Source organism: Salarias fasciatus, chromosome 13 (genome assembly GCF_902148845.1).
Source record: "Salarias fasciatus chromosome 13, fSalaFa1.1, whole genome shotgun sequence".
NCBI classification, from domain to species: Eukaryota; Metazoa; Chordata; class Actinopteri; order Blenniiformes; family Blenniidae; genus Salarias; species Salarias fasciatus.
The window spans coordinates 13,219,477-13,361,680 of record NC_043757.1 but is presented as its reverse complement, the minus strand read 5'-3'; the positions used below and the strand labels follow the sequence as shown (position 1 = coordinate 13,361,680).

The following is a 142,204-nucleotide window of genomic DNA, read 5'->3' as shown; positions in this document are numbered from 1 at the left end:
AAGGTTTTGCAACTAATTACAGAAATAAAGAAAGTTTGTTCCCTTTAATTAGAGAGGCCACAGAAAAAGAAGTGTTGAGGGGATGTGACAAGTTGAAAAATGACAGAAATAGAAACACCTAACTTTGAGGAAAATGACAACTGGAGCAAACTACGAAAGTGTGAGTAATGTCACATTTCCACTTGAAGCCCTGCAGTCACACCGCAAGAGGCTGACAGCTGCCTGCGACCACTGACACGCATTGTGCTCCACGACAGTCCAGTTAGCCTCGGTAAGGTCGTCTGCGCGGGGTGTCAAGCTGTACGTCACATCCACAGCCCATCCATCTGCTCTGATTGCAGCCTCTCCCCACAGGTCACTCAGAATCAGTGACGACTGGGAGAAATGTCTCAAAAAAAAACAAAAAACATACAACATCCCACTTCAAATTACAAAATAAACTCTATTTTACAATTTTAGATTTCCCCCTTCTATCAGATGCACACATCATTTCATATACACTGTTGGATTTGTTAAAAATAAAAATGAAAAAGTGTCCCAGTGCTCCCCCCATGACTGCCTACATTCAGTCACATCATCAAACTCCTCTACAGCTTTTGCTTGACTGAGAGACAGATGACAGCGGGAATAACACACTGGGCTTTTCAGTAATCCCCATATGCTTCTGTAGGTGTCTCAAATTTTAAATTACAAGTTTTATTTGTTCTCATAGCAATTAGTGATTCTGTCTGCTTTTCAGTGTTAATGTGGTGAATGTTCTTATTTTATACTGTATATAGCAGCTCTGCAAAAACATAAACAGAAGTGTGTTTTTTTTTACTGTATGTGTCAAAAGGGATCTTGGCCTTGAAATCATACAGCATGCAGCATCTTTTTCTGCGCTAGCAATTAGATTTTGTGATTTATTTCACACTAATATGTCATGACAAGTTGTTGTGCAGCTTTTTAATTGACCATCTCCATTTGCTCGCTTTCCCATCAACCCTGACTCGAGCAGTTACTGTATTGGGGGAGTTGTGAGAATAAACATCTAAATGACTCGGTCAAACTGATCGTGAATACATTGTTTTGATGAATATTTTACACAATGAGGATGCAAAGCGGAGAGAGTGGGTGGGTATAAAACAGAGGTATTGAAGACAGAAAGGAAAAGCAAGATTACACAGCCAATTATTTAATCTCTATTGTTGCTTGCTACTAATGATAATTAGGTATAGCACACAGTATTTACAAATTCATAGACATGGGTACAAACAAACTGTATTAACACAGCAGTATGTATCTTCTAATCAACAATTAACGGCGCAGCGAAACACTGTTTGCTTATCACATAATTCATATTGCTACACAATGTACCAGTAACAAACTCCGCTGGCTGATGAAAACAACATGCTCTTTACAGCCTTATGCAATATAGCCAAATGAAATTGCAGTAAATCTTTGTTTGAGTAATTATTAAAGTTTGTTAATTCTTTACTTTAATAATATTCTCTCGAGCCTTTGTCTCAGAGATATATTTCCGCTGTAGAAAGCTCCATCTTGTGAGGCCTTGGCTCTTTATTTTTTTTGGTTTATATAGCATGCAAGAAGGCAGGGATAGATGATATGTGCAGAGGCATTAATCATAAGCATGTGTTTGCAGAATGTTCTTGTCCCGCAGGCCGCTATGCCCACTTTGTTTTGGCTTCTTAGTCGCGGACAAGCAGCGCTGCAACAAAGCAAGGGCGGCATTGCTGCAAAAGTCGGCAACCAGCTACCAGCTAGGTACATGTACATTCAAACGCTAACAGATACATAAATGCACGCTCTCTGTCTGCATGCATGCACGAGTGTGTGGATTTGTGTACAAGCTGCTGCATTTTCCTTGCACAATATTTCCCATTTTAGGTGAAACTAAAATAAGAAATTCAGTAAAACTGAATAGTGTTTTTTTTACTGTGACGCCACGTTGGCATGAGTCGCAGAGATCCCACTCTCTGTCACCTTGCAGCAGTTAACCCGGGTTAACTTTGACATCCTCAGAGTGTTCGAACCCCAGGGGACCATATTTGTGGTTTCTAACTGATCTCTTACATGTGGCACTGCTGCTGCCTCTCAGCAAGACGGACCCATGATCAATACACTGATGATATCTTGCTGGTTTCACTGCTCCAGTTACCTCTCAGATTTCACAGAGAGAGACAGGTGGAAAAAAAAAAAAAAAAAAAAAAAAAACCATTCCACAAGGCTAAGTAATATTATCAACGATAAAACTCATTTTGGCCCTTTAATGCAGCATGTTAGGGAGTGTGCTCCATTTACCAGTGAGCGCCGTGAACAGTATAATCCCGTGTGTGGTTGATATTGTTTAATAAACATGATGTCTTAAAAGACAAGCTGCGCCGTAACGCTGGAGTTTTACACTTCACTGAGGAGCGAGTTAACTGCTGATATCAGCCGGGTTACCCACGAGCAGGGCGCGGTTTCTGAGGAAGGGGGGATGTTAGCAACAACTGCTGAGGGGAGGCAAGGACATAAAAAAAGCAATATTAAAACGACTTTTACAGCCTACTTCCAACTTCATGTTTCAATGAAGAAATCTTTCTAGTAAATGTAGGCAAAATAAAATACAAGCCCATATTGAGTGTTTCATGTGGCTTTTGCTACAGAATTACAGTTTTCACTTCAGAAGTTTCTGCTGTTTACAATGATAGCTTTCATTTCCAGAATAAATACAAGATTCGATTAGCATGTGCTACTTAGTGTGAGATAAACGCCGATGGGAGAGTGAGTTTACAGAGAATTATGTGAGTTTTCTGCTGTCCACGAGAGATGACAGCTCTACTTTTGGTTAAATACATTTTTGATGTGTTTTGTCTGGTTTGCTGGTGAAGAAACATTAAACACCCAGCAGAGATACACACCACCTAGAGTAAAATATATTAACCAGAAATTAGTAGCTTGTTAGTTATTTACAAGAAATCAAATTTTTAACATATTTAAATTCACAAACCAAGAATTTTTTCAATTCAGACATCTGTGTAATCATTTTTTTACCGTGCATGGGTGGAGTATGGGTGGGTGAATAAGTGAAGTTCATGTCCAAATTTACAAAGATATCACACCAGGATTAACTTTGACAAACATACTGTCACTGAAATACTTGATTACGACAGTTACAGTGTTGAGCTACATCTCTGCTGTTTATAACAACCCCATACAAGTGGACCCGAACTGAAAATTCAGTGAGTTCAGATAATTTATTACCTTCTTCAATAGAAGTCAATGCACTGAAGGAGTAGTAGCTCTAACATGAATCAAGGCCTCTATAGATTTAGTACAATGTCTGATGCAGCTGTATGATTGGTTCCATTAAATTAAAGGAACTTTCACAGGTGAAATAAGAAACATGCAGCATTTGGAGTGTAAAAATAAGCCATAACGCATATATTCCTATTATCTGGTAATCTTAATAAACAAGTTAAAGTCAAAGTCTTGATGAAGGATTGGAAGCTTTTGCACAGTGCTCACACACACACACACACACACACACACACACACACACACACACACACACACACAAAAGTATAAAAGTATTAATAACGTTAAAACCGTTTAAAGTCTCATCCGCAATGTGGCCTCACTGACTTTACAACCTATAATTATAATGTTATGTTTAATTCTGTCTATTTATAGTGGGTTGACACTGCTGCTACTGACTCAACAGCCACTAGATGTTCTGGGGGGGGGGGAGCTGGGCGACCATCAGGCTCCCACCTACCCTCGACTTCAGATCTGTGTTCCATCTGCAATGCATGTGGAGACAAAAGTGGCAGTTTATTAGTAAATTTGTATTTTGAAGTTGAGCTGTTAATATAAAAATAAACAAGCTATATGTACCCAGATGACAATTTGCTCCGGTTCATTCCTCAGTGACTTAAAATATTATTTGTCATGAGAATAGCACTGAAATATTTATTGGCATAATTAGTACTGGCTTGGGTTACCATCGAGTCATATAATATATTAAAATATAATTACAGAACAGGCTTGAGTAGAACGGAAACATGAGGAAACTCAAATGTGTGCTATTGATCAGAATAGGTTGTTTGGGTTCTCTTTAAAAAAAAAAAAATGAAGTATTGTCTTACACTAAATAAAAAATAAAAAAGTCGCAGTCAGCACTTCCTTTGAGCAACTGAATGGTACGAATCAGAACCCAGTAATGTAGTGCAAATCATTGCAATATCAACATGCACAATATGCATATCACAAAAGACTGAAAGGTGTGAATTATGTTTACAGACATTCTTTCATTTAAAATGATAGCTTTCAGTAGAAAGAAAAGTGTGATTCATCCTGAATGATTAAAACATCATAAAAATCATAAAAATCAACTGTCAGATCTAATTATTTCGCATCTGGCTGCCAGGTCAAAAGCAGTGTAGGTGAGAACTGCAGATAGATATCTAATCGTAAAAACATGCAAACAAAAAATAGGAGCAAGTCACAGCTTGTACAAAATGGCCAAATATTTATAATGAGATGGTAAAATATCTCACTTTTGACTTGAATATATTGTCGCTATTTTATCATAAATAAACTATGGATTTTTGACATTTGCAAATGCATTTATTTTCCAGTCTTAGCTCAGTTTATCTCGCATCACTCTCACTCTTGCTCTGTTAAAGTTTTTTTTTCTTTTTCTCGTCATAAATTTGTTGAAACTCTAACAAACTTTGTGTTGCCAGCACTGGCAGCACTATATGAAGTAGTCAATACTGAGGCACTCTGACTGCCAGTATTAAAAATGTCCAAATACCAAATATCCCCAGCCTCTGGAGGACATTGATTCAAAGTGTGGTATCACTGCAAAATGAAAATTAAAATAAAAATAAAATGTTCTTGTTGGAAATTACCATTTTACCCAAGTGGGTTCACAACTCAGGAACAAAAAATTAGTTTTTTTGTAAAAAATTAATATAATGGAAGCCGGATAGAAAACCTGTCTTGAATAAGATCTTTCACTGTCATAATCCCGACTATAACAACTAAATAACGCAGTGCAGAGTGTGGAACAAGTCCCTGGGTTGTTGGGGTCACAGGGAGTGGATTCAGGTCAGCTCAAAGGATTATCCCACCCTCCGCAACTCATAACCCTTTTATGTTGCTTTGTTTGTTTACTTCACTAAGATATTCTGCACTCATCCCTTCACCTTTCTGGTTCATGTGTCACTCTCAGGGGAGTAATGGCTAAAGATCGCCGTGTTATTTCCCTGAGGTGGTGTATCTTAGGTGAAAAAAAAAAGAAGAGATAAAGTAGTAAAAACAGAGGGAGAGTGGTGGTAAGCAGAAAAGCATTTGTAACTCAGACACCAATCATGTTTTTTCTTTTTTTGTGTGTGTGCAAAGGTTGAATTTTATTCAATAACTCCTGTAAGGCCCATCGACTTCTCATCTTCAGCTCTCGTTTTACAGAATCAAAAACTCTCCTTTACTTTAATTTTAACAGCCCAACTCATCCCCAATTCTTAAGACATCAAGATAATACGCCTCATTGAGGGAGCGGAAAATTGACAACTCAAACAACTTAAAATGAAGAACTCTGCTCTGCGCTGTGCAGTGAAGTCACTGGCGGTGGTTAGCGCCGAGATTTCAGATTTCTGTCTGCGAGCGGAGGTGGGATGCACGTGTGATCGGGGTGTCGCCCTGCGAACACAGTGTGAAAAACATTGGGAAAAGATAAATTAGCATTACGGCCTCACAGGACCTTTTACATGCACATCCACACCTTGCTGTCTCGCTCCTCACACATGCTTCTCTTACATCATTAGCTTCCATGATTTCCCTTGATTTTCCCTTGATTCTCTGTAGGAGAGCACGCACAGAAACATCGCATGTACAAATCTGAGCTAACTAAGATAAAGGAACAACAAAAAATCTGTATACAGTAAGTAATATGAGTGTTCTAGGCCAGTGGTAAAAGTGGCATATCAAAGAAAACCGGAAGAAGACCACAGAATAGGCACATCTGGAGATATGATCAGGGTTTTTATCTGGAGATTTCCAGAGAAAGTGTGTGTGCACTGGTGTTTGGCTTCACTGTAATGTTTTGTAAAATTGGAGAGCCGACAAGAGGTTCACAGACTTTCTTAGACGTCTCAGGACCTTCAGGGTTAAACGAATACAAAGCAGCGATCGAGGCGATTAGATAAACTAACATCAAAAGTGAGTTTAGTATGAGGTGATTTTACTAACCAGAGTTGAGTCACAAATGCATTTCCCACACTGGAGTTGTTACGATGAGTGAAGAAAATCATTTAAAACTCGCTGTCCCCCTCAGGCAGGATTCTCAAGACAGCGCAGAACGAAGCAGAAAAATGCTATTTTAAGTCTGCGGTACAGTCAGGTGAGCCGGTATAATGTGTGGACGCACAGCAGAGCAGAGGCCCAGTGAGTCTCGGGCTCCTCCTGTCCCCACGACGCCTGCTGGCTCCCAGGGGCCCGTGGAGGCATAATCAGTCATTAACTGGTGCAGACCGAGCTTCGGCTCGGAGTGCTGTGTCCCTGGGAGGATCAATAGGCCAGGGTAATTAAAGAGCTGGCCGGGGAGGGAGGGAGGTGGCAGGGGGAGGAGGAGGGGGGACATGTTGCCAGTAAATCCACCGCAGCGACACGATGCCTGTAGCCAGAATGACTACAGCACTGACACTGAGAATGTCACCGAGGGAGCGTGACTGACCACACACAAAGGAATCGAGCACACGCACACAAACACGACAAGCACATCGCAGACAACGGCAGGACCTGCAGACGAGACTCAAAACGCAAGCCAGTGCACTTATGAAGAATAACGCAACAGGGGAAAAGCATGCATGATGAGACTGTTGTGCAATTACTTGACTAGAATTTGGTGGAGATTTCTATTATCATGCGGTGTAAATTGGCATGGATGATAGTAATTACTGTGATTTAGAGTTTTGCGTTGTGCCTAAACACCAGAGGATTAATTGTGTCTTCTTGTGTATCCAAGTGGAGAAGCAAGTCTATTGAGCTGTCAGGACACATGGTGATTTAATTTCTCTAAGCTGCTTTTAGTGTGAGTAATGTTTTATTATGGAAAAGGTAGCGGCAAGGTAAGCTGTATGAGCATGAGCCATATTGGTGCTCTGTGTTCAAAATGATGTTGCTTGGATGTAAAAGTCCCATCAAGCGAGGAGACACTGACTGCAGAAAATCCTGCTTTATAAAGACTAATGTGGACATTGTTGTTTCACCGCTGATTTGCAGAGGTTTTTCCTTCCAGAGTATAGTTGCACTCTGTGCCCTAAATCCCCCAGCATTTGCAAGCTTGACCGGCTCTTCTAATCTGATGCATTACTGATCCTCACTCCGTTCTAATATGGACAAGGAGGTTCCGTGTTGTTGTCAACGCTCTCAGATTTAAAAGTCTTTCGAATCCAGCTCAATTGTCTTAATGTAATACGTAGCATGTAATACGCAATGCAAAACAAGCACTGAGACGAGTGAAGCACACGGCGCTACACATGTAGCTCCGGGCCCTCTGACACTAAGCTTCACGCATGCTGATGAATAATTAACACTTACATCTGGAGATGTAATTGTGACTCTGACAAGGCCATTAACAGAAAGGCTTCAATGTCCAACGTGACAGCGTAAAGATATAATTCAAACCATCCATATGTAACAGTGGAACTGTAAACAAATCACAATAAATGCAGTACAAAAGATGTGTTTATTGTCAGCGGCCCATTATCTGAGATCTGATTCACAGAGACGTCCATCCAATCAGCTTTCAAAAACCCTGAAGGTCATCTGAGTCTGATTCCCAAGGTGTTTTCAGCCTCCTCAGAGTTTTTCAAGCCATTTGTATAAAACATAATCCACTCTGTAAATAGAAACCAACAAGAAAAAAAAAACCTATTAAATAAATCTCAGCCAGTGGAACTTCTCCTACTCATTTCTGGCGCTTTAACACAAAGACCGAGAAGAGCACACAGAACTTTTTTTTTTTTTCCCCGTTTGGATTCAGTGATGTTTGCCACAGTGTGTGTGTGCCTGCCTTGTTCCCTGATTCTTCATTGTTATTTTTGAAACAAGTCAATATTAACACAGCATTCAGCTTTTCTTGGAGAAAAAAAAAAACCCTGAAACTCCTGCACATGTGTGGCTGTCACAGACGTCCCGCAACACTTAAAAGCTGTGAAAGATTAATTCAGAGTTTACAGCATTTGTACCACCTGCTGCTGTTTGATCATCGGCTGCCACATGCGCGTCGCACGGCGGGTCTCGTCGCCGGCGCCGCCGCGGAGCGAGCAGATCACCAGCGCAGCCAGATGGAGAGCAGCCAGAGGCGGAGAGCGGGGCCGGGGCGGCCTGCAGACAGAGGGCCGTCACAATAAGTGAACTGAGAAGTCTTAAGGACGGCCTGTTTTATAGCATAATGGAAATGGCTTTGATATTGATCACCTTTATGAGGCCCATTCAGCAGGCAATATCCTGCGGATTCACTTTACACTCGTTCCTAGAATTAGCTGCGTATATTCACCTGACGACTAATTTATTATGATGATTCCCACGCTGAGATTTGACTTTTCGTTCATGGGCCACTTTGTGACGTCTCCATCTCCAATTTCCACTACAAACACAAAGCTTAAGGATATGTGTTTGATGCATGTGGTTCAAATACGGTACGTCTGTAAGACCTGCTTTGATCTGAACTTATCGTCTTAGTCAAATATCTCTTGCGATGGTCAGAGCGACTGTACTGTGTGTGTGTGAGAGAGAAAGTTGGCAGTTTTTTTGTAAAACAATACTTTCTTTCCTTTGAGTAGACTCAGCTTTCCTGTCAAGCTGTCACCGGCCCCCCATGTGAGTGCTTCACTCAATACCCAAATGTGAGGACCTATCGATTGGGAAGCTTTCAGTTCCTAATGGGACTCTTTATTAGTGCCACATTAAAAGTACTTACACTGGAGATATTCTTGGTGTTGAAATCTCAGAGCTCTGATACAGGTGTGTGTCCACTGTACATGTATATACAAACATGCACGACAATAAGATCTTATATAGTGCATGTCATCTGTGCAAAGGTTGTACTGTGCTTTATACAGTCGTATCATCTGAATTCTCCTTATTTCCCAGACGTGCACACACTTTGTTTCCAGCAAAGCAAATCTTGCACCACTTTTTTGACATGTGTCACACCTATTGTCACACAACAGTCAGAAGTAGCTGAAATGTTTTAATGCCCTGCTTTAAAGCATGGTTGATCTGCTGTGAGATAAATAGTCATCACATCACTTTTTCATTTATATTTCACTTCTCATACTAAATATTTGGAATCAAGCTTGCAGTGCTACAAGATTATACCTTCCACCTGCTGTTGAGAACATTTCTAAAGTTGTTATAAAGTTAAATTGCATAGCTTGTTAAAACTACCTTCAAAAAAATCAGTTGAGTGAAAATGATCTAAGCTGTCCTGTGATAACCTGACTTCATGAGACTTTTCAAGACCCTGAGACTGACCCTTGAGCTCCATCGGGCTGTAACTCGCTGCTTTCTCTGAGTCCGCGGATCGTTCAATTTATTGATCCGACCAGTGTCCTTTTCTACCAAGATATACAGGAAAACTTCGCTCAGTCTAGTAAGGAGGTATTAAACAGAAACGGAGGCTGGAGTGGGAGCAGGCTATTGATTTTGTGGACAGTGACTCTGATCACTTTGAACAGCCTGGGATCGACAAACCGTCCCCCAGGCGGCGCGAAGCCTTGATCCGAAGGAGAGGAAATCAGCCGATGGGCGTGTCCATCCGCAACAAACATTCCACAACTCAACAAAAACAAGAGAGGGTATTAACTGTGATGCCCATCGATCGGTCAACACTGCGCGCAGTCAAAGAGACAAGCTGGCCCGTTCGATTTGTCTCCACACAAACGCAGGGCAATTGTGGGGAACTGTGAGCGAAAAGGACAGAACGGGTCAACAGGACATTTTCAGTTAGAGCACATGATTAGGATGAGTGTCACATACACGAAGAACTGTGTGTATGGGAATAAAGTGAAGGCAGGGAATGAAAGACAAGAACTCGGGGGTCCATCAGGGATCAGTCCCAGTATTGTCATTAACATGTGAGGTGCAGGTTTCCCTCTGGCTTTGCTCCCCGCTACGCACCAGGGGCCGTTCGTTTCCAGACTGATGCCTGAGCCGGGGAGACATGTATTTTACAGAGCTTACGAGCAGCTTTCTTCCAGCCACGTCTGGCAGAATCTCACAGGTAGGGGGTCAGCTTAAACAACAGAGAAACAAGTCTGTCGCCGGGCTGTGCTACTTTCCGAGGCTCAGCGCCCCGCTGGCTGGACGCACAGTGGACAGATTTAAAGCCGTGAGTGATATTTATTTCTTCTTGTTTTCGACAAAAAGCAGTAATAAAGTACAAAAAGACAACTGCAAGCAGAGTCAGTTTGGTACCAGCCAGACGCAGGGAATTCAAGGTGCCTTACAAGAATCAAGAAAACAAATCATTAAACTTGAGAGGAACATTCAGACAAATTGCAGTTGTAGGAAAATGAATCAACACGAAGCATCACAGGAACTGTGTAAGGCAATTAAGACGCAAACGTAAAGTATATGCAACAGATGCAAATGATCCAAGCAGTTGGTTCCATATTTCACAGGTAACAGGAGTTTTCAGTCCTGGCTGAAATACGTGACCAGTTCGAGCCTGTTTCAGATATTCTGGAAACAGGTGGAGGGCAGAGAAACTAAAGGCTGCTTCAGCCTGTTTGGCTGGAGGATCATTGAATCAGATGACAAGTTAGTGCTTTATGGACAAGTGAAATTTCAAAAAAAGAAAGTGTGTTGGGGGAAATAATATATGCAATGTAAGATGATAAACAATCTGTGATGTTTTCCTAGACACGAAGACATCGCCGCAGTCTTACTATGAGAGAATCTTGCTTTTGAAAATCCAAGCTGCCTTTTTTTTTTTTTAGATTCGACGAACCAAAATAGATTCATTACCCGGAGTTTCTCAGTGAGCAACTACTTTTTTTTTTCCTTTGACTTTTCTAATGGGTTTTACTTTAAGAACATGTTTATAATGACCTGAGTGATAACTCAGAAAGAAGCAGTGAGTCAAGCGTAAGCATATATTTATAGCCATCAGAACCCCGTGTGGTTGTTGGCTGCATGGAGCGACATCCAATCAGCACCCTCACTCCAGTTGCTGCCGTTGATTTTCAGAGCACATTCCCCTTTTATGATTGTTGTTTCATAACTTTTTGTCTATAAAAAGCCAGTGTTTATTGTTTGAGACAGCAGGATGCGTTTCTTCAAATATGTTGGAGTTCTTGGCTTGTTGTAATATGACAATAAATAACTTGAGTCAGTCAGAAATAGGAATATAAATGATGCTGTTATAATGTATTCACACCAATGGAAGTTTGGTGAACATATACAGTATATCTCGTGAATTTCAGTGTAGCCAGGGCTGTTTTCCATCTCACAGCACTGTTCCTCAGCTCGCGCTGAGTAGAAAACAGAGTCAACATTTGCTTGTGTAAAACCAATATATGCAGGAGTTGTGTTTTAATTACTTCTTAGTTACCACACAAACAAACGCAAGAATACAGTATTCTCTCACACACAGATTTATTTATCAGTCTCTGCTTCTTTCGTTTTCAGTTTGCATCGGCACTCCTGTCCTGTTCAAACTTCGATTGATTAATTGAGCACTCGTGACTGATGTCTCCAAACGCATTTCGTGAAATATTTGGGTGAAGCTAATGACACTTTGACATGAAGCCAATCTTTAGAGCAGACAACGTGATTGAAATTTATTGCCTGTTGAATGGCTGTAATTTCACAGCTGGTCAGAATACGCCAGTTGATACAAGCACTGGGCATTTCCTAAACCTGCAATTAAGCCCAGAGCACATAAATCACGGCGGGAACATGGACAACGGACAGAGGCTTTCTAATCACAGGCAGAAATCAATTTTTATTAAAATGGGACATGCATGAGTGGCAGATCACATCTTTTGCTGTTGGAAATCGTATTTATTAATGAGACATGGGGATTTCTAAACTTTATGAGCTTTAGAAAAAGAATGGAGAGCCATTTTGTCCCCTCATAATGACACGGAAACATGGGGGACCAGCTCATTATCTGTCCATCACAAACAGTGACCGGACTGAGGGCCATCAGCTGGACTTTGACAAGTCTTCAGGACGTGGTATTTTGAAACATTGCCCTTAATAGTGGCAGCACATGCTGCTGAACAATGATTCAATACTGTAAAATTAACATACACAATAAAATAATATACTAATATTGTAGTATATTGTTCAGTATTGACAGATTATTTCAATAACTACAACAAATCATGACCGCAACCTTTCAAAATGCCCTTTCAAAACACTGAAACACACTTCATGTGTATGTGCACGCACATGCACACACACACGACAAGAAACACAAAGTGCTAATTCTTTTCACACAAAGTCATTATTCCAAGTGTAATTTAAGACAACCCTTTGTAACGTGCCAATTAAGGGAAATGGAGAGATTTTCACATTAGAGTAATGTAGAATTGCTGACGGGTCGCTGGATTTCTTGTGTGAAGGAGAAGAGGTCTGTGAGCAGATTAACAAAGCAATCACATTTTATCTTCCAGAGACACGCAGAGAACGGCGGCGGTCAGGTTGCTTTTAAATCACCAAGTCAATTACCTTGTCCATATGGGACAGCGGTGATTTGGATATTAAAGATGGGTGGGGTTGAGAGGACGGGGGCTGGATCAAAAGGGGTTTCCCCAGCGATCCGGTGCCCCTAAAGGCTGTACTTATGAACACCTGACTGACTCCGATTCGGGGCTGCGCTCACTATGATAGTCCTGGCAGCAAAATCAGGTTCAGATGAGACGGAAGATGGAGCACCTGGTCCAAGAACAACTGCTGACATCTCCGGGGATTTACGTAATAGGAGTCAGATTCACATCTAAAGTCAGAGTTGTGTCTGGTGGCTTGATAACACCTGTGTTTATTGATTTGACACAGTGGCATGTGAAAATATAATAAGGCAAACTTGTATGCGACAGGAATTTCCTGTCTCATAAAAAAGAGTAACTGTTTTTCCACTGACTTCCAGAAACACATGTAGTCAGTTTAAGTGCTTTTTGGACACATCTTCACAGCTAAATGTAAAAATATAGCTTAATTGTTATTCATGATAATATTCTGAGGTTGATGTTGATATATGATATACTTGATATGATATAGTTTCAGGAAATAAAAGCAATTTGATTAGATAAAAAAAAAACAAATAGGTGAAATTATTTGAAATAACTATCAGTTATGATTTTTCTTTATGTATTTAAAATGTCAAATACAGTTGAAATAAATCATGCTGTCACTGAAGCCCAGAGTAAAAGTGTTTTTATTTAACCAGTGTACCATGACATTTTTTTTTGTAACGACACTCTTCGTTGCTCCTGTCATTTTATCAGTGACCACTAGGAGTCACAATCAGCATGAATATGATTCATCTGAACACTTGTACAATGAGTTATGGGAGGAGTTGTACAAGTTGCTTTCATCTTTAACAACACTGGCTTACAGTGAGGATAATTCCAGTTTCCAGGTCTTTATTTAGATGTTCTGCTTACATGGGTTTTCTCCAGATACTAGGACTGGAACTAAATATTAAACTCATGAAACTATTTTAAAAACGATACAAGGCAGTACAAGATACTCACAGTACAAAAAATAAAATGGAAGAAAATTGCGTGATGAAGATAACTAATTTGATGAAAAGCAATTTGACAGCAAAAGTTGGTTTTGCTCTACAAATTAAAAAGGAGTAAAATCTTATCTCACTTTTTTTTTTTTTGTTTTTTTTTTTTGACAGATATGACAATGCCATGAAAAAGTTTAGTCTTAGTGCTTTCATATTTTTAGTTCAAATTAAGGCAGGCCAAAAAATCTGGCCTTATAGTTTAGTCTCTTTATGTGAACAAACAACCAAACATTTTTTCCATCTTCCTCCATTCTCCTCTTTAAAATATAAAAGTTGAGTGTTACTTTATATTTTGAGGGTAACTTTTGGCTATTGTATCATTTTTGTGTTCAAGCACAGGGAATGTTCTTATTCTTACCTGGGCAGTATTTGTCAGAATCACACACACTCACATATCATTGCCATGTACTCTCACTGAAATGTGCATCAGTCGAGCATCTACATTACAGATTCAGTCTGAGGATTAACATATGCAGTAAGAACATGCAACTTAGCTGCCCAAAGTGCCTGTGAACTTTACATGCTGATGGAGTCAGTGTGGTTGCTCGTGCTTACGTGGAGCGACTGTGGCTTGGTAGAGTGGTAGAGTTACCCATGCTGCACTCAACATAACCATCTCAACATTTGACAGAGAATCATTTAAAGCAGAGGAAATACACAGTATGCAGCTTTTTCTCTGGAGGGAGATGTCTCGTTGATTCAAGAGGTCAAAGGAGAGTGGCCAGATTGGTTGGAAACGAGAAGAAAAGGCAAAACTGGCTCAAAAACCATGAGATAAGAAATGAGAAGAACATCGCAGAAAGCACAACATTTTGAGCCTGGAAGTACATCCAAAAATCTTCAAAGAGATCCACTGCAGTCAGGTGTGAACAAGAAACTGAGGGTAGAATCAGAATTTAGCATAAACAACATGAATACATGCATCCATAATCCATATATCAGCAGGTGTGGCAGCTGATGGAGGCTGTTCGTGCTCGGGGTGATTGACTTTGCACTCTCTGAGACCTTGACTACAAAGTAAATGTGTGTGAAACTGGACAGCCTGAGTATGATTCCTGACAATGTCCTGTTTGACCACAGTGTACGTCTTTCTGATGAATACTTGCAACATTTCAAAGCACCCCAGACCACCATATGTTGTTTTCTTGAACATGAGAAGTTTGTTCATGTAGGACTTACAAAGATGAAGTCATGGAATGAATAATTCACGTCAAGTGCAACAGTTTTTCCAGCAGACGTGTGAGCCTGTCATATTTCGAACAATCAGACACAATTCAAAGGAATATCTCCATCCAAATGTTGAATGTGTTACATTTAAAAATTGATACCAGATAAATGAGTCTAACGTGCATCAGAAATGTTATCACATATGTTCCTGTGTAGAGAGACACCACGGTAACTGTAGTACGAATAGAAAGGTTTTCATTTATTTTTTTTTTCTGTGCATCAGAAACAAATTATGTAGATCTTAGAATTAAATATATGCAGAACAAATTTATACCAACTGGAGTCCAGTGACACAGCCTATATATATTCATCTAATGACAGGAGGCCGAACAGATTTCAAATTAATTGATTCAGTTGTATAAAAGGAAAGTGGTTGACATAAATCTCATTTAAAATGACCTTTAAGATTTTTTTTACATAATAGTCTGTTTTCTTCTTATAGACACTCTGACAAGGTCTTACTGACAGGATATGGTCAGGTTTAAAAACTTCCCATCACCGTTTGACTCCCAGTGTAAATACTACATTATGCTCTCTGCCACGAGCTCCTGTTTTATTTATGATGTTTGTAATTTACTTTTTTGTCATGCCTTAAAGCAGGTCATCTGGTCAGACCGATCCAGTGAGGTCCCAGACAGCAGTGGATAATCCAAGTGATCAAAGGGTCTTAATGCTATATGAGGGTTTTATAAAGGTCAGCCGCAGATCTGCCATTTCTTATAAGTCCTGTGCTCTCCTCTGGCCTGCCAGCCATTAAAGGTCACATCATACTACTCTCCCGCAGACAAAAAGATGGCAAATGGGTTCGGTGTGGATGGGACCATTCTTCATCTAACAGGAGTCACAGGAGCGGACACTTCTATTCCACGACATGCTGTCAGACCAGATCCACAGCGAGCTCTCCCAACGCACCGACTTCTGCAGATATAAAGGTTTGTCCTACAGCCACTGAGATGATTAAAGCCTCTTCAGTTCCTCTACGGTATTCCTTTTGTAGTTTCACTAAATGATACAAAGCTGCAGCAATGCCTTTAAATCTTTGAGTTCATTTTTTTTTCCTCGCTATAATAACAATAAGCGAAGCCGGTTTCGGTTTTGCATACCTGCCAAATAGAAATTAATTAGCACGTCATGCCTATCGTGTTCTGCGCCAGTTATCTCAGTTTGCTTCATTTCAGTTCTCGAGATCGTCTGTGACTGACAACAAATCTCTTGAGAGAAAATTATGTTTTTGTCACAATTTTCCCAAACAATGTCAAATCTAAACCAAAACGCTCCTTTTCAACCTCCCCTTACTTTGGAGCTTTGTAGAAACTTAAAAATCATGTGCATAAATATATAGGGAAGCGTGTGTGTGTGTGAGACTGTGTGTGTGTCCCACACGCCCTTTATTGTGAGTCTCAACAGAAAATAAGGCAATTAGGACTGTTTGTATTTGTGAATGATTAAAAGATTTCCATCGTCGTTTTAAGCCATGCTCTTTATTATAAGTGCATGCACTGTCAGTACTGAGTGTATATATACATTAAAGTGAGAAATTAAAATGAAGTTAATGAGGAAATATTTTGCCAAAACATTTGAGTGCACAGTGCGGAACATAGCATCCGATTTTTCTGAATGCATCACATTTTGACATTTTCATTCTACTGATCAGGCTGGGGAGAAAAATGAAGCTAATTAAAGCATAAAATGGATTTAATTAATCTGCTGTGGCTTGTGGCAAAGCATTGAGAAGGTTCAGTCGACCAAATACAGCTTAGGTATGGGGTGATGTATTTGTGTTTGTCCAGCTCTGCAAATACGGGCAAACTGACCTTCCCAGTAACTGTTATATATGCAGCCATTTTCTTCCTTTTCTTGTGAGGCGCTGGAAAAATATAAGGGAATCTGTCATTTAAATTGCTCTTTTAGTGCCACAAACAGTGAAATAATACATACATGCTTCTGAAAGGCCTTACAGGAGAATAATTAAATTCAAATGATCAATTGCCTGAGTTCAGTACACATTATATATTAAGTGCATTTCCGTTAATATTTCCGACGGGAATTTATTTTTAGACGTTCTTGGTTGTTTGTAGCACATGTGCAGAGACATGTCGTGGAGTCATCCAGTAGAAACTTACATATGGCAGGATGCGAGCGCCTGATCTGGGTGCATGAGCATAAATGGTAAAAATTAAGGTTCTCGAGTCAACAAGAAAGTAAAGCTTTGACTGTTCTCTTGCAAACAAAGGATCCTAACCATCTCTAAATATCTCGGCAGCAGTGAATCATACTTGAATATGATCAGTGAAAGTGACTATTGTGGATTAAATTCTGCCCCATAAGTGTGAACCTTGGGCATTGAATGCACTGCAGTATGTTGAGAGGAAAATAAAGTTTAGAATAAAACCTAGTGTGAGAGTTGTTGCCTGATCATGCCCTGTGGCTGTATTGTGTCTGGTGCATTTCAGACTGTCAGCCAAGAAAAGTATCAATGCATTTGTGAAAAATCGCTGGAGCTTTTTTTTTTCTCTGCACAGTCATCCCTAAAAAACAGAAAGCCTGTTCATGATGTTCTGATATTCATTTGTGTTACACAGATTTCTGAAAATGGATTTAAATGAATTTCCTTCCTCCTCCACTGTCTGGTTATCGGTGAGTAGCTGTACATTTTGCCATCAAAAGAAGAATGCTTGTGGTGCAGAGTTTAATGGAAGTGTTATGAAGTGCAGTGTACTTACATCTACATGGCTACAACCACGACTGTGGCATCGGCTTCTGGTTAACGCATCGCCTCTTCTGCTCAATTATTTTTTTCACAAAGGGGATAAAATCTATCTCCTTCTCACAATGATTAATGCTGCTTCACCAGCAGGCTGGACAAAACGCATCAAATTATTGTGTTTTAAGGTAAAGGCTTCCAATATGAGTGAAAGTCACTCCAAACTCGAAGAAGTTGTCCTCTAAAGTTGTTCTTCCTGAGGAATTTCACAGTCGAAGATTTTGTTGTCAAGGCCGTTGGAATCGGTAAAGAGTGAAATGCCTGGTTGGAGGTGTGCCAGTAGATCTCTTACACTGATGGTTGTTCATTAAAGCTTCCGTCTGTTTTCTGTACTGTTTGATCCTTCTCAGGGTTATGAATTACTTGTGTGAAGAAATCAAAGTATGAAGCCAGAAACCCACACATTCACAGACAGTTCACACAAACTCTATACAGAGAGCCCGCCCTAAAGTCCAGGACATTGTCACTTTGAGACCAGAGTGAAAACCATTTGGTATTATCTCTTATTTTACAGTGTTATTGAAGCTGTTCTTCTTTGAATTAGCATTACATGCAGTTCTAAAAGTCTTTCATAAAGCAAATATCAGTGATGTTTTATGCTTATCTAACAGTAACAAGAACTAAGACATGCTGGAGAAAAAAAAGCGTTCCACTCCCCGAGGGAAACCCCCCCCCCCCCCCCCCGATTTAATCGCAAATCATATCCTGCATGAATGGTTACATTTCGACGGTCCTCGGCTGTTAAAAACAAATGATGGGAACTTCCAATGAAACACTAAGAGATGATAGAAACCTTGCTCGAGGCAACTCGTGGCAGGAAAGCAAATAGACAAGTATCTAAACAAGGACGCTTGACCTTCTTTGCTCTAATAAAGTCCTAATAAGTGAACGTGCTGGCATGGCCATACCTGCAGTCACAGAACTTCAAAGCTCCCCCGTCCAGCTGAGGATTTCAGCAGGATGTGATTATTAAGTCACTGACAGATGCAGCTTGATAATTGTCATCAGTGAATAAAGGAAGTTGAGGAGTGGCATTAATGAATCATTCTGCCTTATTCACAAATGTATCTCATTTTCTCTTTTGCATTATCATAAAAATGACTTGAGAGAATTTTAATCAAGTATAAGATGCATTCCCCCCGTGGCTTCTGCCAGTCGCTTCCGTTCTCTCTGTTTGCACATTCAGACTCTGAGTAATGTCCACATGTGGCAGCTTGACAGGCCTCGTCTGATCCAACACAGATACGATCCCAGTGGATTGGAGCATCACACAGTTAAGAGTGCTCTCCTGAAAAAGCAGATCAAGAGTGACACTTAAGATTAAATCTGTCCATCTATATGTGCATGGTCTGGTAATAAACACAAGTAAGAATAGTCCGATGTGCAATTTGTTCACTTCTCTACTTACATCCAAGTCCTCTACCCACGTCTGCACATAATCAAAGCTTTTGAAGCATCTCTATGTTTTCAGTAAATTGCTGTGAGAATGTAAGTATTCGGTCTGTGATTGGTGCTCATTTAGCTTAAAAGCAAAATAAATGGAATGTCCAGTGTTTGAAAAAAGCTGCATAATGTCAGCAGCTCAAAGGCCATGTTTCCATAAGGCATCACGGTGAAAAGTGACATGTTAGAGAGAGAAAAAGTGAGGGTTGTCAGCAGCAGATGTGAAGGGTAAAGTGAAAAACGTGTCCTCCGTGGTCATGCAATCCCAATCTATCATGTGTTTGTCATAGTTCTTCTCACGCCCAATTGTGGAGAATGCCACAGTCATGAAAGTCTCGCATGACAGTCAGACTGAATGTCTGTTGATTACCCACCACATGCACTCACCCCAATCCACGGGACAGCGCTATTAAAGAGCAAATCAGGAACCGGAAAAGGATAATGCTTGTGTGTTGATAACTGACACCTTGAGTCGTGCATATTGCTTCGGTCCTGGAGGCATTAGCAAAATCAGTGGAATCTGCAGAACTGGGAGGTGGAATAAACGCTGCTGCCACCGTGACTGAAAGGCATTAAGGACATTTTAATACAAAGAGCCGTGCTGTAGCGATAGGAGGTGTAAATAAACCAGCAATCGGGATGCATTACCTTCCACCTGAGTGGCTATGATACATGCTTGTGATGGATTGTGTTTGTTAAATGGAAAACCAGCTGCATGTGTCATTTCGAAGTCATGCCCTCACCAGACAGCCTCATTGTCCTTTGTGAAAACATTTCCTGGATTTATTTACAGGGATGTTTTCATCCACAACACTGACTTGTTCCATTTTTGCAAATTACTCCAGAAAAAAAAAAAAAGGCCTCGCCCTCCTCTTTGATGTCAGTGTCTCTTAAATGAATCTTATAATGATGAAAATTGGTGCGCTGCAGCTACTGGTACACTTCACCGTGCAGTACGGTGAACTTTAAATTTGAGTCTTATGTAGTTTTAAAGCCTGTAATCTGTAATCACGGCCATAATACTGCAGCAATGTCCTTTGTAGAGAGCAGCAGGGCTCCAGGTGTTCTGTAGCTCAATTGGTGTTTGTGCAGAAGTCACAGCGGCAGACGGTGTTTGCCGCAACACATTTTTCCTGGAAAACCGTCTCTGGCTTCCCGGCATCCGCCGCAGCGTCGAAGAGAGACGCACCTCTTCGGATTTCCTGCTGAAATTCAATGTGGCAGCTTCAGTTTCCAGAGAGCCAAGTTATGGCTTTGCAGTTGAGATTATGAGGTAACCAGCACCACAGACAGGAGGTAGAGACCACATGAAACTAAACACCGCACGCTGCGAATGTACATGAAAAGGCAGCGCATGGATGTCCTCGTGGAAAAGAGAGACAGGAAAAAAAAAGAAAAAAGAAAAAAAAAAACCACATGCACATTTGAAACCGCAGCAGCAAACAAAGATGCTGCTCACACACGTGCACACGCACTAAAAAGTCTCACAGACACGTTCACAATCACAGCTCCACCGAGCTCAAAAGCATTTATTATTAATAGAGGAAATCATAGGAGGCTTTTAATTGGAGATGCTCTCGTGGGTGTCTCAGAGGTAAGCGGGGTGCTGTCACTGTCGATCTGCAAACTTCCTCAGCTCGGAGAAAAACGGCGGGATGTCGCACTTTCATGTGCACCTCCTGTTGACTATGAAGGATGTAATTTGAAGCCATCCTTCTCCTCTCACCACAGCTTCTGATTAGCAGCCCTGACTCCCGAGCCGGAGCATACTAATTCAGGATGAGCATTCTGGGAATCACCATTAGTGACAGGTATAGAGAGTAAACGGCGAGCGATGCAAATGAAGGGATGGTATAACCTTGGCTGTCAGTCACCAAAATTAAATAAAAAAAAATTCTGTGCAGCTGCTAATAATACCTCGCTAGAGGGAAGAAAGCGGAGGAATGAAGAAGAAGAAAGACACAGGCAAGGGAAGTACAGAAAGGATAAATGAAAGCAGGGGGAAATCAAAGCCGGCTGGACTGAGTACATTTGAGGCTGTGATCATGGCAGGCGTTCACACAGTCGGTATGAAATTAACTCAGACACTGATGGGAGTTAATGACAGGAAGGTGCCAAGACGCTCCTCGTCCTCTGTGGCACGTTGCTTTCTCCTGACACCCGTCCACCTCCTCGGGACAATGTTGTGCCCTCCCGTGTTTTTCCATGAAGGCGAGCTGCACCTGACCATCATTACGCCAACTGTTCACACAAGTGCTCTGACAAAGTGCTGTGTTTTGTTTTAATCAGGCCTCCTGGACTCTTTTTTTAACATTTCCTCAAATCCGCCTGTATTTGGGAATCTGAACCCAGTGTGCTACGACCTGCTGGTCGATCAAACTGTTTAGTTCTGCCACGAGGATCTCAAAGTCCCTATTGTTTGTCATATATCGACCCACTTTGCCTGACAGCTCACAAATCAGAGCCTTCAGTCTATGTGCTCTGTGTGTGTACATGCATGTGTCTATGTGTTCTTACACACCCTGCAGCGCCACCTTACCTTATGGAGCTCCCCAAGAGGATCTCAGGGCCTTACCTCATTTGCACTCGTCACAGCGACTTGGGACCGGGCTGACAGGCTCATTTTCCCCACTCTGCATGAAGCAGCACAGCAGCGATGCCCAGGAACAACCAGACACCCAGAGTGGTTTTATAATTAGCTGCTTGCTCTCTGCCACTAACACACGGGGAGCAGGAGCCTCCCCTCTGAGTGTATGTGGTCGTCAGGCACTCAACACGTGCAAGCTACCGCTGGCGATATACAGTGCGTGGCGGCGTATGTTGACTGAGGTCACAATATCACACTGGAAGGAGGTGAGAGAAAAGGCAGGCAGAGTCGGAAACGTGCGTTGATGGCGCTCGCCATCTCCATTGCTCAGCGGGTGAGATTTGTGCCCGAGGGTGGTGACTGATTGCTTTGATGTGAAATGATTGTGCTTTAAGTGGCTCTGAGGTGCACGGACCACAGGCATGGCCCCGGCCTCGTCGTCACATGGTCAGCCAGGCTTGGGTTAGCGCACGCTGTATCCCACGGGCTCCCCAGGAGTCCAAAGGGCCGCAGGCAGAGGTAGCTGTTGGTACATACAGTACGCGCTATGAGGAGTGAGAACCCAGTTACTGTCAGCTGCAGTCGAGGCAGCGTCTCCTGACAGAAGGACCTGGCCGTGGCAAGCAGGTGAAAATGAAATGGGGAGAAAAAGGTCTCCTTGATGTGGGTTAGCAAATTGCTTTCCCCTGATCCCAAAGAGAAATATCCTTTCAATAAATACAGAAAAATAAATCTTCGAGGCTGCCGGTAGACCTGAGTTGTACTAGAAATGAATTGCTCTCCAAGCTTCAGAAGTGAGGTGTTTTCCTTTTTTAGACACTGAGTTTAGTTTCTTCTGTCACACCTGTTTATGTTGCATTCATAAAAACAAGTTCATAAATGTAATGAAGACACATCAGATTATAATGCGGTGTCTCAACTCATTCTGTTTTCACACCTCAGTGTGCCTCTGCCCGCCTTCACAGGACAGAAAGCATCTGCTGTTCAGTCATTCTCACGCAGCAGATAGCGCAGCCACCGAGTGTAGAGGTGGAAATGGAGCGATCAATTAGATTTTAACAAATGACTTTCTTTATATTACCCAGCAGCTGTTAAATCAGTCAACCTTAGCAAACTCCCCTCTCTGAGGGGACGTAGGAGAGGGCTTGTCTACACAGTGTGCTACATCATTTCAAACTGCAGAGAAAGTCAGCCGTGGCCCCGGGCAGGACTGTGCTATGTGTAGCGTGGCTGTGGACAGAGACGGAGGGACGGAGGACGGAGGATGGCGCTGGGTCAGCTGGACCCCTGGGTACCCTGATGGAGACGATGCAGGGACGGAGGGCCAGGAGACGGGCTGCATATGGAGGTCCAAAGTTACCCGAGGCAAAGGCCAGCTTGGACCGTTTGTCCATTACCTCTGCTTTTAAATATAAAAATAACTAGAACTGCAAGCAGTGCTCATAGGGGGCCAAGCCTCCGGCGCAACTCGGACCCCACATTTCGCAGAACCTGCAGAAGCTCTCCAGGAGGGACACCGGGCTTGCATACCAACCAAGGACCTCAAGTTTGGTGGTGCCAGCATTCATTATGACCAAGATATGCAAAAGTTTGTGTTCAGCAAACCACCTACCAAAGTTTAGTCAAGCGTCATTTGCGCATATTTTCACGGAGCAAAATTCTTTTGATAACTTTAGGTCAGAACAAGCTGAAGACTGTATCTGCCAAGTTTTGTGCGGATCGGACAAAACCCCAAGAACGAGTTCGAAAAAGTATATTTTTCAGTTGTTGCCATTTAGCGATAAAAAATCATGGTGTTAATGGGCATGGCTTAGCCCAAGTCATTAAGTTCTACTCAGGGAACCAGGGGATATAAGTATTTGGAATGTGCGATATATGGCGTGGGAGTTATAGCCCAAAACGTGTTTGCATGGCTTATAGCGCCACCTGCTGGCCGATTAATTCCATTTTTTGTGTAGTCCATCGCATTAAGCTTCTGGACCATCCCACCCAATTGCATCCCACTCCCATGTACGGTTGGGGCTGCAGCAGGACAATATTAATAAGCCACGCCCACTTTGACCAATCACGATTATCTTCAAGATATTGCCTTAGGAGTGAATTCGGGTTATACCTACCACGTTTCGTAAAAATCGGTCATGCTGTTTCGGAGATATAAATTTCCCATCTTTACAGCGCCACCTAGTGGCCAGTGCTCGCATTATTGGGTTCATCCACCCACAGTCACATGGCAACCAAGGATCTGAAGTTTGGTGGCACTAGCATTTATTATGACCAAGATCTGCTAAACTTTATGTTCAGCTAGCTAGCTACTGAAGTTTAGTCCAGACCAGCTTGCGCATATTTTGACGTAGCAAAATTCTTTTGATAACGTAAGGTCAGACCCTTCTGAAGATTTTATGTGCTGCTTTTCACGCGGATCGGACAAAGCCCCGAGACGGAGTTCGCAAAAGTATGTTTTTCAGTTTTTGCGATCTAGCGAAAAAAAATTATAGGCGGAAATGGGCGTGGCCTAGCCCACGTGATTCAGCTCTACTCAGGGAATCTGAGGATATAAGTTTTTTGAATGTGCGACACACGGGGTGGGAGTTACAGACCAAAACACGTTTATGTGGCCTATAGCGCCACCTAGTGGTGGACTCATTTGATTTTTTGCGTATGCCGTCGGACCATGGTTTGGGACCAAGCCACCAAATTGCACCGCCCTCCCATGTACGGTTTGGGCTGCAGCGTGACTTTTACATACGGAAAAATAAAAAAAAAAAAAAAAAAAAAGAAAAATAAAAATCCTTTCAATTACAATAGGGTTCCCAGCCTGGCTGGCCTGGGAACGCGTATGCGATGCATACGCGCTCCCTGGCCATCCGTGGCTTGGCCCCCTAAAAATTCCTATCTATAACGGTTTCTGCTACACACCAGCTTACTCACAGACACAACCTCCCTTCACAACGGACTGACATTTTTTCAGTCCTACCGGGCAGCTCAGTCTTTAAGGACACGCGCACAACTCAGCGAGTCAGCTCCCTAAATGATGCAGTTTTATGATGAAGTGCTACTAATGGCTCAGCAGAACGTCTTAAAAGGCCACTTAAAAGCTAGCAGGCCCATAAACCGCACGACACACAGCAGTGGGATCTGACCACACAAAGCTCAGTGGAGCTGTGCGTGTGTGTGTGTGTGTGTGTGTGGGTGGGTGTGTGTGTGTTTGCATGCATAGGCAAGGTATTACTATTGGTGAGAAGACCTGAATCTCTTTGTACAATTTCATTATGAAGTCTTGTCTTCCTTGTAGCAGCAAAACCAGGTCACAGTGACGAAGGTCATTAAAATTAAAGATTAAAATCTGTGTACAGCATCAGTGAATATGTGCTTCAAGTTTGTTATACCACAAAAATTCTGTCATTACCATCCAGCCAGTTTTAATTGATTAAAAAAAAGGCAAAGGTTTATGTGATTGGGTGTCCAAATCATTAAATGAAAGAGAAGTCTTTAAAAGCTGCTGAATCCTACATGAGGCATCAACAAAAACAGCCACTAGCTAAAAAATGAATTTGCAACCCAGGTTTCATCTATGATCTTTGTTGCCGTTCAGCCCACATGGCGTCGCGGATCCCTCCTGTTACTTCCAATAGCTCTTCTGGGGGGACCCGAAACAATTCCCACTCCAAATGAAAAAAGTAATCTGTCAAGCAGGCCCAGACCAACCCCGGGGCCTCCTCGCAGTTGGGCTTTGCCAGGTAAATATCTAAACGGAGGCTCCTGTCAGTAGCTGCTCAACTTCGATTCTCTCAGGATGAGGCTGAACTCCTCGCTCCGTCATGAGGAGCGAGGCCGTCCGTCCTGCAGAGAAAACTCATTTCGGCTGCTTGTATTTGCGATTCTTTCGGTCATAACCCAAAGTTCACGACCAGAGGGTGAGGGGTGGGGATGCAGACTGACCGGTAAACAGAGAGCTTTGCTTTGCAGCTCAGCTTCTTCTTCACCACAGCGGCCCGATGCAGCAGCTACATCAGTGCAGCTGCCTGGTGAAGCAGCGGCTGATCTCATGATCGAGGATCTGTTTATTGGAGGTGGAAAATAACGAGTCAGCTATAGGCTATAGTTAACCCTCTACAGGGTCTTTAAATCAGTCCATTCAGACACATGAGGTTCTTTATCTTGTCCAAGCACACTTCGTCGTGGGGAACTTTGCTGATCATGGCACCGGAGCACAAAACGTTCTGTCACCTCAGACACAGCCCCCGCTTGAAAATGAGATATATTATCTTTCTGCAAGAACAAGTACCAGTGATGCCATCTTTATATGCTTTTAATCCAAGCATTGCTATTTTTTTCATAACAATCCGAAAAAAAAAAAAAAAGAAAAAACTAATACAGTGTTCCAGATGAATGCCCTGTGCGTGCGTGCGTGCGTGCGTGCGTGCGTGCGTGCGTGCGTGCGGTCACCTTTGAATTCACCTACAGCATATTTTTGCAATAGCTGCCCGAGAAATTAATTCTCACCTTGGATACAGGAACTCATGACATATTCTGACTCCTGAAGCCTGTGTCTAAAGATAAAGGATTCTATTCACAGTGGAAAAAAGGCAAAAGGACAGAAAAACCACAGCACTTAGAAAACATTTTTTCTTTTTTTTTTTTGTTGCAATTTGGAGCTGTAGTCAATAGTTAAATCAGTAGAAAAGAACTACATCTTTCCAATTGCTCATCACTTCACAGGCACTGTAATCACTGAGCACAATGGAGGAGAAAGCCTCCACTTATGGAAAGTACTCTGTAATGGCAGAGAGGCTGGTGAAGTCTACCATTTAGTCGTGATAAGATGGTTGCCATGTTAACCCTTACGAAGTTGAGATTTTTAAAATACATAAATAAAACTCATAAAGTTTGAAGGAGACAATCTTTATTATTTTTTTTCCTTATGTTGTTGCATTTATGGGATTCTTCCAAGAAGGGAAGAAAAAGAGCAAAGATAGCGCCTTTTCCCCCTCTATTGATCCATATTGTTTAATTTTTCAATTTGCCTGAGATGGGTGACAATCAGATTTACCTTAAATATGTGACACATTTTTCCTTTTTTTTTTTTTTTTTTTTTTATTAGCATTTTTCAATTGTAGGTTTGAGTCCATAACTACTTGGACTATGCTCACTTAAGAAATAGTAATGCATTTTTTTCCTAAGGCAGTTGACCTTTTGCAGCCTCTATAATCACTATGAATTCACTTCATCTTTTTTCAGCTGAGCTGCAAACATACCAGAAACTTCAACAAGAAATGATTTGTAATCTTTTCAATTCAGTTTTTGATTTGTAATCTTCAACCAAAATTCATCTGTTACAAGTGCATTTTCAAGACACTTAAGCTACTTCCTATTAAGTTTAAAACGGAGTACTGTGGCGAACCTTTTCAGGCTTGAAAGAAAGAATACTTCTCCTGTGTGTGTGTGTGTGTGTGGGGGGGGGGGGGGGGGGGGGGGTGGCAGTGACAGCACAAACAACGATGAGAGCTTGAAGCTTTGGAAAAAAATGTATCTTTGCTTAAAAATGAACAAATAATATGATCACAGATCAATGAAAAGCATTAATTTTAAAGTTTCTGTAAATTCTGAAGAAGGCTCAGCTGATTGGTTGGCAATAAAAAACAAACTCATCACTAAGAATTTCCTACAAGTACTGTATTCAAAGTTATGCATAATTATAATGCCGCATAAAATTATTATTATCAATAACAAATTATTATTGCCACTAAGGAATAGCGAGGATGGACCCTGTTCTTGTGTAAACATGCCCCTCCTGCCAGATAGTTTATGGTTTGTTTATTTTTTTTCTACAGGAGGGAGATCAAATCTATCACCCCGCATAGTTATCAAATGGAACTGAAGAGCAGACCAGACCACCGACACCATTAACTCTAAACTCAGGAGCAGCTCTCTTCCTCTCCGTACTGCTCCAGCTTTGGCCCAAACCATCCTCTAAACACTGCAAACTTCCTATCTTCTGGAGAAACCTCCTCTGGCCTGAATTACTTTAGTACTCCTGACAGCCACGTGAAAAGATATTCACTAGAAGTAAAACCTTTCATATATCTTTCCACAGCTTTGATGTTGCTATTGGCAACCCTAAATAAACACCTTTATTAGACCTGCGAGTTACTGACAGTCTGCATGTTGCCGGTTTGCCTCAATTGTTCTGTCTCCACTTCATTTTGTTCTCTTTCATGAAGCTTTTTCCTTAAAGAATGGGTGTTTTTGCTGAAAATCGATCACCGGCCTGCATGTTTCCAGTTGAAAACACTGGACCTCTGTAGTGATGATTAGCTCACACAGACCAAAATACCTGTGTGCCGCAGTAATCTGCAGATTGATACCAAAATATCAATACTTTACATATGTGTGTGTTTCTGAATCACATCAGAATACTGGCATTTACTGTGCATTATATATTTTTTCCCCATGAATGTGTTTGTGGAACATTTGATTCACATCTGTGTATCAGTGTTCCAATGGTTCAAATGTTATTATTATCTGACACATTAACTCTCTGTACTACACATGTATGTAAAGACCATAAATGTCTGACTGATGATTTAATTCACAGATGGAAAACCTTTGTTGGAGCCCTTAGTTTATTTATTTATTTATTTTTTTAACATTCAAGTATACCTACCAATACATTCTTCAAAAGGTACATTTTAATGCCATTTTGTTTTATTTCACAATGGATTTTAATTGCATATTTATCATCTCGGCACGATCAACGGAGTTCAGAGAACTCCTCTCTCTTATCGCAGAAGCTCAGATTTGCCTTATATTTACCTAAAAATAATGTCACTTTTCAGTTTGAATACATTCGTCTATCAGTCATTAAAGATTCTGGTATAAGCAAGCCTTTGTTGTGTAAAGTTCTATTAAACACACTGCTTTACAGCTAGATGTGAAGCATTTCGAACATGTCGAAAATATGAGCGATTCTCTTCGTTTGTGTTTTGTGGTTTTGTGACTTGAAATGTGGCAAAAACAAACAAACTTAGCTGGAGTTTTTATTAGGAAAACAATGAGTGGTGAAGTGAAATATTCATCCTAAGCTTTCCAAAATGTTAAAATTCATAGTTAGCTTGTAACAGATTGGATTCTGTCTGCACACGGTAGTCGTCACGGAAAGAGAACAGGTGAACAACAAACACGGCCGCTCTGACTCACACTGATAAAGAAAAATGTAATTTTGTTTCTGATGAGAATAGCTCTGCAAATTAATTTCCACAGCAATTAATCTTGATGCCTCGCCTATAAGATGCATTCTGCTCTTTGGAAGCGGTGATAAAATGGAAAATAATTGAATTGATTAATTTATATTTTTGTAGTGACCAAGCTGTAATCGTATTCGCTTTTTAATGGAGTTTTTTCCCATTATGAGCAGGGCTGTGATGTCTGTGCCGCTCAGAAGCCTGCGCACTCCGGGATGTTTAATAAATACACCATTATTGTGCTTTATTCCATAGGTGAAACTCAAGTATTGCCTCTCATGTCCGAAGTGCCCTTCGTACCCCTCCTCCATTCTGCCACCGGTCCCCGAGCCCCGTCACCCCACAGAGGAGCGTTTCTTAATTAAACCTTTATTTATCTACTTGATTGATATATAAGAGAGGACAGGGTTAAGTCTCTATCTCATATTGGGGACTTGAGTAGCCTCAGCCGAGGGACCGGGTCCTCATAATCTGAACATCGGGCTCCCCGAGAGCTGCGGTTTGCATAAGGTCTGTAAGCTCGAGGCCTAATAATAAAAAGATGAGACTGCGAGTTGTCCTGTGGTGGGACGAGAACTGAAATGAGTTCTGTAAAACAGAGGAGGAAATGAGGAGAGCTCAGAGGAACTGAAGGCAGGATGAACAACAAAAAAGAGCCATTCACACCTGATAGAGTCTCATATTTGTACCTTTTGGGTGAATTAATGCAAAAATGCATCTGCCTGAGGCTGAATCACACTACCATCAGACACTGTAGTCAAGAAAATCAAGTCCCATTACTTTGGACATTTTATTTCAGTGGCTGGGGGCAGAAAGCAATTACACTAACAGCACTGAAGAGCAAATCTTTTGAAGGTGAACAACACTGAATTTTAATATTGGAATTCAGGTTCATTACTCGGGAGCTGGTATATGGGGCGTTTTTGTCCTTTAGAACTTTAGCACTGCAATAAAATATGCATCAAACGTCACCGCTCATTGGCTCGCATTGGTTCACAGGATTAAGCAAAAAGTCACTCAGCAGCAAATCCATACGCTCCCTGCTTTACTAAATTTCATCCTCATTTATTTTTCTGTGACCAGTGTGGCTCTCAGCGACGGCTCACAGCTTTTTCTTTTAAAGAGGCTTCAGGTGAATAACAAAGTTCAGCCGATAGATCTGGAAAATTTTTACAAAAATCTTTAAAAATGTTTTTTAGCACCTTACTGAAACTGAGTGAGGTGAGAGCAATAGTCCTGTGTAAAAGGTAAAACTAAGTTATCATAACCTGGTTTTCTCTCTCTAACTCAATATCCTACACCTGCTTTAGAATGAATCTTCAATGTATAGATTTAAGGGTCTGAATAACACTTTGATTTTTAATAATTAAAAAAAAAAATGCTTGTCTTTTTGGGTTGTGAGTGTATCACCATAAGAAAACAGTTGAATTATCTATTATCCATCCCCGCTCTGGCTCCATCCCCCACAAGAACACTTGTGCAGCACATGCAGCATCACGGCCGCCTCCTGTGGTGAAGACTCCTGATGGTGTCTTTGTCATAAATTGCTAATTGCCCTGAGAGATACATTAATAGAGAGCTAATGCACATCGTTCAGGTCACAGTGTTCCAGACCGCCACCTTATCATGCTTATCACATTGGTTTTCTGCATTAGCAGAGTGAGCTCTGTCAATACTGTGGCAGGTTGACAGTCATGTTGCAGAACATCTCTTCCCGTATTCTCTGGAAAGAGATTCATTTTAAGAGTCACTCATCGAGTGTCTGAGTCATTTGAGCCAGCTGCAGATGTGCATTCCCACACTGACTCCAAAGAGTCATTCGAGTCATTTGTGTCAGGAGCGCATGTGCATTTCCTCAATGACTCAAAAGCTCAAGTAATTTGAACCACTGCATGCTCACCAGTTGCACCCAGCCCAGGCCGTGGCTCATCATGCTCAAGCCACAGATTTGGGGGGTGGATTCACACCTGTTGGGTTTTTTTCCAACACCGTCACTCAGAACCTATATGAGCGCAGCTGTAGACTTTCTGACAAACCTGTCAGAAAATGATTTCAGCTCAATATTTTTGTGGAATTTGGGCTTTAGCTAGCACTGAAGCAGTTACTTCTGTAATATGGGTCAATGGTTGCTAAACATTGCTAAACAAAAGCCTATGCCATCAATTAACTAAACTACAAGAACACAGGAAAACACAACTACCAATAACAACATCAGAATGTCAAAATAGACCACAAAAGCAAAGTTTGAATCTTGAATGTCCCAGGCCTGTTTGTAAAGATTCACAGGTCAGTGTACAAAGTACTTTCATATACGAGGTTTAAAAAACTGGAGCTGTTAATGCTGTCTGGCCTGACATGATTAAAACAAAATGTGTTTAAACAGATGGTGCTGTGTACATAACACCATTTCCAAACCCTTATGAGAAGGGATGAGAGCGAGATCAATGAAGTCAAGTCAAATGTTTCAGTTTTGGTCTACGTTTTTGAAAGAACATAAAGATAATAATGAAATTAAGCTCACATACCACTATAAACTACTATAAACTTTGAAACTCCAGCACTATGATTTTCAATATGCATTTTTAGAACAGAGTCAAAGCAAACGTGTCTCGTGGAAATTATTTTTATTCTGCTAGATTAAATGTAAGCACAAGTCAATGAGTTGTGATGATCATTGGATTTTCATACACTAAGCTGGAAAAAAAGGGAAAATTTGGTGAAAGAGAGAGAACTTCCATTCTACTTACATGTATGTGATATTTACCCAAAATAATCACAAGGTTTATCATATCAGAATCTTTTTCATCCAGGATATCCATAAAATAATTCTCATTATAGGTAAAAGGAGAAATGTTGTCAAGGTATAATGAGACTGCGTGGTGAATATGAGACCAAAAGGTGTTAACATAAAGACACCTGCAAAACAAGTGATCAAAGTTTTTAGCCTCAGACAAACAAAAGCTGAAGGATCCACATCAAATTTAAACTTTCTGGAAGATCCATCCTCAATACTGCTCAGTTGTTGCTCACTAATCATCTGACGGAGTAATGGCGGACAAAACGAAACCTATAAGGAAATCAGGCCAGCCGGAGCGCGCATTACGTCACATCATCTCAAATTCTCCCCAAAAAAGTTCTGGTGCCGGACCGGCACTGCAACTTTCAAGTGACAATTTAGCGCTGTTAGAGGTACTTGTAATGAATATGTCAGGGCACATTGTACACATCATTGAATGTTTGTAACATATTTGTAGTGGAAAATAAGTATTTTTGAAGTTGAAAAACTCCTTAATGCACCTTTAAAGGTAGATCAATATGATCTTTAACAGAACATGAATTACATTTCCCCCAATTTTTCTGTTTAAAGTCAAACTAATAATTCTGTGATCATATTTTCTATCCAACAGATCGACATTGCCAACCTTTAAGCCAGTTGTGATCTGCGGAGGCAATGAGTGTTGTTTTCTTCTAGGATCAGCCTCTCTAAAAATCTGGGAGGGCATGTCCCGCCTCAGGTTGAATAATGTGATATATTTGTATAAATGCAGTTGGAGCAGCACAAGAGTGACATGTTGCCTGTCTTCTTCTTTGCAGCGAGTCAGTCAGCTGTAGCAGCATGACTCAGCGAATGAGTTCGTGGACGTCATGACTCCTGAGTCACCATCAGTAAAGTGACTCACAGGTTTTGAATGATTCGTTCATGATCAGACATCACTAGCAAAGAGGACAGAGCAGCAGTGCAAGTATAGACCCTGGATAGACTGCCAGCCCATTAGAGGACTTACACCGACCACCAGACATGCTCAACAGTTACAGGCAGTCTGGAATCACCAAGTTACTAACAGGAATGTTTTGAATTTATGAAGCTGACATACCTTGAGAAATCACCATACACACAGGTAAAACATGCAAATAACCACACAGGGAGTTCCAGCCTTTGTAACCAACGTGTCACCCAGTAATAAACTTTTATCTGTTTTCTGTTGCTATTTATCCAGGTTTGACAGTGGGACAGAAAAGCAATATGAAAGTTCAGAAAGAAAGATCCAAAACCAGGACTGCAGACTTGAATTAGGAAGGCCTTGCTTTTTAACAAACAGCACAGTGAACTCAAAATGTATCACATATATTTGCAAATATATAAATGTTGGAATGTTGGATTTCTTTTCGAGCTCTGAATTCCATTTTTTCATGCCACAGGCCCCAACACAACACAGACATGTAAAAATTGCAGTGTATTCATTTCAAATAAAAAATGAAAAGTACAACTTGCAAAATTACTGAGGACAGAATGCTTCCGGCATTGTAAACGTTATTTTTTTCATAATTTTTTGGGTATTCTTTGTGTCGTGTAAAATCTCACAATGAAGTTCATGCTGCTATTCCAACACTCTGAAAGGGACCCGTCTTGCTATTTGACCACCTATCTGCAGTTTCACACTCTCTTCTGTCCATATGTGGTCTTGAACTCCTGCAGCCAGCCTCTGAGGCTCTCCTTTTCTCCTCCGTAATCTACATAACCCAGGGAAGTATCATCCATTATTCTCCATCCAACAGCTCCAAAGAAAAGAGGCTACAGTCACTGGTATCCAGACATGAAGCCTTTCAGCAGCCAAATCTTTGCCTCCGGCATGCTTTCAGGAACAGAAATGTTCTATGGCAGTGGAACAAAACTACTTTTTAACTTTCTACTCCCACCACTTAATAAAAACAGATGTTTCAAATCCCTTGCTTCCAACCTGGGTGCTCAATGCTTCTGAAAGAATAGTCTGCTTTTTGAAAAAAACCAAAACACCCATATCACCATCCCATTGGAGAACCAGAAAGAAAACTATTACTTGGAGTTAAGAGACTTTATTAATTTTGCTATGTGGTAACTTTACTAAAGGTAGACTTCCACCCCAAACTACTTTTATTTTTGCAGGTCAACTGGAGAATTTCAGTGGGATATACTGGATTATCGTTTTGATTATCCCATTAAAATTGGTATGTCTGTGTGCACCTTGCTCTAAGTAATAATTTTTATTTGCTCTAAGTATTAAGTTTTATTTAAACATTTTTCAACATCCACCATATGGATGAGGTGTCTCAACGTCACATTTTCCTGTAGCTTCATCTTCCCTCAGCTGCTATAACATGGCTCCTGTGACTTCTTGCACCTTTATCAATTTCCCTCCACACTTGGATACTAAGTTTATCCCTCAACCTTTATTTAAACTGTTAAAAAAAAAATTTAAACAAAAAACCTTGTTAACTGTCATTGCATTTTAACGGTTCTCTCACAACCTTCACGTTGACATTTTTTGCTGCGGCCCAAATAATTAAATTTTGGTTCACAGTCACAGCTGCTCTGTTAAAATTCCAACATGCAGCATGTTTCAGTGAGCATGAAGACAGACAATGTTATGGTTACGTGGCTTTGCCTTTGTGCCGCTTGTCAAACTGTGTCTTCCTCTTGTCACCATTGCATCCTCCTTTAGTAAATGCAGAAGTTTGATTTATTCGACACAATTTTCGGGGAACTTTTTTCCAGTGTTCAAATTCCATTTCAGTGACTTACTGACTGAAGAGCGTAAAGTGGTTGTGTGAAGTTATCTGAGAAATTAACAGTGAATCGGCTCCAGCGTTGCCCACAGGTTGTTGGTCATCACCAAGACTACGACTAGACCTGAAAGCGAGCCAGTGGAGGCTAACGGTGATGCAATTGCTTTCGCACATCAATGACTGGAGTCCGTCAGTCCATCTTGAACGGTTTGACCCAGAGTCATTTTGATCTTGCTGCACCTTACTTGTTTGCAAATCTCAGCTAAACCTGAAAACAACAGTTTGAGACCCACAGGCAGACGCCGAACTAGTTTTGACTGGTTTGTGCTGCACAAGTTGTTTGCAGCCGCAATACATCAGAACTTTTAGTTAAAGTAGGCCTCCTACTCCAGCTTATATTGTTACTATATGAGTAATGATTGTGGGCTAAAACAATAGGGGCAACTGAGTGGTACTGCAGAGCCAGTGACTCATTACACACTGCAGTCATACAGCTCATTATCAAAGTAATAGCTGTTATTATTATACCTAAGACTGAAGGTTTTCATAGTTAAATAGGCTGATGAGTCAGGTCTCGCACAATACATACTATGCGTGATGTTACATTTACATGTCACTGAGGGGCATGACACAGATCTGACTGACATTTTCAATAGAAAACACTGTATGTGCTTTGTACTCCTTTACCATTTCAAATCATATCAGAAGCTATTGGCGCAGAGGAGAAATGTGGCAAAGCAGCATCTGTGTTTCTATTGGTGGGAGAATCTATTGGTCTATTGGTGTCTGAGAGCAGCTCGTCAAATTATCAAATAAGGTTTAGTTTAGTTTAGTTTTGCTTCAACTACTGCTTGATCTGGATTTTTTGACCAAAGCTTAGCTGTTGTTTCAATATTTTCTCTGGTCTTCTTCTGTGATAGGTACATTGAGCTAGTTTCACCTAATTTTCAATTTTCTTTTATTGCTTTCTCTTCATGTTCGCCTTCTATTGATGGTTTGAAGCACTGAGTTGTACTCAATTACATGAATGTGGTGATATTAAAATTTGATTGATGAGACATCATTTATCAGGGAGACAAAAGATGTGAAAATTGTTTTTTTTTTTAATATCAGTTTAATTTATCTTTTGATCTGTTTAAAACCTGGGGAAATATATTCTGCTCTCCTTGGGGCTTTTAGTGTATTTGAGCAAAGTGCTTCACCGGTGTCACATGTTGAGAAAAAGACTAATTTTCCCGGTGAGTACTTTAAAGGTTAAACTTTAAAGGTTAAACAAAAAATTTACTTTTGTTCGTGGAAGTGCAGCTGCCCGAGTCTCTGTGGATTCACACATTTGAGCATGGAGCCCTTAAGGCCATACATGCAGCAGGTTTTTATCAGTTACAGCTCAGGGAGAAAAATGCAATAACAAGTCCAACACTTTTCCAACATCACAGCAACACCTTTTTTCCATCCTGTGTGACGACTGCTGTGATACCTGTCAACAGTTTATCTCTGTTTCCTAAACGTGTTTCAACTTTGCTCATTTCGGTTTCACTCAGTCTGCCTCCTTCACACGAGCTCCCCAATCAATCACCCAGACAGTCTCACTGGGCAACATAGCTCCACAGAGGTGGGTCCGACTGAAACTGCATCATGAAGAAACGATGCAGTAACATAATGTATTATCATGAAGCAGTGGCATGTACAGACACATGAGTAACAAGTAAAACAAACAAGAACTGAACGCTGAACACCAGGTGAACCACCAGACTGAGGTCTTTATATACGCTCCTGGAGACAGGGCTTGATGAGAAGCAGGTGGAAACGATCAAGGTGAACGCTCAGGTGAAACACATTAAAAGGAGAGACAATTCAAGCATCCCACAGACATGGAAAATGAAATGAGAAATAAACTTACTGTACACATAGACATAAAACATGCATTCAGACAGAAAAGCTTAAAATATGAGTAGCCTCGACCTAGAGAATAAAATGCCATGATTTACTCAGCAGAGACTCAAAAGTGAAACAGATCAAATAAAAAACTTGTGTAATTGAAACTCAAATGATCATACTAGAACCATCAGAGACGTATACCACGTGTAACCACCAAGGAGTCACACTTTGGAAAACAAGACAAAACGGAAGACAGAACACCAAAATCTTTACAGATGTCTATAGTAAACCTTTTAATTTCTCAGAGTGTATTTATTTCCTCGTGTTGCTTGGTTGGCTAGGTCCATAAAAAAAAAAAAAAAAAAAAACAACAACAATCAGACCTACATATAAACCATGTCAGTTTGTTCATGTTCGTTCTTTATGAGAGCTCTTCACTGGTTCAACACAACAACACACTTTAATTTACCCTCATTTTAATTTCTTATTTTTGAAGTAATAATGAATTTGCTTCTTAAAGGAGAACTATGCAAGATTTGCTTTAGCGCTCCCCCTACTGGTCTCCTGTGAAAGCTCACTGTCGTAAACGTTCTCCGCATCACCCCCCCCCCCCCCCCCCCCCCCACACCCCACCGCGCAGAGAGCGTCCCACTCCTGTTCCTTTTTTTCCGTTCATCAGACAAAGTTTTTTTTTTCTGTCTTTTTAGTTCTGCCATCCGTGAGCACCTAAGGATGGCGTTGCTAACGCTAGCGAGGGTTTCATGTTTGTTTTACGCGCTTTTATACTTGTAATCCCGTATGAGTGCCGTAAAGCAGGTTTGTTCTCTCGGGATGTAGTCGGGTCCGCTCCTCTGAAATTGCAAGTGCTGTTTTCAGGACCCAGACCCCGGGGAGAGTGAAGGGACCGGCGAATCACCGTGACAAGTCTTTGTTTACCCCCACAGGGATTCTGAGAAACATTTATTGAGGTAAAAAAAAGTTGCATAGTTCTGCTTTAAAACATCTGGTTTATAGAACATAATGTGATTTGAACATATAAATCATAAAGATTTCAGTCAAACCCAAGTGAGTAAACACGCTGTTACCAATATAGTGGAGCAGATAAATTATGTGCAAATTATGATACAAGCATGAAATTGTGCCTCATTATTCTTTAGGCCTTATTAATCAGATCTGCTCGATTGGCTATCTAAAAATCCAAGATGGTGGCTATTTTTCAAGATGGCCGCAATTTCACTTGCCTAAGTCACCTTTGTGTTCAGAAATGTAAACATATGGACATTTTTAACAATCTTGATGTCAAAACATGCTAATTTGCACGATTTGCTAAATATATGCTCTTATCTGCTCCACTAATAGCAGAATTTAATTTTGTATGTCTAATGATAAAACTGAGAGTCTGCCATACAAAGAAAAGAAGGATGACCAGTGGAACAAAAGGAATGATCCTTCGATGTTGACCCTTCCCATCATTGTGAAGCAGAAATCATCAAGCGTTAGACTGTTCACCCACTGATAGGGAACATGAGCTGGGTTTACCCCCTCAGGACACAGGCTACTTTAACCCTATTGCTGATGTGCTGTTGCAATAGTAATCCATTGAGCTACAGATCCTCTGCCAGTGTAGACACGATCGCGTCCTCAGCCGTCTTGGCAGGACTCAACACAACATGATAATCAGCTTGTCAAGATGTAACATTTAAGCTACTTGGTAGTAGACAGCAATCATGCTGATGCTACCTGGCAGATGGAAACAGAGGTGGAGTTTCATGGTGCCAACTTGCCAATCGATGCTCTATCTACCTTGAGGTACCCCTATAGTGTTGCCAGGTGTATTTGTTAATGTCGAGTGAGCCCAGAACTTGCTCCAATTTAACAGGTTTGTTTCATAACCTGAAGAAAGCTGATCGGATGTTTCATTATTGGGGTTTTTTGTAAAAACCAGAAACCCCTCTGACCTATGCTGGCTATCCTGGGCCTGCACAAACTTTGTATGTGCTCCTGGTGGCCAACAGGTGAATCAGCATTACGATTAAAAAAAAAAATACATTCCCAAGTAACCTCCTGTTCAACATTCCAGCTTCCTGCCACACCCCGCCCAACTACTTACCCCAGCTACCCTCCTCAACCCCTGCGGAGAACAGCTTAGGTCATTACAGTCTGCTGTCAAAACCTGTGACCGCTTCGCGTTGGAGCCGCCAGGATTAAGGGCTGTGAAAACAAGAACAAGGAGGGAAAGGAGGTGAAAGCTGACAGAAGGAGCAAGGCCTTAAATATTTTCCCTTTCTGTCCTTTTTTTTCCCCTGACCGCGTGCTGATTCTTGCAGCTACTTTGTGGCGGGCTGCACTAATGTGAAGCGATATGGAGTCACATGGAAAACATGGAGAACGAGGCAGTTGCTTTGTGGAGTAAATGTTGCCTGACAACCGTATCAAAACTACAGCGTAAAACCTATTTTCATTATGAAACCATGTAAATACTCTTTAATAACACCCGGACCCGGATATGGTCCGATATCTTTCTGTCAAAGAAATATAAATGTTTTCGCTGTGTTTGAATCAGAACTAATTAGCTGAGATGGTGACCTGACTCACATATTTTCAAGCAATACCTCTCTTTTTTTTCCCTCTAAATCGGCAGGAGAAATAAAGCATGATCACAAATATGTGCTTCGGGACGACAGCTCATGTCCATGTACTCATCACAAATCTGATGTTTCTTCCATGGTGAGACCCTTACGGTGACAAATATTCAGGTTAAGAAGATGGAGTGGTATCAGGGCGTGCGTGCGTGCACGCGGATGTGCTATGTGCGTGTCTTTCACACATTCAAAAATTGTCAGAGTTGACAATGAAAGAAAATTGCATTCTGAGTCAAACTCTTAGGGGTTTAAGGGTTGAGCCTTCTTGCATCAGACCTTTCTGTCTTTCCTTCTTTCTCTAGCATACGTGTGACGCTGTGATGATATCTTAGGAGACGGATCAAGCCATGCAGGTGTCAGCATGTGTACGATGGATGTTTGACTTTATCTAAGCTGTTTACTTCTGTGTTGACACCATCAGAAATTCAATTTAATCCCAGCAAAAGATCATCCTCTGCCTCCCTCCTTGTCCAGCTGTGAAAAGCACAATATGTATCTGGACGCGTTCTGTCCTACTTTCCATTTTAAACCGGCTCTTGCAAATTAGACAGCACATAGCCAAACCACGACTCCATTACCCTCTAACATTAATTTGAAATGAGTGTGAAATCATTTGTCTGTTTGGACCTGCTGTCCTGTGGCGTGGGCCTGTTTGGCGTTTTATTTACCATCACCTCAATGCCCAGAACTCTTTTAATCCTCTGTTTGTGTTCAAACACCTTAGCTAGTTGCTCTGCGTCGGTCCGTCTCCATGCTGGCTGCTGTGAGCAGTCTGTCTAGTTGGCTGCCAGTGGAGCTGATCTGGCAGCCAGCCTGCTGTTGGGGACGATGCCTGATTCCAGAGATGTGTGACGGCGGCGGATAGTGGATTGGTATTGTCTGTCTGCCCTGCTGTCTGTCTTGTTGGATATCTGTTTGTTACTGTGCACAGCTTCCTTTCTGTGTTTGATTTCGTCTGCTCACCTGCTCGTCTCAGACACATCAGAGACATCTTAAACATCTCGACAAAAATAAAGATATTTTATTTGGGCCATATAGAACTCATTTGATTTACATCTTCAATCAGTGCAGAAAAAAAACTCTTTCTTAACAGACTGTCTTTTGAAGGAAGACGGTTTCATTGATGTTTATGGGAATCCGTAGTAAAAAGTTTCCAAGTGAGAAAGAGCAGAAGTTTCCCTTCTCCACTCCGCTTTTAACCTATCGCCCCCTGTAGGTGGCACATGCACGCCGGCTCTACGCGGCCGTCGTCCTGCTCTGTGTTCTGGCTCGGGCCTTTTCCCTCACTCCTGAATGGTACCCCTGATTATCTCATAGTTTTGCTGGATATTCCCTCATCTCCCCTTTAAAAGGACTTCATTACTTCCAGCTCCCTAAACTTGTCAAAACCAATTTGCTTTCCTATTATTCCCTCAACAGATTTCACCATGACCCCTCCTCACAGCCCTCCCTCTGCAAATCCTCGACCCTCTGCTTTCCACGATCGAAACTCCCAACACGACCTGTGCAACCCCAGAGCTCCCACCTCCCCCATCCTGTGAGCTCTTGTGATTTTTTTTTCTTTTTTCTTTCCTTTTTTTTTTTTTTTTTTTTTTCAGACGCCAGCTTCTTCCCGACCACTCTTATCTGTCTAAACAGAGCGGCAAGTTTTCTTTCATCTTCTGGTGAGCCTTTGGAGGAAACACAGCAAACAGTGGTGAATTAGCCCATCATACACACAATCCTTTGTGCAAATGAAAGCAGTGAGTCACTGACTACTAAATAAAACCTGTCTAATCGAGATCAGCCAACCTGAAAAACTTTAGCTTGCCAGCATGAGCAGCACTTCCACCATCATATCCTGCACAGCCTCTCACCCCCTCCGTGCACCCACCCATCTTTCTACCGTCAATTAGCGCCTCAATAGTGACAACACAGAGGATCTTCATTAGTGGAGAATGCTCAATTATATCAGTTGATATTCCTTTCCAAAACTAATTATCCCAGTTGCATGGTACGGCTGACTGAGCCTGCCCTCACCCCGGGGCGCAGCGGTTACTGATGTGATTTGGTTTTGGCTCCAAAGTCTGTTCTCTCTTCTCTTTTGTTACGCTCTCCCTCTGCAGTCATTCAGCTCAGCTGCAATCCTTCTCCACAGTTCTCCATAATATGATTGATCCTCTTTGTGTTTTTTAAATTGTTCATGATGACTTGTCATACTTCCATACTACTTCCATACGATTCATTTTTCTGTTTGTATTGTATGGATGTGTATTTTTCTCTCTCTCTCGTCAAACAAAGAATGAGCGGAACTGTGTTAATTCTACAAACAGCTCTTTGGAGGATCCTTCATTCTATATGAACCTGCTTCTTTGTTCATCCTGTGGGGGATAACAAAAATAGAAAGTCTGTAGCACAGCTATAGCTGCAACGGGAATGGTGCAAACGCTGACTTCTCATGAGAGGAGACGGGGAAGGAGGTGAAAACTGCAGCGAACATATGGCAGAGACGCTAGATCCTGTATGTTGGCTCAAAGCGTGTTTACTTGGAATTTATCCACTAATGAATGGCTATGACATCTGAAATATGTTGTTTATGTGAAAAATTGCTGCCTTATTTATGATAAAATCTGTTTTCAGAACAGGCCTCTTTTATGTTACTGATTTTTGTTTCTTTGAAAATACTCCTTTAAAATTCAAACCGTTATGAACTGCATCTTGCTTCTTTGTCAGATATAATATATGTCTGTGGAGCACAGTGTTAACAGAGTTAATTACTGCCAAAACGCTAAAGTCAAAGAAGAAACTGTTTCCCTGGAAGAAATTTACGGTGCAGGGATTAACTTTAATAGAAAAAGCTTACTTTTCTTTCATCTCGAGCACATTACCTCTGAGCTAATCACACTGTTTTATCTTTCTTGAAAAGTTGTATTAGACGAAACACTATCCAAATTGTGTACGCATGCTGTGTCATTTTTGAGTCTTTGTTTTCCATCAGCTTAGGTTCTCTCTGTGGGCTCCGAGCCGCTCTCGAGCCGGGGACCAGCCTCACAGAAGGTGGGCCATTTAGTCACATTTCAAAGTAGCTCAGGCGGGGGAACACACTCATTACACACAATTCTCCTTCTCCTCTTTCAACAGGCACCCTCTTCAGCTGCCCCCACCACCACCGCCGCCACCGCTTCCCCCTACACACTCTCTCTCTGAATCCTTCCACTTCCTCGTTTCAAAGACCAGAAGCCCTTATGGTCCTCTGTCCGGAGTCCGGAAGGTAGATCATTTTAATTCTGCTTCACGGATCTTTTTCAAAAAGACCCAAGACCCGGAGACCTCAGAACCAGTGACCGTTGAGTGAACCCGGGCCGACCAGCCAGGACCCGGGCACTTGTAAACACAGCCATCGTCTCACACGCTCTCATTCCCCCCGGATGCTTTTGTTCCCTCCCCACAATAGCAGAAGCATTTGATGTTGAGCGTTGTGCGTTCTTTCAGCTCGGACGTGTGTGTGTGTGTGTGCATGTGTGTGAGTTTGTGAGTTTGTTTGTTCAACCACTAGTTATCATGTCTTCCATGTTTCCCATCACTTGACTGACGGTAGATAGCTCGTTTGGTCACTTTGAGCACATACACACCTCGCTGTTGCCGAGATAGTCTGATCCACCCCGGGACGACTGTGAACTCTAAAGTCCCAGATGAACAGGTTCGCCTGTGTCCAGACCTGGATTCCACCAACGGTTCATAAGTTCATGTCATTGTTTGCGAGGAGCCACAAACCATCTGTTTGATGTCATCAACCCAATTCTAACAAGAGCAATTAGAGTACAAAAAAACAGATCATGACATAAATACAAGAGTTCCTCCAGTTATTATTATTGTTATTATTATTATTGTTATTGTTATTACTATTGACTTGTCTAATCAGGTCTGATGCAGTGTGCTGACATTATAAACAGGACAGACAATCAATACAGCAGGCAAATAAATACCAGAAGAGAAAAGCAATGAAGGCAGACAGTCTCACAACAGAAATATCGAGGGGTGGCTGTTTTGACAGTAGATGAGTTTTCCAGAAACCCATCAATCTCTTCAAATCAAAAACACTCCTGGGAATTGATAAATCCTCTGAGATAGCTGCTAAACTCACATAAACCTGCCCGGAACACATCCAGGAAGATGTCAGCGTGAGGGACATGCAGTGGCATTCTCAAGAAGTGAAACCTGTCTGGTTTATTTTAGACGCCGCAGTCGACAACTTTTTTTTTCTTTTTTCTTTTTCACATTCTTGTTACTTTTGCACAGCCTCCCTTAAAGGGCAGCCGGCTCATCCTTTTGATGACTGACGGTGGGATTTGCAGTGATAATGTCTTCAGGTGCCAGAGGATTGGGATTAAACATACTCCAATTTAAACTGCTAAGTTGCCATGGCAATGACCTTCAGTTTTAGCTCGGGTGGCACACATGTGAGATATGGTGACTGGTATTATTGTCCAGAGATGCTCCGTTTCAGCCGGCGCTTGAGCCGTGATGATTGCACCTTGAAATCCCTCCATCAACTCCGTCCCACAATATAACCGGCCGCTGGCGAAAAGTGCAGGTGGCATTTCGGCGACAGCCGATCAGCAGTCAACAGTTTGCACAAGCGGTCCCGCTCGAGATGGACTGATGACTGTAACACTGTTGAACACTAAGAACTGAACCATGAGTCCTAAAAGACAAACTTTGGACACCCCCACCTACGCTCTGATCTGTCGGCCCTCGATCGGTCCTGGCAAACCTTCACCTCCGATCCTAATTAAAGTAAAAAGGAAAAGAGGCGTTTCAAATAAAGCTGATGAGGTCTGACGTGGGGCCGCTCCTCTGGCTGTCTGCAGATGTGAGCATCCAGAACATGCTCCGGCTGAACGGGCCTGGAGACTCACGGTTTAGGGTCAGTGTCTATCCCCGTCCAGGGCAATCTGTTCACACTCTCACACCTGCCTGTCAAAGGAGAGGGCAGCAGGGCATCACAGGAGAGAGAAACGGGGTGGAAAAGACCGCTTTTCATAGCAAGACGTTCTGAAATGCTTCCATATTTTTAAAATAAAGTGTGTGGGGACACACACACACACACACACCAATAAACCAGCACACTCATTATCACTATTGACTCAGGCCAATCTCAGAGGTGCCAGTGAGGTGTGGTTGGTCAATATGAATGGCATGAGCCTAAATTAGACGGTATCTATGGACGTCAGCAGTGTAGCTAGACTGCCTCGTAGTGGAGGGATTGAGAAGCACAACAGCAAACACACAGGATGTTACTGAGAACACGTTCAAACATAGAGGAGCTCATATTCAGCAAACACAAACACTATTAGCATTTAAACCCTTACGCTGTTAAGACCTAAATGTCTTTTCCAAATAAAATTACAAACCAATAAAACAATTGTAATGAAAAAACACCAACTGCAGTCTGTCAGACATGTTTCCAAATTAGAGTACAGCCATGTGTAAGCTTAGGCAACAGCAAATACTGTCCCATAATTCACAGCGCTATTCTTTAATTGATATACATTTCATGGAACCAAAGATGTTTTGAATTTCAATACAGAGCACAGCTTTCAGTAATTTCTTTCAAACATTAAGAACTGTCAAAAATTCTGTAAAAATATCCAAAATGACCCTGTGTGTGGGTAAGTTTTCGACAGATATACTCTGGTGTTGTTTTTGTGTTTTCAGAAATAGACAAATATGTGTGTTTTAGTCCAGGCTAACCTCTTTAATGTTGTTTTCACATCAAATGATTTCCTTAACACAATATCCTATTTATAAATCATTTTGCTGTTTAATACTGAGAGTTACATAACTTCTCTTGGCATCACCAATAAAGTTTAAGAGATAGGCAGCAACACCACAATCTCCTGGCTAATGCTATAGTCTGAATGCTTAGTTCCAAGTTCTCTTTTTAAAAAGAGAATGATTCAATACACAAATTTTAAAAAGAGCAAAACTGTTTTTATCACGTTGCATGGTGACAGAACTAATAGCCTTTAATTTCTTACCGTAATCAACACAAATGACAAGATAAGTTTATCTTCTTCTGGATATTGATCCTCCATTAGAGGAATCAGGGATATCCAAAAATGGGTGAATGAGTGAGTAGTCAGTAATTTTTTTCTTTTTTACAACAAAAAGAATCACAATCACACATTCATTGTCATAAAACACTTTTATTGAATGTATTAATTTAATATGTGATCATTATGAATGAATCTGTGCATCCAGTTTCCCCCCCTCTGTGCCATCACGTGTAGTACCCTAAATTAGAGTTCACACAGACCAGAATGGACTTTACATGAAAGACTTTCATAAATCAAGTAAAAGCAAACATAGTAAGGTTTCTGGGTGCCTCTTGGATTATGTAAAAACATGCTAGAACATATTATATTACAGCCATAAAAACGTTTTTGAAACTAAAAATGCATTTACACACACCCACAGCTGCAAGTTATGTACTTCATGCACATCACAGTGTGAAGTCCAAAGAAATTACAGGTAAATATTATACAATAAAACAGCACAGGCCTCCAGTGGACACCCCTGATGGGCTGCTGCTGCTGCAGGTTTCTGTTTACACACTAACCTCAGCACAGCAGCATCCACCACTGCTGTTTGCTCAGCCTAACTTTATAAACTCAGTAATTCTTTCAGTGTCTTCAAACGCAGCAGATTAACCTCATCAGAGTAACACACCTGGCCACGGCCATGTAAAAGGATTATATAGCTTTCCAGTGCATGAGGAGCGATTTCTCTCTGCCTTCCGAATAATCTCACACAACTTAGCGAAGTGACAGACAGGGAAGAAGGCAAATGATGAGACATCCCGCCAGCTGAGAGCCAGATTTATCCACAGTAACATCTGTGGCAACAACACCTGTGTGGATATACTTGGACGTATGCAGACGAAGCACAAAGATGTATTAAAACGAAAGGAAATGTGAGGTTTGCATCAAACTAGGATGGCAATGAAGTCAAAGTGCACAGTCACCCCCTCAGTACAGGAAGAAAATAATAACTTCTCGCCACCTGTTATTTCAGCTCTTCCCTCAGGATCCTCTACTTATTGGCTTAGTGAAATCCATTGAAAGATGCAGCTACTTGAGTACTTCTTAATGGATTCAGCCCAACAAAATCCACACAGTCACACCAGCAACCTCAAACTCTTCTGTGTACAGCGTCTCCCCGATGTCAAGGTTTGTGTGCGGGTAAACACGGCAATTCGAAGAGAAACAGAATGATGGTAAGTAGGATGGCATGGAGTGTGAATCAGGCAATGTTTTGTATGTTTTTGTCTTTTTGTTTTGTTTTTTTTTTTGGCAAAGTAGTTGGCATTTGTGTTGGAGGTGCGTTAAGCTGAACCATGTGCCTGCTTAAACAAGCAGTGGAACAACAACAGGAGGGACAGCTGCAGATAGCTGAGTCCAGGCACTCGACGGGCGAAGCTTGTGACGTTGCAGTCGTCGGTGTAACAGCAGTGGACTCTCACACCCGGCGCTCTGTAGCCCTGGCTGTTGGCCTGACTGCAGAAAGACTTGTAGGAGCAGGACTTCATCACGCCGCCTGAAAAACAAACGGAAGCGGAAGAGAGTTACATTGATTCAAGCACATTTTTTTACTCCGTTCAATCAATAAAAGTTGAGGATCTTGCTTGTCGTGGTTCGAGTTGGCCTTGTTTTTCAATTGAACTGTTGTCGTTGCTGGCACAGTGAAGTGAAACACAACCGTCTAATGAACACATTTTCTTGATGTAAACAGTGTCAAGACACCGTACAAGTTGTGTTTGTTGATTAAAATAGTTTTTTAAATGAGGTACAACTTATTCAAGGAAAAAAAAAAAACAACATTAAGCTAAACAACAAAACAAACCAACGACAATAGATGTGTAAATCTGTATTGGTGCTATATGAACACACAGTGTCCTAATTAAGGATATTTCTTGAGTGGGTGCAGCAAAGCTCTTCATTCCCCCTAAAAGCCTGAGACCCCCTGCCGACTGAGACGGGTCTCCGGAAAGCAACCTGCCATCTAGTAAACACACACATACACACACATGCACCGACAGAGTTTTTGTTTGTTATTGTTGAAAATTCATGTAAAAAGGAAAGGTTACTACACTGTCACGGTTGGACTCACTGTCATGGCCCACCACCGCAGCACAGGCGTCAGAATAACTGGGGCAGGATTTGGAGCCTTGCCGGTTGCAGTCGTCGTTATTGGAGCCCATACAGGTGTAGCACGTCAACGCCTCGCCTGAACGACACAGAGAGAAAGCCTGGTGAGCGCGCATGCAGAAAATTACAAAACAACAAACTTCGACCATAATGTGTTTCTTTTGACAGATTTTGAGCTCTGACACTGTTGAAAACTGAATATAAGTAGTTTAGAAATATATAACATAAAAGATGAGTCATGGATAAGATGAAATTCCAAATAAGAAATGTTATGGAAAATAAATAATTGCCAATATTGCAAAAAAGATTCTGTGTGAGCAACATGGATGTTAACAATCAAGACATGACTTTGTTATATATAATGAATAAAATGTTGCACAAAGGAGGCATACATAGTTATAAATACTGTGAAAAATCAATATTTTTGTAGAACATTAAATCAAAGCATATATTCTTTCACTAAGCTGTGTGATTACTTTTCTATTTCCTCCAACTCTTAATACAATTTGTTTTACCAATAATTACTCTGATTTGCCATGTTATTTTGTCAATAGAAAATGTTCATTCATGAGTGATCTGAATACTTTACCAATGTACTGAAATAAATGACACATAATGATATCCTATCTGTAACACTGATACATCTAAAAATACCCTTCAGAAGTACCTCGGTGATGTTTTTCATCTTAAAGAATGCCCTAATGTCTTCTGTGGCAAAGTAACATGCATTTCAAGTAGAATGTTTCTTCTACTTTCTTCCAGTTTCTGATCTGCTTCTGCTTTTCCTTCATAACATCATACTTAGACATTTCTACAAGTGGTTACTAAGAATGTGAGCTGCTCCCGTGAAATATGCACTGCGGCATACTCAAATGTAATCCTGAGCCTTTAATCATGCATTCAGAATCATTGTTAGTTAAGATCATGCCAGACTCAAACCCCCCTGGAGAAAACAAGTCAATGCCTCCCTGCGTATTTTATCCCTTTTTTGAAAAAATAAGAAATTGAGGGTGGATTTGAAGAACAGGCACATGCAGACATTTCCATGCGGGACCTTATTTCTCAAGCCCCTTCAAGACTGAAGTGTGGAGATGCTGCTTCCTTCATTAATCACTTCCTTCACACAAATGTTCCCAAATCAACCCGGGCATTGCACGAGTGCCCTCATATTTTTAAAAGACATCTTTATAAACTTAAGCTGATACCTCTGGAGTCCACTTTAAAACACTCTATGGGGAACTCTCCTGAGGAAGGGGCAGTTATTTGAGAGCCGACTGACATTTGAAATAGTATTTAAACGCCTGCTTTTGAAACCCTCCAACCATTTCCTAAACTGTTAGAGCGGGCCACAGACAGCCCTTAATGCTGCTTCCTAAGAGGATCAGGGCTGGAGTCACCAAACACTTCATCACAGTCACGTCTCATCTGAGGGTCATCTGCATAAAGTCGCACAGATGTGTCCGCCTGCGACCGGAAAAGATGCTTCGACACAATGAATGTTGTCAAGTATTGATTGGCAAGTGTGCAATTCTAAGAAGAGACAGCAAATTAACACAAAACAGAGGAATATACCAACAGCTTCTTCTTCAAATCTTCTTTTTTGATGCTGCTCTAGCTAAGAAACCACAAAAAAAAAAAAAACAGCAACAGAAAAGGACATTTTTGGTTTGAAATTGTGTGACTGTCCCATGATTTTCTGCTAATGAGTCCTTCTGTGTGTTTATATGAAATTTAAACCCCCCCTGCTGTTCGTAGTTGACCCCAATCTATCCCCACAGCACAGCAGCTCTACACTCATGGAATAAGTATTAGCCTTCAGGCCTATTAAGAGATTAGCTGCTGGGATTGCATGCTAGTCACAGAGCAGGATGACAGACTGAAGGGAAGCAAAACTCAGTATCACGGAAAAAAAAAAAGAAAAGAAAAGAAAAAACAAAAATAATTAACAAACATGAAAATGTTTCACAGCAAACTTCTTTGTTCAGAACTAGAAAACCAGGCTGTATTTTCAGAAAAATGAAGATAGTCGTGTCCTAGTGTCACAGATTCAGGATACTTTCCTCTTAGAAAGAAACAAACACAGAAAAGCAATAAGTGTAAACTATTCTTAGAAACTCAAGAGAGGCGAGGGAGAGGCGTACACTAAAGGAGGCCCAAGTGGAGTTCAAGTGTCTGCCACAGTGATCTCAAAGAAGAAGATGAAATAAAGAGGAGGTGAAGGACAGAGGTGGACAGAAAGAAAAGTAAGTTCTTACTATTTGTTGAGAGCAGGAGCACAGAAAGCAGGAGCAGCAGGCAATGCTGAAGAGCTTCCATGGCGGCGGTGGCGGCGGCGGTGGTCCTCCTTCGTCCTGATCACACAATGAAAAGCAGGTTGTTTGCTCCTAAAGCCCCCTGAGCTTAATCTGAGTCATCAGATGAGCTAATTTTCAGTCTTGCTCTGACCAGGAGATTGCCAGCCCCTCTGCTGGGGCCCACGGCTCCGTGCTGAGTGTCAATAGACGCTTCCCTGGATGGGCAAAAGTGACAAAACCAGGATTCATGGTGAACCTTTCACCTCTCCACTTTACTGAGGCCACACCCACCCCGCGCTAGGCTCTTGTCCTTCATGGCCCTGTCCCAATCTGATCCAGTCCTTATGTCACCCGGCTGGCAAGGACTTCCAGGTTCATTTGTCCCAACATAACCGTTGTCCAGAGTGCACTGCTCCTTATGGCTATTCCACAAATAGGAAGGGTCAAAGTTGTGCACAAGAATGTGCATTTAAAAATGCAGAAAATGACATGTGGTGGACTTTCATTTGTATCAGTGACACAATAGGCGAGCTGCTTCTCATGGAAAAAATTGCTTCATGTGTTACAAACGTTCAGACTGTGGTATTGTTCATCATAAACTTCTGTTTGGCTGATGTGGCTGCAGTATAAAGCTTCTCTGCTCTATATTTAGCAATAATAGAATATCAGTCCAAGGGCGTTTGATTAATGAATAGACAAACAAACACATCATAGAGTTTAACCACAAGGACACAAGGTTTTCATACATTCATTTATTTATTCCTCCTAGCAATCTATTGTTTCATGTCTGATTCCTCTCTGCTTTCTGTTTACTTTCTTCTCCGCCTCAACATAATAAAGTGTGTCTCAGACCGTATTGCAGGTCTTGGTCAAATTCAAAGGTTGGCCGTTTGATCCCTGTGTCCACGTGTGGACGTGTCATTGCTCTGCACCACTGGGGCGTTAAATTACAGTAAATTACATGGAAGCTATAGCTATTGCCCTCTGTGTGTGTGTGTGTGTGTGTGTGTAACTATTGTGTTGCTTAAAAATGTGCTCAAATATGTCAAAGAATTTGGATCCCCTCTTAGTGGAACATTAAGATGCATATTAAATTATTTATTATAAAACTTAATATATGATTTATGAAATAAATGGACACTTGACAAAATAAATAGACAGAAAACACTACATTAATCTAAATTATTCAAATGTTGCTGTGTGATAATATGAGACAAGACTCCAATCAAATCGGATATGTAGCTGTAAACAGCATTTCTACATTTGTGAAAGAATAATAAAACACAATGTCAATAGATGTCTGTATTTCCATTTAAAAACTGCCTTTTAATGATCGGGGCTCTCTATGGCTGTATCTTTGTCACATCACGTGACGAACTTTGCTCCAATAAAGTTCATTCTTTCTCGATGCTCCACCAGTTCAGCTGGAGGAGGAAAAACCAAACTGAATGCAATAAATCATAACAGGGGAACCGCCCCTGATAACAGTAATGTTTTGTAACGCTGGAAAATATAATTAGTAAGATTGCTCATCACTACAAATAGTAACGTTGTTTATTTAAACACCATTACTCCCACCACTGGTCTTAACAATAAAGCTCAATTTTACCTATATATGCAAATGAGCTGCTATGCAAATTAGATGATGATGTCATTTAGAATTTTTCTGACTGAGGAGTTGCAACAATGTATCAGTTTTAAGTGATGTCATCATCTAGAGAACACAGACCAAAAGAGAGACACGAGACATGCTGTTATAAACTCAATGTGTTCTGAATGGAACCAGCAGAAAGTGCTGCATGAGAAATACACGTAAGTTAAAAAATAAAGACATTTAAGAAAAACTGAATGGTGATGGTGGAAATGCATTGATTTTCTTTTCCATCGTGGGTGAACAGAGAAGGGTTCAACTATCATTTGTAATAATCAACAAATATTTGAAGAGCATAAATTTTATGTAAAACATAATAGATGTAATAATAAGATAAGTTGTAACAGTTTGTACTACAAAATTGAAACAGATGACACATTTAAACAAAACACACTAAGCTAACAATGTACAACAAGTGAACAACCACCGATAACAAAACGACCTTGAAAGTCTCAAGAGTTTCCAACACAGTTGACTTCCTCTTCCTCATAACTTGTTATTGGCCGCCACTAGTAGCCTACAGCTAGAAGTTTTTAATTGTTTTTGTTGTGCCGCATCTTTAACAGTAAATCTCCCAGTTAAATGGGCTATTTGCACCAAACACTCTTTTTTTTTTTTAATGTTTGTGGATCTCTTTCCAGTAAGGCCTTACCTGGCAGTCTCAGAAAAGATAGAAGTGATCGACTCCATTTCGAACAGTTTCCTTGATGTCATTTCTAATGGGTGTGATGAAAAAATCTTGCAATATTTTTTTTTTTTCCAGCAGAACTGCCTCCATGTGTTTGACCTGGTTGAAGATCACTGCAGTTAACATTCGTTCTCCCAGCTCTCAAGTATGATCAGCATCATACTTGTTTTTCCTCACTTCTTTTTTATATGTTCTGTATTCGCATTTCGGTCGTTGTAAGGCTCTGTGTAATTTGGAGGGATCATTGTTGCATGATCTAGCTTTAGTTAGATGTTTGTTGAAATGGTATTTCACTTGCATGAACCTAAAATACTCCTTTTTCCAGTCCATGCTTGTTCTATTAAGGTTTCCAAACTTTGGGAACCCCCTGTGTGGCTGAATGAATAATAGATAGTTAAATCTTTTCAGACTCAAGTCTTGGATGCACCATTCATTCCAGTGGCTGCATGTTTTCGACGTCTCCCTGCATCAGTGCACCCCAATCTGATGTCAGTGTCTTCATCAGGCTTGTAAAGAAGCGCAGTAATGAGCCTCATTGCAATCAGGTGTGCTGCAACTGGGAGAGACGTAGGACAGAGGCACTGGAGGCCGGAGTTACCCCTAATTCATTCTATGTGGTCTAAGTACAAATTGGTGAACACAAGCAGACTAAAATCTCAGCTGGTGATGGTAATAATCCTGCAAGCAGGGAAGGTTAATTCCACCCTTTTCTTTTCCAAACTGCAACATCTTGAATATAATTCTGGCCCTTTCCCCTTGCCACAAACTTCTTGCTCTTAATCTGTTCCATCCTAAGAACTGCTGAGGTAATGCGTACTGTGATGTGCAGCACTTCCCATGGAGTACCATCCAATATCCAGAGCAAAAACATGTTAGTAAGAGGAATAAGAAGAGTGAACTCAGCAGGCTGTATTGCCATCTTTTATTGCACTTTGTAAGCAGATGCTGTACAGTAGCTGTGCAGACAAGTTATTCCTCAGTGTGACAAACGACCATTGCAATGACTAGAACAGTTCCATTCAAAATTAAATTACTTCTGGTCACAACTGAATACAGTAACAATTAGTTTGCTTTATATCAAAATAAAATCCTCAAAATAAAGTTCCATCAAAAAAAAAAAAAAAAAAAAGCTATGACAAATATCTACAAGGATACATGAGGAGAGCGGAGGATGACAAAAGAACTATTAAAAATGCAGATGAGTCCGTCCTACAGTATATACAAAACATTAAATTCTTTTTCTTTCTCTCTCACATGCAAGAAGCTATTATGACTGTTTGAGTGCTTTAGAAGTGGATGAGCATTTCACACACACACACACACACACACACACACACACACACACACACACACACACACACACACACACACACACACACACACACACACACACACACACACACACACACACACACACACACGTGATAAGGGAGATTTTCTAACCCTTTAAACCAGGCCCCTGATACAGCACGATAAACTGACACATTAAAAATGTACACGGTAATTTAAAGGAAGCCATTCCTGTGGATCAAGTATTCACAACATCTGAGGAAAAGAAGTAAATTCCAACATCACATGAGCTGTAGGTTGTCGGAAGAGGGATCCTCTGTTTCCCCCTGGCGTTGCGGCTGTTAACTCTTCCCCATCTTGGCAATGAGCTCATCGCAGATCTTTGTTAACTCTTCGATCTCTTTGTTCTAAAATAAAAAAAACAAACAAAAAAAAACAGTGGTTTCACACTTCATATGCCCGAAACTGCATAGATACTTTAAAAGGAAATATTTTTTGGAATAATTCAGGAACCTTTTGCTCCAGCGTGCGCTCCAGAGAGTCCACCTTCATCTGCTCCTTCCTCAGACTGGCCTGGTAGGCCGTCTGTTCCTGCTTGGCCTTGACTCGCACCTGAGCTATCTCTGCATTCGCCCTGGAGACACAAAAGTTATCGAGGCACCTGTTACCTCTGCATAATTTTCATACGCCTGGAAAATCCTAAGAAAGCAAAACCTTAATATGACCAACACAAATAAAGAATTGATCTTCAGAAATATTGAATACATGGACTGAAGCTAGTCTATAGAAACAGTTAATTCAGTGACTTGTATCCAAACATATTTCAACTGATCATTGAGCTATTGTGTAGTTATTGCCGTTCCTTCCCTTTAATGGAAATAATATTCACTGCACAATAATAAGGGTATTTAAAGACTTACTTGTCCAGTTTCTCCTCTGCATGAATCTTCAGAGCCTGATATCTCTGCTCCTCCTTGCGGACCCTTGACAGATACTCCTGTGCACATTTCTTTAAGACCTCTTCATTCTGAGGGGAGTGAAATATCTTGATGACTCGCCATGAGGGGGGTCAAAACTAAATCTGAGATCTACTTACAAGACCGGACATTCAGACAAAAAGAAAAAAATAGTGACAAGTAATTTGTACGTTACCTTGCGGAAACCTTCCAGCACATCTTTCATCTTCTCGTAACGCCGGAAGAGGTCAGCCAGAGACTTTTCCACAGAGTTGAGGTCAGCTAAGGCCTGGTCCTTCTCCATGATCAGCTGCTGGATGGTATGGTGGGAGAGAGATTTCTCCTTCTGGTCATCCTCTGAAGGACAGAAGCAAACATGACATTAGCCATCCGTGTATTAACAATGGAGACGGCTGTCGCGAGTACATACGTTATTCAAAGACGTTTAACTCACACAAATACAGACTATTTGATATTTTTGGCTCTATGTCACAATGGATTTGTGGATTAGAATGACTTAACAACACTTGATCACACTTTTTGTTATACCCATGTAGCATGCAAACAAAAACACTGACCGATGGAGACGCCAAAGACACTCGTACACCAGAGAGACACAGCTGCTCGTCGGTTTGCTTCGAGTGACTTCTAGACCAAACTTTTGCATTTTACAGCCACGTCAACCCCCTTGGTTGACCATAACTGGCTCAAATGAGGTAAATGCAAAAATCAGAATTGAATGAAGATTTATATGCATGATGCATGTGATAGAACTGCACTAATCATATATAAAAGATGAACACTTTTTCTACATAGTTTGTTGTTGTGGACATATCTTTATCTATTTGAACTGCTAAAGTTAACAAATATTACCTTGAAATGGTTGATAAATAGTAAAAACGGAAAGATACTCACAGAATGTATCATTTATATAAACAGTGGGACATTTCCACATTTGATTTTCAGATACTAAATATACTGTTTTGAACTGGATTTTAACCTCGACACACAATTCTAATTCTTTTTCTTTTTGTGGCCCCTGAGGCAAACAAAAGCCCATCCCTGTTCTAGACCCTTCTGCATAAGATGATTAGTAGTTCCACTGTCTTTCTACTTTCCCACCACAAACCAGGACTGCATAACTTATTCAAGCTGCCTGAATGCAACCCTCCTCAGTCATATTCAAACTGAAGATGCTCATGCACGACTTTAGATGCACACCTGATTAAATTTGCACGATTCTTTACCAAACATGAGCAACTGGAGGATGATAAAAACTGAAAGTGAAGAAATACCAAAAGATTCTTTCTTTATTTGACCAGAAACCAAACAGCGAATGTCTCGAATTTACAGGACGGAACGCAACAAAATGGACAAACGTTTACGTCACTGGATGAGATGAAGAAAGGGAGCACATCTGCTCCGCTCTCTGATGGACGGACGGATGGAGCGATGCGAGCCGACAGACTTAATGAAGGGCATTTCTGCTTTACTCACCTGGCATGCCTGTCAGGGTTTTTCAAATAGTAAGGGGCAAAGATGAGAGCAGAACAGAAAAGAAGGGACCGTGTTAAGTCAAGCTGGGAGGGCAAGACACGTGAGAGAGCCGAGTGTTAGACATGGGCAGAGACAAACTGTTCCTTTTTTTTTGGTGTGACTGTGCTTTAATGAGAGTACAAATGGAAATCAAACACCAGCGGAAATCAAATCTTCGGGAAGGTCCAGACGTGCCAAAGATGATGTAGGTCAGAGCAGCAAATCGTGATTCGGAGCCGTGAGCTTGCAGTGAAAGTCAATGAGTCCAGTGAAGCTGTAGAGTGAGTGCCTCCCCTTCCACTGACCTCGGAATTTACTTTATGCCAATTAAATGTGAACGTAAACACGGAGCAAAGCTGCTTTGGTGCAAGGGTTGAAAATATTGACTTGTCTGAAATCAGTGGCAGGGGAAAGGGACTCAAAAAAATATTTAGCCTGTCACTCAGACTGCGAATAGGCAAGTACAAAAAACAGTGGCAGAGATGGGGGAGAGACACCAGATGATAAATTAAATTACTGTGAGTTAAAATCAAACATTTTTAAGACGGACTCACCAATCATCTGCGCAATTGTCTTCTCATACTCTGCAACAATTCTCCTATGGAAGACAAACAGTGCATGTTCAATTTTTCCAAAGAGGAGTATATCATATAAGCTTTACATGGAATTGAACACATCTGCATTCAGTAGGTTTGCCTGTGTCTTTCACTGGCCTTTAGCAAATTGAATATAAAATTGAACACAGACAGTAGAAAATGTCCTGACACATTAAAAAAGAAGATTTGATGTGACTTCTTCTAAAATTTAGATACTCTCAACAGTGTTTAGTTTTTTTTTTTATTTTCTCTCGTCATTCCAGTCTTGTTGCTGGAAGTTTCCCCAGACTCCAATCAAAAGGGGAAGAGGAACCAACAGAAGGCTTTGTTTTGATAAAATCAGGTTGCTAAATGTAAGAGGATTGATTAGCCATGCCTCCCACTTAGCCTCTTAGCCCCTCCTTATCCACAGTCCAATCAGTCAAATGAAGTAAGCTCTTTCTTATCCATACTGAGAAGGGGCCAGCTGGACTCACAGCCACCACCTGCTGACAGAGAGCAAGGCTGCATCTCTCCAGTTCCCTGGACCCCAATTAGGAGCCTCTGTTTCATCCTGAATTGATCGTCTGAAGACAATTGCAGTTAAAGCCCCCTTGTGAGCGATGAGATTGTTGTATAAACCACCAGACAGCAACTTTAAGCATGAAACATTTTCTTAGTTAATGTTTAAACTGTACAATTTGCATAGATATAATTTTAAACAATTAAATTCTTCTCTCCTTCTCCTTCTTATAATGGTGTTAAAAATGTTTTATTGTTTAACATGCCTTTTTTTTTTTTAATTCCAATATTGTTCGTTTCCAAAAAAAAGACCTTGTGGGGAAATAAAATCCTGCACCACTAGAGCGCGTGGTGACCGTGAGACTGACATGGACCTCTTTAACTTGCTTTCCAGTCTGCTGCTGACCATGGCTTTGCTTGGCAGTTTAAGCGTGTTAAACTGATCAGCGGGTTAAACGCTGGCTTGAGAGACATGTGGCATCACGCACACCGTTATTTACTGAAAACAACAGAAGATCTCACATCTCAGCTGCTGAGTGTGCGGCTGTAACACCGGCGGGATGAAGGTGATGAAGGTGATAACCACAAAAGGGGTGTTTTCTTACCTCATCTCCACCACTTCCTGACGGCTGTCTTCATACTTCCTCTGCCACTCCAGCACTTCTTTCTCCTTTGAGACAATCTGAGGATGGCGACAAAATCAATTATAAGTTGCTCTACTTAAACTGTCAGCATCTCAATGTAAAGAAACGACTTTGGGGGCACCTCTTCCCGCGCGATGCCCAATGAGTGGTCCAGATCTCTGGGTAGATGAGGGCTCTCCCCTTCTATGTAGGCGGTGTTGGTGGTGTTCCTGGCATACAGGGAGTTCTTGGATACGGCATTCTCCACTGAAGATGATAGATCTCTGTGCTGCTTCCAGGAACCGAGGAACAAGAGGGACAGGAATGGAAACATAGCCCGTTACAAACCAGATCAAGCTGCTGCTGGGAGACCCTCACCCTCGGGCTCACACGTGCATTCTCATCAGGAATCCTGAACCAAACCAAGGCAGCATCGAACTATATCAAAATGTGCCCGCACAGCAAAATCAATATGTAAATGAGGCAAGCTAGTGGTGTTCCTGAAGACTTGGTCAGCCGCTACATGATTGGATGAAACAGTCTTCATTGCCACAGTATTAGCCATGTGATTGGCTGATGCTGCCCCCAGCTGAGCGGTCATGGTCACCTGCTCATCGCAGTAGCTTGGATGTGATCGGGGCCAGGCAATGCAGAGAGGAGCAGCTGATCGGATACAGGAGAGGGAAGATCGGAGGGCGGACAGGGCAGCAAAACTGGTCTTACCTGTGTAACCTATGATTCCCAAACTTCATACAAAACCAGAGAAGATTTAGCTTTTAATATTCATGTTTAAAGAGAACTTTTTTTATTGGAAAAAAATAAACTGAATATTTAGGGCAATACACATTTGTGCTGCTGCACTTACATGGCTTGTTTTAAAAAAAAATATTTATGGTGATCATCTTTTCGGATTAATGGGATTGTGAATCTGGAAACATTTAGTTTGAAATTCTCACATGATGCATTGAAATATGATCAATGTACCGTAGCACACTGAGAGACACATTACAGCGTTTCCGTGGCTGTTGAGACCCAAACTATACCAAGAAAAAGAAAAAAAAAAAAAGAAGAAAGAAAACCTAATCCTCGCATAAAACATCATTCCAAAATGCAAAACCAATCCTTGTTCTAGTACCACTTTTGGTCCCCTGAAAGTCTGCTCTGAAAGGGATTTAGTCATCCTTGGTAGAGCTGGATTACAGGGGGATTTGGTGAAATGCTGGGGGCTCACAGTGGACAAGGAGCAGGAGATCTACTAATACTTGGGAAAAAAAGAGTTAAGTGTTTGGTTTGGCTCCAGCAATAAATCCCTTGTTCTGCTGAATGTGAGGACTAGTCGCGTTGAGGTAACCATGGATGTCTTTTTATATTTAGTCTGGCACAAACAGAAACATTAAAAGGATAAATACAGACCTCTGGACCTGTGGCGATAACAGTGAATCACTCTGGATCACATGTCAAATAAAAAGCATCTTAGTTCCACTTGGAGGAGAACTGTTGGCAGAACAAAATAAAGATTTGTAGAAAAACTACTTAAAAATAGCCTGGAATGGAGTGCTTTTTTCTCCTCTATGGTCCCTTCAAGTTTGTCTCACACAAGTGCAGAAAGCTGCACAATGCAGAGTTTAAAGCCCGACTTCCCAAAAAAGAAAACTGCAAGTGTTTCATGAGGAGGGAAGTTCATCAATTAAATCTGTTAAAACTGAACACCCAGACTTTTAGAAAAACTTAAAAGAAAACCTCAGATTAGGCAGGCTTAATGTAACCAAAAACAGAACAAACCAAAATTTAAATTCTAGACAAACAACATTCAAAACAAAGAAACAAGTGACTGGAAGACGACAAAAAGGATGCTAGATTTAACCGCCGAGAACACGACTCGCTCACAGGGTACAAAGCACAACTTTACTAGACACAAACGAATCTCGGGTTTCTTAGATCTACTGGAGGTAAAGTATGCAGCGCAGTCTCTTCGTATTTGGACAATGATTCTGCCTCAGCAGTCCAACTGGGTAAGACGGTAAATATCAGCTGTAAAAACAAGGCATCTTGATCCAAACTGGGCAAAAAGTACAGGAATTACAGCCACTGCATTTCTTGCACTGTACAGAAACTGAGAATGTTTTGGGCAATGGGTTTGACTGAAGAATTTCACTCATTTTAAAGTGTAAAAATCATTATTTTTCTCATAGAAAAATAAGATGTTGGACACAATCACAAGTGTTAATAACCAAATACTTGGACTGGGCGGTAGGTGAATTAGGACAGGATCGGACCACGGGGGTTTCACTCCAACAGGTACTCTTACTTTTAATAAGGGGGAACCGTTGATATTCCAACGCCGAGTGGTGGGTTTCTTGAGTCGAGACTGTGAAATGTGTAGGACAGCATGAGACATGAAGGGGAACCGGGTTGGGATGCACCTGCCCTGACTTTAAGAATTCCCATCAGCTTGACTTTACACCACCTTTTTCCTTCATCAAGCAAATTCCCAGATTTTGCTCAAACCGAACGCTGGACCACCTGCAGCTTTTGTGTTAGTGCTGTTAGTTGGCAAAAAAGGACCAAATCACAAAGCAAGAATGTGACTGGGTATTCAAAACACTGGAGGCACAACATCAGTGCGGATGGGAGAGTAACTTAGGCATGTCGTCTCTGCGGCTAATGCTCCATCATTTACGAGATGTCTCCAGTCACATTCGTGTCCATGTAAGCACGTCATGAACAGAAAACATGCATGTCTCTCAACATGCATAAAAAAGGCAAGGGACTGAAAGAAGCCACACCACTGCGTCCCCCAGGGAGCCACCCTACAGGGACTTGCTGCTAGTCGGGGAGGAAGCTGGAGGGAATAAAGCCATGTTAGAGATTTGATATGTGGGGAAGCAGAAGTGACTGTCTGTGGATGTGGCGGTACAGTCACCTGGTTGATAAGGCCATGGGGTTCAAAGTCACACTCAAAATGGTGTGATTGAGGGGGAGAGTAAGCAGGCTGAGACACACCCGTGCACACACACACACACACACACACACACACACACTACAACCGCGCACGTATGCAGTTCACACACACCCCCCGCATTTCGATGATCATCCATTCAAAGTTGCATCTTTTCTCATTCAGACGTACACTCCCTCATACACACTTGCATCCAGCAGGTGCAGGCTAACTCAGCGCAGTACCTTGGGGGTTACAGTGGAGAGGGAGGGGCACTGAGAGATGTTTTTGGCTACCTGCAGAGCCTCTATCCTCAAGGCAGCAAGCACCAGCTCCTCCTTGGCCACACACATTTGGGCCAAATTTCAGGAGAAGGGAGGAGGGATGCGGCCCAAGGATGAAAGAGCAAAGGGAAACATAAAAACTTGAGATGAGCACGCACACTTGAGCCTGTTTACATCTGTCTGACTCGTTAATCTTTTTCAAGTGTCAAGCTAAAAACTGCAACCAAAGGAGGAGCAGGGAAAAATGTAAAATAAAAAGGCAGGATGAAATAAGGTAAAACGATGGAAATTAAGTTTGCACAACATACATACACACACCCAAACACACACACAGTCACATATGAAAACCATAAAAGGGAGACCTGTCATGTGTATCGTGTGCAGTCATGTGTGGTCTGTGAACACACCTGTAGCTTTTGGGCGAATGCTGTGGGGTTGGTCTCGGCCAGGTCAGGCTCCAGGTACTGCAGGGGGTCATCGATTTCACACAGTCTGTCTAACGGGGAGAAGGCTGGGCCTGGAGCCGGGGCCTCTGTGGGGATCTGGCTAGACGGCTACAAGGGCACCGGAAGGAGTAGGTAGGTAGGTAGGTACAGGAAGGGCAGGAGGGCAGGGGACAGCATGGCAAAGCGCTGAGTGTTTTTTAGTGGCAGCACTGGGAGCAGACTGACTGATTTTAAGCTGGGTACTAACAGGGAGGAATGCATATTTGTTGTCTGTGACAAGGCTTTGATGAAAATCACTAACTGATGGCGTTCATGCTGGAAAGCTGAGTCATGGTCGATAATAAAGGTGCAGTGTGGCTCTCTGTCACCCTCTTGTGGCAAAAAAAAAAAAAAAATCACCATGATGTGAATGTAAAAAAAACCAACAATCCCCTCAAATGAATGCAACTGCACACAGATTTGAAAGCTATTCACTGTGCTCAGGCTGTTCTTGTGTGTTTGTCATTTAGTTTTGAATAACAGCCTTAGTCTCACCTGTTCGTCCCTCTCTGTGCTCTGCGTTCTGCTGAGCGCCTCGCTTTCCCTCTTCCGGCTCTTTTCCCCCGTAGAGTCCTCAAGGCCAGACCGGGAGCTCAGCACCGGAGTCTTCATACCTGCTGTGATCTGGGCCTCCATCTCCTCAAAACTCCTGCACGGAATGAGAAAACCGGCCACCGAGGGAAGGGAGAACAAGGTGCGGCATATTACGTACTGTATATGATGAATGAGGGTGTTAATGAACACATGGCACAAGCCTCGGAAATGCATATACAGCATTCTCTGCCATGCTATAATTATCATGGTAGAGAATAAGAAAGAGGCCAACACTTTAAGATACACAAAACAATCATGTAATACCAAAAAACAGCTGTTTTGAAAAATACCAAATGAGCAGGGATGCATGTTTTACCCTGTGCAGGGAGAGCTGGGCTCAGATCCATGGGCACACGTCGTTTTGGTTAAGTTGTCGGACACGGAGTCCAATTTCAAGTACAGAGACGGCTTCTTCGCAGACAGGGGCTATTAGACAAACAAAATGAATGTTTTTCTTTCAATCACAAACGTATTGGAGATATAGAAATTGAAAAGAATACTACAATTAACAGACAACAAACCAAAGTTTTAGATATTAACAAATACTTACTGGGGAAGCAGATCCAATCTTCTCCATGTACTCGATTTCATAGTCTGGCACTAAAACAAAATGGGAAAAAAGGGGTATTATGTACAAAAAAAGATCAGGAAACACAAATATCTGGTGTCTAGATGTGTTCTAGTGGGATCAGAGGTTGAGCCAGAGCTGCCTGTCCTTCGATTCATATCTGACCCAGATGGGTTGAGCCACACAGCCTCTGGGAAGGGGTGGCTCTTCTGGAGGTCAGAGATCAACAGAGAAGTGGGCCAATAGGCTTATGTCACTTTGACCAGAAAACAAAATCAATAATATTGCTGGACGAATAAAAAGCAGCCTGGCTGATTGTTGTAAATTAGGACACATCCAAATATTTCTCCTGAGCCACATCCATGTCTGGTATGACGTCCACTAGCTGTTATCCGGACAAAGAATCAGACAGTTGATGCCTCACCTGGAGTCTCCTGTGGAAGACTGTTCTCATTGACAAAGGACGTTAGATCGCACGGCTGAGGGAAGTCTTGTTGGTCGGATTTCAACTCCGTATCCACGTTGTGAAGGGTTGCCCATTTATGCCCGGTGGAGGAGGCCAGCTTCTCCTCGTCTGTGGCGTGGTCGTCCTGCGAGTGGAGGGAGTTTGGCTCGTCTGCAGAGGGCGCATCCTAGAACACATGGCAGGTGGGAAACCTCGAAATATAAAGACAATAGTGATACCGCAAAAAGAGAAAATGAAGTACTGCATACCTGCGATGGGTCAGATAATGGTGACTTCTTTGGTGATCTCTTCACTCTGAAAGTATTACTGATGGAGGAAAAAAATCAGTTATCATTAAACAAATAACTCAAATTTTATGCCAATCCTTGGCATCCTGGACTACAAATTCATGTGAATATATTGTTACAAGAGCAAAATAAAGAATCCAAGGAAAGGTAGGCAGAAAATGAAAGGAAAAATTCGCGACATCACCAAATGTGTAATCAACCTACTTACTGTGCATGGTTCTAATAAAACAAAAAATATTAAAATATATATTGTAAAATATTTGTTATGAGTGCTGGATATTTAGTTATTACTAAATAGTGATGGCAAATGTTGAGTTTGTTAAGATGTCCTGAGTTTTTATTGAAATAAATGCCATGGAGCACACATGTTTTTGGAAATGCAGATGAAGGGTTCAGAGTGTGATGGAAACATGATGTATTATTACAGATTAATGGGTACTCCATAGTTTCTAAACATTTATGTATGGAATTAGAATGAAATAACAGCACTGCAGTGTGACTGCCACAAAGTAGAAGCACAGTAATACATTCCCAAGTGTAGTTTCTCATGATTCACTTATTGTCCAAGCTATTTAAGCACTATTACACAGACTACAGTTGGTGAAGATAAAACCCTTTTAGAAAGCTGGTCCCACCAAAACATGATGTAAAATTGCACAATATCCAGCCTACTTGTTGATTCTTTGAACAATTGTTTGATATCTCTCACCGGAATATGGGATGATTTTAAGGTACCCAAGTATGGACTGCACCAGTTTATTCAACTGACAAGCAGCTGAGATTACACCGTATATGATGGAGAATTGTAAACAGTTAGAACTGAGAGGATTCAACACTTCAGTGGATTTGTTTGTTTAAAACCAGTGTGACGTTTGTGTTAATAGGAGGAGGGACAACATGCTGCCTTGACAGTAAATTTGTGGTATTAGTGGAACAAAGTAGGAGCAATGGCTGTGTTTGTCCCTGTACTTACAACATACAACATAGAGAGGATACACCCTTGGACTTCCTGTGACATGAAAATACACAGATACAGGTGACAGAGAGACAGACAGAGGACACTGGCATAGCAGACGATAGAAATAGGAACAGACACAGACAAACCCAAAATCCTAACAGACATTCCCACATAGACTCCGGAAAAGAGTGTGTCTGTAAACGTATTTCTTGAAATAACATGTCAACTTACGATTTGATGGGAGTTTTCTTCTTTTTGGTTGGTTTGTTCTGGTTTTGATCCTCCAGCTCCCCAATGTTGTCATTATCATTTTCATTCTCATAGTCATTGGATGGCAGTTCAAAGGAGGCAGATGTCTTTGGAGGGGAATTGGACATCTTGTTGGAGGATTTGAACGGGTCTATAGAGTCGTCAAAGTTATTGGGGTCAAAGCTATAGGACGGCCTGGACAGTGTGGGGGAATTGGAAATACCTTTCTTTGATGTGAAAGGGTTGAAGTTTGGATCGTCCCATTTGTCAGGCTCAAAGTTATAAGTTGCTTTAGGGACTGGGATTTCGTTTTCATTGCCATTCTGGGTTGCAGCACTGCTGTTGTCCAGCTGCTCTATCTGAGCTGGAGGGGCCTTTTTCAGTCCCAGTTTTGGTTTTCTCAGAGGCATCTTGGCACCAGGCTTCTTGCCCACTTTCTTGACTGGAGGAGAGGCCTGTTGAGATGCCTCACAGCTCTCCTCTGAGTAGTCAAACTCCAGTCTTACGGGTTGACGCTTGGGCAGAATAGGTTGCTCCTCAGGGTTGGTTGTTGGCTCTTTACGAGGAGCCGGGGGACTTGGCTGCTGCGGTTCAGCAGCAGGCACAGGAGGGCTCTCTGGACGGGCAGAGATGGGGGCGCATACAGGATCTTTACGGCCGAGGACGGGAGAGTTAGCAATTTTACTTCCTCCAGTCCTAAAAGGGTCGATGTTCTCAAAATTGTCTGGATCCCATTTATAGGAGGCAGTAGGCGGGATGGGGGATTCGTCAGTGCCTGTCAGCGTACCAGGGAGGGGGGTCTCCTCTTGACACAGGGGTAAGGCAGGTAGTACAGGGTTCTCCTCTTGGCTGGTATGGTTGGTCTCCTCCGGCAGAGGAGGAGGAGTCTCAACACGGCTCTTCCTGGTTTTTCGAAGGGTTCCCCCAGGGCTCGGCGTTGCAGAGCCTACCTCCGGTTCCTCCTGAGCCTGAAGAGGGCTGGCAGTTCGGGGCTTTGCCCGCTTCTTGATTTCTGGGGTACTGCTCGATGAAGCTGGCCTCGGACTCTCTGGGTTAGAGTTCTGTCTGAGCAGAGGCTTTTTCTTTACAGACCCAGGACGAACTTTCTTGGGTCTGCGGAGTGTCCCAGGAGCACTTTCGGTGCCTACACTAAAGGACTCCGAATGTGGACGGAAACCTCCGGATACTGATCCGTCCAGCAAGCCAGAACTATCTAAGTCTCCACCCTGGAGGCTGAGCGAACGAGTGAGTGTGTGACTTGCTGAATCTGGGCCGAAATAGTCAATGTTGTATGTACCGCTGGCAGCAATGGGCTTGTTCTCATCAAAAGCAATGGACGGAGAACGACACGGTGGAGGAGCTGGGGTTAAATCAGATGAAGGATCACTAACCGAAGCTTCTGCAACTGTAGAAATGGAGCGAGAGAGACAAAATTTGGCATCAAGCTTTCTTCTGGTACAAAGGTAATAAACTCATAAATAAGTGAAAATGGATCACTGAATTTTTCACTGCTTTGTGTGTGATCAGGTGCCGCACTTCACAATTGAGACAGACAGTAAATACATTCAATGATGAGAGTGACACAAATAATTCTGTGTGGTTCTCTCAGCAGGTGAGCCAAATGTGTAAAAACACCAAGATGAGAGAAAGAGCCTGAGGTCTTGTCTTTTTAACATTCCAAAACTCTCTGCTCACTGAAGATAATCAGTCAAAAAAAAAATATGTCGATGTGAAGCGCAATCTCCTCCACTAGGTGGTGCAGCAATACTGAGTGTTGAATCTACTGTCTGGCAATAGAGTCACAAACCATGGATGTAAAGAAGCACTAGGCAAAAGTCATGAAACATTTCTTCTACTATACCTTTGATATCAGATAGCTGTTCTTTCTGGGGTTCAGTGGGGGAAACAGCTTTCACAGGGGTTGTGGATTCAGGGGTCTCAAAGGCTCCATCTGAATCTGAGCTCCTATAACAAAAGATAAGGACATACACACTGAGGGGCTACTGTGAATCCGTCCAATGTCCCTTAAACTGGAAGGATTTTACCGACCGCATGAGGATTGCCTGCATTTAATATTCACCGATATCAAATGAGATGAGCAACATCAGATTCAAGGCACGATTAGTTTCCAAGAAGGTGTTCATAATAGTGATCCATTAAATATACAATAAAACAGTTTTTTCAAGGTATTTTTTTTCCAGCAACTACTTAGCATACCCAGGAATCACAAACTGTATTTTTTTTAAAAAAAATTAAAAACTCTGAGCTGATTTTTGTTTTTTGCTTGTGGACACTGATGACAAGAGGAAATGCTGAATCTGCAGTGAGGTGACACATAAAGATACACCTGAGACCCAGCATTACCTCCATCACAACACATAGGATATCACTCATGCACGTCATAAAACCTCAACATCTAAGGATATTAGTGCAATAAAACAGGCAGTACTGCCTGAGGGAATCGTTGAATTGTAAAGTGAGAATTGACTGATTTCTGCAAGACAATGACCATAAAATCAATATGTCCTCATTCTAAGCAAAAGCAACATTCCTCCTCCTTTTTCAATACACAAGTACATCTGCAACACCGCTAGTAACACACCCAGGTCACAAAGCATGATGCTGGGATCAGTGCATGAGAGTGGACCCAGCCTCCCGTCCTGTCTCACCTCTGTCTGACCGGTTCTCCAGCAGCCCTGATCATGCTTTCATGACGTGAGCTCCAGGAGAGACGCCGGAGGAGCCCGAGAGCCGGATCCGAGTCTGGGCTGTTCCCATCTCCTGCCCCTCCCAGTAGTGTGTCCCAGCCCCAGCGAGCCCACTGCAATGGAGACAGAGCCTGCCACGCACTCACTGCCATGGCTGCCGGTGGGCTGCACCTCTCCGCACCGCGATGCTGCTGCCACGCACACAGGTAGGCGTCCACCGACTTATCCGACAAAGACGGTCGAATCTAATCTTTCCTCAATCTTGCCTCTTGGTTTTTCTACAGTCCAATATCCAAATGCCTTTGTTCCCCATCTACAGGCGATAAGCGTTGCACCCCTTTGTCATGTGCAGCCATATCAGCCCGTCGCCACTCCTCCCCAGTCGGAAATGATGTCTCCCAACCTAACTGAGACTGTCTGCAGAAGCCCACCTCCCGCAATACAGTGGTCCGTCTCTCTCCCTCTCTCCCTCTTTCGCAGCCGTTTGCTCCACACCCCCCCCCCTCCTTCTTTTCTCTCGCTCATTAGATTCTTTGCTGTTTCCACACAAAAGCAAGGTTACTACCCACCACCCGAGCCACACCTGATGAAGCATATCCTTATCATTTACTACACTGCAACATCTTTTATGTGTGTTATATCTATCAAGTGTTTGCCATTCAGTGGGCTAATTCTAAAATTATTTGATATGAAAGACATCCATACAGATTCACCACAAAGCCGTATTCAGCATCCTGTGGGGGGTCTTTAGTCAAAGAGACAGGCTTAGATTAAATGAAAGCCTGTCCCACGAGAGACAAGGGGAGGCTGAAACGCCATCTAGACATCAATGTGATCAATAACGAACAAACTAAATCTGGATGAAAGATTAAACAGTGTCAAAATAAGAGATTTGCAGTTTACTTTTTGCTGTCATGGTCAGGTTCTTCACTATCTCCTGGGTCACATCAAAGCAATAACATACAAGTGATGTATTTTCACTGGTATTGTGATGCTCTACTGATAACACCTGACTACACTAAATAATATAATGGATTTTGAGCATAAAATTGAAAAGGTGTTGTTCTTTATATGGTAATTTTAACTTAATATCTCTACTGATTATGTTCAGGTGCAGAGACAGCAGCACACGGTCAATAAGAGAGCTGGGGCCCGGTGCGTCCCAGCAGGATGAGGCTGGTCTGCCTAGTAATCCATCTGGATCAGTCTGTGTTAACCACAATCAAATTGCCAGTGACACAGGAAGCGCCAAGGGCAGGATCCATTTACATAGAGTACAGCTAAGAGACCAAATCAGCTCAGAAGACAAGAAGTCAAACCCATATAAAAAACACTATTTTGTAAATAAATGTGTTACATACCATTTAGCTATTAGGAAATTGTTATAATAAAAGAGTGAGCATTTCAATGCCACTTGTTTGAGAATGAATAAAAGTAAAAGATGCATTACAAAGTCATTAGGACCCTTTCATTGCTCCGTTTATGTCCTTGCAGAGAACATTTGTCATGCAACTGCAAGCATAGTGTTTCTATGGCAACAGCAGGTTATTCCCACCATATGCTCTACTACGGTGGCAAGAAGCAGGCAGTCCAACTAACACGCAAACACACACACACACACACACTCTCTTCTATTTTTAATAAGTACACAATGATTATCTCCTGAGATTGCATGTGGTGATTGTCTTGATTTAAATGTCTTAATGTCATCTGACAAACAAGAAATCAGACATAAAAAGTAAAAAATAAATGACGTTATGAATCAAATTGATAAGATACCCCACAATTTAACGGAATGCCCTCTGCATTAATGCAACTGCACTGTCAGCAGCTGTTATTTGGTTGCAAAAAAAGAATAAAAGGTGTGAGTGAACAGCCACGGATAGGGAGGCGAACATAGACAGACATAGACAAAGAAAGCAGGACCCCCCTCCGCCCCCCAACAGGCTGAGAAGACTGCCTGGAGACAGAGACGATGCAGCGTGAGGCGAGGAGGCGCTGCTTTTCAGGCAGCCAGACAGCTGCTTCCAGCCAAATCCAAGAGTCTAAACAGCTTTTATGGAGCTGGAGGGCGTACTCTAACCAGCCACCGGGGACAGGAAGAGACCTGGTCACCCACACATCAGCCAAAAACCATCACAATCAACATGCTGCAACCTGCAAGGTGTGTTGTCCATTGCCATAACAGGGAGAAAAGGAGGAAAATGCGACTGAATGAAAAGTGATCAAGAGAAGAAAAAGCCAAGCATGAATAGAGGAAAGCGGCTGGTCTACAAACAGCTGCGTGATTAGCCTCAATGGATTAACTCGCTCCATCATCTCTCGCTTGCCACTCTCCATCTGGGTACAGACTGCCATCAGTACCTTCCCAACAGGCTCCTCCTAGACTGTTAGTTCACTGAGTACTACCCTTTTTCACAAAAATGCATCTTCCCTTTGTTAGGTTTTCCTCAAGCAGTCATTGGTGCTTTAGCCTTTGACTCATGTGTGACCTGCTGTTATTATTTTGTGCATTTGAAACACTTCAACCTGCTCACTGCGTCAATAAATATTGATGTTATTACAGCCCATCATATAAAATAAAAATGAAGATTAAAAAATAAACAGAGCGGTGGATATTTTTGACTTGCATTGCTACCGTAATATCAAATTCAAACATATTTGCATCCCTGACCCTGAGTTTAGCTGCCATGTGGCTGTAGAGGTTCTTATCCAGGTTCCTGATTTAACTGGCGCCGGCTGTGTTTGATTAGCTGCCTCTTTGTGCTGTAGTTCTGTCTGACCTGCCTTTCACTCAGTCACATCAGACAGACTCTGTTTTATATGAAGTAGGTAAAAAGCAGTGTTGATAAATTCACCCTATTGGACAGAGGGACAAACTGTCACTGAGCAAACCCACCACGAGGAACAGTCACGGAACTAAATTAATGTAAAGGATTGCTTGTATGACACTAATATTTGGGGTGAATTCAACAGATACCAGATAAAATGTGTCTAAAATGACAGTCATCTCACCACAGGACGTGAAAACATCATTATTATTATTATTATCTTCAGAATTGGTGAATTGATGGAAAATGAGTGGTCCGTACTAAACAATGGATGCTATGAGACCAACAGAGGGAGCTCCTGAGCTTTAATCCACATGGTGAATGACTAAAGGGTATTACATCATTCCACCAAACAAGACCATCCCCTTTATAATGAACAAAAGCTTCTCCGTAGAAGCAATATAAAATGTTATGTAGTCACAGGTGAGAGGATTGTCAAGGCTTAAAAACAGGGAAAAACATTCAAGCAGATTTATTTTTGGTAGAACATTCCTCATTCACAGATAATGATATATTACAGACGCTCACCGTGCACAGGTCACATAAACATAACCTTACGAAACTAATGTTTCTTTCTCCAGTATCTGTCCTTCATCGCCATCAAGGCTAATTTCTAACATTAGAGCCTCGTGTCCTTCTGTCCAAGAAACCAACTCAGTCTCAAAACAAAGAAAACCATTAAGACAAAAGGGTGTCAGACTGAGATAATCTCTAATACCTCACACAATCTAATCTGAGACAACGCCAGCAGATGGCACATTAAAATAAATCAAATCAGGGAGAGGCAAAGAAGACAGATCATCAATAAGAGGGATGAGGGGGGATTTCAGTTGGGAGGTAAAACATCTTCCAATTTTGATAATGAAACTTTTTGCAAGGATCGTTCAGATTACTGATGAAAACCTACTGGAATGCAGACAGAATAATCTGACCCCTCAAGTGTAGTTCATCATTTCACATCACAGGTGATCTACTAAGCATTAAGGTGTGAAAGATACTTATATATACTGTATCTGTTTTTCATTTATCAATAGATGGAATAAAAATGACCACACTTTATTAATTTCAGGTATCTCAAAGCAATTAGCTCAGGTGGACTGGACTTGGTCATTCCTCCGATAAAACGTTCTGCCCTTTATAATTATAGGGTGGCTTCAACAGTTCAGGTTAGCAGCCAAATCCAGGGAGCAACGTGAACTGATGAAGTGACTTAGATAAGGGGAAAAGCATATCCTCTACTTTCCCAGATTCAACTGCTCTGAAATGTCTACCTGGACAAATGAGAATAAGCATAGACAGTAATGTCATTTGAAAATTAAATTCAATCCCAATGGAACATTATGTTTCCTTGTGAGTACAGTGGTCAGCACTCTTGGTTCACAGTAACATTGTTACTGGTTTGAGTCTCCCGGCCAACAGAGACTCTTTATGGAGTTTGCATGTTCTTCTGAGCATGGTCACGACAGTTGCGTAAAAAGTTTGTTCTTTGTTGCATATATTTCCTTAAATATCTGCAGTGAGATCTGCACTGAAACTTGAATTCGCTGTACTATTAATCATTCATTTCTACATCACACAAAACACTCAGTCCATTTCCTCTTCCCCTCTCTTCTGTTTCTCCCCTGGCCCTTCATCCCTTGTGCAGTAGCGTGTCTGAGATATAAATACAACAAAAAAGTGGAGCGCTCTTGCTCCATGTCTCTCTCTCTCCCTCTCTCACCCACTATTCCTGAGTTGTCCTCCGCCCCCACACAGCGTGTTCTATTTCAACACAGTCACCAGCTTCTGATCCCAGCGCGGCAGTCGCTCCATCCTTCCCACAGAACAAAACATCACCCCACCACCAACCTCCCGTCACTGTACTGCGCGGTGTTCTGGGTTACCACAGGATTCCCTGAAGCAGTATTGAGTTTCACGCTTTCACGCTGCACTGTAGTCGAAGCACGTGCTCTGATTCTCTCATCCATATTTACATCACAAAAGCAAACAACGTTGAGAGTTCACTCAGGTGTACTGGACTATTTAATAGTACTGTATTTAAAACATAAAGCAAAGGCTAAAAAGGTCTCAAATATGAATAATTAAAACTATTTTTTTTTAGATATTTTTTTAACAGTGACCTCTTGAACATTACGGGTAGCTGGAATCTGCATCATAAAATCAGCAAATCTCAGCCTTCATGTGGGACTGATGAGGGATGCAAATCCATTAATAAATCAGTAAAACTGTCTCCCAGCCTCTGAATAAATTACGACGGTGTTGTTTTTGTTCTCCTCCTCCAATCACCCCTGTGAACAGCATTAGAGCGCTGAGCAGACACGCAGGTTAAGCCAGACTCACATGTGTTCCTGAGAGGGACAGGGGGTCTGTCCTTGCTCCATGGACTCGTTGGCTCCCATCCTCAGCTAGCTCTGCCACCCCTGCCCCCCCTGCCTGCTCCTCCTCCACTCCAGCCACCCTCCACATCCACCTGCGAGCTCCTTGAGAGCGGACAGCCTGTGCCGAGGCTGAGCGCCAGCTGAGCTCGCCGTGCTGCAGTGCAGAGGATGAGCGAGGTCTTCTCGCATCAGGAGCGCAGCAGCAGCGGCCGATTCAGGGCTCCGCGCTCCACATTCATTCCTCAGGCTGGAGAATTCTGCTCCTCATCTGATGGTAAAATAATGCACCTCTAGATTGAAGAAAACTTCCAGCAAAAAAAAAAAAATGAAAGAAAAATCCCAGAACCCAAGAAAATGTGCAGAACAAAAAAAAAAAAAAGATCCTGCTTATTTGCTGTCTTGCATGTGTGTCTGAGGCGCCTCTTCTCTGTTTGGTTGTTGATATCTCTGCGCCGTGCTGCTGCTCTCACAGCCTCCTCCCCCCTCTTCCCTCACACTGCGCTCCTGTGCCTTTAAACAGAAGAGCGGCTTTTGTATGGTCTGCTACTGTGACTATGCAGAAGAGCCAGACAATAGTGGACCTCCAAACCAACTGTGAACCAGGAGCGCTTCGTCGGTCACTCCGTCAGTCCCTCCTCTTCCTCCCTCCCACCGTAAGAGCACCCTGTGAAAGCCAGGACCCCCACTTACAGAGTGAAAATGTCATTTTTTTGCCTCCTTTTTTCCACACAATGGAAGCTTCCAACACTCGGCTGAGCCAACCAGAGGGAAGCCCGAGGTAAACAATGGGCTCCGAAACTAGAATGTGTCATTCAACTCTAATCCTATTGTGATCTATTTCCTTAAAGGCCGTCCACAAAGAACTGTTATCGGCCGAAGCAGGCATTATACAACAAAGAACAGAAATATATATTTTCAAAATAAAAATGCATTTAGTGCTAACAAAACAAAAAAATTGTTGCTCTTGTTTGTCTTGCCTCATTTATTGACAACTGCATTTCTCACGAGGAAGAGAACAATGGCGGCCAGCAGGCTGACCTCCACCAATTAATGACCCTCTCATCAGGCTAAAGACAGGGAGAGTCCAGCTTTGTTCTCTACATTATTTTCTGTTTCCAGAAAAGTGTACGTCTTTGCTGGGAAGTTTCCCCGAGGAGTGGAAATGAGACCAAGAACAGGTTTCACAGATCAACCACTCATAAATGAAATTTGAGAGCTATGAATCTATTGTCCACTCCTGGGAAAGAGAGCAGTCCAGAGCTGTGTATAACAACTTCACCCTCCAGGATGTTAAATCCTGCAAAGTTGGCGTATCAAGGTTTCATGTGTCAAATGTCTATCAATGAGAACAAAAAGCCTGAGGTGACAGTTCCAGTTTCTTAGCTCAACTAAAAAAAACTGGTTCAGCACATTCAGAGCAGTGTTTGCATGTAAACATGAAATCCATTAACTGACGCTCACAGAGAGTATTGATGTGATCCAGATCTCGGATGAGCTCGGTGGTCGATGTTTTATGACCCCAGGGGACAAGTAAAAAATGCTGCCCCCTCCCTTTGCCAACGCCGACCCCTGTTCAAGAAAAAATATCGACTGCTCCTGCCATCTCTTCTCCCCCCTCAAATGCCAGACATGCATGTAGGGCAGCAGAGCTCCCTCTCCGTTGAACGGCCATTTTTCAAGCCCTGCTGCTTCAGGAGAGAGGCCTTACATTGCAGCCTCAACTGCAGAAAATGAAGAAATAAAAAATTAAAGAACTTGGGCACTGGAAGATACGGCTGTGGTAGGTTTTTTTTTTTTTAAAGATTTATAATGGCACTCAAGAGGAATTCAGGTCATTACACTCCACACACATGTAACCTGCTTGGAGGCTGTGAACGTTATGATACATCAGTCTGCTCTGCAGGCTGCTTGGTGCAAACCTGTTTCTGCTTTTAATCCTGTGCAATGGGGTTTTTCTCAATTATTGTATCAAGAACATTGCATTACTACATAATAACCTCTTTAAAAATATGAAATCCTCTTTACAGGTTCAGAAGAAGATGCTGAGATCCATTAAAAAAATCAGGATTGTTCAGTGATCTACCACAAAGATACCAACTTTTTTTAAATCATTTTTGCAATTTCTGTTACAATTAAGATTACCAAAGAAGTTATTGGTTTGGATTCAGTCCAGCTTCATGTCTCGCTTTCCATTCAGTATAAAATTATAGCAATGAAAGACAATGAATTGTAATGATTTCCAGTTATTTTAGTAATTTGAGGGTTTTGGGAACTTCAGCTTCACTAAGTGTGAGCAGCACTACTTTTAATATTTACTGGCACCAAAACAGTTTTTTCTTTTCTTTTTTTTTTGACCTGGGATTTTTTTTTTTATTGCCCATGAACAGTGGAGGTCAAACTGTAAAAGTCACTATTGTTTTTGGATGTCTAAAATTTCCAACTTTGGTGGGAAGCTGATGTGACTTAAAGAAAAATAATACATGTCTGGCATGAGGAGGACAAAGTCCTTTTAGTTTAGATGCAAAATGTAATATGCAACTACCAATAGCGTGACAGCATAACCTGTGACTAAGTACTTCCAGATGTTCCCTCTGTTTAGTGCACAGAAGTCCAGATACATTCTGAACAACTTTACAACTTATCCACTATTTTACAAAACCAAAAACAACCCTGAATATTTTTCCACAGTGATATTATGAGACTCCCGCTGATATAAGCCTGTCTGCTTCTGAGGCTGTAACACTTTTATAGCTTTTGGTATGTTTCCACAAACACACCCTCTCAAGTTTAATGCTAATGTAAATAGTTTCCAGCTTTCACTGCATCCTGCTGAATGTGGCAGTTCAGTTCTGGGTCTCAGAGTTGTGCTACAATCTACCAAAACAGTGCAGCCCCTAGTGGACCAATTAGGAAGAGCAATTATTTTCATTGGATAATTGCACCCTTGCCTCTTGTTTAGCTTTTTCTGACATACTTTGTTCTTCAAGTCATCCTCCAATTAATTCCGATTAGATTCACATATCTGTGAAAATAAGACCAACTTCTGTGGTTTGCTGTGATTATGGGAATATACACTGATCCAGAATTACTCAATCATGATATTTAAACTGTATAAAATAATATTTATTCAAGCTTAAATACTATTGAGATGGAGTTGTAATAGTAAATATCAGAACATACAAACAGGAAAATGTCTAACACCCAATACGATTTTTCATTTTTCAGTCCACGTTTCACTCTGGATGCCACTCCTCTCCACAAATACACAGGAGGCACTCAGCAGCCATCATAAATAATTAAACAACAATATACATGCATGACTGACATTCCAAAATTTCCAGGATTTTGTGATGAAATATCATAAATAAAAAGCTCAAATAAAGCACCGGTATCTATATTTGCCAAACATGAAGGACCACACAAAAAATATTATCCAGTTTGCTGCAGATGGTGAATGACAGCGAGGTGCAGGAAGCCCTGTGTTCATTCATGTGTGCAGCAGGTGACTGCAGCAGTCAGACAGCAGAGAGCAGCCACAGTCTGGCGGTGCAACATTTAGACTGGACTCTGCAGAGAGAGAACACCCTCTGCTGGCTGTAAACACCACGGCACTGTCAAAGTGGCTGAGTCACTCCCTCTGATAACAAATCACCAAAGACTACAAGAGGGACTGCGGACGAACGCTCAGCGGCATCACGACGGGGAAAGTTTGTGGAGAGATGAGGAAATTATCCTCATCTGAATGCAATCGACAAGGCTGTAGAAATAGAAACGAGAGTTTGATGAACTGAAACTGTGGCTCTAACTGATCACTGAAGACGCAAAGAGTTTTAAAACATGCTAAAAAATATACATAACACAGGAAAAAATTCATACTGGAGTCTCTCTGTTAAATCAAAAAAATGTAGTGTGTTGAAAATAACCTTGTTTACATTCGGCCCCTGTCCTTTAGCTACAGTCAGTATTTACAAGCCACAATTACATAGTGTATAGCTGAGTTTCCATAACCACTAAGTTCACATTAGTAAATCCAGTTTCCTCTCGGTCCATGTGGTGGGCGTACATAGCAATGCCATCGTGTCATTTTATGAGGGGGGAACAGGATGGATCACTGACAAAATATACTCAGGACTTGAATTATAAATGTGTATAAACAGTGTGACATAATTTAACATAAGCACTGTGGAGGAAAAGTTTTAATAATCCCTTATACAAATAATTTACTTTGCAGGGATTCAAAGGTGTATTCTCTTCCTCACTGAGAAGTGCATGCAAAGACTGATGCCACATTTGTGAGTGTTGAGCAGTAGCTCAAAGCTTGAAGGTTTAATGTTCAGTGACTCAACAGAAATGAAAAATTAAATGAGGTTCACCAAAACCCATTAAAGAAATTGAATTTACCATATTTCTGTATACTCAAAAATGACATGATTTAAAAAAGCACATAAAGTAAGTTTTGGTTGAAAGCCAGAAGATGTAATGTCTTCACATTGTAAAATATAATCGTTAATAACCGTTAACCCCAGTTGCTGTTAATAAACAAAACCTCTGTTGTGCGTGTGTAGGCTTTGAAAACCACTGCTTCAAACAAACTCATGTCATTAAATACATGGCATGTAATCCCCCTGTAGTCTGCTGTTTGCAAGCTTTGAGAATCAAGATCCACAAGGTGATCCACTCTGCCAGATGTCCAATTAATGCCGTAAATTGACCTCAACTGCCAGGCTCAGAGGATAAGGCGGCTACTTTCCATGAAGCAGGCTCACAGAATTGGTGTTGGCGCTGAATAAATACACTGTCAACTACATGAAGACACACATTCACATTCAATTTTAAGACACAACAAAAACTGGGGAATGCTACTGAATCAAAATACCGGAACACATGGACGCTGACACAAAGTTCATGGTCATACCTTACTGGGACGCGGCAGGGTTCAGGAGGTGCAGAAGGAAAAGTACGGCCTGGAGAATGAGGAGGAGGAGGGCAGGGTGATGCTGGTGGGGTTGGTAGAGCTTCAGGTCTGAAACTCCCTTGTGCTGCCGAAGAAAGACTACGAGCATCTAAGGTGTCTTGGAGGTGAGGAGGGAGGTCAGGCGGGGGGTGGCGTACAGACGCAGGGGGACAGGTGGGATTGGGGTGACCGCTTTCTGCCCGCTCAGCGAGGGAGGGCCTACAAGGAAGAGGAACACAAAACATCAACAGACGGGCCAAAACAACGCGGCCAAACATTGAAGCACAAGCTCAGTGTTCCTCTATTGCTGCTGTGGAAATGTGGATCCTGAAGTGAACCTACCTGAGAGCAGACAGGGAGGGGTCACGCTGCTCTGAGCTGACACCTAAACCTAGCAGTGACCTGAAAAATAAAAGGCTCACTCCCACCATCCTAAGAACCCTTTCCTAACGTCACACGAAACTGAATAAAGAGCTCCTCTCATCGGACCCTTCAGAACACAGTCCATGCTTGCTCTTCTCGTCCTCTGTCGGGAAGAAACCTGCGAGAGGGAGTCTGGCTCTGTCATCACCGGCCACCTGGTGGAGTGGATTTGGACCTGATCCAGGCCTTCTTATCAGGGGTGGTAGGCTCTCTAATCTGACATGCATTGCGATGGACGCCCGTGCAGCTGTTCCCCACTTGGGGCATGCCTCCCGTTTGAGCTCTAAAAATATCCCAGTAGCCTCGCAAACACAGCTTCACAATACCTCCGTCAACTAAAGCCCATTTACACCCCTCACGCCTCAAAACAACCATCTGCTGAGCTGCGCATTTCTCACGTCTCCTCCAGCTCCTTCCAGACTGACAGACAGAGCTCTGTTATTCCCCACCTCGCTCCAGTAAAGTCAGAACGTAATGGTATTTAATAGGCGCGTGTGCTTTTCTTACGGGCGTAGCGAACCTCCAGCTTCAGCATTTACACTGGTGTTAATGTCATTCTGTTATGTGGAAAAGTGCTTTTCTAATCACAGCAAATTGGCTTTCATACGACACACATCTTTCACTTTTGTTGTCTTTCTCGTCTTTTCACCCCCACCGCCAGAGCGACGCATGTGTTAGCAGCGTCTGTGGCCAACTTGGCACATGCAGCCTGGAAATAGAAACAACCGAGTCACAACCCAGTTTGAGCAAACTGTCATGAGACTGGCTGCTGCCTCCAAAGATGGACAGAAACAGTCCTGAAGAAGACAAGAAATAAAGAAGGCCGAGCACTGGTCTGGTTAGTATTTACAGTTTTGAGGCTGGAGGAAAATGATATGCACGGAGTAGCAGGGGCTTTTTTTTCCACTATAACAGAATGATTGAAAAAAACCTTTGACACAGTACATGTGTTCTTTGACAGCAGCGTATCCCCCTGCTTCACAGCAGCTTTGTTTTACTCTTACCACTAACATCTGGAGGTTGTAACAAACTGTTTCTCACTGTGAATAATCCTCCGGTGGACAAGGCGTCACAGGCTGCCGAAAGCAAACCAGCGCTTACCAAAGATTTAATAGAAGTATTTCTCTTAAATGGATAATAAACTGTTCTCTAACCTATATTTTTTATACAGAAGAATCAAAAAACACAAGTGGCTTTACTTCTCCTGCATTCAGGGCTCAGACACATTAAATGTCACATCCAGGAAACAGCTGGACCTGATAGATGCCAAGTCCAGGCAGCATGTTTAAAGTTAAACCAAAAAAAAAAAAAGAAAAAAGCATGATGTAATGACAGGAGGTTCATTACGTTTATGCAGGAGACAGTTAGTATGTGCCGTTCTCATATTCACACATGAACAAAGCTCTAGCCGCTTCACTTGTGCCGGCAAAAGAAAAATCAACCTGCAGTCACCATGGCAACGAGTCTATTTACAGTAGGATAAGTGCTTCCATGCATCACACTTCCTTTTAACTCCAGAAATATGGAGAGCAAATATCCAAAAGAGCAGAAAGATCCACAGTCTTTCAATGTAATGCTTCATGAGTAAAGCAGCTTTAGAGACGTTTGCTTCCTTCAAACTGACTACTGTTTCATGTTATTGTTTGTTGATATATTTGATGCCGTGTTACCAAGCAAACTAGCCAGATGGCATTTATGTTTCTTGAAACTGATCTTAAACTAACATATTAACTTCCAAACTGTATTATTCGTACAGGATTTTTGGGAAACTCACAGACGACGGTCTATCATTAGCGTTAGAGTGATTCTTGAGATTTCTAACAGGCTGAAGCGGCAGGAAACTCAACATGCTCAAACTTGCAACATTTTTTGAAAATCGAAGGAGGTTCATTTGGCAACTTTGTTCTGGAAAAGCCTCCTGTGTTTTCGCCTCGCTGTTCGTCCCTCCCCTCCACCCATCTGGAGAGGTCAGCAGAGACACAGCGTAATTAGCACTGGTTACCTACAGACCATCTGCTCCATCCACCTGGAAGGACTTACACAGACACAGTGGACGCCAAAGGAAAAAGGGGGGAGGAGCGCCTTTCAGTCAACTCACCCAGATTTAAGCCGCAGATTAATCCATCACACAACTTGAGGGGTATCTACTCCCAGCGATGGAAATGACTTCTGCTGAGGCACGAGCCCACTCCACAACAGCTTAGCAGATGACTTAATGTCCCAGTCCTCCTCGTCTCCGGCTGTGAGTCTGATTGGCTCCGTCATACACACTCGCACTGCAGCACATGCCCAAGTGTTTTTCTGAACCCTTAGCTTTTGTTCCTCCCTGTCTGGTCTAGCACAAATGACTTCAGTGGGGCCGAGTGTCTGCCTAAAATTCCTCCCACTACAGGCTTCAGTTCACAAAGCCGTACAGACGGAGCGGGACTGACAGCTAGGACAGCCTCCGGGGGCGGACCCTGACCCACATGTATGCACACACATCGTAGACCATACAGCTACATTTCTGTCTCTGCCTCATGTATGCATGTGTAAATTTATCCACTGATGAAACCCAGTGCCGTCATTCTTCCTTGCTCCCGCTCCGGACAAAGCTTCGTGTCTCCAACAGCGACGACGGGACAAGTGTTAAGACTGACAGGCAGCAAGTGCTACTCTGGCATGTGGGATGGTTCCCCGGCATGTGCAGGAGAGAGTGAGAGATCACTGAGAAAACAGGGAATAGGAACCATCTGCTCTGATTGAAGTACACTTTTTGACAAAAACAATTGTGCAGTAAATCCTTTTACCACATCATCAGTTACACAATGAACAGAATTGTGACTGCAACTTTCCAATGACACAATAAAAAAATACAGCGAATGTCTGAGTCAGCGTTAATCTCATGAGACTGATTCACACTGTGTATTTAGCTTGAGTCGAAGGTTTTGAAAACATTATGGGTTCACGGCCATTTCTCAAACTCATGCAAAATTCTGCGGGACTCATTCATCCAATCAGACGCTGAACCCACTACAGACAGAAACAGCCGACCAAATGTCCTCCATGTGTCTGAAGCTAAACAAAGCCACCAAAGGCACTCTCAGAGCTCATTCTGAAAGTGTGACAGGCAGCGTGAGTGAGCTGCTGAGCTGTAAAGCACAAGTCCCCCTGAGACGGTCTACTTAACAAACAAATCCCTTCAGATATCATGTCTTTGGTCACATCAATGTGAGGGAGAGGCAACAACATTTAATAAAAATACTAGGGTTTTAAAAGCTATTTACAGATCTTTGTATTCAACAGTTTCCTGGTGGAAATTCCTCCTGAATTAAAAGAAAAATGTTTTGTTGAATGATCTTTAAAATTTGGTGAGACCAGCTTTCGAGGGCGACATTACTTGAGCCAACTGTTGAAACGGGCGTTCACTGGAAAGTGTAGCCATCAGTTCGTAACCTGATAACACACCGCGAGAAGTGACCTGCCACAACTAGTGGAACAATGAGCAAAACACATCATCCTGCTTGTGACACCGTTTAAAAAGAAACACTGTGCAAAGGATACTCACCCACTGTCCTGTAGCTCAGCAGCAGGACCCTGGACCGTCTCAGAGACCACAGTTTGCTCAGCTGGGGCTGTAAAATGCTCCACAGAAGGGATCGCTTCGTTTTTTATCACGAGCTCCTCCTGCTCTTCGTTGACCAGCTTCTCATCTGGCTGCAAGGTTTCTGCTGTCGTGTCTTTAAGCTCTGGCTGTGGTTCGTCATCCTTTGCTGGCTCTACTTCATTCTCCGCTGGGATCTTCTCTGCACTCGTTGCAGGTTCTAAGACTTTGGACTGCTCACCCGCTTCTTCTGCAGAAGCTACTTTATTGATAAATACTTCAGCAACCTCCGCTGGCTCTTCCTCTTTCTCCACTGGTTCTGGGAGCTCGTCTGGTTCGGTTTGTTCTGGAAACTCTTCTGGCAACTCTTGCGCTGGTTTGTGAAGTTCTGTTAGTAGATCTGCTGACTTCTTTAGAGGTTCAGGGAGATCTACCGGCTTGGTCACAATATTTGGCGCTGGGATCTCTGCTACCGGCTCCGGTGGTGATGGCGAGATCTCCTCGGGTCTCTGGGGAGCAGCTATCTCCTCAGTGGGAGTAAGAAACTCTTGTTGTGGAGAGTCCAGGGATGGGAGGGGTCTGAAAAACACAATATAAATAGAGGGGGGTTGGGGAATTGTTTTGTTTACAACACATGTTCAAGGAATGATTGACAAATAACAACTGTGTGTGTTCAAGTGGACCGTGTGTGTGTATGAGTGTGTACACAAGTACTATAGCTAAATAGCTAAATGTGTGTTGATGTGTTATGCTGGACAGTGTTTTTTTTTATTCAAAGAAAGGACTCATTCTTGGCCTGGAGACCAGAGACGATGTCACAGCTGAAGTCACCCTTTGAATATAAAGAGCTACATTACTTCCATTAGATTTCCACAGGCAGTCATCTGACCCGGGCTCGTCAGTACAAATGAGTCCTGTGTTTACCTCCTTATTCATATTCATTATCACACTGCTCTCCACGTCACCTCTCCAAACAATCTCAGAAAACGGTGTCACTGCTTTGTTAACAAACACTTACAGAAATGTACTGTAGCAGGCCGAAAATCAAAGATTTATAACCCGTGGAAATAAGAAAAAAAAAAAAAAATCACCCATTTGCCCTATTTGTTGATATTTTCCATATTCTCTCAATATTTCAGTGCTTTCTAACGGGAACCTACTTGATCAGCAGAATGCCAACGTCCTACTTTGTGTCACTCATTTACAGACACACATTGTGGCTTGTGACAGTGAACACACCATAAGATCTTTTCTGCAGTTCTTAAATCCTTTGTAATTTCAAACACACACACGCACGCATGCAGTAGTGTTTACCTTGAATCACCAGCTTTGTGATATTGTTCAGTCTGTGAGCGTGACGCAGCTTCTTTTAGTGCTTTTATCCAGTTTGTATCTAGTTCCTGGGCAGCTGGACCAGTAGCAGGACTGTCTGACACATCAGTTTCTTCTGTGTTTACAGAGCCGCTGCAGGAGGAAGGAACTTTTCCAAGTAATGTTCCTCCGGTGGAGTTCACCACAACGTCAACTGACGATGTGTCCTGATCATCTGGTTTCTCTGACTGAGAAGCGACGGCAAGAGGAGCCGATGTGAAATCTTCGGGGCACTTTGATGAGACAGCAGAGGGGACTATGACATTCCCAGCAGTCATTACCTCTGCTTCGTCATTTTCAGCTACCTTACAAAGCGTGGCACTCCCTCCAGAGTCACCAGCAGCAGCCTTGGCGCAGCTGTGTGACACAGCACTTTGAAAATGGCCTGACACTTTCTCTGATCCTGACTCATTGTCTTCAGCACTCCCAGTTAAATTTACAACCCCCTGTCTTTCTGCCGCTTCATGGTCTATCTCCTTTATTTCCCTTTGTTCATTCCCCTTCCTGCTGCCTTCGCCTTTGTCTGATGCGCCTTTATCATCTTTTGTGAGCTCCTCAACATCAGGGCCTTTCGTGGGTGTTTGTCCCCACGGGCTGCCTTGTGTGGCTGACAATTCATTGGTGCTCTGTAGTTCATGAGGTTTGTATACAGTAGCCTGATTTTCACATTCCTCACTTTCCCTGCTGTTTGTCACAGTCGTGGCAGCACCAAAATCAATCTCCGGCTGCCCGGCAGGATCCAGCAGGCTAATTTTTTCACCAAAGTCTGCACTTGGACTGATGTTTGTATAAATTTTAGGGCTGGTGTTTGTTGGAATGCTATTCTCTGAGGCAGACTCAACAGTCATGACAGTGTTTGTTGGCTGCTCCGGCTCCTGACAAGCAGCGGACAAATTGCTTTTCTGCTGAGCCTGATCACCCAGATCACTCTCGAACTTAGAGTTCGGTATCAGAGCTGTATCCGACCAAGCAACCCATAATTCAAGGCCTTTATTCTCATCTACCAGTTTCTCACTTACCTGGGAGAAAATTATTTCACTAGCAAATGAGACATTCCTCTCGGTGGTCATTCCATTCGATTTAATATCTCCTGTGAGCTCTGATGGTACACACACTCTATCAACCCCTGGAAATAACTCTGCTCCCTCACTTTCCTCTGAACTTGCCACTCCTTTTTTGCCACTACTGTTTTCACTATTTTTACTGTCCGTCTTTTCTCGCGCCTCCAAACAGCCACCTGATGACTGCTCCGTGAAATGTTTGGATTCCAGACGCTGCTGCTGTGGCTCCTGTTGTTGAAAAAGAATGTTTGGATCTGGTTCGGACTGGGATTGGCCAAGAGCTGGAATCAAATCTGGTGTTGTGTCCGAGCTGCTTTCCAGTGTTTCCTTCTGAGTTCGACACAAACTCCGGTCGTAAACGGTTTGAGGCTCACTAATAGAAAACACCTCAGCAGTTTTCACGGCCTCGGATGATCCAGAAGGTCTACTTCGAGACAAAGCAGTTTCTGTCTCACTTTTAATTGCAGCGCCACTGTTCCTTTCTTCTTCCCTCTTTAAATCCCTTAGTGGTGATTCAGTCTTTTGTACTTCATGTTTATGTGGTGGCTGCAGGGCTCCAATTTCCTCCACAGTGTCTTTATCTGGTCCATTACCCTGTAGTGACGCTGCGCCCATCTTTCCTGTCTTCGGCGTGCTACCCTCCGGTGCTTGCAGTTGATTGTTCACTGTTGCCTCTTCAACTTCTTTCTCTTTATTTTCAAACAGCACAGAGGTCTGATCTTCAGTGTTTTGTTTTTCTTTCAGATCGTCGTGCTTAACTTTATCACACAACTCATTGGTATGCAGGTCAGAACTGAGTGGGCAGCTGACTTTTAGGAGGTCAGTCTTAACGGATTCTTTACAAATATCAGATTCTTTGCCAGCGGGTTCTGCCTCAGTGTGAGCTTGAGACATGACATTGTCAGATCCATCCATTGTCTGTTCAGGGAGAGAGATAGGACAGTCAGTAATGAACTCCAAGTGACTCAGCATCGGGTCAGGAGAGCGAGGCACAAAAGCAGGATCACTGACACGCTGCCCGATAGCAGGAATTGACTGGTCAGCGGTTGTCATCTCTGAAGTCAATACTTTATCCTTTGTGACATCGCCCGAGACAGCTGTTTGCTCACTTGCCATATCATCATCAGAGGTTTTTACTCCACTGGCATGAGTTTCAACTGACGGGGAGGGAGACGGATAACTGGGCTGTGTCTGCAGAGAAGACGCGGGGGTCCCGGTCACAGCTTCAGGGTTCAGTTTAACGTCAGGGTCCACACAAAGCTGCCCAAAAAGGGGTTCAATGGAGGCATCACTTGAGGGGGGAACAGCTGGAAGCGCAAAATTTGATGAGTGATCAAGTTGATCCTCTTCTTTTTCCTCAAGCTCTATGGTGCTGTCACTCTTTAAAGATGACTCCTGAGGCTGCTCGGGCTTCACTGAGGCTTTAGACTCAGAGTGAAAGTCGCTGATCTCCCTCACATTTGACAAAGGCGGACATGGAGTTTCCTTGTTGGGTTCAATCTCTGCTTGTTGTTTTTGCTGTTCAATTGTAGGACGGTCGGCCTCAGAGGTATTATTTCCCACTGTTTGTAAAAAGTCATTCGGATTCTGATTCATCTCAGTTGGACATGACGGCTGTTCTGAACACGCCTTTGTTCCCGGCCGGTTGTTCACAGGGTTTATCTCCAAAGCATCATTTTGTGGCTGATTTAATGTGATGCTCTTATTGTTGTCCTCAGTCCCTACGTTTCCTTCAGCCCGCTCCGCATATTTCTCTTGGCTTGAAAAGTCAGCTGTAGTCGTTACTGCTGGTTCATCACTTGTAGAAGCTGCATTTGTGAAGAGTTCTTGCTTCTTAAAACCTAAAAATTCAGGGAAGATGAAGCTCGCCTCGACAACAGGATAGTGCAAACTCTCATGAACAGTCAGAGGAGGTAAAGAGGCACAATCCAGAGCCGGCACTGGCATGTTTCTGAATTTCACAGAGGAACCGTCCTCCTGATTCACACTGTCTGCAAAGTGAACTCTGTGGATAACTTTACTTCTTTCACTTACATGCGCACCCACTCCGGCAATAACACTGTCACCGCTGCTGCTCTGGACGGGCGCTTCCGCTTGGAACTCCGTTTCAGACGTTCTTGCTTCAGTAGTGCTACTAAGTTTAATCTGTTGATTGCTGCTCATTTGTTTCTCCACTGGAGTTTGTTGCGAAGCAGTCAAAGGCTTGATTAAGATTGAAGACGGGAAGACTTGGCTGTGGTCTGCTTCTGTGACCGGCGACTCTGCAGAAATACATCCCAAAGACAATGCATCCAAATTCTGTTCCCGATCGGCCGTTAATCCTCCATCTTTATCACTGGAGCTCTGTGCAGTGGCCGTGGGGAGTGGCAGAACTGCTGTGCTACACTGCTGCTCCTGGCCGGGATAAAAGAGACAGTCCTCCTCAGTACAGATGCTCTCTGTGATGGTGGCAATCTGCTCACTCCGGCTCTGTTTCCTCAGCTGTGACTCGGCAACATCGATGGGCGGACACGTTACAGTGCCGACTGATGACACCCCACGAGCAGAGCCTTCTGTCTGGCTGAATGAACTGTGCTCTCTCAATAGCTCCTCTTTCTCTCCCACCTCCTCTCCTGCTCCTCCTCTCTCTCCTGCTCGCTCCGCTCCTGCAGCGCTGTAATCTGGACGATCAGGGCCAGTCAGGAGCCGGAGGGGGGAAGTATTGATATCAACTTCTCCCCTGATAGGTTCCTTTTCTGCATCTCCTTCTTCAGTGGGTGAGATCTCGCCGTCTGAAGAGCGAATGGTCGTCTCTTTCGGTCCCTTAATTTCAGTCTCTGCCGAGTTGTGTGGCATTTTGCTGCTGCAGCTTTTCTCAAATCCCCCCTGTCCCTCTCTGGCTGAAAAAGCCGGCGAGTATTTTCCTTGACAACAGATTATTGGGAGCTGAGGATGGGTGTCCAGGGGTTTGCTTTTCTCTCCATCTGCAGAGCTGAGGCACTTCTCTCTTTCTTTCAATGCATCCTCTTCTCCGCTCTCACGATCTTCAGCCGTTACAGTAGCTACTCGCTCGAGTGAATCATGCCTCACGCTTTCTCCCTCTCCCCTGCTTTCTATCACTTCTGGCAACGTGGGTGTTGTCAGTGGCAACGCCGTACCCGGCACTAAAGCCTGTTCAAGGGCACTTTCTACGCAGCTCTCTCCCACACAAGTTTGGCTGTTGGAGAGTGGGCTCTGACTCTCCTCTGTGAGTATTTTTGATTCTGTAAGCGTAGCCTCTTCTGTTTGTGTATCTGATCTCTTACAACTGGAATCAATGCAGCTGAAAACTGTAGTTTGTACACATGTCATGGGTGTACTTTGATTGCTGTGTTCACCCTCAGTTACACGCTGCTCCCACTGGAGACTTTCACTGAAACTATGACTTCTGGCACTCGGGGCCTGAACGGGGTTGAGGTTATGTGTCGGATGAGGCTTCTGTAAAAGAGCCTGGGTTGATCCTGGTAAACAGGGTAAGGCAGTAAGACGACTCTCCTCACTGTAAGAAGATAACAGGGGGCTCCACGCTGCTTCTGACACTGATACATTTGCTGGAGCATCAACGTCATATCCTGTATTTATGAATAACATGGCCTGGTCTTCGTCGTTCAGCTGTTCTCCCGTTTCTGCTTTCTGTTCAGTCGCTGTGCTCTTCTCCGTCCTCTTTTTCTTTCTGTGCTTCTTTTTCTTTGCCTCTTTGTTCTGCCCAGCCTTTTTCTCACATTCAGGATCCATCTGCTTATCCATTTTCGACTCTTCTGGAGCTTCCTCTATGTGTGTGTTTGTTTCCCTCTGTGCTTCTAACTGCAGCTCTGAAGAGGTTTCTTTATTCATTGAAAGAAAGCCACACATGGACGTTTCTTCACATGAATTATCTGCCTGAGTTACAACATTACACCTATTAATACTGTACTCATTGCTTTGATCTCCTTTTTCAATGTCTGTCATCTCCGTTACTGCCGCTTTAACAACTGCACTGCAATCTAAAGTGGCACTTTCTTCAGTCGCCACATTAGCATCAACAAGTTCCTCTCTTGGATTATTTCCCTGCTCGCTGACCACAGAATGTTTTAAGGGCTCCTTGAATGAATCTGATGCTATTTCCATTTGCATATCCATGGGTGTTGTGCTGTTTTTCTGTGTTTCTATTTCTTTCTCTGGCGCGCTGTTTCCAGATTTATCCAAACACTGACTTGCTTCCACATCGCTCTGTGTCTCTGCCGTCCCGACATTGCTCTCAGTGCCCAGTATGTAATTCCTGAAACTAAACACAACTGTTTCCTTCTGACTGTTTGCTGCCTCACTGTTTCCATGTGTACTCTTGTTGCTATGGCCCCTGTTGCTATATGCTGGCTGGACGAGGATTGGAGGCGGTGACGGTGACTCATTGGACTTATTAACCATCACCTCCCCGGCTCTCCTCCCTACATCTTTAAGCGTCTCATTAGTGCTGCTGTAGGGCTCCCTGGGAGTGAACATGCCAAGTGACGCCATTTGCTCTTCGCATTCCTGGAAGGCCTCCTCGAGTTCTCGGTCTAAGGACACAGATTTTGAAGGGGTTAAGGGTCGGCTGCCCGGGGACGATGTGGCAGCAGGTTGAGGTGAAGGCTGGACATCTGTGAGAAGTGGGCCGCCGCCTTGAGGCCTGAGGCGAGGGCAGGACGACAGAGTTAGGATGAGGCAGGCTGGCAGCTGCTCATTCCATGATGCCTTCAGGCATGCCGACCGACAGCAGGGAAACCCATGCTCACACACTATAATATATATATACACACACAGCACACCAGTGCACACAGGATGAATATTCTGAGCTGTGCTTTCAAGAGACGCCTATAGCTGTCAGAATATGGGTATAAATTAACATGCAGATTTCTTCATCCACACCAAGCTGCTAATACAGCCATTAGTATTCAAGCAGTGATCCACAATTATAACAACTCTAATGGAATTTTAGGAAGGTAGACATAGTATTCAGTTCCTTTTACAATCCTTAATTTTTGAACTGTGACATTTTTTTTTAAATAAATAAAAGATTCATTTGAAAGGTTTATTTCCAATGACATCTCGCGATCTGATTCACTGACTACTAGACAGTACTCGTGTTTACGAAAATATTCAGACTATTCCACAATCATTAGTCATATAATTACAATTTTTTTTGTTATTCCTTTCAGAAATGTATTTTTATGTCAACAATGACAATGGTTGAACGAACACAGATATAAAATCCAACAGAATGAAGTAGTAATACTTATTGCCTTTTCATCGTAGTCAGTGGAAATATGCTCATGCAAGAAAATGCTACTTCAGAAAAAAAAAACTCAATATGCTCCCTGAAGTACACTGGCAGCATCATTCAGCTGTGCGATTAGTGTGGTGCCATTTAAACATAATTGCTGAGTCACTGCCAAGGTATTAGCAGGCCTCACACAGCATTATTTGAAGTTGTGCTGGCACCATGTTAAACTGCCTCAACAGGGATCTCAGCATGTATCTTCCCTTTTGAACAACCTCTCTATCCTCATGTTTGATGTCTGAAGTCAGAAGTAGCATCACGTCAACTGATTGGGGAATGCAGACCCACATGACTACTCCCTAACGGCTCTGCCACTTCACAAACACAGCCTGCGTCCTAACAACGTGTTCCTCCTTTACCTGGCACTCCCTTTATAAAAGAGGAGTGGCACCACAAACATGACTATCTGCAGCCAGCAAGCTTTGCGTTATGCAACAAGCTGCTGCCTGCGTCGACCTTACATGGAGAAAAGCAGGTGTTTCCGGCAGACAGATATTGACAGTACTTTGCAGTCCTACTTCTCTTTAATAGCAAAAATGTAATCCATTGTGGCCTTTCACAGTTTGTGTAATGAAAAGATATTAAATAAATGTTTGTTCAGTATTGACTGAAATTTATAGTTTCACACTTTCACGCCAATAGTAATTAAATAACGACAAAGTGTCAGGCAGTCAAAACTCATTAAGCACTCTGATAGATTAGTATAATAAACTGCAAGCTCAGGACAAAGCAGAATATCAAGCACCATTTAAAAGCATGAAAACTTTTATTACAGTAACTATTTTAACAGGCAAAACCACAGCAGCAAATTTCACCACACTGCCTGTATGAGTATAGAATATTAGAGCATCCTGTTATCATCTTGTTTCACTCCACGATTCTTGATTTCAATCAATACCATGCCATCTACGGGTGGCCACACTCCCACACACACACTGCCTGCTGACCCCCATGACTACGCGTCTCGGCGGTACCTTGTATTGAGAACAGGCGCTTGTCGACTGACTTCCATGTGATGCTGCAGGCCCACCAGCAGAGGGTTCACCTGCTCACATTTAGTCTCACCTGACCTACTCTGAGGACTGCTGACGCAGACCCACACACACAGCAGCACAGACACATTTTCACACACAGCAAATCAATAATCAGATTAACCTTCACCTTGACTGAATGATGGCGACAAATGTGTCCCCTTATTGACATGAATGAAGCTTACTGACCTCAATATCCTGTAGTATACATGAAATACAACCATAATGTGGCATAATTATTTTTATTATTAATCATTTACAAAAGATCTGGGGGTAAATAATTGCAGTGGATTTCCTTAGTCGTCTAAATAAAAGTCATTTTAAAACCTTGCCTGTTTTCTTCCTTCATCCTTTCCTCTGCTATATTAAGTCGCGGCTTAACGTCACATAATGAGAAAAACTGAGAGTGAACTGGTTACACTATACGTGGGAGCCTTTTCTGTTAAACCCGTTAAATCTCTCACTGCATAATGAGGCTCTGCTTCTTTAGTCACATATGAAGAAACCCAAACTGCAAATCTGCAGTCGGTGGCTTTGCTGCCTCTGTGTGGCTGATTCTTTGCAACTACTAACAAACATAAGCAGAAATAAATCTCTGAGTGCAACGAGAGCTCAAAGACCGTATAAATTTGTTTCTATAGAAGTTTTTTTTATATATATATTTGATGAGTAAAATGTAGACTAGGCTTAGTATCAATTCTCCTTTGTGAAGATTTGGACAAAAATCAATTGTCATAAATATTGAAAAGACAGTAAGATGGAAAGTTACATTAATATAATTGACAGTAGAGAAAAATGTGTGGTCATGGGAGCATGATTGGACAGAAATTTGTAACACAATGTCACAATCTGGAGGAAAAAAACTCCATTGACAGCACAGAAAACAAATCTCAGGCATTTAAATCAGATCAGAGTGTGGGTAAAAGGCAATGGAGTAGTGACTGTACATGGCTGAGAGTAAACCTTCAGGAAATGAAGGTCAGACAGCCCACTACCTTCAGACCTTGAGACATCATCATCCTGTGTTTCTGTGCAGAGACCGTCCACTCACCCGAGCGAGGACTCCCAGATGTTGAGCTCACTGCTGAAGTCGAGACTGGGCAGCAGGTCGTGGGGAAACTCCAGCTCCTCCTTGTCCTCCTCCTGGTCTGCCGCCGCACCTCCGCTCTCCTCCACCCCGGTGACAACCAGGACGTCGGGGACCAGCGGCTGAGACGCCGGACTGTGCTGGCTGGCGGAGGCGTCAGTCAGCAGTGTTGTGTCGTCCCTCTGGGTCAGACTCCCAGTGTGACCTTCAGTCTGCGAGACAGAGAGACACTGGGAATTACACTGCATGCTGGACACCCTGCTATCCCACAGTGTGCACCTAAACAAGTGTGAACATGTTGTGGGCAAATATAGGAACACCCACAGATTATACACAAAGTCAAACATCACATGGACAAAAAAAACTCCACCCATGATTTAAGCTATTAAGTAAATTGTTATTTGTGAGGTAATATAGATCAGACTGGCTGGAGTACGTTCTTCCAGTCAGACGTCTTATTGTCGCCTCTCAATTTGTTTTTCTGCCACTATTACAGAGTATTAAAAGATTATTTTTGGATCCTGGCAGGCCCTCTACTGGGGGGTAATCTCAGCAGCTATTTTCACCCTGTTTCACAGTTTTAAGATTACGAAAGAAACCGACAAACCAAATCTGGAGTGTTCCACCTTCGGCACACCTCATGAGGAAGTGAACTGTGCTTTCTTCCCATGTCAGAAAATGATCCAGTGAGTCAAGAATAATCATTAGAGACAAACCAGTCCTGCTGGACGATGACAAGTACTGTCAGACATGTGGTTACAGTATTGTTTAAAGAGGATAGTTCAGATTTCTCATTCAACCATGAACCTATGCTTCGCAGTCAGTAGATCATTAACGTCTCTTCTCTTTCTTCAACAGCATGAAAGATATGAATTCATAAAGTATGTCTTCAATCTCAGCCGTTTCTCCTTCTGTTTTCTTGACGTTCACATAGACAGTGTCGAACTACAGCCACAAGCAGCGACTGTTTTCACATCTATCGAGCTGCTCGCCCTCACAGCCCGCAACCCTCAACTGTCCAGCAGCTTTGCGATGGCCAACGTGTGTTTAGAGCTTCCACAAGCTGAAGGAAGTGGAAAGTTTCCAAGAATTCAGGTGCACAATCAGTTTGTTTTCATCTGAGATGTTTTGAGTCCAGTAGGAGAATAAGTCCAACAGGGCTGTGAGTGGTTTCCTTTAAGGAGCTGCTGAGATTGAGAATGGAAGCTCTTCATTCATAATGGATGAACTGGTTGTGGACTTCATGTCTCCGCACAAGTGTCTACACAAGGTGAAAAAAAAAAAACATGTAATGATTTTCATCTCTTCATCTTCTGTAATACTTTAATCCAACCCCACCAAACACGTACCCAGTCTATCAATCGCATAGCAAATACACACACGAAGAGCCAAACACACACACACACAGTATAACTGCACCAAATTTCAGGAGACCCCAAGTGATGGCTTGTGGGAGGGAACTGGAGTACCCAAAGGGAACAGTACATGCAGACTCCAAACAGAAAGACCCTTGAGCCTAAAATCAAAAGAGCTATCTGCACACACAGGGAGGATGTTCTGCCTGTGGTTTTCAGTCTTATGCCTAATGTCAACATCTTGTGTGGCACACATGAAGCATCTTCTTGATTTCTGTTTAAAAGTGGAGATTTGCTCAAGTGAGGGCAGAAACGTTAAAAAAAAAAGTAAAATTTTGAGTCTGATAATGACTGAAAGTGTGTTTTTCAAGAACAACACTGTGCCTGATTTGCTGTTTTCTAAATTCTCCGAGCTCAGGTTTTCTTTTGAAAGAATCCCAGTTACGCACACAGTTACAGAAAAAGCATCACAATATCCCTGAAGTGAAACAAACGGCGTCCATCAAAGCAACACTGCAGGTGTGACTGTCACTCTGAATACATGTGTTCTCTGTTTTTCTCCTTTTAAGCTCCATTGTTACATAATCACATTTTGTTTTCTTGAAAAGCCTTTAACACCTCAACAGTCAAGCACGAACAGATGCACCGTTCAGTCATGAGAGAGGTGCACGTTGACGTGTCTTTGGTTTCCTGTTTCCTGCCAACAGAACCAGTTCATGTCCGAGAGAAAACTGTTACCTATGATGAACACAGCAGACAACAACTCGATTCTCTGAAATATTCAAACCAAATGGCAATGAACAGTACCAGTTACCATCGCATGCATTCGCTATTTTATTGACTCTTTAAAAGGTCATTAGTGGGATCATTGTGCAACTGTTTAACAGCTCAGTGGGGTGGAAAATCACAGCCCCCGTTTCTGCTGGTGTGACCCCCACACAGAAAGCACTGTCTGTTATTAATTAATCCGCAGGAACAAAACAGAACGCAGGCCGAGGTTTCCTGGAAACAGCTGCTTGTCCAACAGCAACACTTACAGTTAATTCAGTGGGTCAGTGCCCATGTGTTCACGAAACTTTAATCCATCACACATGACTGTTGTAAACACGAGAGTAGACGGCGCTGAAACAGGCGCCCTCTCCATCACACAAAGAAACAAGAACCAGATTTGAATGAAATAGCCACTGCGTCCACCGTCCGGTGCAACACACTCTCACATCTTATCTGATTACGAGTTTCCTCTCATCCCATCCCTGTGACTTACCCAGCAGTGTGCTCCACTGTGCTAAAGGTGACTCTACAGAGCAGTGCAGCTCCTCTCGCACTCCGGCACCAGGCTCACTGTACAGGCAGCCTCTGCAGGGATCAGTGTTTTGAAGGAGGCAAACGACGACGACTCAAACATGCTGCAACACATGCTGCTGACGTCCCCTCTCCTCTCCTGACTCAGCTAACTTCCTCCTCCTCCTCCTCCTCTTCTGTGCACAGTCCTCTCCTGAGTTGTAGCCGCTCCCCTGTTAAATTTCCATGAGCCTCCTCTATTTCTTGCTCTGTGTGCATGTGTTGTAGAAACACTACACTACCATGCGCTGACTGACTTGACTGGGCTGCCCGCAGGGAAGTGCTGAGCACTCTCCTCCCCCTCTATAGCAAACTCTTTCCACTCGGCTCTCCTTCTATCCCCTCCTCCTATACCGCCATTCCCTCTTTTCATTCTTTCTTCCGTCCTTCCTGATCCACCTCTGCTCTAGTCTCCTCCTCCCTCCCCTTGCCTTTTGCTGTTGTGCCTCTTGGCTGGTTGCACTGACTGCCACTGCCTCTGCAGGTGAATGCTGGGAATTGGGCCAAGGGTTGGGCCTGCAGTGACCCCTTGAGAGAGGATCGAGTTTCACTCTGAGAAGCTTTGGTTACATATAAACACATGTGTGCACACACACACACAAAGAGTCCCACAAGATCCCTCTTCATGATTAAAGCTGCTTGCTCTTCGACCTTGATGCAAAGATGTGAGGCTAAAATCACCACAAAACACTGAGCTTCAGCAAACAGACATCGATCCCAATCATCAAGACAGAGATCACTTTCAGTGATTTAGCAACCCAAACAAAATATAAACAATAACTTTTTAACATTTACAAAGTTACATTTTGCTCCATATTAAAACTTCATGAATTATTTGTCTCTGATTCTTCATATTTTAACAAGCAAAAACATTTAAAATAAAAAGAAAAATGGGTAAAAACAAGCAATTAGCTGGACATTTTCATTCAAATATGTTATTAAAAATAAATATAAGCTTTCTTAGGATGCCTGCTTGTGTCCCCTAAAATGACACTGACACAGCATAGGGGGAAAGAATAGACAATATGTTTTGTGAAAAAGTGTAGAAATCTACAGGATTATCTCCTTATGGGAGTAACAAGTATTGACTTATGGTGATAAAACAATCAAAGTAGATAAAAACAGTAGTATCCGCCACAGAAACACATAATTCAACGAAATATACAAAAAAAAAAAAAAAATAGAAGTGCCAAACAGTATTGTCCATTTATAGCACCTTGCAGGTGTATCATTTAACATAAACTGAGAAAAACATCCATAAAACTGATGGCTATATACTGAAAATGTTCAAAGTTGTACCTCCTGAGCCTCACTGTGTCCTCCTCTTGGTGGATGTGTGAAAAAGCGAGCATGTTTTCCAGACAGGAGCAATCAATTCCACTCATTTTCTAGCACAACTGATTTTTGTTTTTTTAATAGTGTGGCGCAGCACTGAGAGCAGAGAGTGTGTTACTCTGAAGAACACACACCGACGACATCAAAAGTGTTGTCACATTGTCTAGAAGTTTGACACGCACGTGCAGAGTTCTCGTGCGTACCTGAGGGGAGTCATTCTCAGTTTCCTTTGGTGGAAACAGAACAGCGCTGTCTGGTGCGCCCTCTTCTGGCTGGAAGTGGAACAAGGGGTGAAATTGTCTGATGAGAAAAGCTTAGCAGAGCTAATTCCAGCCGGTAATCTCAGCAAAAGCAGTGCAGTATGCGAGGTTTGTGGAGCCTATAGCTCATGAGACCAATGTTTATTTTAATCCTATTAGGAAAAGCCTGAATTCCTCTGCTGAAGAACTCCAGATACAGGTGAAAGCTGCTTTATTTTTTATATACAGTATACACACTTTCCTAGCATTGCATATCAATCAATACATGCAATCCGGAGGACAAGTTAAAACTTTTTCCAATAAGAGTTGGATTTGATCTTTTGCAGGACATCAACTTTTAGCTTGTTCTTTACCAGTTGGCATGGATCATTTTACATTTTGTGGATCACCACATAATGCATTTGAGATTTATATACCTCCAGCATCATCAGTCAAAACACGTTATATCATCTAAATGTCCATTAGAGACACATTAAAAAGCCAAAGCTCAAAAGTATTTTGCTAAAGCCAGAATTTTTGTCGCCATGCAATTGAAGGTTAGTACTTTTAGTTCTCCAAAGCCTTAAAAATTAGATATAGTGCCACAGAGGCAGCGAGAAGCAGTTCTACTTTTCCAGTGTCTGCAAGCTTTCCCTTACCAACACTTCAGGTGTGCTGCCTTCGTTCCCCATGGCTCAGCCAGATGCAGGGCCACAACTGCCCACACCAGCAGCCCTCTCACATCAGATGGCTGAAAGACACTAGCAGCAGAAAGACCGTCAGCTTGCAGCTGCCGCAGCGCCTAGAACAGAGTCATAAAGTGAACAGAGGATCTGTGGTCCCTCGGTGCTCTCAGACTCATGCCCCACAGGATTAGTGGTCTTTGGTATGAGAGTGTGAAGTGAAGGAGAATGCAGTTTGAGAGATTAGGGGCCTCCGATACAGGAGGACCTACAGCAGGACCAAAGTGGAGGACCACATCTGCTAATGCGGGCTTAAGAGAAGGAAAAATCAGCCTCGATACAGTCAAAGTCAAATATTACAGAAGAAATTAAACCGAAGAGAAGGAATGAAAGCCATCTCCTTCTGCAGGAGGCAGCAGGGATCTTACGGTTTGAAACAAAAGACAGAGACTCCTAGAATAGGAACAGGCACAGTCACCCGTCATTTTAAAGCCGTGCATGTGAGCGACTGAAGCAAACTGACACTGTGTTGAGGCTAAACAACCCAGTCAGAATGTACACATGTGGGAGGCAGCAGGCTGTGGTGTTGTTTGGCCTCTTTCAGTGCTCAGTCAGGTCATCTAGATTTACAGCTTCGTGAGATCGGCTGATTTTAGATTAACGACAGAAAGAGAAGCGTTCGTAACCCCGATTGTTCACATCACAGCTGAGCGGTGAAGGCATGCCATGGACAGAATGTTTGTGCGTTCTGTGTTGTGGCTGCAGGGAGTGTATGGCGCTGTGTTTAGTCAGAAATCACTGACCTGAATATGCAGCATTTTATAAATAGAAGTTTGAGCCGTTTACTGCTGTTAGACTTTATTCCAGTCCTGTGCACAATGTGCAACGCACACTTCATTTCCAAACAAACGTAGGAGCATTCAGTCTCTGTGTGTGAATCATTAGATCTAAAATTGGCTGGAAACTATTTTCACCCTTCATATTATACCTTTGAAACTGAACGTCTTGACTCTCATTTTAATTCTCGCTCATTCTGCGGTGTGGCACTCTGCCGCGTCCGTCTGCTTGCTATTTGTGTGAATGGGGTGTAATTTCAGCCGTCGTACCGGCCAGTGGGCACTTTAACTGGCAGCAGTGTTTCAGGGCAGCACAGGAGGAAATCATATGATCAGACCGCTGCCAGGCCTTCTCTCACCTCATCGTGACCTGTCCGTCACTCGGCGTGAGCCATCTTTTTAAGCTCCCGGGTTTGGATGAGCACCACATGTCTCTGCTCTAACGCCTGCAGTATGAAGTTACCATTTCCTGCCCCCTGTCTGACCCTCAAGCAGTGAAAATGCAGCGAGAAAACAAACCTTGCTCCTAAACAGACTGTTGCATTCACTTAGAATTGATAGAAAAAAACTTTAAATCTTAATTCTGACAAACCAGTTCATCTCAGAAAGCAGGCCAACAAACTGTCAAGTGGATTTAGAAACAAAACTGAGGAAACTGTATCAAATATATTGAAATTTTCAATATCAACAGAACAGCTTTTATTAATTTAGTGCTAGCATTAACCCTCTGCCTTGTCATCATCATATAATAACTGTCATGACACGCAAAGTGCAATATCAACTCCAAAAATGCAAATCTGTGCCATTGCTGTTACTCACCAGCATCAAACTCCTCACCACTGCAAATAAAAACCTATTCCGCTCAGTGTCTGGAGCAGCCAGAAGACACACTCCTGCAGCCTGTGTTTACTGACAGACTCAGTGTTTCTGTCCGGTCCTCTGAGGAGCCCCGCTTTCTCTGATGCTATTTTTGCTTTAGGACACGGGACAGAAGAGGGGACAGGACGAGGGGAGGAGTGGGAGGAGACAGAACCCGAGCCGTGGAAACCATGTCTGCCTGGGAAAGGTGATGGGTGGGTGGGCTTGTAAACAAACAAAGCGTGTTGGATGAGCAGGGGAGTGAGACCTCCAGCCTCGGGCCCTGACTGATCGGAGGCTGCAGCAGGATTCGAACCACCTGTAGCCTAACATTTCCATCCACTCATCGCGTTGGTGCTGTTTCACTGCTCCGCTTGTTGCCCCTCGGGGCTTGGCAGTGGTTGACATGTCAGTGCAAAACAGCAACACACAAACCTAAAGCAAGTAATAATTCATGTTTTATTGACTCTCTTCATTTTACACACAAAATATAATACATGGAATACACAGACACAGCCTGTTCATCTTCCTGCACACTCGGATTCTCAGCTCCTCCCTGCTTTCTGGCTCCAGCTCCACTTCGCCCCTCCCCTCCTCCAACACAAGGATGCATCCTCACTCTCTCCCTGCCTGAGTGAAGACTTCGCTCCTGACCAGTTAAATCTATGCTTCCCACTATGGCGTGTTCTCCATGCTCAGTGACACACACACACACACACACACCGACGCTGCACTGCAGGCAGCCTCCGCTCGGCTCCCTCTTTACCTTGCTGTGTGGGATTCTGATGCAGCTTCCCATCTTGTATTCCATGTCCTCTTCTGGTGAAGTGACTCTGGCGCTACACGGCTGGCAAAGCACCTTCCTGCAGAACTGCATCGTTAACCAGTCAGACTCAGCATCTCCAGAGCAGGTGGACCTCTGCAGGAGTGTGTGCACGCCTCTGTGTCTCTAAGAGTGTGTGCCTCAGTGACTAATGATCGCACGACTCTGCATTGCCAGTGGTGCTCCTGTGACATATATTTTCAAGCCATTGTTATATAAAATCTCCATTACATAAGAAATCCAGCCGAATCAAATGAAAGGCAAATAAAAAAAAAAAAAAAAGAGGAGCCTTCCCTTCCAGCCTCAGCTGCAGCTCGGCTTCACATCACTGCACGCGAGAGCAGAGGAGCACTGCTTTGGTGGGAAAATGCTCAGAGAGAGAGAGAGTAAAAGGACGGAGTGGGAGGCTGCTGAATGCGTGCATGTCTCTTTAAAAGACCCCCGAGATGGCAGTGATGATGGTGATGGCAGCATCATGATGATGATACAGTGTGTTCACCCGAATTAATCTGATAAGATCAGTCAGCCGAATGAAGAGCACTTTGAAAAAAACACAGCAGAATTAATTATTGTGTTTTCCACTTAGCTATATTTTGTTCATTAAACATTCATGATTGCATTAACAGGAACCCTGTATCACTATACTTTCCAAATCTATTAGAGTTCCATCATAAATACATTTTTTAAAATTAATTTAAATATAGAAATACTTTTACTGTTAATGCACAGAACTATTCTGACACCAGATGTTTACAGTCTGGACCTGGGCTATGATTATGAGGTCAGCTAATAAATGACTACAGCATCCTGTTAGTCACTAATAACTCTGTACTCGACCCATTTAATAATAAAAGAGTGGGTCAAAAACAACATATTAAGAAAAATATTTGAAAATCTTTAAAAATATTTAAAACAAAATCCATCCGCTGTCTAACTTGTACCACAGAGGCCTGCAGTGAATTGAGGAAGTATTTTAGGTGAACAACCGAGGAAATACAGCAATCACATCAAGGAAATTGATTTGTCTTAAAGGATTGAATCCAACTAATCAAAGGGAAAACAAAGCGATGAAACAAGACCTGCATAAAGGACTCATTTGTGAAGAACAATCACATAAATTTGATAAAACCTGATATCATGCCACAATCAGAGCGGTCTAAACTTTTTACCGGTGATTTAAAACAAGTTTATGCAGAACAACTGTGATGGAGCTCTTAATAATTTGATTTGTATTAAGAAAGACTGTTCAGGAATGTTGGACTTGTTTCTGATTGCATGAAGTCTCCAGTTTCATCATGTCTTTTACTTTCAACTTGCATGAAACAAATTAAGACAGGATTTTTCTCTTTTGTCTTTTAATACTCAAACTTGCAAAACAAAAATAAAAAAATTACATTTTTAAAAAGAAATTGAAACATTTGAACAACTCTGCATCACTCAGTCGGTGCGTTTGGAGGCTGAATCATAGTGTCGGTGATTTCAAAGGCGTCGATGAGCTCCTAGAAAAGAACAGAAACAAAATCTGTCAGTAAAAACCCAAAAACAAGAAAAATGTATCTATAGAGACACTTTCAGATCAAACTCTTCACTTTGTGGTCAGAGTTTACGAACCCTCCAGGTCTTCGGGGAGATGGAGATGATGCACTGGTTACAAGCGGCTGAGCCTCCGGCTTCATTCTCCTCTCCTTCCAGCGGCACTGGTATGAAAATACACGTCATTATTTGCTTCAGGATATAATTTATAGTAATTTCCCAAATAAAATTATTAAATAAAACAGTAAAGCTTGTCTTACCTATACAGGGCAGTTTATCTGCATCGAGATACAGTCGGGCCAAGCCATCCTGAAACACAAACGTTTCACTCCAGCTGACATTCACAGCAAAGCGTACTGACAATTTTTTCTTACTATAACAGCAATAAAGCAGACTTGAGTTCATGTGGCTGGAAACTTCAGCACATCTCACCCGTATCAGAAAAGAAGTGTGGAAAATGTTCTCCACCGTGCGGGAAAACGACTTGGGGTCAATGACGAACTCGTAATATGAAATGTCTGACGTCGCTGTAACAGAAAACACACATCAGCAACACGCAGTTCAAAATGGTGAAACGTCCTGCGGGGAAGGCTCCACACTTACGGTCATCTTGGTAATAACTTTTCAAATATCCCAGGATTCTCTCCACTTCTTTCTCCGTTGCCTCTTGGTGGGATTCTTCCATTTTCTTCAGCTGATGACGAACAAACGCAATGTCGCAAATATGAAAAGGAATAACAGCCACGTGAAAACGTTGATGTTCAAGAGTATCTTAAAAATGGACTCTGGGCATACTGAAACCAAGACCAGGTGAGCTACCTGAGTGGGCATTATCCTCTGAGCCTCCTTAGTGGGTGCTTTCCTTTGCCGCTCTGTCCGTTGTTTTGGAGGAGGCGGCTCTGCATAGAAAGAGCCCATCCTGACGCAAACAAGCGAAGAAGTCAGAGACATACTTTCATATCAGATAGAATTCTTACATATTTCCACAAAATTAAATACAACCCTAGGCTTAAAACAAGTGATGCCCTCTTCAACTGGTGTTTGAGTTTGTTTTTTCTTCTTATTTACTAAACAAGATCTTAACCTGAGACAGATCAAACAGTGTTTACATGTAGTGGAAGGAGGGAGCAGTCCTGAAGCACAGCTGTGCTCTGCTGGCCAATCTGTGCCAGGCGTCCGGAGGCAGGTAACCTTCGGCAGTCTCTCCGTTCTGCTGCTCCTCCTCCTCAACTTCCAGGCGGTTCAGACCCATGAAGGACAGCTGCGGGAAAGAGCAGAGAGAACTCCACATGACCCCGAGAATTACCAGCGTAATAAAATGAGTATCGTTCTTGTTTCCAGTTGTCTCGGCCCTTAAAATTTGGAGTCAGTCTACACACTCCTTGCAGATCTGCTCGGGTCTTCCTGTGACACTCACAACATGTTCCGCAAAAGCAGAGGGATCAAACGAGGCCCCTTCAGAAAACATCTGGCTGGCTTTCTCCTTCCCCAGGTCCGAGGCCACGACGAGAAGCTGAGCATCCAGCGCCGCTTCCCTCGCCTGCCGAACTGCCGCAGAGGAACACGGGAAACTGAGCATGTAGATTGCAGTGACATTGGGCTAGGGAGCTATTTACAACTTGTTTTAATCGTGTAATTATTACACACACACACACACACACACACACACACACACACACACACACACACACACACACACACACACACACACACACACACACACACACAAAAACATTAGGAGCATCTGGTTGGATAGGTGTGCTACACAGCAGTCACTTTGCAAAACATCTGATTCAGTAGTGTTTACATAACATACCATCTTTGAAAAGCTTATTTGCTTCCTCTAAAACTTCTGTTAGCTTGTTGTTGGTGGGGTTCAGCATGTCCTCCCGGTTTTCTAGAGGATGGAACACACACAAGAAGGGATCATATCACAGGTTTGCCCAGAAACGTCAGCTTCCACCGTTGTGTCACTACTCACGCTGCACTGAGCTGATCAGGTCCCGGTACTTGCTCCGGATCTCCCTCCTGCGGCTGGGGTCGTTGTCGTCGTCTTGCATGTCGTCTGCTGGGTCGAAGTGATGGACAGCTTCATCATCCTCACTGTGCTGCTGCTCTCCTTTCTTTCTGCCAGCGGAGCCATTCTGCCGGGGAGCCTCCTCTTCACCCCTGGATCTGTTCATCGTTACTCAGTGAAGACGCCGGAAACTGAGAAAGAAATCGTCCAAAACAAACAAACAAACAAACAAAAAAACACAACCCTCCGATCAACTATATAAATACAGCAGCTCCACTGAGTTGTAGTAAGAGTTTAACCTAAAACAAATATAACCTCGGAGTTAGTTTGTCAAGGTTCTGGCCGGGAGCTAACCTCATGAAGTGAGTTTGACTTTCGTCAAAGACGATGAAAAATAACAAGATGCACTTCCACCACCATCCCACCAGCACGAAGTAAACGCGGGAAATTACGTGATAATATGCATTACGATATTGTAAAAATATGTTTAACCTCACGCATAGTGTTTAGCCGTGTTTAATTGTCAGCGTGCACAATCACAACAAATTACAAGAATCGCTAACAGATTTAAAATAATTTACCGAAGATGCTTTGTAACTGGAATCAGCTGGACTATAAAACACGATTGAAGCCCCTTACAGTAATTCTCATAAACCCTGTCAGGTTTTTGAAAATTAAAAACAAACAAAAAACACGTAAACAATGACCAAAGATAGGGGCACCTGTGCAAAGAATGCAAATATTTGTAAATTCGAACGAGCTACAACGATGTTGCTGCGAAAGCGGAAGAACTACTAACAGTACTATCTCAAACCAACAGTATCGTCTTTGAAAATGCTAATGTTAGCCGTTGTCAAGCTAATCTCCAATCAGTGTCGGAAACGTTTCTGAGCAGTAAGGTATCCTCCTGTTCCCCCTGCGACAGGGAAAATACGAACGGCAGCAACTCAGCAAGCTCCGGCTGCTTAAAGATGGATCTTCTTGTCGTTGCGTTATTTGAACGTACCTGTGGCGTCAAAACATACTGACCAGCAGAAGTATGTTGCTACAACAATCGAGGGCGAAGTCAGTTCTGTATTGGGAATGAAAATAAATCGAAAGTGAAACTCTACATTCCACTAACTGTGGCTATTAAAGCTGACAGTGATAATAATTGTTATTACTGCAGTTAAAAACGCACCATTGTCTTCAATAATAAACAGGTAGGGAAAAAAATGCTGGTTGTATTCAGAAATTACAAAACACAGAGATGTTGATTTTTAAGGTTTTTATTGTCGCCTTTTCTACACAACAATGACTGATACAGTCCACAAGATGTTTCCTTCAGCAGCCTCAAAAACTTTGGCCTGCAGGCTGCCTGTCACCGATAGATGGCGATCTCATAAAAGGTTGAATCAATCACAGCTGTAAGAACTGCCTACCGTCACCATGGTAACTAAGAGAGTCGTCCTGTCGCTTACAGCTGACAACAACCGGACACGAGCCTTTTTTTTTTATCCATAATGGCACAAGTTAGAAGTTAGTAGTTTCACCTTATTACTGTTGTTTTGGTTGCTTTCTCCTCCCCCTCCTCTTCTTCCTCCTCCTCCTTCTCGTGTTAAAGAGCGCGTGGCACCTGCCTGTGGACTCGGAGCGGTGTGGACAAGTCTTTTGTTGCCATGGTAACCAAGAGAGCGTCCGGAATGAAGTGACGTGAAGACGGAACGAAGCTCAAAGTTATGGTGAGCGGTTTTATCTAGTTTTTTGTTGTTGTTGACAGTTTTGTGTGTGAGAGAGCTAAATAAGACACGCTTCACGTTGTTTGTTCCAGGTGAGATGAAGACAAGGAGACGCAGCTAATCCTCTCCTGACCTCTCTGAAGCTCTCCCGCGAGCCCGACCGTCGCCGTCGGGTTACTTGCATGTCGTTTCTTATCATGGAGGAGCGGAACTCCAGCTCCCCCGTTCTCCGTTTGGACCTGGATAACTTTGACTCGGCCGCAGCAGACAGGAGTCGGTATGTCCTGACGAGCCCGCGCTCACTGGAGTCCTGCGCGCGACTCGGTATAAAACCAGTTCAGCTGCTCATCAAATCCCTGAACGAGCTCATCGCTGAGCGACGGGAGGTTCCTTTTGGAGTGATGGGAGTAATGCACGAATCCTACGAAAGAGAGCGATTGAAGCTTTTACGAATGTGCCGAGAGGAGAGAGAGAGGATAATCCAAGCTGAGGGAGACAGACAGCCAGGCAGCGCTAAAGCCTCAGGCTTGGAGGTATTGTCTAATACTGATCAGACAGGGCCTGTGGCCTATGCAGATCTGTGCCTGAGAGGAAAGTCCTTCAGCAGGTCCTCCTGCTCTGTCTCGGCTAAAAAAGAGCCAGATCGGAGCACAGTCAGCAGCACCTTCAACCTGGGAGATTTCAGACGCACTCCAGCGGCTGAGATGAAACTGCAGAGGATTACGAAAAACATCAACAAGGAAATGTGTGTCACAGTGTCAGAGAGAGACTGCAAAATAGCAGCTCTCATGCTTGCCAGGCATGAGGAGGAGCAGGCCCGTCTGAAGCTCTGTCAGCAGGAAGAACAGGAACGACAGGACATGCGCAGACGGGAGGAGGCCCAGCATGCTGAAGCTGAGAGAATGAGGAGGAAGAAGCTGAGGCAGAGGAGCAAGCAGTGGCACAAGGAGCTGGAGGCCCGCAGGAGGCTCAGGGAGGCCCAGGAGAAAGACAGAGCGGGAAAACTCGAAAAGGAGGCGATGCTGCAGGAGGCTCGCTGGAGGAGGCTGAAGGAGGACGTGGACGCACAACGCAGGGAGAAGATGGAGGCTGCACAGAGAGATGCAGAGGGACGCAAGCATCACCAGGAGAAACTGCTCAGGCAGAAGGAAGAGGGGGAAGAGAAGATGCGAGAGAGGGAGATGCAGGTGGCCGCAGAGAGGGAGGAAAACGCCAAAAAAAGAAAACTGTTGCAGGAGAAGAAGGAGCACAAGAGGCTGCAGGAAGAAAACCGTAAGGAGCTGCTCAGACACATCCTCTTGAAGCAGCAGGCGGCTCAGAGGATGGAGGAGGAGGAGGAACACATGAGGACCACCCTGGAGAGGAAGTTTCACCTCTCCGGCGAGAAGCGGGCGCGGGCCGCGGAGGCTCGGCTCAAGGAGCTGCAGGAGCGAGCCGCTCAGGAGGAGGAGCAGGTCCAGAGAGTCCAGCTGAAGGCGGAGCTGCAAAGCATCCAGCAGCTCACCCACAAGCAGATCCTGGCCCACCTGAGCCAGCGCCGCATGGAGAGAGCCGTGCTGCAGGCGTCCGAGCAGCAGAGGAGCAGAGCGCAGCAGGTGCAGAAGGACAACAGGCGCAGGCAGCTCCTGCACCAGAGGCTCAGAGAGAGCCTGCAGAGGGAGGAGGAGGCCATGTGCAAGCTCAGGGAGAACTACGTCTCCATGAAGGAGTGGAAGAGGGAGAGGCTGCAAAGGCAGCAGAAGCAGATCCAGGAGGAGGCTCGCAGGCAGGCCCGGGCCTCCTTCCACATGAGGGAGAGGGTGAAGCAGCACACCAGCAGCAGAACCTTTGACCGGATGGCTTTGGAAGCCCAGCTGACTGCTTCCATAAGCCACATAAAGCTGTGAAACACACAAAATGATCCCTTTGTCTTATTCAGAGTCGAGTAGAACAGTAAAGTCAGTTCAGATCAAATGATGAACTATGAGGAGAATTTTCTATCCTTTCTACTTTCAGAAAAACAAACTATCATTTGTCAGTATTCTTGTTCCCCTGTTCAATTCCAGGATGGTGATTGATACAGGATTGTCCAACCCTTAAAAAAGCATTCTGGGAGGGAATTAGAGTCGAAATAAGAGCAATTCTAGTGGTTGATTTACCTCTTGATCCACGGTGGCGTTGTTAGGCCTATTTTAGGGGGCTGAAGCCACGCTAAAACATTCTTAAGCCCCCTAAATAAATTGGTGCTGTTTAAGGTTTTTTTTTTTTTTTTTTTTTTACAAATTTATTTTCTACATAGTTGGCAAACCGGGCTTTAACATTATAGACCAGGGTTCTCAAAGCTTTTTATCTAGGGACCTTTAACACAGGAGAACATTTTTCAAGGGCTCCTCATAATCCTCATTTTAATTAAACACAATCTGCCATTTGCAACCCCAAATGCCATAGGAAATATCTACTTTTTGAATGTTTAAACCTAAATATTTAAGATCTGTGTAGTAGAAATGAACTTAACTACATTAAATTGGAGTAATGTCATTACAATTTCCATCATTTTAAAACCGGGCGACGTCTTATTAATGCTACATTTTCATTTCACAGCATTTGGAATTTTAAATTTACAGCTTTAACAGCTTTCAGAACATGACCAGTGTTGTAATGTGGACGTTATGTTATAGGCAGGCAGGTCAAAGGTCAGCTCACATAGAGTTTGAGCAATCCAGGCAACCCCAGTTTGAGAACTGCAGCTGTAAACACACTGCTACTCTGCAAACCTTTATTTGTAGTTGTACTGTATCAAACAACAACAACAACAACAACAAACAAACTGAAATAATAATGAATAATTTCTCAGTCTTTGTTAGCTGTTTGTGGAGTTTTGTGCTCGTGTGCTACGATCGCTCACATCCTGTGCATCTCCTGGGGGCTGAGCCCCCCCCCCCCCCCCCCCCGAACTTAAAACCTAGACGCCCCTGAGCCACAGCATTATACATGATATAAATTGGCTGGACAAAACACAAGAGTGTTTCTTGCACATCTTGAAATTGGTGGGAAAGAAATGGATCACTGTGTGCTGGCTTGACCTGTTGGAGGATTTACTTTTAATTTACTTAAAAAAAGATAAATGCAGAGTGTAGGGTTCATGTCACAAATTCTCTTTGCAGGTTGTAATAGGTAACTGTAATGGAAACCCCCTGATATCCTATTTTAAAGCCTCCTCCACTTGTAACAGTGAATGATGCCGCAATCTGGTTTCTGTGTAAAATGCCAAACTATGTTCCATGTTAAACTGTCAGTTGCTGTTGTTTTAATTTTGACAAGTTCATTCCAGATTCTGACACTACTCTGCATGGAATGTTCAAACATGTATACATAAGCCATATAGAAAGAGTTGAATATCATGTTGATTTTGGAATAAAAAGATGTAAAAAACAAACAAACTGTGCTTTAAGCTGTGCTCACTATCAAAGTTAAATCTGATTTGATGCAATATTGTTGAAATCCTTGAAATTTTGTTCTGTTTGTTTTGTTTTTAGAATTCTAAAGGTTTTGCCAGAAGCACGTAGTTATGTCTGACCTTTTAAATGGCCTCAGTCAGGATAATTGTTTCAGAGAGATCTCATGTCTGAAATTCACTTTCTCTCTGTACTCCTTTCATTGTGAAACATATTAGCAAAGCATTTTCATTTGACAGTAGTTAATTTTGACCTGACTGAATGTTATCGTAAGATCAAACCGGTTTAATTTTAACCAGGACAGCAATTCTCAGAAAGTGGGAGGGAGATTTGACCACAGAGAAAACCTATGGGTGTCAGTTTTTGGGAGAACAAGCAGAAGCTTGGCTGAATGGAAACCAGATAACACCGATAACAGATCAGATACAGAGCAGGAACACATTCCTCATCCACGGCTTTATTCCAAAGTTATTTTGCCAGCTGCACAAACACACAGTCCAGAAAATAGCTACTTTCTACCTTGAAACTTTGTAAATGAATAATTAACATCCAGTACAGTTCCTCCAGATTCACTGAATAGGAATTATTACTGTGCATTAATCCAGTTTCTTACATAGACTCTGTTATCAGGTATAATTTGACTGAACCCACTTTATGCTGAGTGATTCGAGACAAAAATGTTTTTCCCCATGCTTTAGAAAATAGAAACACCTGGAAAACACCTGCATAAATGCAACAAATAGTTGTATTGCTATGTAGCTGTTGTGCAATGTAGAAAACTAAATAAACAAGACATTTTAAGCCAAGATAGTTTTTTTTTTATTTCACAGATTTCATGGCCTGCATATCCTAAACAGGCAGTAGTCATTTATTAAAGACAATAAAACCACAGCACTTGATGAGCAGGTGTACAGGATGAACCGTACCACCTGGCAGATCTTCACCGATCAGACAGAAGCGTGCAGGATTCGCACTGCTCAGCTTCTCAGATCACTGGATTCTAGAAAGTGTCTTCCAGAGTTTTTCTTTGATATGTGCAAATCTAGTTTTGAGAACCTCAGAGCTGACAAAGCCTCGGGCTCCTCTGTGGTATTTGGAACTGGGGGGTCCCAAACACCAGGCTGGAGAACATTATTTCAAACTACAACACAGAAACACCTCCTCACATAAAATCCCACTTCTTGTCTTGGTACCCTATACTATTGTTCACATAAATAAAACGATTTGTTGCTTTGTAAAGGTACAAAAGACTTTGTTAAAAGTGTGCAAGTTCATGTCTTAAGACATTCCTTCTGAGATTAATAAAATATTTCTATTCTCTTCCGGCTTTGGTAACAGACAGTATCAAGTGTTCCGTTTGTTTGGCTCTACCCAGTGACTGGAGTTTCACTTGGAACAAGGTACGACACCAACACAATGAGAGTAAATGATACTGTTGTCCTGGAAAACCCCTCAACCCTCGAAGAACAATACGCTGCCTGGACGACAGAAACAGTAGCTCGTACTAAATGAGGATTTCACTGAAAACATTTAAGACGCACAGTGTAGTGTGAAAAAGGCAACCGTCAAGGTGTGGTGCACCACGCACTTTGACCTTTGAACTCTTCTAGTCGTCACGCAGGCCAAGAGCCAGCAGCACTGGGAGTCCCACGCCGAGGATGAGGGTGAAGCTCTCCAGCAGGCCCATGTACCGCTGGCCGTGTGTGTGGACTCCGGGGTTCTGCTGCAGGTCCAACTGGAACTGGGAGGATTGGGACTGGGACCGGTCCCGGTCGGTCCTGCCGTGGCTGATCTCGGGGAGAACGTGCACCGTGGCCACGTAGAGGAACGTGCCGGCCGAGAAGAGCATCCCCACGCCGGTGGCGGTGAGCTGGCTCTGGGACGAACCGCCGGACTGTGGAAATTACACGCCTCGCGTTAGGTGACGCAGCGTGTGGTCAGACTCCCAGTCGTCAGCTGGCCGGCGCTGGCCAGTCCTTCCTTACCGCTCGCAGTATGAAGTAAGTGGCGATGGCGACCACAGGCGCCGCGGCGGAGAAGGCCAACAAGTGTCCCTGGACGTACTTTTTTTCAAGGCCCGCGTGCATCAGGAAAGACACCAAGCCAAAAGCCGCAGGAGCCTAGAAGGCAGGAGAGAGACGCAGGCGTCATTATTTTAAAGTATATGTCTCATTTGCGGTCATTGCCACAGGAGTGTCTTCTCACCTTATGTAGAATCACAGCAAGAAAGACTATGACCTGTACGGTCACCTGACCCGTGGCCACGGCGGCTCCCAGAGCAAATCCATCAGCTATTTGCAAACAAAAATTGTATTTATGGTCATATCATTCCACCTCCATGACGTATTTTTGAACCCAAGCAAAAGTTCATGCTGTTAATGATTGATTATTACAAATAAACTGAAGAGTGTTTGTGGCGCAGTGTGTGTTCTACATTTTGTTAAAAGTCTCTCGTTAAACAAACGGAGGTGACTCCCTCCTCCACTCAGTGCCTCGGAGTTATTTGATACATAAAAGACTGCAGCAGACAAAGAATCACAAGCTGAGTCACATGATGAAGGCATGAGCAGCTTGTTGGGAAATGCTGTACTGTTTGAGCTTACGACCGAGGAACAGCCAATGTTTTACGTACCTGCGGCGTGGATGACCAGTCCCAGCGTGGCTGTGAACGGGACGCTGTTCGAAAAACTAATGTGGCCTGAAAACAAACATTGCACAGGTGGAGGTGGTCAGTATTAAAACATCCAGCGAAATTAAGCTGGTGTGAGACGTCTGCCAACTTGCCACGCGTGGAGAAGTAGCTTCCGATTTGATCCACGACGAACATGAAGGCGAAGCCGAACGTCAAGGCCAAGCCGATGAAGAAGCGAGGCGGGGGGCCTGCCTCCGCTGAAGCTCCAGCTCCATCTCGGGCGCTGGCGTTCAGACCTGATGGCACATCCGAGGAAGCTGGAGAGGGGGGTCAGAGAAGAGGAGCGGGGGGGTTTTGATCAGGTCTACATGAAAGACGAGCATCATTGTTCAGTCCTGCTTTCATCTGTTAATCATATGAAACACTCAAGCAGATGCTGGTGAGTGGAGCCGCCGTGCTGCCAGGACAACCATTTGGTCTATGAAAACTGGTTGTGTGTGTGTGTGTGTGTGTGTGTGTGTGTGTGTGTGTGTGTGTGTGTTTGCACAGACCAGAGCCCTCACCTGTCCAGGATTCCTCCAGTAACCCTACGCCCTCAGGGATGGTGATGGCCAGCGCCGTCCCACACAGCAGACCTGCTCCGAGGATGGAGACAAACTGCAGGCTTTTCTGAGGAAAGACACGAGATCTTTATCAGCGACCCTTCAGAGAAGACAATCAACGGTGCCGCATTCCAGGAGAAGAACTAATTAAACAGCACGCATTGTGACTGAGGCATAAATAGAAACACACCTAAACTAGTTGGATGACATTGTAGATTTGAATATTGAGGATGTTATGAAAGCTGGACAGACCAGCCTGGCACGAGACCCGACCACGGTTACCAAAGAAAGAAAACGACTTACTTCAGAGAGTCTGAACAACAGCGGGATGAATCCGAGTAGAAAAGAGCCCACAAACATCGCAACTGATATTAAAGTAATAGCCAGTCCTCCGTCCATGGCGGCGGCGGCGGCGGCGGCGGCTGTCCCGTTAAGGTGAGCGGCAGTGAGGTTTCTCGATTCCCAGCATTCCACCGCTGGACCCTCCGGACAGATGCTCATCGTCTCCTCTGCTCATCTCGTGGGAAGATTTCATTTGGACATTGTGTCTCTGAAGCCCGAGAGCAGCTCTGCCTTTCCACGTCGCACCTCCGGCTCCCTCTGTCTCCGACTGCCGCCTCCACCGCGGAGAGCCTCCCACCGACTCGCGGGCAGGACCTAGCGGCCATCCTGGGAACTGCAACACGCGTCCCACTGCGCCCCCTGCGGGACTCGAAAATAAAATAAAATAAAATAAAATAAAATAAAATAAAATAAAAGACTGCTCCTGCCATCTATGTTCAGTATTTCAACTACCAGAGGGGGAAGAAAACATTTTAAAGTGAAAGGCATGAAGAGATATCTTTCCATTCATCTTTTACACGCTGCACTCGCGTGAGTATTGCTCTCATGGAGTGCCCTTCATGTTAGGCCGGGACCTGGTTTGTCAATCACCCACCAACAAAAAACAGTTTTCATGTGTCATTTTAAAATGAGATGTTCTTTCTACACTTACACACATTAAACATAGAAAATAAAAAGGTAATCATGTTAGAGGTTAGAGGTGAGCCTAAGTTCAGAGGTTTGTAGGTTCGGATCCCTCTGTTGAGCACCAACAGGCTACTGTGGACACCTTCAGAAATAGAAGTAACATAACAACCATTATTGTCCACAAAAGGATTAAATACAGATTTATTGATGAAAGAGCTTGGGGAACGTTGTACAGGCTGCCCTTTGAAAAGAATGACAACATGACAGTCAAATACTGAGATCTGCTATTGTTGCTGCTCCTATCTAGAAAAAATCTGAACATAAAAACAGAAAAAGCACAGAGACATATTTGAATTGTGCACAGTTTTGAGACAGAGAGATATTTTACTAATCAATCTGCATACATGACAACGAACAAGCTGGAAACTTTGTTATGAACTTTTTGAGTCCAGTCATCTGTACAAATCTAGGACAAATAAAAAAAAAAAGATAAACTAACAATTATCACACAGACTTGGAACTTGAAAAGAAAGAAAAAAATCTAGAAATCATTGCAACTATCAGACTTGACAAAGGTTGATCTATTCTGGAATGAAATGCCACGACACTGGACTGGATGCTACTAGTAGGTTTTGTTACGGTACAAAAACTTTCAGTTTCTAGTTAGCAACTGAACCATCGTTTCATGAAGCTGTTTAGAGAAGTCGCTCTATGACTTAGGCCACCTGTAGCTTAACAAACGTCGAGAAGTTAGTGCGTATAAACTAGAATCATTAGACATTCTGAGATCCAAAGTATCTCCCTCGTGGTCGAACATTCATGTTACTGTGACATGACACATTCAGAGATTTGAAAAACATCAGAGGTATTAAAAAATGAAGAGGTATATATATATATATAAAAAAAAAACAAATCACCTTTTCATGACTAGAAGAGCACCAGATTCAGTGGTGTCACACATTCTCTAGCAAGTACCACAGTGATATACACAGATCTGATGCCAACATATCAATGACAGTCGGAATGGCTGAGGTTCACCCATGTCATCCACCAGGGGGCAGCTCTTCTCTGTCAATCATACAAGTGAAAGTAAGACCAGTGCACATTCCCCATAATGGATCTCTCAGTATTTCCACAGGAACAGCTGGTCCGAACCTGCGCCTTTGCCTTGTTTCTCAACCAAAGATGTGTTTGTGGGAAAGGTCATCGTGTTGTCTGGATGCAGGCAAAATAAAAATATATAGAAGCAAGATTACTTGATAAATCCTGAGTAAGGTCAGAAGAGTGTGCAGAGCATTTCACGTGTCTTGACGTATGAGTAGAAAAGAAGCTGCTTTTGGAGGCAGTCTGACCGAGAGTATGTGAAAACATTGAATCGGGTGTGAAAACTTAGTGCACGGTTCCTGATGCGGCAGAGGCCTCACACTGCTGGACCTGAACAAGGAATGTACAACATGTGGAATTGAACAGGATTTATGTTGACTACAGAAGCAGCACGGTGTACTCATCCTCTTTCTCTATCACACAGATGTGGACCCTGACTTTTTGTAACTGGTTAAACTCGCTTGTGAAAGTCTAACTCAATGCTCGATTATCTATCACCGAAATCTAGCGAGTTGGAGTTAAACTACATACAACTCTGCACTGAGTACTAGAAACTGTGTGACTGTAACAATGCTTGATGACTACTGGAACGACGTGCTGCCTACATGATGAGGGAACTACTTGGAGAGGGCGGAAAGAAAATATATTCATCACATAAACTGACATAGCTACCAGCAGCCATCTAAACTGAACGCTAATTTCATAATCTTTAGAGAAACATGTAAACATATCAACAAAAACAATATAAAGTGTTTACGATGAGTTTCGTCTGAAACTGACCCAAAGAAAGGGGCATCGCTCTCTTTTATATACAAGATGGGGGGGGGGGGGACAGGCTCTTGGCCCTGACTCAGCCTGCAGCATCCATGCAAAGCTTTGAGCCCTTCTACAGATGGGTAGAATCAGTAGCAGCAGTCCAACAGCAGTCCCGACAAAGGCTCAGAGACCCAACGCTCACAAGGTCATTCGAAATGTAGTGTATCAAGATATGAATCCAGTGAACTTCCCTCTGCAGCACAGCGGTATTTTAAGCAGGGTAGCGTTTAAAAATCCATGTCTAAAAATAAATACCACGTTAAAGAAAGGATATTTTACAGTTCTGCAGCTGTACAGTGTTTAAGTTTCCAGGAGTGTTAGTATTGATTTTCCCCATTTATATTTTTAAAAGGCTTCTATGGAATTGGAAAAACCATCCCAGACCACCTGTCTGCTGGCATGGAAAGCCTTTTGTAGCTCTCCTCGCTATAAACTGCTTACTAAGGGGGGGCGTCTAGTGCAGACAGTTAGTGTGGCTGGCAAAGGATTATGGGGAAAATGCCTCCATCCTTTGAACCTGCGGTCCATACTGCAGTACCTTAGTGAAACTGAAGTTTGCAGATCCTCCTGTTGAAGTGCAATCGTGTTTAGAAAGTACAGACAGGACATCACTCCCCTCACAAGACAAGGCAAATAAATTCTTCATTTGTGCAATGGTGTCCTCTTTCACTGGTCCATGGGAGCGCCTCGGCTTTAATGGGGCTTAGAGGGGTGTCGGTGCCCTCGCATTGTCACAGTAGGGTCCCTCTGCAGTTACACAGAAGTTTGGTGAGAACGGATGAAGAAAATGCAAAAGTTCTTGAGCGATGATCCATTTAATCCTTAGTCGACGGTGTGCTTCTGTTAGTGTAAAGTCCCTCGATGGAGGTTGAGATGCTTTGGAGAACTTCTTGTCCAGTTCTTCGAATAATTCACATGACTCAGTGCACTCCACAAGTTAAACTTGTTGTTGTGTTCCAGACAGTATCAGTGCCGCACTTCATTTTCAATTAGGCTGTCTTCACCAGACTGGAAGTCCTCGTTCAGGCCATTCTCAACATTGATTATTTCCTCGTCCTGCGAGGACCCCTGGCCGTCGTCCTCGCCGCTCCCAGAACCGCCCTCCTCTGAATTTGGGTCCTGAAGTACCTGAGCAATGTACATTTGCTGCAGGAGGAAAAGAGGATACATCAGAGAGTCAGACTGAATATTATGTCAGAAAAACGTTCTGATTAAAAGACTGAGATGCTAACGTGCGCTGTACTTACCGCTGCTTTGTTGGCAGCTGGAGCGCACACCGGACGTCCATTCTCCAACCCGTCCACCTCCTGAGTGTCAATCTGACACAGAAAAACATTGAACATAAACAGTTGAACGCAATCTGGTCTGAGCTTCTGAATGCAATAAACAATGATATTCCCTAAAACAGTAATATCTTGTCACCTTGTAGTTGTGAGCGCTGAGATATTTGAAGTGTCCGAAGCAGACGTGGGAAAGGCAAATAATGATTGTGATTACCAATACCACAAATGTAAACATGGATGTGGCGGCTGAAAACCCTGGAGGAAGAAGAAAGAGGAGGAAAAAAAAAAGATTTTTTTTTTTTTTTAATCAGTCAAATGAGGGTGATTGCAGATATAACGTTGGCCTGCAGATGGAGCTCTCCTCTCACCAGAGCGGACAGTAGAGAAAAACAGAAGCCAGAAGAGACAGAGGATAGGGGCAGCCACCACTTGGTTGACCGCTCCGGAATGGATCTTCTTGTCCAGTTTGGATGGCAGGTAGGCGTAGTACATGTTGTATCTGTCTGCCAGGTGTTTCAGCAGCATGTACATGAGCCCTGCGCAGGTGGGGAGAGACGACAATCAGCAGATCTAATCCAATAAAGTCTGGATGAAGAGCAGAACCTCTGCAGGCCGCCTGCAGTCATTTGATCAGCGCACTATCTTGATGTGAAACAGCAGCGAGCCCAGAGGCCTTACTGAGAGCAGAACCCACCGAAAGGGACGATGATGGGGCAGGTGATGCTGTAGGTCATAACCACTGTGAAGACGCACATCATCCAGGCGTAGGCCGCCCCGAACTGGAACTCATAGGCCTGATGCTGGAGCGACACAAACAATACTCTGTCTAAATAATACCTCAAAGAATTGAAATTGAAACTTAACTCAATGTGTTGATGTAATATTTTCACTTTACTAAAAGAAAAGATTCAGAAATGTTTTATTTTTTCATTGGTGCACATTTACATACTCCTGAACAAAAGTAAAAATTAAACATTAAGACAATATTAAACCTCCCAGGCTACGAGGACTCAATCTGTCATCGTTCATGTGGGACTTCAGTGGCGGCGGCCGTGACACTCACCCGTTTGACATTCCTTCGCTCAGCTGCGGAGCGCGCCAGGCAGAGGCGGATCATGTACATGAGTAAACCGGGAATCCTCAGCAGGTCCATGGCATTACCGATAAATGCAGACGCAATGACGTAGTTCACAAAGAAGGCTCCGTTGTCCGGGAGGAAGACACATCTAAAGAATATCAGCTCCATTAAGTACAGCGCCAAACTCACCATGAAGCTTTAAAATGTGTTATCACAGAAGGCAGTTCATTTTTACATCAATCTGAACTGTTTGGAGTGTTTCTAGGTAATGATAAAAGACTTGAAATTACTACAAACAAATGTATAGCATTAATTGTTATAGTATTTAAGCTACTGTTTTCTGTTTGTTTTTCCTTTTCTGAGCAGAATGCTTGCTACTTACTCAAATCTCACTTTAGCGTCGGCCAGAAATCTTCTATCAAAAACCCACCGGAAGAAAACATCCAAACTGCAAGAAACAACAACTCAGAGTCATGAAAACCAGCTAAACATATTTAGGTGGTTAAAGTATCAAAATGTCCAAGTTTTAGAGTTCATTGTGTTCATGGAAAGAAATCAGACGGAGCCGCACCTGCTGAGTCCGAGAGAGGGCAGCAAGAGGACCATGAAGATCAGGAAAGTGTAGCATTTGTGCATCGTGGTCCTGTTCTCTCCTGACCTGTAAGGGCAAAGCAAATACTTCATCAGTTATGAAACTAAATTCTCTCTCACAGAGCAAAATTTAAGACAAGACTAAGTGAACTATTGACTCTAGAAAATGTAAACCCCACCTTGTCCAGTGGGCCTCGAAGAAGGCCGAGTAGTAAACAATAGTGGGAAGTAATGCGGAGAAGGACCACAGCAGGAGGGTGGGGAAGAACTGGGTGATGATTGGATTCTGAAGGACAAAGCAAAGAACAGAGTTCATGTGGCCTCCAAACTGAAGAATGGTATGTCAATGTTTGTTTTAACTCACAAATAACAAATTCATCAACGCATTCAACACTACAAGATAAACTAAACTCAAAGCTTGAAAATTTGGGACGCTCACATTTAAATACTCCACTGGTTTGGTCACATTGAACTTGTCCATGGTGGAGATGATGATGGCTGGGGTGGTGAGGAAGAAGAGGAGGAGGAAGAGGACAACGTTGATGACAAAGCAGCGGATCCACCAGGAGACTCCTCCCACCGACAGATGCTCCCTGTGGGATGAAGGTTATGCAGCGGTTAGATCGACACTGTGCAATGGCCTGCAGTTATGGACACAGCTGCCTGGAAATCTGGGACTGCAGCTCAAACTGCGATGTATAATTTGAGCGAAACAAAAAAAAAAAAAAAAAATCTTTCCCACGTTCATCAATGAAAAGTGTCTTCTTTGATTTGGGAATCGGTATGGGGAAGGGGTTCTTACCAGTACACGTTTTGTGGGTGAGGAGCATAGCTGACGGTCCAGTCGTGTGTGTGCAGCTTGGAGCTGAACTGAGAGATCCTGGGCTCACGGCGGCAGTGACAGCCCTGACACTTGCAGGCATTAAAGTCCTTCAGAATTCTGAAAAACACACATACCAGGTGTCACACTGAGCAAACGGGAAAAAGGAGTTCGCTCAAGGTTCTTCGCATGTAGAAATATACTCACATGGCAGTCATAGCCTCATTCTGAAAGGTGACAAAGGCCATTCCTAAAGGCTTCCCGTTAACTTTTTCCCTCTCTTTTCGGTAGTCATCTTTCAAGCGTGACTCTAGTTTGGTGTAATAGCTCACTGCTTCCTCCTGCAAAAGGCAAAAACATAGATCTGTCATGTCATCTCATTTACAATGCCACATTTATCATCTCATCACAATCTAATGATACTACTTTTTGATGGTTATACATTTACAGAAGAGTTCTTATTTTCATCATTCCGAGACAAATTTGATTTTCTCATTCACTGATTTATGTCACATGCCACATTTATCATACCACATGACTCCTGATTACAAATAGCTGTGAGTGATACTCTTCAGGTTTATAACAGGATTCATAACATAATAAACTTTTAACAGCTACAAAATGGTATTAAATTGGAATTTCCCCCTTGATGCAAACAGTGACTGTTTTTCCCTCTTTGTCTCCACAGGAACTCCTCCCAAAATGAAGACTGCATTACTTTTAGATAAAGTTACACCATGAGACTCTGACCTGCTCACAGCCTTTGATGATACAACAGCAGAGGTGTCCACAGGGTTTGGGGTTGATCATGGTGGTAACGTGCTCCTTGTCCTTCAGGTCCAGGAAGAATCTCTTGTTGCGTTCGGCTTTCTTCCTGTTTACAAAAGACAGGACGTGTTGTTACTGTCAGTCGGAGACTTATCTGTGTCCGTCACAGACCAATCAGAGGCGTCCTAAAGTCCAAACAGACAGACGGTTCAAACACGGTTACCTCTCAGAGTTCAGAGACATCAGTCGGGCCACATTGTAACAGATACGAGCCTCCAGCACAGTGCAGTTGTCATATGCTTGTCTGTAAAAGAAACGTAAAGGTAAAACACTCAAGTTGAACAATATCCAGATAAATTCCTAACAAAATCAGTGCAGGATATTTGCAGTAGCTCATATGTAAGCTAAAATATTTAGTGTTGCGCGCTGCACACGAGGATGTATTTTTACAGCACATGAGCAAATATGAGATTTAACTTAATACCATTTGACCGAATACAAGTTTAGCCCCAATTCTAATGTTAGCCCATCCTGACACATGACTTGCTTAACTGTGCTCCTTCTGGTTTCTATTATGAACAATTACACATATAGAACTGCCATTGTGTGATCCCAGCCGTTTAGGACCGGGACAAGGAGGCTGGTCTAACAGGAAAAGGCATGGTTCTCATAGATTCTAACACAGTTACTGCACAGCTTGCTGCCATGTCAACAGAGCAGAGCAGAGATTATATAAGCAAACTGATCCAAGCATCGCTATAGCGTTCACCGAGGAGCCAGAAGATCAGTGAAAGCCTGCTTACTCGAAGTGTTGCCGGATGTCGTTCTCTTCTGCGTACTTTGAGATTCCATTAATAAATAAAGTGCGTTTCACCTGCAAGGAAATGAACAGAAGAAAATACGCATCATCTTACACAAGTCGGAGCAGAGACATTCTTGATGGTAAAAGAAAACGCCACCCACCAAGTCGTCCTCTCTGTAGTGCATTTTGGACGTGTGCCGCCTCATGCTGTACACCGTCAGTAACAGGTAGAGAAATGCAAAAGTGGTGTGCAGCCACAGTAGTGTATTACTTGAGAGACAAAGAGTGAAACGGATTTAGTTAGAGCATTAGAATGGGAGGACATATTACAAATCTTCAATCTTTATGATAAATCAAGGTTCAACTTACTCTGTATCAAGATTTGCTATAGTGGTTCGCCCGAAACTGTAAGCATTGTTTTCTGTAGAGCAAATAAAAGAAATAAGACAATCAATAATTGTTGAATAGGCAGTATTGATACTTTTAATGGCACAACCCACAAAAAGCCTTCAGAAGTCTGCTCTAGATTGTATGAAGCGTATTATGATTTTTCTCTGTTTAATTCTAAATTGCACAACTTTAAAGCAGCGAAAACCACAATGTCTGGATCGCTGTCCTCGAGGGGGCCCGGACTTCAAACAGAGGAACAATCAATTGGAGTTCACATTCACAGAAAAACAAGTCAGACTTGGTTCAAGATATGTGAAGGAGCCAATTAGCACAAGGTTATAAATATGGAATTGATCATTGTGGGCAGGTGTTGCAGCCCGGAAGAAAAAAATGGTTTTGACGGCCGCCCGTCATCATGGAAGCCGGGCCGTGACGCGTGTTTGGTTTGGAGTTTTGTTTTGAGGGAAAATAAATGGACATATCTTTAATCAGCAAACATTCACCTCTGTCACTTCATCCACACCGTGAAAAAAATCCGGTAGAAGCACCTCAGGGGCATCAAGCGTAGGTTTAGCCTCTACACTGTGTACATTTAAACCTCAATGTGTTTTTTGGAAATGTCAGATCATTGATGCCTCCAGTATATCAGACTACATTCTGCCATCATACTTATTCTGCAAGCAACACAAGCAGGATATTAGGAACCATGACTGAGTGAAATGCGACCCATTGTAACAGCACTTTCATAAAGAGCAGCTGGTTTCATTCATTTGCCGTTTTTAGAGGCTGGTGGTGAGCTGTCACTGCAATATATTGAGGTGTTTCTAATATTCACAAACTCCATCAAATATATGTAAAGAAGAAAAACAATAGACTAATCTTTCAATACAAGACAGTGCAGCAACTCACTGCAAAGCTCTTAAAGAAATTTTGGATCTCATTAGATCTTATGTTCTGTAAATGTACCGAATGACTGAATAGATGTAGATGATATCTTCTGAAGAAATGAGACAGAGCTCTTATTTTTTCCTATGTTCAGGGAGGCGCACCTGCTCCTCAAACTAAAGTAGATTCTATAAGAAGAGTTCAGCAAATAAAAACAAAAGAAGGGCTAAAGACATTAAGCTCACCAAGTAGGTTTCCCGAGAAGTTAACAGGTAAGATGATTCCCACAGAGAGCACGCCCACCACTACCAGCAGGCCGATGATGTGTCTCTGAAAGGACAAGTAGTGCACAGCGTCCTCGCCACACTTATCCCTGATCTCCTCGTCTCTTCAGAAAGAAACAGAACCAACATCAGAACAATTCTAAACAGACATCCACAGACTGATCGATGGTCCTGTACTTTGTCATATTTTTCATGTGTAATTCAAAGTTGTGACTCACTTAATCCGGAAGATGGCCGTTAGCCAGGAGCAGAAGCCCTATAAGAATAAAAAAGGCGCAGTTATAAAGGTGTTGCATCAGTTTTCACATGATATAAAACATCCTCAGACAGTAACAGGTTACGTACCGTGTCTCTCGTCTCAAAGTCCACAGAGCTGGAAACCGAGGTGAGGCGCTCATAGCGTTCAGGTGTTTCTGACGTCATGGCAGAAGCCACGCTGTGGGCAGAAAAAAACAGAAGCGCATTGCATTAGCATGACGCTACATCACCATCGTCTCCACACAGCAGGAGAGGATGTTAGTTCTTTATGTCAGGACAGTAATCTCGCCTTCAGTATGGAAAAGGAAAACGGTAACACCACACAGTCACACACCCTGAAATGAGCTGAAAAGATTCACCTGTGTTTCTAATACGAGGCCTCACACAGGATTTAGGCTGGTAAACCAGTAAACCACAGGAGAAATCTCTGCAGCTACATCTCAAATTGCGGTTGGGGTTAAGAGCTAAACTACTATAAGCAGGTTGAATTCAACATCGCCGTCTAAGGTAAAGGGAGAGGCTCTGACGAGAGCTTTCACAAACCACAGAAACCCAGCAATGATCCAGATGAAGAGTTATGGAGTCCATTCAGCAGAGCTGTGTGTTCTCTGAGAGACAGCGCAGCATTAAGGCCTTTTAATTTATCGTTTCCAGATTGGAGGAGACTTCTCTTTGAGGTCAAATCATATATAACTACGAAAAATGAAGAAGACCCATGCTCTGCTGGAATGTTTAATACTACATGAGAGAATCACGTCACTGAGGGCTCAAGGAGATCTCTACTGGAATGAGGGGAGAGCCCGAGGCTGTAATCATCAGGCCTCCTCTCCCACATTCCTGCCACAAGTAGGAATGGCTCGTCTGGGCTCTAGAAGACAAGATGTACTGTAAGTGCACCAAGTTAGGGCCTGTCTATGAACAACCACAGATCAGGGAAGCATTACCTCTCCCTGTAAGCATCCTGTCTGTGTGGCTCACGCAGTGCACTCACACAGAAGAAATCCAAGCTTCACAAAAGAGGTCAAGACACAGATTAGCACATACAAATCTGATTAGGACAGCGAAAGGACAGGGACACCCAATGGCAGAAGTACGAGAGAGAGACAAGGAGAGGAAGAATAATTTAGAGCGTGACACTGGTAAATGCCTGGAGAAGAGGAAAAGACAAGACCATCAAGAGAGAAAAAAAATCAGGTTGAAACCCACAGCGGCCTGAGCAGAGTGGACAAGAGTTATGAGTTAGGATCAGTACAAATAGGAGGAGAGGACACAAGAAAAGGGCAGTGAGTTTATGATATGTAAAGATAACATACTATCCCCGATCATCCAGGCGACTGTATCGTTCCATTCTTCTGATGAAAAAAAAAAGAAAACAAAACAAAGCTATTCAGTTCAGTGAAGAGTAGTTGGCCCAGTTACTGGTTTGGAGAAAACCTGGAGAAGCGCATTACACCACAAGCATACAAATGAAGGCTTCTCTTCCTTCTGGTTTAAATTAGTCAGTCATATTGTAACTATCTTGTTTATTTTTTTTTTCTTCCTGAAAGTCACAACTTAACTGGCTAAAACAACATTAAAATCAGAAGTACACCGTGTTGTGATTGTCCAGTTTTCCTGATAGGAGGACATGTACATTTGAGACACTTTTAGAATTTAGAAGACAATGATCTCAAGTCAAAGAGTCACAGGGACAACAAACTATATTTCCTGTCAGTTACAAAAGCGTCCCATGTTGCCACCCCCCCTCCATCCTCCCACCATGCTGCAGGCCCATTCTCTGCTCACAGGCAGCTGCAAAAATACTGTGGCTGCAGCCTCGCACAAACACAGCAGGAGGATGTAGGTAATGGAGCACTGTGCTATGGAGTTTCCAGGGTTCACAGCCAAAGAGGGCTGTGGCCATGTCTCTTCTCGCTCTCTTGCTAACGTGATAAGCCCTTTCAGTCCACCGCGCTGCGTAGCAGTTTACAAAACACAATGAGATCAGTACGTGTTGACAAGCGCCTCCACAAATATTGACAGCATTTTTTTTTTTTTTAATCAGTGTGATGACGGAGGTCTCCATTCAGTCCAGTACATCTTACAGCATCAGATCATTAGTGAGGAGCCAGAGTGTATGGGGGGGTTACATGCAGGGAGTTTATTCTTGTGTTGTTTAAGTCTTTATTCCATAATCAATATTGCCTCACTGTGTCAAATCGAACACAGATTACATCACGTGCAGAACAATGCAAGAGTTCACTATTGACGTCAAAAGTAAAACTCCTGACACCGACTTCCTGTCTGGACTGCTGTCCTTGTGATGTCTGCTTTTGTCACGAAATGAACCACAGATATATCACTGAGTCAAAAAACATCAACGAGAAAAATCCAGCAGATATAAGAAAATTGCACCAATGATCAAAAAGTCCCAGTAGACAACCACGAGTGCAATTTCTTGAAAATGGAAAAACGATTTTCTGGTGTCTGTAGTGAAGAATCCAGGCGAGCTGTGTCCACAGCAAAATACATTTTCTAAAAAAGACATGAATAGAAAAATGCTGACTTACTCGAAGTGATGAACGAGTATTCTGCGTAACAAATGTGTATTTAATTGACATTAACCACAAACCTGGAGACTCATGAGACTTCAAATTGAAAAATAGCCTATAGAGATTGAATAATATTCACTAATTGACAAAACTTAATTACAGAGCACACTAAATCCTCAAGCTTTCATTATTTATGCACTTCTGGTTAAGTTGTTAGTCATTTATTGGTAAATCATGACAGCAAAGTTTTCAGGCAAATTCCCCCGTCTCCACTCGACAGATACTTACAACAACTCCTATCTTCTTTGAAATTGATCACATGGCTCTTTATTAAAAACCGTCTTGCCAAAAGAACGCACTACTTCCTTATTTAGAAACAACAGTTACAAGCCCAGGCTTGCAGCTGAAGAAGATCAACGATCAATATGCAAACACTGTAAACAACATCTTAAGAGAGAGAAAGAAAGAAGTTCAAATAAACTGCCATGAGCAGCAATAAAAAAAAAAACAGCCTTGCCTTTAGATCCATGGTATTGATCAAACACTGTACAGAGAAGTAGCAATAGCAAAACAAATTTAACCATTCTTGTTGCATGTTATGACTTTCTTTGACTCCTAACAAGTTATGAAAAAACATTGGGGGCGTTGATCAGTTCAGATTTGAAGAGCAGTGTGTTGTGATTACCTGTCTGCATCGGTCACCAGAGCGAGGCGCCCATAGTCCCAAGCTACTTTCCTCAAGACGGAGAATGCGACCAGCAGCCCCTACAAGTAGAAGATAAACACAGGTTGCCAATACCTGTATTCATTTTATTGACATTACAGAGACGACCTGTGCCAAAGTTACATAAATGGGTCATGGTGGTTATTATTTTCAAACACCTCGGTGGCAGCGTCCCGTCTTAGTTCAGACAGCAAATGTCAAACAGGGCACACAATGTCCTGTGTGACAGACAGAAAAACTCACCAGAAAGCACATAAAGTCCAGGGCGAGAACTGTGGGTACCCCGCCAAAAGGCAGGCCCTGGAGTACGGTGCTGCGAATCCGAGCGGAGTAACAGTAATAGTAGTCGCTGTTGTTTGAAGTGGGAGGTGGCGTTGAGCAGCTCTCTGAATCGGAGCATCCTTGAGTCCCCCAGATCGCCATTACTAATAACAACACTCGGAGCATCACTCACTGCAGCATGTTGTTACCTGTAAAATGAGAGAGAAATCTTTAACACCAGCAGTAGCACCGTGGCAAAGTGGCTTCAAGTCACACTGTGTCGACGGCATGCGACTCCTGCAGGGTACTGAAGTGTCTGTGCCTCCACCGGATTAAAGGAAACGGAGACATGATGAGTGGAAAAGTTGCAACATACGTGACAAAGCAATGTGGCTTCTCTCTCCCTTTCTACTGACACTGCTGTTTGTGTTTCTTTGCTTGTCACATGCTCTGCTGTTGTGTTAGATCAAATGCATGACAACAGAGATATGCTTGTTGAAGCCACTGTTCACTTTCTGTTCCTTATTTATGACCGCGATATGTGTGCCAATGACTTTTAATTACCTTTACACTCCATTCGATCAACAATAAGCAATCCAGTTCACACTATTTCTTAATGCAGATTTCAGAGGTGTGCGGTGAAAAATCTCAACTCCAAAGTGAGCAGTCACACAGGCTGAAGCTATTTTCTTTTTCGATTTCTTTATTTAACCAGTCTTACAAATTTCAGAAAGAAACAATAAGCGTCTAAGAAGACATATAGAAAATGTATTCCAATAACAAAGGCCCAATAATAGGAAGGGTCAAAATAATCCTGGATTTTTTTTCCTGAACTTATGAATTCCACTAGTCATAAAGTAAACCCAGGGTTTAAGTCCCACGCCGCTATAGAGCTCAGTAAATCTTTAATCTTATTTCAGACTTCTTGCACTGTCATGAAGCAAATTACAATTTTAGAATTGCTGCTGGGAGGGGGTTGGGAGAAACGTCTGCTCAGATAAGCACTGGCCATTCAGTAAGTTCTTGCATAAGCTTTGAAATGTTCTATAGAGCAGCTCTGTACTTGAAAATAAATAATCACACAATGACTGGTTTATAAAGTAATACTACTTCTCGAGTTTGATTCAAAAATCCCAACAGAATTCGCCCATTTAAAAGATCTGTCACTTCACACGGGCCAATCACAATCAAAGGGCTTGGAAACAGCATGTAGGAGAGCTGGTGAGTAGGTCTTGCAGTTGCGTGGCTAAACTTGTGCCCTTCTACCCACTATTATCAGCAGCATCCACAATGCTGCTCATCTGCCCTAACACTAACTCATTTATCCGCTCCCTGGTATGCTGTGACATCACTGCAGAGGGACGCAGCCGGAGCCGAACAATAAGCCGATAGAGACCACAGGGTTCAAATGGACCGGTCTCAACCCAAAGAGAACACAACATACCCCCCTGTGCCTTCAGCCACGCTGCAGCACGTAGTGAACAAGTTCAACCAATTGAGACTGTTTAGTATTCAACACCGACCTCTTGAAAAGGGACCTGAAAAACAACTCGGAGCAATTTGCAGGAAGTAGGTAATATTAATAGTGCTTTAACCTGGTATCCCGAGGGTATATCAGTACCATACAAGAACTGTGCATCTTACTGAGTGATCAGTTTAATCTTTAACATGCATGCTGCATCTCTTTTCAAATGTCAAAGCTGTAATATCTGAGAGAAATATTAGGTTTCACAGCAAGTTACAAAGCTGCACAGAACTTTAGAACAACAATGAAAACAACAACTGAGTCAGCAAGATCAACTTTTTTGCAGAGTTCAGTTAGATGATAAGAAAGAAAAAAACCCTATTACGGCATCTGTTATTGGGACATTAATGCATTTGTTGCTGACAAATGGCTAACAATCTCAAGGAAAAGACGATCTAAACACTGCATGTCGGTCTTTTCTTTGCAGCTCTGTGACAGTCACACAGTTTGACATGGACACACACACTCAGGTGTTTTGGTAGCAAAACTGTGAGGGCAGAAAACATTGAGTTCTAGGTAAATATGTAATGCTTGTATACACAATTATTGCTTCATAGCTGCTGGAATCACACTGATATCAAGTCTAGTTATTTCACCGACTGTGACATGCATCTGCAATAGCATGAAACACGAACAAAGCAGAGTTTTTCCATGCCATGCGTGGCAGTGGGTGAAAGATAATCTTTTCATTACGAGCCGTTCCTTTTGATCACCAAATACACCTTCGGAGAATGCAGACAAAAGAGTTCAAATTTAACTGAATCTGTCAACAACACCCTTTCCCAAAACTTTCCTATTGCTCTTTTAAGACTAAGTCTGATTTTAGTTTTGCCTCATCTCTGTAAAGGAGATGTGTTGTTCTGTAGGGAAGACAGATAAAGGGGAGATCAACCTGAGCAACAATCATTAGGCCAAGTTCGAGTCTGATTGTGCAGAGGAGCCAACAAACAGCGCTCAGAGGCAAAACAAAGAGTACCTTTTAAAATAATAATCACTCACCTCTTTTCCAAGATTGCGAAATACTCAGAAAGCCCTCTTTAGTCTTTTAAAGCTTTTCACTTCAATCAGTCTCTGTCGGTCCTGTCTTTCATTTCGGACACTGCCTATCAGATTTTAAGATATTTGTGATTCCATCAATAGCTAAAATATAAGGATGAGTGCTGTGTGCTTCCTTGAAAATCATTACACCGGCTGATCAGCAGAAAAAATGTTGACTTCATTTATTATCTGAAATTCTTGAACATTTATACAACACTGTCATCATCTGAACACAGCGTGACTCAGCAGCACATAAACACTGAGCTAAACACTGTGCCACCTTTCCACCTGATGCCTGTTGCTATGGCACCATCGGACGGGCACAAATTTTCAAAATACAGATAAACATGACGGGGACGAAAGCAGATAAAACTCCAACACTACATGAGGCCACATCTGAAGGGGGATGCCTGTTTGCTGCAGGCAAAACAATACGGGCAGTCTAATGGTTAAGATAATGTAGTTATACAAACAATATCCAAGCAACAGGACAAATCAGATGGGAAAAGTCAGACAATACAGTTGCTCGTTCAGTTTCATGCTGATCTGTTTGTTCAACAAAAGTCAATAATAAAGATGTTAAGCTGGATAATGACGAATGTACCTCATGAAGGGATGCATGGACTAACAACACACAACTCTAATGCTTACTAACCACAATGACAATCAGCACACATATTTATGACCACATGCTGTCAAATCTCCGTTGCTTTTTTGGTGCACATGCGTTCAGGAAAGTATCTGAACATGACAAGCAGCTGTCAACCAATCCACTAAATAGTCATTATGATCCTGCAGCAAGAGATCCATTAAAAAAAATTGCTTCCCTGCTACAGAAATAATACACTGAAACCTACAGCATCTATTCATCAGCCTTCACTAATTAAAATCATCCCATAATTACACGTTCATTCCACAACACATTACAATACTGGGCATGTCTAATGTATACGAGAAGAAAACATCACGTGTGTAAAACAGATCATCTGTTTCCATCATCAGGCTGTACATTCTTGGTGATAAACTTATCAGCAACATGAAAAAAGGGAAACAAAGAGAATGAGTGCACACCCTTTAAGGAACGTGCCAAAGAAGCCCTGTCAGTGGAGGCGGCTCAATACCAAACACTTTTCTACAGTGAACTCAAGCTCCACTTACATGTCAAGGCAGCAACGCTGTGTGTGAATGCGATCTTCAATTCATTAAAGCCCATTGTATTCTTGTGGGATCAAAAAACCTGTTTTTATGATGTAGTCCGAGCATGTTCTACTCCAAAACAAATTCAGATCTGGCACAAACCTTCCAAACAAAGCTGATAGAGGACAGAGTTGCAGATATTAGGCTTGTAAATAATAGTCTGTAAATCACTGACAACTGCTCAGTTTTGAAGCCACGCTAACACAGATTGCGATTATGTCAGAATTTGGTTTCACAATCATGTCAAAACATTATGTAAACTTGAATCAGATGTAGGAGAAACTGAGGCGAAATGCTCACTCACAGATAATCAGCACTTTTCAAAAACACCATGCCAACAAAATATACGAAATCAACCAAAGGGAAAAAATGTCATGATCAATGGCAAATAATTCTGACAAAATACTATGCCAGAAAATGATATTTGATTATATTTTACTTTCTTAAATGATTATCAGTGAAAAGATAACCTGAACTGTAGTTTAATGCTCACGTTTATATTATAAAAGGAAAGCAGAACTGATTTCAATTTATGGCACTACTAACAGCTGTAAGTGATAAATTATTTCATTGACATAAACTACTGTATGTAGTGGCGGTCTCTTGAATGTAAAGCTGAAATTCTGTGAAAACTGCTTTATGATAAGTGGTAGGAGTTGGTAGCAGGTTGCAACTTTCAAGAAAGTCTGCCTTTAGCTTATGGTATGCCTTGATGTTGAGCCTATTGATGCAATGACTGAGGAATAAATAATAGAAAATTTTCAAATCAGGCATTCAGCCTGAAAAACAGCAAAATCATCTGGGAAAGGAATAAAGCCAGCAGACTTACATCTTGTGTGAAATCCAAATGGATGAAGCACACCAGACCCTTAAAAGGTTTTCCATCAATACTCCACAACAACAACACACTGAGAGTGCTAGAGGCCAACTTATGTTTATCCCTTTGTCGGCTACAGACAGGGTAACACTCAGAGTATTAACTATCACAGCTAATCTACTCTAGTCATCAGTTCAAGACAGCCCATGACAGTAAATCCAACATTGTTCTACTAGTTACTGTGAAAGAAGACAACCATGTTCAACTCGCTAGATATCTGGGGAATGCCAGGAATTGCTCATCTATCTGAAGCCTATATCTTACAAGATAGTCCTAAAAGTACCATTCTGTTGCCTCATCTCTGTCTGAAACCTCAAAGCTATACTCAACAATATTTCAGAAACATATTCTAAGTTCTTGGTTCTGGTCTCTGACATTAAAGTAAGAACAATATGTTCACTATCAGCTAAACAAATGCCTCAACATCATGTGGATGTAATCTAAAGCCTGAATGAATTATTCAGGGCGGATACAGACTTTTTTGGAGCTAAATTAAAGAGCCATTATCAAAACCCACACTTTCCCCAAGAAGCACAAACCGCCATCAATTATAAAAACCAGTGGCTCACATTACAGTGTTTACTGTTACTCAATCAGTTAGCTCATGGTAACGGGACGTCTCCTGAACTCCATTATTGTTCTGACAGCATCTTCTAAGTTCACCGGCGAGGCACCTTGCAACGAACTAGCGCTAACAAAGATGACAGAGTCACGAATATTGATGAATAAGGTGTGAATAGCTGTTTTAAAAGCCACGTACCTTGGTAAGAGACACAGCAGAAACTGTCACAATCTGCTAACATGAGCTAGCAGTGAACTGTGACGGTGACGTTAGCTCGGCTAGCCCCTCCGGTGGAGGTTATCCCCCGGGCTGTCTGGTACTTTACGCCAAGCTGCTGTCGGCCACCAACACTGGAGCTCTCCGCACGGAGCTGGGAGGTCGGACCGTCTCGCTAGCTGTTGGTGTTGTGGACTGTGAGAAGCCGCTCTGTTCGCCTCCGTCAGCCGGTTGAACAACTCTCGCTAACCGAACCAGTCCAACAAGAGGCAGCCGGCTCACGGCGTCACGTACTAGACCCAGATCACATAGAGCATCTACCGGGCAGACATAGATCATATAGATCCGTAGAGCGGCGTCACACACCCAGAGATATATATCACATAGATCCAGGCCAGTGTCACTGCAGCGCTGAAAGAACTAATACATTTGCTAATACTTTTAAAAAACACATCAGTTTCACCTAAGCCTCGGAGGTTGTATTTTGGTCATTTAGTATCTTTCTACCACATGTTGGAGAAACAAATAAAACACGGTGGGTGCTTCACAACAGTTACTTCACCTTGTTTGCTTCTGACTTGCTCATCAACCTCTTCTGAATGACCTCACTGGTCGTTGTGTTTCATATTGTGCTAGTAAATAAAGTTAAATTATTGTTTATCGTCCCACTCTACCGTTCCAGATATATTTTGTGAGATAATCATATATAACCTTATAATTTTAAATAATACTTTGATAATAAATACTGGGGGCATTTATGGAAATAACAAACAGGTTACAATGTTTTTTTCCTTAAAACTGTAAAATTATTAGAAGCAGCCAGGCTTTAAAAATATGTCATAGTATGTGCTGGGCGTACAATGTACACGCGCGCTGACCAGATTCTATGCTTATATTTCTGTTTGACTCGGCGCGTCTCGATGACGCACCGAGAGTTACAAACAAGCTAACTGAGGTCGCTTCATTATTTTGTTGATACTTTCCACACTTTAATTCCTACGAGCACTTAGAGGTGATATTTCACAGGTAATATCAGACGAAGCCATGCGTTTTAGTCCCCAGTTATTAAAATAACGAAACCATGAGCTATAATGCTATAATCATGCTACAATCAGTGCATTTAGCTAAGGTAACTTGTCGCGAGCTGATGACGACACGCGTGACATTGGAATGGGGAGCGTGAGAAGGGTAGCATTGTAGCTACTTTATACTTTCAGGTATTTTTACACACACGGCTGTGCATTTTTGCCATTATATGAACATGTTGTGTGTTTATTCCACAGTCAGCGTTCGTTGGCGCACTGAGTGTTCGTTTGTGAACTAAAGCGGCGCAGTTAGCCTCTTAGCTGCTAACAGAGTTTCATGTGCGTCTCTCAGCAGTGACCATGGCTTTACATCGGGTTTCAACAACCCTCACTGGTCTGCTCCTTCAGACACCGTCCACACTTCAGCACAGGACTTTTAGGTAAGGAGGTTTCGGACACGTATGCAGACTTGATCTCAAATGATGTAAAGTGTTAGGGCCAGATGCCGTTTAGTGCTCTCTATAGATATAAATGTATGCAGGCCAACGCTGAATTTAATACCAGTCATGTTAAAAACGCACACAGAAGTGATTTTTACAATTCAATTTCTAATTTCTGGCCGTAGGAGTAAACGTGAGACTATGTGTTTTTTTTTTCTCTGTGTGTGTTTGTCCTATGAGGGACTGACAACCTGTCCCGGGTGTGCACTGCCTTATTGCTAGGATCAGCTTCAGCATCCAATGACACTGAATTGGATAAAGAGATATAGGAGATGGATGTATAATATTCCTCATTGTCAATAGCAGGCATTCACTTTAATAACACATCTACATTCATAACACAATTTTTAAATCATCCAACATGGAACACAGTATTTTTCCTCTGTTAAAGAGTTTTAGAAAAATACAAATCAAAGTGTTTGAATGTTCAAATTGTGGTCACACTCAGTAGTGAATTGTTTTTCCTAGATTCTGGTGAAAGTTAAACTGCCGAAAACAAAGCCAGCCAGCCAGTCTCAGATCGTGCCATTCTAAATTATTCTTGTCTTGTCAGTGTGTCCAGTGTTGCAGCAGCCATCCAAAAAATGACAAGAGTGCGTATAGTGGACAACAGTGCACTTGGAAACACACCCTATCACCGTCCTCCAAGAGTCATCCATGTCTACACCAAGAACGGCGTGGGCAAAGTCGGTGACAAAGTGTTGCTCGCCATCAAAGGACAGAAGAAGAAAGCGCTCATCGTGGGACACAAAATGCCTGGAGATCGAATGACGGCGCGGTTTGACTCGAACAATGTTGTTCTGATCGAGGACAATGGTAACCCCACGGGAACAAGGATCAAGGTCCCCATACCAACACATCTACGGAAAATGGAGGGAGATTACTCCAAACTCTTGGCAATTGCAAATACATTTGTTTAATTGGTTGATGCTTTTGACTCTGAAAAGCTTGATAACTTTGTCGTTAATAAAGTTGAAAAGACCCATTTCTTGTGTTTCTTGTCAAGTGTTACCAACATTTGTGGCATTTTGCTGAGGACTCTTGTTGCTTACAATAAATATAACCTTAAAGACAGAGGTCAGCTGCAACAGCCGAATGTGGGTCAAGTTAATGTTCCAGACGAAACGGAAAAAACATTCGGCTTTAGGCTTTAGCCCAACATTTATTGAAGGCATGTTATACATTCACATCACAAAACACATGACTGGCACTTCTTTTTTTTTTACAGGTCATTATGGTTTCACATGTAAGGCATTCAGGATCACTTCATTCATGTAAATGTCACTTTAGTGAACTATTCATGACTGTGAGGCATCTTCACGAGCAGCTTTAATCTAAGTGCAAAATATATTTAAAAAAAAAGTCAGTTGCGTCAATTTATAATTATTGAAGAACGTCAATGTAATAATCTACAAGTTAGACTTGTTTGTATTAAAAAGTCTGTACCGCCACCTGCAGGTGCTCGACTGAAGCTACAGTCCACTGTGGCATAACGCTGCTTTCAGTCCTAAAATCATATGAAATGAAAACATAAGTGAAAAAAGTAAGACTTCACTTTTAAAGTACTAATGTAACCAAATCTTTCTTCACGTGACGTTAAAAAAAAAGTGATATTTCAGTGAATAAATCTGTTGCCACAGACTCCTCACCCTACAACAAATATTCAGTATCGCTTGAAATGCATATTCCAGCCAATGAGTTTTCTCATGCGTAGGCCCATGCTTTTTACACAGATGACAGACTAATGTGGCACAGTGGCAGATTTACACTGTATGTTTGCATAGTTTGTGAAATATGGCTGGACTTTGGTAATCTGTTATTGTCTGTTGCTACTTTCGCTGTGGTCCGAGGTGGGAGGTGTTGAAGGATCAACAGGCTCCTCAGGCGGAGGGGTCTTCCGGGTTTGATGACGTTCGATGCACCTCACCAGCAAAGCATCTCTTCAACCACACATTGTCAAGTACAGCCACTGGCAGGGTGATAAAATAAAGTTAGACACAAGAGACAACACAAACAGATTAAAAATTTCTCACAGCTGAGACGACCAACCTCTGTGAGATTCATCTCAGCTGTCCCTGATGCCTCTTGGTCAATTTGCTTGAAAGATCCTGTAAATCAAGGCATATATTATCAGTGACGAAATGCAATCACAAAGCGTGTATTTCTGATGGCGTGTGTCACAGTATGACTCACTAAACATGGCCTCAAGCTTGACCAGGCAGCAGATGAAGTTGTCAAAGTCAATCATCTCGTTGTCAGCATACCGAGCCACCAGAATCTGGTTCAGTCTGTTGTTCAGTTTAAAACCTGCACAGGGACGTGAATAGAGTTAACAAGAAAGTCTCACTGAAAGTGAAAGAACTTAAACTACAATGTCAATAGACTTCCAAATGCCTCATACCTGCTGCTTCCACAGCAAGTCGCATCTCGTACGAGCTCATGGTCCCAGATTTGTCAAGGTCAAACTGCCTGAAAACAACCTGAGACACGGAAAGAGAAATGTAAACACATATAAACACTTCCTGCATGTGTGCTATTCCTGCATGTGGTCATTGTTTCCTACCAGCCACTTCCGGATTTTGTTCCAGAGGAGCTGAAACTCCACCAGTCCTAAACGGGCACTGCCATCTTTCTGTTAGATGCTGCATTAAGGTGTGAAACCAAACTCCACGGCTGCTGTTGCTCAAGGGATCATTATCATCAATCAAACAATGAGTGCAAAAAGGGTTTGATTCAATCATGTCTGATAACTTGTGAGGATACATCCATCAAGTTGACCATGGTCCTGCAGGACTCCACACTGAAACCATCAGTCTGCAGATCTTTGTCTGAAACGTAAAAGACAGGCGTCTTTAACACCCAGTTCCACACGAGTCTGAGAGGCAGACTGGGAAATAGATTACACTCCACAGAGGGAGGCATCACTATAATGAGAGATTCGTGAAATGCAGCGAAAATAAACAGAAAACTCACGTCGAGCAACAACTCTGTTTAAAATGGTCCTGAGCTCGTGAATGGAGATTTCCATGTCCTGGAAAAGCAAAGAGGAGAAGAAGAGACACCCTTTTAGTTCAAATAAGAGCAACTTTATTGGCAATTTTCAACAAGAAACCTACCTCTCCAGCAAGCTGGGCAAACATTGACTTAAAGGAGTCATCAATGTCATCTTCAGTTATGTCATCCTGTAGAAAAGAATGAATGGAACGAAATCAGAAATCTGATATTTGATGAAACATTTCTACAGTGCCAGTCAGGTGTGACTCATGTATACTTCATCTTCCAAATCCGCAGAGATCTCGTCATCCAGTTCTCTATAAAACATCAAAGATGTATTATTAGATTCCTTTTCTTACATATAATTTATGCACAATTTGAATATAGAAGTACATAACGCAACCAAGACACATACTCTGTCTCAGACTGCTTCTCAGTGAAGACTCTCAGGACAAAGTCGGCCTCTTTCCCGGGTTCAAAGGTGGAGGGGACGATGAGGTACTCCCCGGGGGGCAGGCGCAGCCGCGTGCTCACCTCCCGCAGGTTGATGAAGGTCTCCGACCGGGCGCACGATGAGTGGCTCAGGAAGAAATTTTTCTTCAAATGGACGTTCTGGCAGCCTTTGAACTGAAGGCAGCAGCAGGAAAACAAGGAAGTGTTACATTTTAGGCTGAAAGAATTAGTTCTTTACATCCCAGACATGTGAACACACTTCTTTTCTTAATGTTCAAAGAGGATCACAAGTGATTTGTTTAAAGAACAGACTCAATTCAAATTGAAGCATCTGCTGTCTAATGTTCAGTGTGCTTAAGGAAGAGAGTCAAAATGCTACAAAACAACTCAATCAGATGGATTCTGACATGCACGTAAATCTGCTGAACATGGCACATCTACAGTTAAGTGACATGGACCATATAGCTTACCTCTTCTGGTATCTGCAGAAAAAAAAAAAGATGAAGTAAAAGATTATACATGGGCTCGGGCAGTGCTTCAAAACTCACACCATGTAAAATCTCTGTTCCCACCTCATACACAGCAAAGCCGATGGTGTGCATGTCCTGACCCTGGCGCCGGTACCTGCGCCGATCCTTCTGCATCAGAGCCACCAGGAAGCTGCACGCCACTTCGTCATCCTCGGGGTCGTCATCCTCCTCCAGCAGGGTGATCTTGTACTGAGGATTGATCCAGAAGGTGTCTGCACAGACAGCGGCGCGCTCGTGTTAGTCCGTTTACCGGCGCACCGTGTCGCAACATGGAGAGCGTGTGTTCCTCTGAGACTCACTGGGATGGTTCCTGCAGCCTCCGGCCGTGCTGCCCCTCCTCCAGGTGCCGTAGAACTTCATGGTGTTCCAGTGGCTGAGGCTGTCCTCGCTCAGGACGTCTGGAGTCAGGTTGCAGATCTCCAGTCTGGAAAACTGCCTGGTGAAATCGCTGAAGGACATCCTGTCAGACGAGAAAGAAACTTTCTTGTCAGATATTAGACTGTCGCTGCCTGTTTTTAGAGGGTTTATTGATATCATGAAGTTGGTGGCCAGAGACTTTTTACTGCTTACTGAATCTTACCAAAACTCCCCGTCTTCCATCGTAAGATGCAAATCCTCTCGCTGAGAAGGGTCAATCTCATCCCACTCAGAGGAACTGGATGAGACAGAAAAAAAAAAAGACAATAGTAAACGATGAAAATGAGAAACTCTATGAAACAAAGTCTGAACAAATTACAAAAAAACAGATGGAAACAGCTGATTGTATCTTTATGGAATGCTTACTTATCACTCCAAGCTCCCGTCCACTCCACCTGGCCCCAAGGGTTCCGGATCCGGATCAGACGCTCCAGGCGGCCGTGAAAATCAACCTGAACATGGAATTAAAATTATAATGACGGCTCACGACAGTCAGCTGGCATTCTCTCTCACACACACACACACACACACACACACACACACACACACACACACACACACACACACACACACACACACACACACACACACACACACACACACACACACACATACACACACACACACACACACACACACACACACACACACACACACACACACACACACACACACACCTCCTTCAGTCCAGTGACAGAGTAGGCGTGGCCTTTCACAAGCTTCTTGAATGTTACAGCTTCCATATCAAAGGCGCTGGTGATCTGCATTATTGTGGAAACATTTTTCATTATACATTATAAGTGGGAACTTAACAGCACAGAAATAAACGGAGGCGCTTTAAATATAACTGCCGATCTGAAGACTGCGCAACATCGATCCGCCTGTCTCGGCGGTGAGCCAGCGTGGCTCTCAGCACTCACGTCAATGGAACAGCCCAGCAGGGAGCCTCGATCCAGAGCTTTCCCGATGATCTTGTAAAGGTCTCGAGGAGCTTTGCGCAGCTCGTACATCTCAGACACACCCCCCGTGAAGTCCTCAAAGCCTTCAGTGGTGCTCCCGCCGGACAAGGCCTCGTAGGAGCCATTCAACCTGACAGCGCATAAAGAGCACACTTTAGGCTGATTGGAACGGCAGTTTTCCAGAGTATGACTTCCCACTCAGTGTTAAATAATGTAACAATCATCCAGGCGCTTTCAATACCCACTTGGCGTAAGCTTTTTCCAAGAGAGCACTCCAGAATTCATTGCCCTCGGCGGAATGGACGAACATCAGCTCGCCATCTTTGACAGGCAGTCTGTCATCAATCACAACATCGACCCACTCGCCAAACTGCCAGAACTGCAACAAAAACCAAGACTTCATGAATATTCAACGCTTATAGGGAAAAGGGTCACACAGTAGAGGTTAAAGGGCGATGGGTCATGTGGAGTTTGCTTGTTCAAAGTGGAAAATACCTGAAAGTGGAATATTCCAGCGTAGTCGTCTTGGAAGGACTGGCCGTGAGGAACGACCCGATGAAGAAGCCTCTCGTTCAGGGTGAGGGAGGCAATGGCTGCTAAGAGCCAGCAGTCACCTGCGAGAGAGGGAGAAGTAATCAGGAAGCCCGTACCAATTATCTCTCCACTGTTTTTCCGGGCTGATGGAGTCCAGACGACTCACCCAGTGCTCCCTGACAGATGTCCGTTCGAGTCGCACCACCCACGATGAACTGAGGGTCTCCTGTCAGTTCCTATGGAGAAATTTCAATTACCTCCCAAACTAATCAAGGCATCTGACAATCGCCTGCCTGCTGTTATGTGTGCGCTGTTTATTGAGGCACGGTAAACAAATGCCACGGCGTGGGAGCGGTCAGAATCTGCAGCGAGCGGCTGACAGCTGTGGCGGTCAGAGAAGTTCCTGTCTCTACTTGTCCTATTCTGTCTAGGTCTGCAGACATGAAACGACACTGTGTCACCGATATGTTTGTTTATGGGAGCTCCAGTCGACAGCCCACATGCCAGTGAAGCAACGCTGCACGAGAACCATTTAAATAACTAATCCATTTGATTCTATCTTAGATCAGGTTGTGTGATCCGTGAACAAGGAGCATAGTTTGTAAATGTATATCCGTGATGTAATATTTATAGGACTCTCACCGTGGGCCTTATCCACTCCACATCTCTTGTTTTAGAGGAATAAGGGGCGAGCTCCTTGAAGCCGAGGGATGGAGGCTCCGCGGGGAAACAAGGGTCTTCAAACAGGCCGCCCGACTCCAGGCACTCCTGCTTCAGAGCCTCGTAATCCTGGCTGGCGAAGGGCACAGCCTGGTCTTTGGAGCCCATCCCTTCCGACCGGAGCCTGTTGGCATATATGCTCGCAGATATCCCTCCACCAACTGGATACATACTGGCATGAGATAAAAATATGGAGTCAGTGTGTGGGTGGTGCACAGGGCCATCTATAAATAGCAGCAAACTAATCAGCAGCACACTCATGTCTAACGGTTACAGCACAGCAATCAGAAGTCACAGCTTGTTCAGGAAAAGAAACAAATCAGTGCAAAAAGGTGGTCGTCTCGTGTTTGAGAAAACAATAATTCAGCATTGGTTCAGCATTCAGGCAGCAGGGGGCTCAAAGCCAAGGCAGGAAACGAAGTAGGACTGCTTCTACTCAACTCAGTTCAAACAGTCACTTAAAATGTGAGGTGAATTTCAATGTTGTGAGAAAAAAGTCCAACTATCTCTTATGCAAATCAAGAATTACTAGATTGACTGTGTGTAAATTAGATGGCTTTTTGGCCCAAATGAGCAATGAATAAAAATACAATCTAGCCTCAATACTGTGAACTCAATGAGTGAATAACTTTGATAATTTTAAAGTTAGAAATAAACTAGAATATCTGGGTAATTAAAATACTTTAAAATTCCAAGTGATTAAAAACTTTTCTCAGCGTATATTTAGTCCATTTTACAGCTGTGTACTTGCATGAAGCCTGCACAAAGTGATGATATACTGGTTTATTTAGGTTTTCCTTTCCCAGCACTGTATTTTTTACACTCGAGGTATATTAAGCTGTGGCTTATTTGTAAAAGTGAATAAATCCATATGAAAAACAGATGTGAACTGAGATGTAGTAACAGAATAATGACATATGACAGGCATGGGCACAAAAAAGATTAGGATGGAGAAATGAGAGGACAGACACTTTAAATACAACAAGTGTGTGAAGAACAAAAGAAGTTAGAAACATGATACCTTGTGTGAATGGGAAAGCTGTGAGAGAATGAGACAAAGGAGAGAGAGAGAGAGAAAAGTCATTTGTTTGGTGAGGAGAAAGTGCTTTTGTGTTATCTGACTCCTCAGCTGTGAAAACTAAATGGATCTCTGAATGAACCTCAGTGTTTATGTCTCAACAGGCGTCATTCCATTTCCTCACAGAAAGGTTCACAACAATCAAGCAAGTTTAGAAATATAACAAGTGTGTCAAGAGGACGGCTCAAAGATTTGAGGCTGGAAAAGTTTTCTAAATCTGTGACGGAAAAACAGAGGACGCAGCATGATCCCTCCAGCTCTGATCGACTCAAAATGAATACTAATGAGATGAGTTCTGGGAACATGGCTGGCAGGCACTCAAAGGAATGAATACAGAGCAAGGATGGCTGAAGCTACAGTAGTGAGGTCTATATGAGGGAAAATTTGCAGTGCGTGTGTGTTGGTGTGCAAAACAGACTATGCTTTTGACATAAACACCTCTCCAGGCATTGTTTACAGTGACAGCACCCCCCCCTTCAGCATGAGGCCCCACATGCCTGTCAAGTCTGCAGGAATGTCCCTCTGCACACACAGACGCACTACTGCTGGCCACTCACCAAAAAGGATGGATCTATCTCCCCCATAGAGAAAAGCTGATCCGTGCAGTACTGTGAAGCACTGAAGTCATCAACCTTAATAATGCTCTTTAAAAAAAAAAAACCCAACATTCCCTCTTGTCTGAAGTGCTGCAGAGGAGTCAACCACTTTCTGGATCCCTTTGTGAATTCAAAGGCGTGTTGCTATCAAAAGTAACAGGCTCACAGTTTACTGCACCTGTTCAGAAGTACAAGCAGGCCTGTGTTTGAGCGCACCGGCCTGCGCTCTCAGTGTGGGACACGCTCCTGTCCACAATACTGTCCAATCTCAGCCCGTCTGAGCGCAGGAACTCGTTTAAAGTGGGTCACATGCGATACGACCAAGCGTGAGATACTAGATCTACAATGTTCAAGTGTATTAAAGCAAAGAGCCGCACTCTGTGGCCTGCACTACAATAAAAAAAAAAAAAAAAATCAGGTCCCGTTAATCTGTCTGAGTGAAGAGAAGCGAGCGGCTGCACTCACCGGCGCTCTGAGGGAAACCCGCTGCTTCTTCAACTCGCACCTTAACGACCGTCTGGCTGTCTGGAACGGGGGTCCGGGAGAGCTTTGGTAGGGGTGCAGAGCCAGGTTCAGCCCTCTTTCACACACACACACGTACCCTGCAGAAAAAGGACCAGTCCCCTTCAAGAGGAGGGGCCACCGTGATCCTGCAGTCCCAGCTGCCGCCGCTAGAGGCACCATAGACACTTAAAAGTCAAACATTAATAGAGTGTGACTAAAAAAACAGCAAATGTACAACTATATTTGTATACAAACTTTTATTTCCACTGTATATTTTAATGAATTGTGTGTATATGATAATAACTGTGAAATAGTATCCAAAAACTGATTCAACAGCAGTCGATTGTATGAATGACATATTTCTTATTTCATCATTACACCAGTTTACAGCAGGCCAGAAGTCAGATGTATGAAACTATAAAAAAAAGGAGTGCCAGAAGCTACTGGTGAGAACTGCAGACATCCTTGTGGAGAAAACTAAAAATGGCTCCTACAAATGTCTGTTTACTGTAAGTACTCCAGAGGTGGGGGCTTGTGGGATCCAAAAATAAGGCTCAGCAAATAACAATCTTTCTAAAATACAATAGAAATTATGCCACAATAGCCAAGTAATATGTACACTCCTCTGCCTTATTGGCATCGTACAGATTTCTAAAACTATTCAACACTGAAATAACTATATCTGGTTATAAACTTTAGTACATGTTATCTTTATGTTTGAATAATTTAAGTATATTAACAAATAAAAATAAATTGCCTAAATAGGCTTAAAACCATGATACAGTGTTAAAAAAATGAGATTGTCTTAATTTTTTTTAATTTGATTTAAATGCAACACAAACTGCAGTTTTATTAGAAACACCAGAAATATATACATTTTCTAAGTTGTGCTGCCTTATTTTAAAGCTTTAATGTATCTTGAGACTCTGAAGTAATGTTCTTTGGTGGAAGAGGGACAAAGGTGGGCCTTGTAGAGGTAAATGGTCAAAAATGGAAGAGAAATACTTCATTAATCTCTGGGGAAAATTCTTGAAAGGTTACAAACACCTCACAATGGAAGAATACATTTCATCCTAAAACATGCAGCTACATTTTTGTATCTTGTTGTTCTCAGTTTCTTTGGCTTCTCTCATTGTTTCCAGAAATGAGTCTTTATCAATCAGGTGCTTCGACAGAAAATAGTGCAAAAACAATTCAATGGATCCTTTCAAGCATATCACACAGGGGTAGAGACTACCTGGTGAACACACAGTCTGATAAGGTGAACCAATCCCTGGTGGGTGCATTAAAACAGTGCTCTATTGTGTTACTGCCACCAAGTGGTCAAAAACTTGAATCCGATTTTTTAAAATTTATGTTAACATGACTTCATTTCCTCAAACTGAAAAGCTAAAAGTGAACACTTTAATGAAGTTGTCTATGTTATGATTGAAAAGCATATATTCACATCAATTCAATTCAATTTTGACGCCATTTTTTTTTTAAATATTTTTTAAAAAGACAAATTCCACATGATCTGAATCTGAGTGCAGCTGTCTTACCCGATCTGGACTTTTTACAACCATGTTGCACTGATGCTTTTGCTTACATTATGAGATAAACGCTATTAGCTGCTTGGTAAAGAGAGTGGTGCATTTATTATTAATGATTTGCAACGTCAGTCTATAATTGATTCTTTCAATACTGACATCACCTTATCGCTTCTATGAAGAAGTCAGTCTTACGGGCGTATTAGTACTGTTCAACTGTATGATTGAATTCAAAAGTTGCCTTTAATTTTGTCTCATACTGACTGATTATTGTTTCAGGAAAACATCAGCAAAAAAGATTTAATGTCCATCATCTGTGCATGGCCTGCAGGTCAATCAATCAGTTTAAAGGGTTCAAGTCATTTTGCATCTCATGAAAAACTTTCAGATGTTAGAGTGATAACTAACATACAACAGCTTATTTTGTCAAATGTGCACAAATTAATTTTTATACACATAAAGTCAGTGATTTCATGACAGCACCAGTTTTACAGAGAAGAAATGAATGGTGACGTTTTGCAGCAGCATGGACAGCGGGACTGTTATCTGAGAGGAAATAGCAAGTCTGATGGGTGTGGAAACGTGATAACATGCCTCTGAGGGATGACTCTAAAATCAGCAGCAGTTGTGATTCTTGATGTTTCACCAAAGGATTTCTCTGCAGATTGTTTTTGGTTTATGAGAAGCGTCTCTTTTTTCTTTGATCAATATTGGAGAAACAACTTTCGTAGTTCTTGTCACTGAATGAATGTGAAGATAAACCAGTTCCCTGAGGGTTATCATTGGAAAAAGTGTGCTTGTTAGTTTAGGGTTAGGGTTAGTTTTACATGCTTTGTAAATGGTAGAATATGAACTTAGATTCGGTGCTGAAATATTTGATAAATTAGATGAAATGCCATAATAAAGGGCACATCTGTCACATGTTTAAAAGTCACAGTAATTGGAACTATTGCATGTGTTTA

At 42.7% G+C, this 142,204-nt stretch overlaps 8 protein-coding genes across 16 annotated transcripts; 2 read left to right on the top strand and 6 right to left on the bottom strand.

Annotated features, from left to right (window-relative positions):
• Window positions 1–46,416: 46,416 nt before the first annotated feature.
• On the bottom strand, window positions 46,417–49,840 carry ly6pge (lymphocyte antigen 6 family member pge). The gene is made up of 3 exons (XM_030107330.1): window positions 49,569–49,840; window positions 47,276–47,392; window positions 46,417–46,702 (listed from the first exon to the last, which is right to left on the bottom strand). The coding sequence occupies exons 1-3, from the start codon at window positions 49,627–49,629 to the stop codon at window positions 46,491–46,493; spliced, it is 390 nt and encodes a 129-aa protein (XP_029963190.1). The 5' UTR covers window positions 49,630–49,840; the 3' UTR covers window positions 46,417–46,490.
• A 3,011-nt stretch (window positions 49,841–52,851) lies between these two features.
• tacc2 (transforming, acidic coiled-coil containing protein 2) lies at window positions 52,852–98,879 on the bottom strand. Of its 5 annotated transcripts, none has more exons than XM_030107326.1 (22): window positions 98,432–98,879; window positions 90,983–91,230; window positions 81,119–81,733; window positions 77,110–77,367; window positions 66,139–66,242; window positions 64,260–65,682; window positions 64,044–64,079; window positions 63,032–63,089; window positions 62,742–62,949; window positions 62,300–62,349; window positions 62,066–62,175; window positions 61,651–61,804; window positions 61,078–61,224; window positions 60,632–60,724; window positions 57,591–57,737; window positions 57,431–57,507; window positions 56,283–56,326; window positions 55,690–55,698; window positions 54,389–54,549; window positions 54,157–54,263; window positions 53,750–53,870; window positions 52,852–53,643 (listed from the first exon to the last, which is right to left on the bottom strand). In XM_030107326.1, exons 1-22 carry the CDS (start codon window positions 98,540–98,542, stop codon window positions 53,578–53,580), a joined length of 4,347 nt encoding a protein of 1,448 aa, XP_029963186.1. In that variant the 5' UTR covers window positions 98,543–98,879; the 3' UTR covers window positions 52,852–53,577. The 5 variants fall into 5 exon arrangements, with proteins under 5 accessions (XP_029963186.1, XP_029963187.1, XP_029963185.1 ...); XM_030107327.1 differs by lacking the exon at window positions 60,632–60,724 and adding an exon at window positions 59,757–59,816; XM_030107325.1 differs by lacking the exon at window positions 64,044–64,079 and adding an exon at window positions 59,757–59,816.
• Window positions 98,880–99,175: 296 nt separating this feature from the next.
• nsmce4a (NSE4A component of SMC5/6 complex) lies at window positions 99,176–103,110 on the bottom strand. Of its 2 annotated transcripts, XM_030106847.1 has the most exons (11): window positions 103,045–103,110; window positions 102,003–102,229; window positions 101,838–101,918; window positions 101,439–101,569; window positions 101,131–101,282; window positions 100,841–100,940; window positions 100,625–100,715; window positions 100,454–100,548; window positions 100,282–100,330; window positions 100,100–100,185; window positions 99,176–99,987 (listed from the first exon to the last, which is right to left on the bottom strand). In XM_030106847.1, the coding sequence occupies exons 2-11, from the start codon at window positions 102,202–102,204 to the stop codon at window positions 99,922–99,924; spliced, it is 1,053 nt and encodes a 350-aa protein (XP_029962707.1). In that variant the 5' UTR covers window positions 102,205–102,229; window positions 103,045–103,110; the 3' UTR covers window positions 99,176–99,921. The 2 variants fall into 2 exon arrangements, with proteins under 2 accessions (XP_029962707.1, XP_029962706.1); XM_030106846.1 differs by having other exon boundaries at window positions 102,003–103,096.
• Window positions 103,111–103,664: 554 nt separating this feature from the next.
• On the top strand, window positions 103,665–105,902 carry LOC115399511 (coiled-coil domain-containing protein 177). Its single transcript, XM_030106929.1, has 2 exons — window positions 103,665–103,759; window positions 103,849–105,902. Exon 2 carries the CDS (start codon window positions 103,939–103,941, stop codon window positions 105,640–105,642), a length of 1,704 nt encoding a protein of 567 aa, XP_029962789.1. The 5' UTR covers window positions 103,665–103,759; window positions 103,849–103,938; the 3' UTR covers window positions 105,643–105,902.
• A 1,743-nt stretch (window positions 105,903–107,645) lies between these two features.
• Window positions 107,646–111,033, bottom strand: LOC115399152 (zinc transporter ZIP9). The gene is made up of 7 exons (XM_030106379.1): window positions 110,728–111,033; window positions 110,386–110,491; window positions 109,975–110,139; window positions 109,823–109,888; window positions 109,396–109,481; window positions 109,176–109,310; window positions 107,646–109,084 (listed from the first exon to the last, which is right to left on the bottom strand). Exons 1-7 carry the CDS (start codon window positions 110,923–110,925, stop codon window positions 108,797–108,799), a joined length of 1,044 nt encoding a protein of 347 aa, XP_029962239.1. The 5' UTR covers window positions 110,926–111,033; the 3' UTR covers window positions 107,646–108,796.
• Window positions 111,034–113,586: 2,553 nt separating this feature from the next.
• LOC115399151 (CSC1-like protein 2) lies at window positions 113,587–129,646 on the bottom strand. Of its 3 annotated transcripts, none has more exons than XM_030106374.1 (24): window positions 129,386–129,646; window positions 123,971–124,197; window positions 123,689–123,768; window positions 121,786–121,824; window positions 120,560–120,650; window positions 120,433–120,470; window positions 120,176–120,318; window positions 119,025–119,076; window positions 118,817–118,925; window positions 118,657–118,727; window positions 118,077–118,157; window positions 117,836–117,959; window positions 117,293–117,426; window positions 117,068–117,205; window positions 116,705–116,858; window positions 116,445–116,551; window positions 116,246–116,332; window positions 116,057–116,122; window positions 115,660–115,822; window positions 115,291–115,396; window positions 114,965–115,132; window positions 114,736–114,851; window positions 114,561–114,632; window positions 113,587–114,459 (listed from the first exon to the last, which is right to left on the bottom strand). In XM_030106374.1, exons 2-24 carry the CDS (start codon window positions 124,172–124,174, stop codon window positions 114,280–114,282), a joined length of 2,523 nt encoding a protein of 840 aa, XP_029962234.1. In that variant the 5' UTR covers window positions 124,175–124,197; window positions 129,386–129,646; the 3' UTR covers window positions 113,587–114,279. The 3 variants fall into 3 exon arrangements, with proteins under 3 accessions (XP_029962234.1, XP_029962236.1, XP_029962235.1); XM_030106376.1 differs by lacking the exon at window positions 121,786–121,824 and adding an exon at window positions 121,417–121,479; XM_030106375.1 differs by lacking the exon at window positions 121,786–121,824.
• An 819-nt stretch (window positions 129,647–130,465) lies between these two features.
• On the top strand, window positions 130,466–131,913 carry mrpl14 (mitochondrial ribosomal protein L14). The gene is made up of 3 exons (XM_030106777.1): window positions 130,466–130,620; window positions 130,781–130,868; window positions 131,482–131,913. The coding sequence occupies exons 2-3, from the start codon at window positions 130,789–130,791 to the stop codon at window positions 131,846–131,848; spliced, it is 447 nt and encodes a 148-aa protein (XP_029962637.1). The 5' UTR covers window positions 130,466–130,620; window positions 130,781–130,788; the 3' UTR covers window positions 131,849–131,913.
• A 191-nt stretch (window positions 131,914–132,104) lies between these two features.
• Window positions 132,105–139,803, bottom strand: LOC115399204 (calpain-1 catalytic subunit-like). Of its 2 annotated transcripts, XM_030106476.1 has the most exons (23): window positions 139,675–139,796; window positions 138,557–138,574; window positions 137,458–137,707; window positions 136,982–137,051; window positions 136,777–136,895; window positions 136,527–136,660; window positions 136,243–136,411; window positions 136,000–136,083; window positions 135,689–135,774; window positions 135,486–135,560; window positions 135,205–135,365; window positions 134,948–135,117; window positions 134,846–134,857; window positions 134,338–134,549; window positions 134,200–134,239; window positions 134,045–134,110; window positions 133,902–133,959; window positions 133,692–133,756; window positions 133,492–133,560; window positions 133,330–133,408; window positions 133,122–133,235; window positions 132,978–133,036; window positions 132,105–132,897 (listed from the first exon to the last, which is right to left on the bottom strand). In XM_030106476.1, the coding sequence occupies exons 3-23, from the start codon at window positions 137,704–137,706 to the stop codon at window positions 132,871–132,873; spliced, it is 2,118 nt and encodes a 705-aa protein (XP_029962336.1). In that variant the 5' UTR covers window position 137,707; window positions 138,557–138,574; window positions 139,675–139,796; the 3' UTR covers window positions 132,105–132,870. The 2 variants fall into 2 exon arrangements, with proteins under 2 accessions (XP_029962336.1, XP_029962335.1); XM_030106475.1 differs by lacking the exon at window positions 138,557–138,574 and having other exon boundaries at window positions 139,675–139,803.
• Between the last annotated feature and the right edge of the window lie 2,401 nt (window positions 139,804–142,204).

Excerpts from the sequence above, each read along its gene's own strand:
- ly6pge (XM_030107330.1), bottom strand. The coding sequence starts at position 49,629 with ATGGAAGCTCTTCAGCATTGCCTGCTGCTCCTGCTTTCTGTGCTCCTG. Across the intron at positions 47,393-49,568 it reads GCTCCTGCTCTCAACAAATA|GCGAGGCGTTGACGTGCTAC; the intron begins GTAAGAACTTAC and ends TGTGTCGTTCAG. Across the intron at positions 46,703-47,275 it reads TGCGGTGGTGGGCCATGACA|GCGGCGTGATGAAGTCCTGC; the intron begins GTGAGTCCAACC and ends TTTGTTTTTCAG.
- tacc2 (XM_030107325.1), bottom strand. The coding sequence starts at position 98,542 with ATGCAGTTCTGCAGGAAGGTGCTTTGCCAGCCGTGTAGCGCCAGAGTC. Across the intron at positions 60,725-61,077 it reads CATTCGCCCAAAAGCTACAG|GAGGAGCTGGTGCTTGCTGC; the intron begins GTGTGTTCACAG and ends TGTGTGGCCAAG. Across the intron at positions 56,327-57,430 it reads CAGGAAGTGGTGGAGATGAG|GAGAATTGTTGCAGAGTATG; the intron begins GTAAGAAAACAC and ends TGTCTTCCATAG.
- nsmce4a (XM_030106847.1), bottom strand. The coding sequence starts at position 102,204 with ATGAACAGATCCAGGGGTGAAGAGGAGGCTCCCCGGCAGAATGGCTCC. Across the intron at positions 100,716-100,840 it reads AGAGGATAATGCCCACTCAG|CTGAAGAAAATGGAAGAATC; the intron begins GTAGCTCACCTG and ends GTTCGTCATCAG. Across the intron at positions 100,186-100,281 it reads AGATAAACTGCCCTGTATAG|TGCCGCTGGAAGGAGAGGAG; the intron begins GTAAGACAAGCT and ends TTTTCATACCAG.
- LOC115399511 (XM_030106929.1), top strand. The coding sequence starts at position 103,939 with ATGTCGTTTCTTATCATGGAGGAGCGGAACTCCAGCTCCCCCGTTCTC.
- LOC115399152 (XM_030106379.1), bottom strand. The coding sequence starts at position 110,925 with ATGAGCATCTGTCCGGAGGGTCCAGCGGTGGAATGCTGGGAATCGAGA. Across the intron at positions 110,492-110,727 it reads TGTTGTTCAGACTCTCTGAA|AAAAGCCTGCAGTTTGTCTC; the intron begins GTAAGTCGTTTT and ends GTCTTTCCTCAG. Across the intron at positions 109,311-109,395 it reads TTGCTGTGATTCTACATAAG|GCTCCTGCGGCTTTTGGCTT; the intron begins GTGAGAAGACAC and ends CCTGCCTTCTAG.
- LOC115399151 (XM_030106376.1), bottom strand. The coding sequence starts at position 124,174 with ATGCTCCGAGTGTTGTTATTAGTAATGGCGATCTGGGGGACTCAAGGA. Across the intron at positions 121,480-123,688 it reads CTGGTGACCGATGCAGACAG|CTTGGATTTCTTCTGTGTGA; the intron begins GTAATCACAACA and ends TCTTTTGTGAAG. Across the intron at positions 117,206-117,292 it reads AATGAGGCTATGACTGCCAT|AATTCTGAAGGACTTTAATG; the intron begins GTGAGTATATTT and ends TGTGTTTTTCAG.
- mrpl14 (XM_030106777.1), top strand. The coding sequence starts at position 130,789 with ATGGCTTTACATCGGGTTTCAACAACCCTCACTGGTCTGCTCCTTCAG. Across the intron at positions 130,869-131,481 it reads CTTCAGCACAGGACTTTTAG|TGTGTCCAGTGTTGCAGCAG; the intron begins GTAAGGAGGTTT and ends TTGTCTTGTCAG.
- LOC115399204 (XM_030106475.1), bottom strand. The coding sequence starts at position 137,706 with ATGTATCCAGTTGGTGGAGGGATATCTGCGAGCATATATGCCAACAGG. Across the intron at positions 135,561-135,688 it reads ACGGGAGCTTGGAGTGATAA|TTCCTCTGAGTGGGATGAGA; the intron begins GTAAGCATTCCA and ends TGTCTCATCCAG. Across the intron at positions 134,240-134,337 it reads GAGAAGCAGTCTGAGACAGA|AGAACTGGATGACGAGATCT; the intron begins GTATGTGTCTTG and ends GATGTTTTATAG.